At 40.8% G+C, this 144,179-nt stretch overlaps 1 protein-coding gene across 1 annotated transcript; it reads left to right on the top strand.

Moving 5' to 3' along the window:
- Nucleotides 1-58,695: 58,695 nt before the first annotated feature.
- Nucleotides 58,696-104,523, top strand: APOB (apolipoprotein B). Its single transcript, XM_089657357.1, has 29 exons — nucleotides 58,696-58,803; nucleotides 64,286-64,324; nucleotides 67,493-67,608; nucleotides 67,881-68,026; nucleotides 69,485-69,629; nucleotides 69,967-70,116; nucleotides 71,236-71,360; nucleotides 73,100-73,182; nucleotides 73,513-73,729; nucleotides 75,393-75,620; nucleotides 76,507-76,624; nucleotides 76,755-76,898; nucleotides 77,007-77,215; nucleotides 79,978-80,218; nucleotides 81,360-81,536; nucleotides 82,287-82,478; nucleotides 82,790-82,951; nucleotides 84,008-84,219; nucleotides 84,773-84,955; nucleotides 86,145-86,266; nucleotides 86,378-86,588; nucleotides 87,391-87,557; nucleotides 88,115-88,302; nucleotides 91,300-91,439; nucleotides 91,772-92,142; nucleotides 93,256-100,692; nucleotides 100,950-101,064; nucleotides 101,395-101,578; nucleotides 102,471-104,523. The coding sequence occupies exons 1-29, from the start codon at nucleotides 58,746-58,748 to the stop codon at nucleotides 104,283-104,285; spliced, it is 13,695 nt and encodes a 4,564-aa protein (XP_089513483.1). The 5' UTR covers nucleotides 58,696-58,745; the 3' UTR covers nucleotides 104,286-104,523.
- Nucleotides 104,524-144,179: the final 39,656 nt, after the last annotated feature.

Raw genomic sequence — 144,179 nt, 5'->3', positions numbered from 1 at the left:
TATTTACAGTAAAGGTCAAGTTCAGACTTTCATGTGTAGCGCTCACCTCCAAAGGGGCTACTGAAAATGACCAGGTCTCCTTTGCTAAAGTACAGGGGCTGCCAGATCCAGACACAGATCCAAGCGCACCAACAAATGTAGGATTTGTCTGATGGATGTCTTTTGTGGATTTATTGCAGAAAATGTGAACAGGAGAAGGACAAGGATACAGGACACTCCCAAACATTAAAAGAAAGTAACAGAGCTGCAGGAACTCATTTAGCAGCCTTTTCTAGGGGTAAGACAAAATGCCCAGCTAAACTGGGACTCCGAGCCATCCCAGTCCTTATAGCAACCTTCGGCACTTATTTTCACAAGAACATGCACACCAAGAATCTTTAGCAAGGGTCCTACGCACAATATCCAAGGATAGCTGTCGCCCACCAGCTTCCATGCAATATTTTACTGTGATGCCAGGATCCCTTCTTAAGTCAGCCTCCACAGATGATGCCCTCCAACAAACAAACAAACAAACAAACAAACACAGGCTGAAGCCCAACAACAGCTCTCAGGTATACAGGCTGCATCCCAGGCAGGCCCATGGCTAATGGGGTACCGCCAGTCCTCCTGTATGGGGCCCATGTCAGCAGGTGGGCTCCAGGCAGCTGGGCAAATTGGACATGGGCAGGGAAGGTGATCGGCATGGTGGGGGGGGGGCAATTACTGGAATCAATCCCTGTATGGCTCTTTCTGCAGCAGCTGGAAGTTGGCTTCTTCTTATCATCTCCATCCTGCTGGCTTTCAGCTGCTGCAGAGAGGGCCATACAAGGGATTGGTTCCAGTAATTGTCCCCTCCACCACACCCATCACCCTCCCTGTGCACCATTCATTTCCCCCTGCTGCCCAAGTTCCCCTGTGTGTGTCCCGACCACATGCAGTGCTACCGGCTTCCCTCCTCTCCTTCCCACCAGCAGCTGCAAGCACACAATAGGATCCTTCAGGAGTGGGGGAAGGGTCCGGTAAATATGTCACATCTACCAGCCCCTTCTTTTCCAGAATGAACACAATTATTGACCGGTACCAATCACTCACTCTGTTCATTCATTACTGAAGCATAGTAAACTGTGTTTTATTTGGAGGGAGCTTGTTAGGTTAGCTGTATGGGGCCTTGTGGTTTCTAAAAGCAGCCCTGATCTCAGGGGCAACAGCCCCAGGAGCAGAACATTCTGAACAGACCTCCTAAACATTGATCATCCCCCCAACCACCTTCTGGGTGCCCCTTCCCAGGGATTGGCTGAGGTAGGATAAATATTCATAACTTCAGTGGTTGACCCTTCTATTCTATTCTCTGGAAGCTTCTTTCAAGGACAGGCAACCAGCAAGCTTTGGATACATGACCAGGCCTAAAATCAACACTCCACTGAGCACAGCAGAGCCAAAAACTAAATTTAGCTCAACTAGGGCAGGGCACTACACATGCAACATCGGCTGCTTATATTTCCAGATTCAGTCGCACTGTAAAAAAAAAATCTGTGCTTATATTTATTATAATATATTATACATATTATATTTTTGGCATATAGTCAGTCTAAAATTCCCAGGTCGGTATGTTTAAAACACGTATATACATAATATATATACTGTATATATATATACTCTGTGTTTTTATATATATATATATATATATATAAATATACTTGCATATGCCAGATTGAGATACATCTCTGCTTCTATAGATAAAGTGTAAGTAAACAGAAGTACAGCATATTCCCACTTGGTTGAGAAAGTTATGCTGCCCTAGTTTTCCTGCTAGTTGTTTGCTTTCTTTTATTGCTTGGAATATCTTATTTTATGGGCAGCTGCCAATTGCTGCATTGCTTTTAGCAAACTCCAACCAAGGATGTAAACAGATTACACATAGGGACAGAGTTATCAGAACCAGTGAACTATAACAAGGCTTGAGAATATTGTGTTGTTTGAGGCTTTACCTTTCACTATTTAAAGGGACGCGTATTTCAAACTGTAGCTGTTCTTGACCCCTAAAGAATTAGCGCTATTAGTAGCCAAGTGGCACACAATAGTTCCGGTGATGGTTTAGTTTTTGGTTTTAACTAAGGAAAGGGTAGTTATTGGGACTTAAAGCAGAAGTAAACCCACCAATTTAATGGCATTCCATGAAGGCTAACTGTCACAGTTGCTTGTACTGATAACCAAACTGTCAAACCATAAAATGGCTGGTGTCATAACTGATCACATGTGCAGCACCATGGAAAATGCAGATCAATCAGAGACTAAAGCAGCTTCCTTGACTGTAAAAGAAAAGAAGGGTTCCACTTTAAGTTCTAAAGGGTTGAAGTGAAACGTAGGTCCTCTCAGTGGACATAGGATGTTGCCAGGAGGTACAACTATGTACAGCTTTAAACTCTTTTTATCATTTGGCGCATCTTAAAGTGACAGTAAATTCTGTCTTCCAAGAAAAATTGATCCAAGCATGTATTTTTTTAAAGAGGTCTTTACCTCAAAAGTCATGTCATGCTGCCCTGAATCCTTCCTCCTCATACATCGCCATTGGCAACACTGAGTAGAACAATTAATATCGCTAGACAGTCGTAAGTAGCAAAAGTAGCCAAAAATATGTATCTTAGGAAGCATCAAGGAAATGAACCATAGCATTGTAAACTGAACCGTAGGTAAATAATATCCCTTAAAGCACTCAACTGCCCACCTTAGGTCTGTTCATGGATGTCTGGCAAGGTCTCTGTGAGTATGACTCAAGAGAGGAAAAAATGGTATCTAAAAGAGAGCAAACAAAACATAAGAAAACAAAAAGGAAGGGGGGTAGGGTAGGTGGAAAGGGGGTTAGGGAGGAGAGGGAAGATAGCTGTGCTTGGCTCCTAACTTATGGTCCCCAGTAACTGTACTGTCCTGTGGGGATCAAGTCAGAAGGCAATAGTATGGTCTGGTAAACTGAAGAGAACAGAAAATCAGTCCAATGCAACCATCGGATACGACATTGTCCCCCCTTGTTTTTGGCTGCTGCCAATAACTCCTCCTTTCTTTGAATTTTGTTAATCTTAGGGAGCCACAATCCCATAGATGGGGTTGTGGTTTGCGTCCAACATAATAGAATGCATGCTTTAGCTGTATTGAGATGATGGATAAGTAGGGATCGTTTATATCTCTTAAAAGACATTGGAGTCAGATGGAAGGCAGCTGGGTCATTAGGCATCTGTATGTCTGTTATTCTGTAGATAATCTGTTTGACTTGGGTTCAAAGGTGTGAAATCTTTGGACAGGACCAAAACACGTTTAGCACCGAGCCTTCTTCCTCCTGGCATCTCCAATACACTGGTAGGCATTGTGGAAACAGTTTATGTAAAGTCTGTGGTACCCTATACCAGTGGTCGGCAAGCCGTGGCTCGCGAGCCACATGCGGCTCTTTACAAACTTAAATGCGGCTCTTCTGTGTGCCGGGCGCCCGCTCCCCTCCCTCCTCTCGGGCGGCCGCCCCCTCCCCTCCCTCCTCTCGGGCGGCCGCTCCCCTCCCTCCTCTCGGGCGGCCGCCCCAAAAGTCAGGACTCTGCAGCTGTCAGGATGTAGGCGGGGCAGTGTGACGAACTCCTCTCCTCTCACCGTCCGCCCTGAAGACCAGAACGGCGCGGGAACACGGCGAGAGGAACGCGCGGAGCAAAGGTAAGTGAATTGACACAGGGGGGACTTACTATATGGGGGATGAATTACTATATGGGGGACTTACTATATGGGGGATGAATTACTATATGGGGGACTTACTATATGGGGGATGAATTACTATGGGGGATGAATTACTATATGGGGGATGAATTACTATATGAGGAATGAATTACTATATGGGGGATGAATTACTATATGGGGGATTAATTACTATGGGGGATGAATTACTATATGGGGGATTAATTACTATGGGGGATGAATTACTATGGGGGATGAATTACTATATGGGGGATGAATTACTATATGGGGGATGAATTACTATGGGTGATGAATTACTATATGGGGGATGAATTACTATGGGGGATGAATTACTATATGGGGGATGAATTACTATATGGGGAATGAATTAATATGGGGAATGAATTACTATATGGGGGATGAATTACTATATGGGGGATGAATTACTATGGGGGATGAATTACTATATGGGGGATGAATTACTATAGGGGGGATGAATTACTATAGGGGGGATGAATTACTATATGGGGGATGAATTACTATATGGGGGATGAATTAATATGGGGAATGAATTACTATATGGGGGATGAATTACTATGGAGGATGAATTACTATATGGGGGATGAATTACTATATGGGGGATGAATTACTATATGGGGGATGAATTACTATAGGGGGGATGAATTACTATAAGGGGGATGAATTACTATGGAGGATGAATTACTATATGGGGGATGAATTACTATATGGGGGATGAATTAATATGGGGAATGAATTACTATATGGGGGATGAATTACTATGGAGGATGAATTACTATATGGGGGATGAATTACTATATGGGGGATGAATTACTATATGGGGGATGAATTAATATGGGGAATGAATTACTATATGGGGGATGAATTACTATGGGGGATGAATTACTATATGGGGGATGAATTACTATGGGGGATGAATTACTATATGGGGGATGAATTACTATGGGGGATGAATTGCTATGGGGGATGAATTGCTATGGGGGATGAATTGCTATATGGGGGATTAATTACTATGGGGGATGAATTACTATGGGGGATGAATTACTATATGGGGGATGAATTACTATGGGGGATGAATTACTATGGGGGATGAATTACTATGGGGGATGAATTACTATGGGGGATGAATTACTATATGGGGGATGAATTACTATGGGGGATGAATTACTATGGGGGATGAATTACTATGGGGGATGAATTACTATATGGGGGATGAATTACTATGGGGGATGAATTACTATATGGGGGATGAATTACTATGGGGGATGAATTACTATGGGAGATGTATTTTCAGTTTTAAAAATGTGGCTCTCAAAATAAATTTCAATCGTGGTTTTGGCGAGATTTGGCTCAGTTGAAAAAAAAGGTTGCCCACCACTGCCCTATACCATCCAGAGAGTATTTTATATCCAATTTCCTGTATGGAGCTCGAAATAGAGGCCTTATGTGTCATCTGCAGGATCCTATCTGTTTGTTGTTCTGTGAATGTCACACTAAGGTCATTTTCCCATTTAGTGAGATAACATAGCGTAAAGCCATTGAGTGGCTGAGACAATAAGTGATACAATTGCGAGAGACCATGTTGCACTGGCTCATTATTATTATTATATTTTATTTTTTTTTAACAAAGTAATTTATGTATGCTGCATTTATTTCTCACCTAGGCTCCCTGTGCGGTAGCAGAGGGTCCTGAGAGAGCTTTGTGGCAGAACTACGCATGCGCTAGTTTCCCTATCTGCACATGTGCAGGGTTTCCCGCACATGTGCAAAGACGGCTATTAGGGGAGCCCCAAACCTTCCCTGTCTTTGTGACTGTGCTTCAGATCAAACCTGAATGCTAGGCAGAGCCTGTCAGCACATCTGTACATGCGCCATAATGGTGGCACCGTAAGGGGGACAGAGCCACCTGTGAGGCAGACTGAATTTCACTTTAACTCAAAAAAGTTCCTTCTATTGCTGTCAGACTCCAAATCTCCATGTTCCTTTTTTTTTTTTTTGCTGTGGTCCAACTTCTTGTTAGACGGTGACTGTATTAATATTCCATGGTCTCTTGCTTGCTTCAGAGAAGGACTACAAGCTTTGTAGTGTGCATAGAGAAGTGAACATGACCACAACTAATGTGCATTGCTCATTCCAAACAAACAAAAATGAGAGGGAAAAGGAGAGTAACAAAGAGGCAGAAAAACACAGTAAGAAGCAATTTCATGTCAAATAGATTACAGGGCTATGAAATAGTAGATGTGTGTGGATTATTTTTGGAGAATAAGGATATTGTTTAGTGTCACTTTAGTGTTACTGATTTCCTGCAGCCTCTTTGCTACCACTTCTTTTCTATATCAATATCAACATGTAAACTTTGGAAATTATGTGAAGAGAAAATAAACTAAAAAAGCCGCAAACGCCAAAGAGGCTATCCTCTCTATGAAACAGAATAAATAATGTGTTGCACTAATAAGTGCAAAAATACAATTAAATACTGAATAATCTACATAAAATACATAATACAATACCTAAAAGTCTCAGTTAGAAACAACTAATAGAGTGCAACTTTACATCATGTATTCACATGACATCAGTTGTCCCCATCACAGTGCCCCTTTACATCAGTTGTCCCCATCACATTGCCACCTTATATCAGGTATTCCTGTCAGAGTGCCCCCTTACACTCAAAGTACCTCTTATTATGATATTTCCCCATCAGAGTGCCCCTTTACATCATATTCCCCACCAGAGTTCCCCTTTCTATTACATGTGCACATCAGAGTGCCCCTTTTCCTGATTTATTTATTTATTAATTTCAGGTACTTATATAGCACCGTCAATTTACACAGTGCTTTACATGTATATTGTACATTCACATCAGTCCCTAACCCTCAAAGGGAGTACAATCTAAGGTCTCTAACTCACATTCATACATACACATACTAGGGCCAAATTAGACAGGAGACAATTAACCTGCCAGCATGTCTTTGGAGTGTGGGGAGGAAACCGGAGTACCTGGAAGAAACCCACGCAGGCACAGGGAGAACATGCAAACTCTAGGCAGGTGGTGCCGTGGTTGGGATTCAAACCAAAGAACCTAGTACTGCCAGACAGAAGTGCTAACCATTTAGACACTGTGCTGCCCATGATGGTTACATTTTTAGGTTAAGGGATACTCTGATGGGCACATTCCATGTTGTGTCCATCAGAGTGCACCTTAACATTAAATGTTCCCATCAGAGTGCCCCTGTAAGACTACACCCTACCTTGAGGGCAGACAGGAGCTGTACCGGGATCCTTGCTGGACGCTTGTGTACAGACAGGGAGTGGGAGCCGGACAGACAGTGAGCTGAAAGGGGCGGGGCACACACGTGATGTAATGTTGCTGTGACAGCCTCCCTGCTCAGTGGTGAATCTGTCATTGCGGGCTGGCGGTCCAGGCGGCACTGCTGCTGGTGCCGTTCGCAGACCGCGGTCCACCATTTAGTGACCCCTGGTGTAGATGATTTAAAACACCATTTAATAGCTCAGAATCACACTTACATCATAAATATCTTAAAAATGTTCAATGTAGTCACCAAACGGCATCAAAGTTCACAACTTCTGGTAAGATTGTACGCAGTGATATCAAAAACGTTTTGTCATAGGGGGTCTTTTCTATATGCACTCCAGCAACGACTGTATGGGATTTCTCTGAGCTGATTTCTGTGATGTGTGTAATGTGCATTGAAACAGCCATTTGTAGTCTGCAACGGAAGCCTGAGTGACATCAAAGGAGCACGGTTGGAAGTCAGAGAGAGCATTTGGAAAAATGGACAGCTGGAGCTGGAAGAGTGGTTTTGCACTATGTAGAGTTTATAAATTCCAGCATTTTAACCACTTGCCGCCCGGCCTATTGTTAAATGATGGCCAGGCAAACACATCATCCCTCCGGATCCTTCCCCGGATCGTGCTTTGCAGGGCCGCGCTGTGGTGAGATCTGTCACCGGCCGTGTACCTCGGACATGGCCGATGACAGATCTGTGTACCAGCCCCGTTGCCAGTACCATGTGACCTGCTGTGACCAATCACAGCAGGTCACATGACAGGCTTCCTTTCATGCCATCCATTGTATACAAGTGTGTTTAGCTGTGAATGGTCACAGCGATCACATGCACAGGCTGGGCCAATCACAGTCCATCTGTGTCATGTGATTTGCCGTGGCCAATCACAGCTAATCACAACAAAAAAAACCTGAATAAATCGATTTCATTCAGTTAAATGCTTGCTAATAGCAAAGAAATTCTTTGCTATAAGCAATCAAATTGTGTTAAAAAAAAAATACTGATCACTTCCCCAAAGTAGTACAATGTTACTATGGTAACATTATACTACTTTGGTCATAGTGAAATAGAAAAAAAAAATCTTAAAAAAAGAGAAAAAATTTACGAGAAAATAAAAATGAAAAAATAATAAAAAAAAGAATTATTTTTTTTTAATTTCGTACAGTCACCAGTCAGTGTCCCAGATCACCGCCACACCAGTTATATGCTGATGTTGTACTGCACTGGTGACGGTATGTTAAAAAAAAATTGTGAAAATTTTTTTTTCATTTCTTCAGTTTCCAAAAAATTATGACAAAAAAATTACAACTTCAAAAAACTCGCCATTCCTCTTATGAAATACGTCGGACTGTCTACTTTGCAAAAAGGGGTCATTTGGGGGATATCTGTACTGATCTGACATTCTTGCACCTCAAGAAATTAGATTAGAAATTAGGCTGTCGGTACTTCAGGATTGATCAGTTTTCAGATATATCCCATAGTTTGTGAACTCTATAACTTTCCTACAGACTAAATTATAAATACTAATTTGGGTTATTTTCACCAAAGACATGTAGCAGAATACATCTTGGCCTAAATTTCTGAAGAACAATTATTTTGCAAACTTTTATAACAGAGACAAAGAAAAACGTGTTTTTTGTTTTTCAAAATGTTCCGTCTTTTTTTGTTAATTTAGCAAAAAATAAAAACCCCGGCGGTGATTAAATACCACCAAAAGAAAGCTCTAGTTGTGTGAAGAAAATGATAACATTTTAGTTTGGGTACAATGTTGTATGACAGCGCAATTGTCATTCAAAGTGTGAGAGCGCTGAAACCTGAAAATTGGCCTGGGCAGGAAGGGGGTAAAAGTGCCCGGTATGGAAGTGGTTAAGAATGGGCAGGCAGCTCTTATGTACAGAAGGGCTTTTAAAGTAAATTCAGGGTGGGATCAACAAGAAAGCAGAGAGCAGGAGCACAACATGAGGTTAGTGTCCAAAAACGTTTATGCCATTAAAGTCAGTTTAGAACAGGGGCGGACTGACAACTCATGGGGCCCCCCGGGCAATAGGGGATCATGGGGCCCCTGTGCCCTTGCCCAAACTCAAAAAAGCCTATGAAAAGGTACCAGGGGCATCTCATGGGGCCCCCTACTGACCCCGGGCCCTCAGGAAGTGCCCGAGTTTCCAAATGGTCAGTCCGCCCCTGGTTTAGGAAGATCAGTTGGTGCACCCATCACGCTTTGTTGGCCCAGAATTGCCTCTTCATCAGGGTTTGTAAGTAGAAATGCTGCTGCTTGGACAGAAACTAAAATTGTGGTGCAAAATTTGACCAGAACGTTCCTGAGCAGCAAGTATGAGCAACATCTGACAATGCTTCTAGAAAAATATGGCAAGAGCAGCTCAATAACAGTGATCATTCAAAACGCACTATAGTTAGGAGTTTAAACTTTCAGAATCTTTTGAACAAATACATTTAAAAAGTATTCAGCACCAGTGGTTATTAATTTGACTAAATAATCTTTAGTTTGCTCAGATTGTTAAATATTATTATACTTAGATAAGGACTGGAGCAAAGGGAAACCAAACGTATTTGCTGAGGACATTGCCAAATGCATGTAGAGTAATTTCATGGACTTTCAGTTTATCTCTGGGAATTGTTGCAGGTTGTGTAAAAATGTTTTAAAGAGAGAAAGAGGTTGTGCATAGCATTGAAGGCTAAAGAAAAAATCTGTAATGATAAAGTGATATTATAGTTGTATTAAACTCAAAAGCAAATATTAATTGTCTTGCGGCTTGCCAGTTCTTAGATGTGATGGCTGCATTTGTTTTCTTTTTTAGGCTTTCTTTCTTCTATTTTCATCTGATGATCCAGCAAGTAAGTCGGCTGTTTTTCAAAAGAACAACTCTCCTGCAGATGTATCAGTTACATAGATGAGATAAACTATTTAACACTAGCAGGGGTGCTTACAATGAATAGCTTTTATTTATGTAAAACCTTTATCCCAAAAAGAAAAAAAAATGTTTGCTGTAACTGCTTTTAGAGTGTGATTTGGAGTTTGGCTTTAATGTGTTAAAGTATTTAAATCTGCTGGTACATATAAGAATCCCCACCCCCCAGATTGATAATGCTGCTGCCCGAAGGTGCCCCCTGAGCTCCTTCATCCAGAAAGGAGGCACAGGAAGTATGTCAATAGCTACATCACCAGGTGAATACAGAGGGGGGGAAAGCCTTGATAAAAAAAAGTAACGCAGCCACCACATCCAATAACTGGTAAGCTGTAATATATTACATTTTTGGTTTTGGGTTTATTACTGCTTAAGATAATTTGTTTCCTAAATGAGTTGCTAATATGGGTGTCCTCCTGTGCCTGTTGGGACCTATGAAGTCTCTACTAGTATTATTTCAGGTACAGTACTTATATAGCTCAGTCAATTTATGCAAGACTTTATATATATATTGTACATTCACATCAGTCTCTAACCCTCACAGAGCTTACAATGTAAGGTCCCTAACTCACATTCATACATACACATACTAGGGCAAATTTAGATAGGAGCCAATTAACCTACTGGCATATCTTTGGAGTGTGGGAGGAAACTGGAGTACCCAGAGGAAATCCACACAGGCACAGGGAGAACATGCAAACTCCAGGCAGGTAGTGCCATGGTTGGGATTTGAACCGATGAACCTAGTGCTGCTAGAAGGAAGTGCTAACCACTTAGCCACTGTGCTGCCCCACAGATAATTGTGTATGTTAGGGTGCCCATAGAACTGGTTGACATAAAAATGCAAGCAATGTTAGAACTGTTAAGGTCATGTATGAGTTAATATGTTCTTTAATATGTTAATATGTGTTGAAAACCCAAACCATACATATGGGGGAAGATTTTTTTTAAAATCTAGAGCACTCAGAATCTGATGCAGCTGTGCATGGCAGCCAATCAGCTTATAACTTGAGCTTGTTTAATTAAGCGTTGCACAAAACCTGGAAGCTGATTGGTTTCTATGCAGAGCTGCACCAGATTTTGCACACTTCAGCTTCAGTATATAACCCCCATGGTACTACTATACTGTATGCGCATTCCCATTTCGAACCTTACACTCACTTTAAAGCCCACCCTCAGGCAACTAAAAAATGATTTATTGTAGTAGGGCTATGTCCCCACTGCAAGTGTTAATTTCTCGTTTAAGTCTAGGGGCACAAAAAAGAAACTTTACTTACCCGCTCCTTCGTGCAGCTAGACTGGTCCCCGCAGCCAGGGCTCCTGTTAGAAACCATGGGGCCCCTATACAGCCAACCTGACAGGGCTCCCCCAAATAAACAGTTTAATATGCTTCAGTTATGAATGAACACAGTGGGTGTTCGGTACCGGGAAAGGAAGGGGATGATAAATGTAACATTCTTACAAAACCCTTCCCCCACTCTCCATCCTGAAGGAGGGAAGCTGAAAGTACTGTGGGGGTAGGGGGGTACACAGGGGGGCATGGACAGCAGGGGAAAACGTATGGTGCACAGGGAGTATACTTAGTGTGGCGGGGGGGAATTACTGGAACCAATCCCCTGTATGGCTCTCTCTGCAGCAGATAAAAGCTGCCAGCAGGATGGAGTGGAGAAGAAGCCGGCTTTTAGTTGCTGCAGAGATAGCCATATAGGGGATCAGTTCCAGTAATTGATCCCCCTGCTGTGCCGATTACTCTCACTGCCCACATTGGCTTCACCCAGCTGCCTGGGCCCCGTACAGGAGGACCGATGGTACCTCCTTATCCACGGCCTTGCCTGCAGCTTCTTCTTCCCCACACTCTCGCAGTCTAGGTTCTTGACATCATCAAGACCAAAGCAAGACCCATAGCTTTGCAATGTACATGATGACTATGAGGGACAGCCCACTGCCAGAGTGTAGGGGAAAGCCATCTGCTAACAGAGCAGACGATCAGGTGAGTTAGGCCCCTTTCACACGGGCATTCTGTTTTTTTCATCCGTTCAATGATGTTTTTTCCAAGCAAAAATGGATCAGTTTACATCTGTTTTTCATCAGTTTACATTATTCTTTTCATCCACTTTTCATCCATTTACATCCATTTACATTAGTTTTTCGTCCCTTTACATCCGTTTTTCGTCCGTTGTGGGTTTTTTTACAAAAGAAAAATAGTGTTTTCTTCCATTCAAAAAAACAGATGTTAACGGATATGGACATTAATGGATGTAAACAGATGATCATCTGTTTTTTTCCTCTAGTCCATAGAAATACATGGGTGTCCGTTTTTCATCCGTAACTGGACAGATGAAAAATGGACATACGGAACGCCCGTGTGTAAAAGGCCTAAAACTGTTCCTCCTCTAGGATAAACCAGTTATTAACCCTTGCAGTTTGACTGCAACCCCACTGCAAGCCAGAGAAAAAGGTGCCAATTTCTCTGCACACTTATTTAGCGTTTTATGCACCAAATAAATAAAAGTGTTGCACAAGTTTTTGTTAATCTGTTCATGATAGTGATACGCTATTTGTTCATTCTAGAGATGAGCTCAGGCATCCATCGAACTCATCTTTAACTCGAACTCCAAACTCCTGTTTTTTGCATTCCACTGAGTTGTGGACCGCATAATTCCTCACCCCTCAGCTCATGCTGCTGGGAATGATCCAGCCCACAGCTCAATGGAATACAAAAAAGCAGGAGTTTGGGTTATTATTATTATTATTATACAATATTTATAAAGCGCCAATAGTTCGCTCAGCGCTGTACATTACAAAGGGGGACAGAACATGTGACAGAACAATACCAATACAATGCAAAACATGAGCGGATTGAGGGCCCTGCTCTTTCGAGTTTACAATCTAGGAGGGAGGGGATGGTGGCACAGGAGGAGTAAGCTGTGGGGGATGGAGTGGTAGGAAGAGTGGAGGAGGTCAGCAAGTTAGCAGGGGGTGGGGTAGGCTTCCCTGAAGAGATGGGTTTTCAGGGTGCACCTAAAGGAGAGTAGGTGATAATCTGATGGGTTGGGGCAGGGAGTTCCAGAGGATGGGTGACACCCTGGAGAAGTCCTGGAGGCGGGCATGGGAGGAGGAGACCAGGGAACTAGAGAGAAGGAGGTCTTGTGAGGAGCGGAGTGTGCGTGCTGGGCGGTACTTGGATATTAGGTCAGTGATGTAGTTCGGGGCAGTATGGTGGACAGCTTTGTACGTCAGTATTAGGATTTTGAATTTGATCCGTTGTGCAATCGGAAGCCAGTGGAGGGATTGGCAGAGGGGGGTGGTAAAAACGGAGCGGTTGGAAAGGTGAATGAGTCTGGCAGCCGTATTCAGGATCGACTGAGGTGGGAATAGCCAGCGGCGAGGCAGGCCAGTGAGGAGGGAGTTGCAGTAGTCGAGTTGTGATATGATGAGGGAGTGGATGAGCTGTTTAGTGGTTTCTAGGGTTAGGAACGTGCGGATTTTGACGATGTTGCGGAGGTGGAGTCTGCACGAGTTTGTTAAAGATTGGACTTGGGGCTGGAAGGGTTAGAGATAAGTTCGGAGTACGCCCATGCTCATCCCTAGTTTATGGTGAAAGGATAGTCAATATGGCGCTAAATAGGTGTATACTGGGCTGGATCAAACTAAATGAACTGGGAGGACAGTTTGGCTGGATATTCCACAGGAAGGGTCCCTTAATTTGGTAATGGATCCAAAACCAGCACACTTGACATAGTATTATTGGATGACTGAAGGGATCTCTAGGTAGACAAGTAAACAGAGCATAGTGTGCAGACTAAGTGTAGCAGGTAATGTGCCATTTACTGGAAAAAGACAATTAACAACTCACATTGGTAAAATTGAAAAAGCTTATCATTGTTCTCAGATGGCTTTCAAAATTTGGAGAGATGTCTGGAGGGCTATCAATATGTCCCCATCTTGTCCCCATTGGCACGTCACAGACGCCGTGTGCTGCTTCCTCCAGAGGTTGCCTAATTACCCTGGCTACCCAACTCCACCACCACAGCGGTGGAACCTTCCTGGGATCCTGGAATTTTGCTACAAGTTGCAGGAGTACCTGTGACTGGCACCTTAGCATACCATTCATGTGCATGCCTACACAATTTGAGAAACATCAAGATTACTACCATCCATACTGACAGCCCTATTGGCATCTCTCCCGGTTGTGATAGTCATCTGAGAACTATAATAAGCTCCTAATTTTACTAAATGTGAGTTGTTAATTGTTTTTTTCCAATAAATGCCACATTATCTTCTACACTAAGCCTACGCAATCTGCTCTGTTTTCTCATCTCTGGTCCATTCACATCCACATCTTCTCTACCTTCTGTAGTCCTGCTCCTTGCCGTCTATCCTTCCTCACTGCAATATTTAAGCCACTGCAGTAATGGTGTACATTTTAGAACATATTTTTATGTAGAACATTTGGCCCAAGTGCTTTATTATTTTGGCGTTCACTTTCAGACAATAATAGAAGCTGTTGCATATCACTTTTAACATGATTTGGTGTGGCTGGCACAACAATGCATAGAACTTGCATAGTTTCTTTGTTCATTTGGTGCACAAAAAATGCACCAAAAAATTCAGTATTTCCCTTTGTTAAAGATTAATTCCAGGTATAAATTTTTTTTACATTGTTTCATTGGTCTAGCTTTGACAAATGTAATCATATATTTACCATACCTGGCCGATGCCCCTGAAAGCTGGAAATCACCGCAGTAGACACCACTACTCCAGTGATCTCCACTTGCTTTTGAGTCCAGTGCTGAGTGGTTGCTTTGCTGCATTCTAAACAGAGGAGGTTGACCGCTCTGCGCCAGCACCATTCATATAATGCTTTGCATTGTCTAAATGAATGAAAAGCATTCCCTGACTGGGAAAGGTGGAGAGGTGGAGGTGCTATTATAGTCTAAACTGAAATGATGCCTATAACCTCTTCCTCCCGAAGGAATGCATATATGCGGCCTCCGAGTAGGTAGTATTTTAAGTGGTTTTAAAGCTTAATTCTTTAAAAATTAAAATAACAAACATTATTTGAAAAGGCTTATGGCGCTGCTCAAAGCCGGAGACCTTGGAGTAACCCAGATGATGGGAGCTGACGTCCTGTCATTGATTCAGAACACATCAACCTCCCTCAATGTGAATGGCAGTTTTGGCCCCAGCAGCCATGCCAGCCACACCCTGTGATGCATTTTGCCCCACCCACCAGGGCGTAGTCACCTCTGTGAACAAGTCCTGGTGGGTGGTGCGAAATGCATCAGAGGGTGTGGCTGGAGGGCAACACTGCCATTCACATTGGGGGAGGTTGATGCAGCGTTTGTATCTCTTACTTCCATTGTGAAAAATAACAAACATTTTATATGTACCTGCTCTGTGCAATGGTTTTGCACAGAGCTGCCCTGATCCGCCTCTTCTCTTGTACCGTCGGCGCTCCTGGCCCCTTCCCCCTTCTGATTGCCTCTAGAGCAAGCTACCTGCTCTGGGGGCACTTGTACATGCTCACTCCCAAGCTAGCAATCTATGTTCATATGACATACAGAGTGCAGGTCGGCCCTGTTCCCCAGCTCCCTCCTCACTGGCTGTGATTGACAGCAGTGGAAGCCAATGGCTTCCGCTGCTGTGTCTCAACCAATGAGGAGAGAGAGACCCGGGATAAACCAGGCTCTCATGCACAGCGTTGGATCTCGATCAGGCTCAGGTAAGTATTAGGGAGGGGCTGAGGTGGGAGCTGCACACTGAAGGTTTTTACCTTCCTGCTTAGAATGCAGGAAAGTAAAGACTCTTCAGCCTTTAGTGCAGAGAGGCCACATATATGTAGCCCTTTGTAAACACTTTTCTGTGCTGAGAGCAGGGACTGGTAAACCCTGATGCACAATTGCAATCGGGAGCTTTCTGATCATATGACTGCTGTGACAGTGGTTACATGGCCCGAATACCCACCTCCGCCTCCCGGCATTTATAAGCTGTTAAAGGGCCGGGAGCTGCAGCAGGAAGGGGTTAAGCCAGCAGTGACAGCCTAGTTGTCATACATCCTGTATGTTGATTGTCAGGAGAGTACTTTGAGTTGTACTTTCAAGTATGCCACAGTTCATGATTGCAGCTTTAACAAAATTATTGATTTGACCTTTTTTTCCATACTTTCTGGCATCTCAGTGCTGCTGATCCCCTGCAGCTTATGTAATGCTAGCTTAGGCACAGTCAAACTGATTGCAGGTTGAAGCAGCACCTACACCAAAAGTTAAAAGAGAAATATGGGTTTACAAAAAAAAAATCATGCTCACTTAGGTGGATGCAGCATTGGTCCCCTGCTGCCTCTAAGACTGAGAACTGAGTGATCACATGACTGTTGATTGCTCAGTTCTTGGTCTTCAGTGAGCAGAGAATGGTGACTGTCAGTCACAGGCACTTTGCTCTGCCCCTCCAGTGCTCACTGGAGAGCAGGACTGTGGAGGGGGTGGGAGCAGCTAGCTTGGGCTCTCAGTAATGCTTTAAAAGGCTGAGCCAGCTGCCGAGATCGGGATCCCTGCAGATCCTGGCTGGCCTTTAGCCCTGTGACCCACAGGAGAAATATGGCCAAAAGAGGCCATACTTCTCTTTTAAAATAATTTCCCAGTAAAAAAATGATTTACACCAGAGAACTATATGTGAATGTGGGAGTGTGCCATCTTGGGTGTACCTGTCTGTGCAGTACGGTTATGCTGGTCATACCGGTTAAAACCTACATCATCATAGATTCAATAGTTTCATATCTTTCCTACAAAAGAAACACCACAATTTCTAGCTGTCACTGAATCCACATTCCACCCAGATGTTTCCAAGAATACCCCTGGCTACACTCACTTTTGATAAAGCCCTACCAGAATTGTGGAATTGTCTCAGGTGATCCAGGGATTTGTACATTTACGGTTAAAAAAGAAAAGAAATCACATCTAACCATTCCAATTTACCACATGCTCAGTAGGGTATCGGCTCACTAACAATATGGCATTTAATTATTACGCTTTTTCCTCCGTTATTGCTATGAGTATGTATTACTTCAGCCACCTATAATATCGAAAGCCTTAATGACCTAATATTCATTTAATCCGTGAAGCTGAAATAAGTCTATAATTATTTCTAAAGTGCTATGTATAACACTAGCTACAGTTACAATTAAAGTGGTAATTAGTGTAATGGGACCTTTTGTGCTACTCACCTACCTTGATGGTAACAATTACTCAGACTAATGACAAAGCTAGACAGAAGGGAATGTGTTAGCTGGGCTGTTTGTAGACCACACAAGGGAATGAAACCAAAAGGGCAGCAAATCCTAAAAAAATAATCTGCACATGTGATAATGAAGCAGCATCTTTAGCTAAAATTATTAATAACATAACCCTTAGGATCTCGTGTTTTGACAGCAAACTTCCCAGTGTTACATTAATAGGACTTTGTTCACCTGGCTTATACTGCTGGCCCTCCCTCTCCAAGTCTTAGTGTCCTGGAGTGCAGGAGATTATGGGAAGTTGATATTAAGACATATGTAATTATACAAGCAGATTTTAAAATGACTCTTAATAATGTTTTAACCACTGGAGCTGCAAAAGGTTTTAAATCCCCTCTCCTCATGACCAGGCCATTTATTTTGCTATTCAGCACTGCACTACTTTAACTGGTAATTGCACGCTCATGCAACACTGTACCCAAATTAAATTTTTATAATTTTTTCACACAAATAGAGCTTTCTTTTGGTGATATTTGGTCACCACTGTTTTTTACTAGTATAAACAAAAAAAGACTGAAAATGTAGAAAAAAAAATATTTTATACTCTCTGTTATAAAACATATCAAATAAAAAATCGAATTTCTTCACAAATTTAGGCCAAAATGTATTCTGCTACATGTCTTTGGTTAAAAAAAATCCCAATAAGTGTATATTAATTGGTTTGTGGGAACATTATAGCGCCTACAAACTATGGTATATACAGTATACTGGAATTGACGCAGTTATGCACTATACTAGTCATGGCGGTGATCAGCCACTTATAGTGGGACTGGCAATAGCTGACGTTGGCTGGGAGGTACACTAACTGACAAACTAACACTGACATTAACAGTGACATGAATACAGTGATCAATGCTAATGTTGTACACTGTCACTGTAGTAATAACACTAACTGGGAAGAGGTTGACATCTAGGGGCAATCAAAGGGTTAACTGTGTGCCTAACAAGTGTAATCTGTGCTGTTTGTGCTGCTTTAACTTTACTGTATGGCTATCTATTCTTCCTGCTTTGCAGGGAGAATAAACAGCCAGATCTCTGTTCCTTGTAACCAGAGTTCTGTGTTGTTTGTGATTGGACACAGCCGATCAGCTGACTTTAGCCAAAATCATTGGCTGAAATCAGCTGCCAAACTCATGCTGAGTCCAATCTCAGCACAGGTTGGCAGGGGGCACGCACACTCACGCTCTGGATCCGGAAGACAGATTGCGATTTACAGGTAAGTCACCTGGCCTGGAGCTGCTGCCAGCTTGCAGTACAAGCGAGATACAGATAAATAATATTTATTAAATATTGTTCTGGAGTTCAAAGTTATCTTTATAAGATAAAAATAAATGGAAAAAATGGAAAAAGTTAAAGTAGCATTAGATTTTTTTTTTTCTTTTACAAATGTTTTCTCAATTTGAAAAAAAAGGGAGAGAATACAGGATAGGTAGGATGGGGTAACAAAATGTAAAGTACTGTAAATATTGCATGTACATTGAAGGTTACACAACAGCGAGACCTTTTTACATTAAAAGACCCTGGAAAGAGATTAGAATGTGTATCCAAATTGTAAACACAATATGTATAGCCAATGTCCAAAGGTAATACAAGGTAAGAACACGTCGTTCTTAGATATTTGAATATAAAAACATTCAATGGAAATGAAATTTGGTCACTTAAAACAGAATATATAGAAGTATCACCTAGGTTTGGTGTTAGATTGTTAGATTTTGAGGGTTGAGTAGGTTGTGTAGAAAGGAAAGAAGGAAGTGGAGGAATGGAGGGTAAATAAGAGAAGAAAGGAAGTGGGATGTTGAAGCAGTTGGAGAGAAATGAGGGAGGTAGACAGAAAGAGAGAAAAAGAGGAAGAAAAAAGGCACGGGGGGGGGGGGGGGCTGGGAGCAAATATCCTTATCTGGTTATGGCTGCCATACCCCTCTCGAATCTCGACTGATTACAGCTACAGGTTCCCCTGCTGACACCACTTGGATTGACAAAATTTGATTGAATATTGTGGAGAAATGTGGACCAAACAGCAGCTGCATGCAATTAGATGGCGGCACCATTCGGGTATTATGACAGCCACTGGAGCCAGCCATCAGAATACAATAGCCAGCAAGATTCAGCCTTCCATGCTGTTTAGCATTGATGGAGGAATCTGTATAGATTTCTTTCATTAAGCCCGCAGGCTGATGAAAAAAATTTGAATGTGCAGCCAGCTTGAGATCTAGAGTAGATTTAGATACCCAAAAGTGAGGTATCAAATCTTTGAGAGCTGCTGTAGATCACCCAAGGTTGCAAAATTTCCAGAATTTCAGAAATGTGTTATGAGTATAGTTTAATATAGCTGTCAGCTTTCCGTCATTATGCCATTTACCCTGTGTTTAACATCCTAAAGTTAAGGCCATTAAAATGAGTGTGATCAGAGACTATTGGATTCTGGTCACATTTAGGTATTGATTTTGTAACAAGGTTTCACATGGGTTTTAATTTACTATATAACACAAGAGTAGAGTATTTATTATGAGTTTTTCAAGGGCAAGTATATTTTTCACGTTTTTAACTATTGCTAACCAAGTGTCTGTCCTGTCTTCCATGGGGTGGACCCCAGCTCATCAATCCATTTGGATTGGTAAGTAGTAGTGTTATGTATGTCAAATGTGTTCAGTGAAGCTTGGATGAAGGAGATAAGGACAGGAAATGAGGATCAGTTCTACATCCGTGATTGAAGAAAGTGAGAGAATATGGGGGCATTTGGGTCTTGAACAAAGAATAATGTTACAATTGATAGAGCTAGTTTTTCATATTAAGTGAATGCACATGTGATCACAGAGATCACAACATGCCACCGGAGAACTTTTAATCTAATTTTTTAGCATCATCTTTTTTCTGCATCATCTAGGGTCAGCATCTACTTCTTGGACCTAGGTGCTGCTTCCAAGATGACACAATAATGTAAATCCTAATGCCTGTGCAGTTCTTGTCTGTATTCACGAATGTCTGACACAGATCAGTCCCTGCTGTAGACCTTAACCTTGAGACCTTCTGCAAAGTTACATTGTATAGTCTGATCACTAAGAGAGAGAAGACACATGACATCTGCCCTTCTTATGCAAAGTCACTGGAATGGAACTCATGGACTGCTTTTGAATATTTAAGGTGGAGCTTTTTTTGAAAAGTAATACAATGGCTGTATATTGTGACATGCCAGGTATTTATGTATATAAAGTTATTCACAAAAACATTTTTTCTCCCTACACATGATTTAGTGTTTGAGGTCAGCACAGCTTCACCTCATTCACAAAGCTAAGAAAAACATTTCAGTTGCTGTTACTAATCCTAAATCCTAATTATTCTAATACATATTTAGTTTAGACTTAAAGCGTTACTAAACCCAGGACCCTGCATTCACTATATCTCCCACAGTATACAAAACATGGAAATGCAATTATTTTAGTAAATATAAACTACTAAATTCCTTTTCTCATCAGTAGTTAGAGCAGTCTTGTGACTTCTATCAGTGTCCAGCAGAGCACTGGTTAAAGCTTGTAGGAGGAGTTTTCATTTTGCTGTGGGAGGATGCAGGAACCCTGACTTCTGTCTGGACAGTGCTGATTGGTCCTGTGCTGATCACATGCATTCTCCCAAGTAAAAAAAAAACCTCTCTAGCAAAAAACACCAAACTGAGCATGTGCAAAGTGACTCCACTGGGCACTGGAAGAAGGGGAGGATCAGATAAGATAGGATCAAACAGCGTTTTTACACAATGCAGAGGATTAACCCTTTAGGTTCCACAGTGAGTATAACAAGCATGCTTTACTGCATATACAGACTGATTTTACTATTGTGGGTTTAGTAACACTTTAAAAGTTCCTATGTGTAATAGAATTACAGATTTGCATATATATATATATATATATATATAAAAGAAAGTAATAGAAATTTCTCTACATATTTGACTGTCTCTGTAGACTGTAAATGCCTTGCAGTCACTATTCTAGACTAGAATAACTTTCGTATTTTGGCAATTTTTCAGAAATGATCATTTGGTTTAAGACATTAGCGTTATACTTCTCAGCAATGATAAAGATATTGTATTATTGGCTATTCTGGATAGAGCAAGAAAGGTTTAAAATATTTGTGTCCCTGCTGGGGAAAGGAACCATCACTATGTGCTCTGCCACCTCATGACACACAAAGGGGGTTGATTTACTATAGGCAACTAGACTGTTCATTTTGCAAGGGAATTTGCACTTTGCAAAGAAATTTCCACCAGAGCTTAGTGAATGAGGAGAAACTCTGCTGACTTCCACCATCCACTCATAGGCAAGCAAAAATTATTTTTTGGTTCCTTGCACGTGATTAGGTATTCCTTGCGAAGCAAAACGTCATCACATTCACTAAGCTCTGGGGAAAATTCCTTTGCAAAACAACTTCCCTTGTACAGTAAACAACCTATGTGCCTATAGTAAATCAACCCCGTAGACTGCAAACATAGTCAGTAGGTACAAAACACCATGCTCCTGATCATTCTGATTACAATCTCTGAGCTTGGTCATTAAACTCTTGTGAATAGTTTGGTTAAAGTGTATGTACAACCTAAAAATAAGTTTCCATCACTCCTCTTTGCTTTGTTAAATACGCTGTTAAAAGTGTTTTGCTATATCTGTTTGCTGGCAGGTGGCGGGCTGCCTTGGGTGTGGCCATAGAGGGCAGCCGAGCCGACTCCCAATGTGGAACTGACCTTCGAGGCAATACGATACCTTTCCCCATGACTCTCCCTGATGTGTGGGTGGTGGGTGGAGACTGACTCCCCTCTCTACTCTCCTTGCTGCATGGATTTACCACCTCAATCCCAAGGGCACCAGACGGTGGCCTACCTGTTCAGGCCAGACAGCCAGGGTACACCAGTAGAACGCTATCTTCAGAGCAGCAGAATAAAGCTACCACGAGACTGGATTTGATTAATGTCTTTACTTGAAAGCCTAAATTAACAACATGGCTTCAGTGGGTTGCAGACCCTAACAGTAATGTGGTCCCAGGTGTCTGCTCATGTCCCTGCAGAAGGCACTCAGGAGCAAAGGGACATAGGGGTATAACAGTTTCCAAAGTCCTCTGCTCTCTGGGCCTGCACTGATCCACTGAAACTGTCTCTCCTTCTCTAATATGGCTTGAAAAGCCTGAAAAAAAAGTGTTAGGGTTTATGGATTATTACTATTTAAGATGGAAATTAAGTCCAAAAAAGCAGCCTAACAAAAGAATCTTTATTTATTTAAGTAAGAACCCCTGAACCACTGATAAGACAGAATCTGCAGTGGATTGGTTCAGCCTGTACGCACACTGATGTGGGGTCTGCACTGAGGTTGGGGGTACTTTTTATATGTGTTGTAAAGTTCAGGGGTATTGATCCTTGGGACCACGTGCAAAGCCGTTTCTTTAAGCATAAAGGTGTTTATTTTTCTTTCAAAGCAAACAAAACATAGCCTCCAGCAGCAAATAAAGCTTCAGAAAACAATTCAAAAGTCTGCTTATCTTCAGCACAAATAAGAATATCAAACATGTAAAGTTCACACTGTATAAGGGCCTTACCCCAGGGTTAGCAGCATCCAGCCTCAGATGTTTTGTCAGTTTTTCCCAGCACACGTGCAGCACACAGCCAAGTCTCCTCAGAACTCCTACTCCACCTCCAAGACTATAGGAGCTTCCTGTCCTTTGTGCTGCTTCCTGGAGACTGCCTAATCCTGTAGGAACCAGAGTCCCTGTAATCAGGAGTCAAGGTCATTTTCCCACCCGAATATCACTCCAGACCTCCAAAAATCCTGGGTCCCAAATAAGCCACTATTAATGTCGAGAGGACTGCGAATCAGTCCTCTTCTTTTGCTACTACCCCAGAATTCTTCACCCATCATGGGAGAATTCCTAAGTATACAAAACCTTTGAAGGGGCAATAACCTAAATATCGGCACTACATAGCACCTGTCCAGGACCCATCCTTGGCGTCCTGTACAGTGTTATGACCAGCCTTTTGAAGCACTTCATAATTATTGGGGTTAGTGTTATTGGGCAATAGTCATTCAGACATATCTTTGGGACAGGAATTATTGCAGTAGCCCTAAGACATGTAGAGACAGTCACCGGAGAAAAGGAGTTAATAAATATTTCTGTCAACATTTCTGAAAGCTGGTGTGTGTACAGTTTGTAAGAACACAGTCTTGCATATTGTCCAGGCCTACAGCATTTTGGGGGTTAACTTTCAGCAGGGACCTCCTCCCCTCTCCTATGGTCACCCTGAGGAGAGGGGTGAGCGTGGAGCCAGAGGAAGTGTTACAATCCTCAAAGCAAGCATAAATGGTGTTCAGAGCATTGGGAAGAGAAGGAACCCTTGAACATTCTGCATCACTGCTGGTGTAATTTGTGATGCTCTTAAAGTGGAGTTCCGGCACCGCCACCTCCCAAAAAAATACTGTGGCTGCTGATTTTTAATAGTAGGGCACTTACCTGTCCATGCATTCAGCAGTTTCCTCAACCTGAGCCAATTCTTCAATTGGCTATCGGATGTTGGCGCTGCCATCTCGACTAAGGGGAACCAGTAGTGAAGTTTGAGGCTTCACCGCCAGTTTCCTACTGCGCACATGCAAAGCACACAGTGCCTTGTGAATGGGCTGCAATCCTATGGGTCCTTGGAAGTGTCCCAGAGGGCTGCAGGGGGTGCTGAACTTCCAGCTCAGTTCGCCACGGCAAATTCACCTGGAAGTGGGAGTGGGTACCTGTCAAAACCAGGTACCTGCTCCCCCCCCTCCCAAAAGGAGGCAAATGTGGGGAGAAGGGGGGAGGAGGCAGAAAAGTGGAGCTTCCACTTTTGGGTGGAACTTTAATGCCCTTCCACATGCTCTGTGGGTAGTTGGTGGAAAACTGGCTCTTAATTTTGAGAGCATAGTTAGCCTTGGCCCTCCATATACTCATAATGAGGCATACCATTGCTGCTCCGAGTTCAAATGTGTCACCAGACCTGAATACAGAATCATAGGCTTTCAGTAGGGTGTCTGGTTGGGGTAGGTAGCAATTGTTCTAGGTGAAGTAACAGACACCACTAAAAATCTCCCATGTACAGCAACTAATGAATGTATAGTACATAACAAAAAGGCTGCTACCCATTGTACCCTGTGGGATGAAGGACAATGTATAACACTTTTCATGGGAGACAAAGAAACGCAAATTAATATAATCGATGTCTCGCCATGAGATCCATTTAACCACTTGATATCAAGAAGATTTACCCTCCTTCCTGACCAGTCCATTTTTTGCGTTTTGTCTCTCTCTCTTCGCCAATGACTATGACTAATCACAACAGAAGTGGGGCACCAGGTGTGCGTGCATGTGCGCCCTACTAGGAAGTGCAGGATCATGTATATATATATATATATATATATATAATAAATAAAAGTGCAGCGCTAAAAGATGTCAGACAAATATTCGTTCTTTTAGCGCTGCACTTTTATTTATTTACTATTTAGATGTGGGCCAGTTGTGATCTCCTCTAGTGCTTCAGCTGCTTATTTATCTATTTATAGATTCATACTGAAGGAGCGCTCGCTTTACTATATTTTTATATATATATATATATATATATATATATATATATATATACCGACACACATATGATTCTCCACACAGCAGCCGCCCTGTAGCATTAAAGCTGCTATAGGGCTGTGCAAGGGGTGGACTGACAACTCATGGGGCCCCCGGGCAATAGGGGATCATGGGGCCCCTGTGTCCTTGCCCAAACTCAAAAAAGCCTATGAAAAAGGCACCAGGGGCATCTCATGGGGCCCCCTACTGACCCCGGGCCCTCGGGCAGTGCCTGAGTTTCCAAATGGTCAGTCCGCCCCTGGGCGGTAGCCAACTGGTTCAGGAACTATACCATGAATATCATAAGAATGTACTGTATACAGTATATAAATTAATTACATAAATGTGACATCAAAAGCACGCAAGTCACATTAAATTTTTTTTATAATTTTTATGATGATTAAATGGTTGCAAAGAATACCCGTTTGCATTGTGTAGATTATTCATAAAAAAATATTGAAATACAGGAAATCCAAATTATGATGATAAATGAATACTCAAACACAGTCCAGATATCATTCCAAATGATGTAATCTATTTGATGGCATTAAAATATGCATCTCCTTTTATAATATATGTTTACATATTCCTGGACCCATAGAATATATATACATTGATAATTCCAACCCTCTTAAAGATGTAAGCAAACATAAACTGTCTATATGGTATTTTGCTGTAAACTTGAATGTGCCAAGAGGTGCAAGAATGTCTGTGCATAGATAGTGAGTAACATGACAAGTCTTCTTCTTCAGAGATAAATAATATGTGGCACCTAAAGCAATATCAACTGCCATCTTTCAACAATTCTGTCATATACATAAACTATATCAAGCAAACACATACCTGTAAAGAACTGAGGGAATACTTACTGATGAATTTGTATGAAATGGTTCCCTTAGATCTGCTGACAAATCAACATTCCTCTTGCTTAACCTTCATGTCATTTCAGGAGAGATTAGTGATGTGGTGGTCAGCAGGAGAAACCAAGGACAGCTAAAGAGGACCAATGTGCTTGACACTCTGGGAAGTACCAGTTTTCCATCTTACTTCAGGGCACAAAATCTCAGGAATCAAGTTTCTCTACATGAAACCAACCAGTCTTTTTAGAGTTGACTTTGTGCACAAGGGCACAAACATGCTGAAAAGTAAGGGACCTGGGTTTCATGTAGAGTAACCCGAAAACTCTGTTCCTGTGAAATGGTGCCCTGAATGAAATGAGAAAAACTGACACTTCCAAGAGTGTCAATCTCTGAGGTCCTCTTCAGCTCCCCTTGGCTTCTCCTGCTGACCAGCACTTCACCAATATCTCCTGCACATGATTGGAAATGCAAGATTGTGAAAATATGCTGTATGTAACAATGACCTTCACTGGAGACCCCTTAACTGAATAATTTAGAGAAGTGTCCACATACCTTTGTTCATATAGTTGGTGTGATGGTCACATGGTGACCAACTTTTGAGTATATAAAGTAGTGTTCATCATTTCTTCATGGCTGGAATGGGAAGTCCTGAAAGTTTTCTTGCTGTTTATGGTTATCTTTTTTCTAAAACAATACCAATGATTTTCCTCTCAGAGGAATTCCTGGTGGGAAAAAAAAATGGAACAGCCATACAACACAAGGAAGCTCCACTGGAATTAGACCTATATATTGTGAGGCATTTTGAAAGACAGCAGTAAAACACAACATTAAGGAGCAACTATGGCTGCCTCCCATTAAATATACTACGACATGTTTTTTTTAATAGAATCAAGGTCATTTCCAACAAGCTGATCTCTTTGACATGTTTATCTAAAAAACAAAATACTGCAATACTGTACCTTTAATGCTTAACTATAAGATCCTTTAAACTAAGAAGATCCATTCGATGTTGCATGTACAGCCCTATATGATAGATAGAAATGCAGCTGAAACACTCTGAAAATATATATAATTTATTTGACTTTACTTTGTGAGAAACAAGAGTCGTCTCCACTGGAATAAATAACGTGTCCAGAAGCCCTAATAGATATTGTACTAAAAGTACATAGAGAAGATACTGCACCTAATGACTAATGATAAATACAGCAGATAGGGCTTTATCAACTATACACTCATCACAATTTATTGTTTGTTGTTTGTTGGTATTGCTGAATCACTTGAGAGTTGCATTAGGGTAATTCACCTAACTGTAGTTACTTGGTTTGTTTAGAGAATCTCTTGGTCCCAGAAGGGACTCTTCATAAGTTGATTAAAATGATAACCAAAGTCCAGTATTGAGCCATGCAAAAGGACAATATGGTAAAACCCATGGGTCTAGGCCTGACAGAGAAACCTAATGTGTTCCAGAGGCTTATAGATTTAAAAACTTTCACTTTTCCCATCCCTGCACCCTATATATACTGTGTATATATAGATATATATACACCGTGTATATATAATTTTTTTTGTTTTTTTGTTTACATTTACAATACATACCTAATTTTGAGCCATCTTCTGGCTGCTCCTCTTCGTTTTGCTTCAACTTCTTCTTCCAGTGATGGACAGTCTTGAATGCTGCATAGAACTGCACTCACCTTATGAAGCGAACTCTACTTTCTGCAGAATTATTCTGGGAGCCCAGGCCAGTCACATGGCAAACTTTGAGGGTTCTGTCCATGACAGCCTGGATGCACAGGAGTTCCAAACAAAGATAAGGTGCTACAACCTGATTACATCTTTGTCAGGCTTAAAACATAAATCATCTCCGTGCCAGACCAGCAGTCTCCACCTGCTTCCATATAAGTATTCAATTCACGAAATGTCAGTAACCAGGTGAAAGAAAAAAATGTCTACCTTATTATGATAAGGAGTACAAATGTTCCATAGCAAAATTAACACTAATGCGTATCGGTCCAGAAAAAGACCTTACTCATAGCTAGCCCCCCACCTCTTCTACTTTTAGAACCTTTTTTTCTTTTAGGGAGTGATGACCTATTTTTGGCAGGTACCCGCTCCCACTGGAATCGCCAAGACAGGTAAATATCTTTTTATTAAATATCATCAGCAGCAGTATTTGTAGCTGCTGACTTTTAATTTTTTATCCAGGATGAAGATCCTTTTTAACATAAATAGACAGTGTGCTGATGGTGGCTTCATAAGCCAGCATTGGGTCCCATGACCCAGAAGCAGAACCAGGTTAAAAGGGACCTGAACTCAAAAAGTGAATATTCGTTCTACTATAGACAACATTTATAAATGTTAATTGTTACCAAGCAGTACCCTAAAATGGACCTTTTGTCCTGAATTTGTCCTCTGTTAAAATAGCAGGACACTTCCTGGTATGTGAGGGTTCCTTGGCACTCCTGTGTCTATAGCCTCATAGCTGTATATTTGCTGGGAGAGGTCTAAGGCACTGCTGCCTCCGACTGCTAGTCTCAGGAGACAAAGCATGAGATTTGCTGATCTCACTACTGTGCTTCTCACTGTTCTCCTTGCTGGAGGCTCTGATATGAGGAAGCAAAGGCCTCCATCAAGAAGCCTGCCTTACCGCAGAGATACAGTGCAGAACAAGTCATGGTAAGGCAGTAATGGAGAAAAGATTAGCTGCAGGGAGACCACAGGAAATACTGGTTACTTATCACTTGCCTTCTGCCTGTCTTATTTTGGATACAGTGTCAAGGTCTAGGATCCTCTGAGATAATTGCATTGTACCTGTAATGTGGTTTATGTGTTCCTTATCAGAGGTTCACAAATGGCTGGGGCGTCACTAGTGACTTTTGGTCTGCTCTATACCTGTCTGTTCAGTCGCTAAGCACATAAACACACACATTTGTATTATTATTACTAGTAGTATAATTATTTATGTAAATAAGTAATTAAAAATTCCCTTTACCAGTAAATCACAACTTTTACCACCAAAACTCACATTTCCCCATAAATTGGCAAATGTTCAGAACTCAGAAGCGTTATTAGGCATTTTAAAGAGACTTTGTGGCCAGACCATTTATTTAACCAATTTCTTCCCATAGGACTTACCAGTATGTCCTCTGGTAGAAGTAGTTCTACCAGGATGATGCCCACAACTGCCTGCTTTTACAAGCGGTGGGAAGGGTTCCCTCCTCCCACGCACTCTACTTTCTCTCTGGGCTCTTGCGTGTAACTGGGGAGACCAGCACTAATGTCAGCAAATGCACTTTTCCTATTACTTCCAATCCCTACATCACTACAGTACTTAGTAATGACATAATGGCCAAGGAGGGAATGACAGCACACAGTGGGGGTACAGGCATTCAACAGTCCCGGAAGTGTTGAATGTTGAAGGCACTGCGCAAAGCTGCAGCGCCAGAGGATAGGGGAGTCTAGCTTCCCATTTTTTTTTACATGGTTACAATTTTCATAAAAAGCAAAAGAGTTGCTTTAAATTGCTTTAAATGTCAGGGCTATGTTCTGTACTCGACCCAACACTGTCTAAGAGCACTATTCAGTACAGAGGAATCAAAGAATTCATTTATGTAAGGTAAAAATCCAGAAGATAGGAGACAACAAGAAAAAAAGAGAAGACAGCAATATTAGACAAACCTAAACAATGATTTAGTGAAATAGTTTTTCATTCAGGGAAGATACATTGAAAATTGAAAGGTTAGAAGCAGCACAGACATTGTAAACATGCTTGGGACATACTTCTTTTTTCAATTCTGAAATGTGTTACTGTAGATTATAGTAGAAATTACTGACACTGGCAAAGAAATTTCAATAGCTAGCCTCAACAGTCTGAAGAATGAGAAGCTTCTTGCCATTGTTGTGGTCTACGTTTTAAAGCTTTTTATAAAGAAAAATCAGAATGGTTTTGGGTCAATTGTATATTTTTTTCATAAGTTCAAATTCATAAGATTTTGGTTCATAAGTTTTTAAACTGATGTTTTATAACTCTTATATATAATATATAACCAGTGCCACCTTAAAAGCATCATGGGCCCCTGGGCAAAGTAATGCACTGGGACCCCTACAGGGAGATGGCGAACTAAAGCGCGCTACACAGGTGTGGCTAAATTATGCTACTTATTGGACGCGGCTTTTTACTCTACAGTAGTTGGAAATTATATTCTGATTTTTCACATTTTTCATTACTTCTTTCACAATTTTTTAAAATCATTGATATATATATATCAGATGAATGAACTGGAGACAGGGGATCCTCTTCATTTATGAACGGAAGTATAGTAAACACAATTTACTATGCTTCCGTTATGAATGAACACATTGAGCGATCGGTAATGAGCACAAATTGTGTTCATTTAGAATTGTGCCTGCAGCTGTTGGCAGAAGAGGAGAGTAGGGAGGCAGGCAAGTGGGAAGGGGGGCACATTGGGGGGCCCAGACAGCAGGGGGAATCCAATAGTTGACAAAGTGGGTGATCAGTGTAGTGGGTGGGGTAAATGGGTGGGGAAAATGACTGAATCCGATCTTTTGTGGCTCACCCTGCAGCATCTGAAAGCTGGAAGGAGGAACGAGGAGATGCCAGTTTTCAGTTGCTGCAGGGTGAGCCAAAAAAAAAGATCGGTTTCAGTATTTTCCCCCACCTGCCACACTGATCACCTGCTCTGTCCACGTGCACATCCAAGCTGTGGGGGAGGAAACTGCAAGGGCCTCCCTTGTACCTGGGGCGATAAGGCAACCCTGTGTATAACAGATATAGTAAATACATAATTAAAAATGAATTCCGGGTATAGATATTTTTACATAGTTACATTGCTTGGATACATCATAGTTGTGGGATCCCTAGAAGCTGAAGATAACTGAAGTAGACACCATTACTGCAATCACCTTGTTTCCAAGTCCTGGGCCAAGTAGCTGCCCTGCTTTGTGGATAATGTATAAAGCAGTCTCCTGATCTCTTCCATGCCCCCTCCCCCCACACACACACGCGCATGCTCCCTTCATGTATCCGGGCTCTGCTTCTCACTTGCCCACCTGCAGGCCCGGGGAGTGCCATGGCGTCAACCCTCCTCCCCTTCTTTCTGTGACCCGGAAGGCAAAGTGTGTAACATCACTTCTGGGTCACAGCTGTCACTTTCTCGGCTAGCACAGCCTAGAAGCAGTGTATTGCAATGCTAAAAATCATCACATAAGGGAATTTGAATCCCCTATGTGATTAAAAAAAAAAGTTAAACTTTTTTTTTATTGCAAAAAAATAAGGTTACACGGAAGCACATAACATTCCCCCCCCCATCAAAAAAAAATTCGATAATAATATCCCACCCCTACATATACACACATATGAACGTAAATGCACCCATCAGGGTGCCTACGTAGGAAAACGTCAATTGCGATAGAAATACATATTGCCGCGTATGCTAGAGTAAGAGCAATAATTTTAGCACAGGACCTCCTCCCTAACGCTAAACGTATGATCTTTGAAACATTGCCTATAGAAAATATAGAGTACTGAAGCTTGTCGCCATTTTATAGACACACAAATTTAAGGTTTTGGCATGTTGTGTATCTGTTTACTCGGTGCACCTCGTCTTTTATATTTTACCGATAATGTGGATAATGTATTGCGTTTGTTTGCTCTAAAATTCACTTAAATTTTTTTTTACTGAAATTTTGCAGTAATACCTACGTGACATAAGAAACTGGAACTACCACTATTTTATTCTCTAGGGTGTTTGCTTTCAGAAAAATATAATGTTTTGGGGGTTTTTTGTAATCTTAATGCCTAAAAGCAAAAGGGTTAAAGAATATTCTTCTTTGAGTCAAAATATTCTATTAATAGCTTTGTTATAACCTGAATCTTTCTCAGTTGATCCCAGGGTTTACAACATGCTCTGGACTCCCTGTTGTCAAAGACCAGATACCAATTACTGCAATACAGAAGTAAAAGCCTTTTTCCAATTGTCTCAACATTGTGATAGGATCTCCACAATAGATCAAAGGATTTAGTTGCAGGCAGATCTAGAAAAGTCAATATTGTTATTGCCCATATGCAGTATATGACACAGGAAACTAAGCCACAGACACCAGGACCTTTGCTTATTCTTTTATTCTTTATTGCAAAAGCTCTCTCTGCAAAACCTTAATAAATACTTACAGTTGTGTTCAAAATAATAGCAGTCAGACATCACTAACCTGATCAATCACTGTTTTTGGTAGAAATGACATTTCTACATGGCAAATAATTTACTAGCAGGTGTAGTAGAGTAATAGAAATCCAACAGACCCAACAGTCATGACATGCATGCTGCTGATTCTGTGTAATTGAATCACTAATTGAAAGGGGCATGTTCAAAATAATAGCAGTGTGGAGTTCTATTAGTGAGGTCATTCATTCTTTGAAAAACAGGTGGCAATTATTGCCCTTATTTAAGGAAGGAAGGCAGCAAATGTTGTACATGCTGGTTACAGTGCATTTCTCTCTGAAATTCTGAGGAAAATGGGTCGTTCCAGACATTGTTCAGAAGATACAGCGTACCTTGATTAAAAAGTTGATTGGAGAGGGGAAAACATATAAAGCAGTGCATAAAATGATAGGCTGCTCAGCTAAAATGATTGCAAATGCTTTAAAATGGCAACCAAAACCTGAAAGACGTGGAAGAAAGTGAAAAACTACCATTCGAATGGATAGAAGAATAGCCAAAATTTCAAGGACTCAGCCAACAATCAGCTCCAGGAAGATCAAAGAAGGTCTAAAGTTACCTGTGAGTACTGTTACAATTAGAAGACGCCTATGTGAAGCCAAGCTATCTGCAAGAAGCCCCCGCAAAGCCCCACTGTTGAAAAAAGACGTGCTGAAGAGGTTACAATTTGCCAAAGAGCACATTGACTGGCCTAAAGAGAGATGGCGCAACATTTTGTGGACTGATGAAAGTAAGATTGTTCTTTTTGGGTCTAGTGGCCGGAGACAGTTTGTCAGACGACCCCCAAACACTGAATTCAAGCCACAGTACACTGTGAAGACAGTGAAGCATGGTTGCACAAGCATCATGATATGGGGATGTTTCTCATACTACGGTGTTGGGCCTATTTATCGCATACCAGGGATCATGGATCAGTTTGAATACATCAGAATACTTGAAGAGGTCATGCTGCCTTATGCTGAAGAGGAAATGCCCTTGAAATGGGTGTTCCAACAAGACAACGACCACAAACACACCAGTAAACGTGCAACATTTTGGTTCCACACCAACAAGATTGACGTTATGGAGTGGCCAGCCCAATCCCCGGATCTTAACCCAATAGAAAACTTGTGGGGTGACATCAAAAATGCAGTTTCTGAGGCAAAACCAAGAAATAGAGAAGAACTGTGGAATGTAGTCCAATCATCCTGGGCTGGAATAACTGTTCACAGGTGCCAGAAGTTGGTTGACTCCATGCAACACAGATGTACAGCAGTTCTCAGAAACAGTGATTATAAAACGAAATATTCATTAAGTGATTCAAAGGAAAGCAAAATCTTCAAACATTTTTCAGTTTATATAGTGAATGTTTGAGTTTGTAAAGAAGAATACAAACACTGCTATTTTTTTGAACAGTCTAATATTCACTTTTCTTCAATTTTTTAGAGGAACAACACAAATTTGATATATTTTTCTTCATGTTTTGATTTGGAATAGAATGTGTAGTGTTCCCAATGCATTTGTGTGTATGGAAATAAAAGCTATTAGAAGGATTTTGAGCTTTATTCACTTTTTTTCAACACACTGCTATTATGTTGAACACAACTGTACCTCTCCTGCTGCTCTTACCACCAAACACCACTAGAATTCTGAAAAAACAGCTCCTAAAGTCTCATACGGGAAATCTGTGGTCACAGCATACACTTTCATTTTTTAACATCAGCGCTGTAGTAGCAATACAAACAATAACTACACTGCTCAAAAAAATTAAAGGAACACTTTTTACTCAGAGTCTAGCATCAAGTCAGTTAAACTCCTGGGATATTGATCTGGTCAGTTAAGTAGCAGAGGGGGTTGTTAATCAGTTTCAGCTGCTATGGTGTTAATGAAATTAACAACAGGTACACTAGATAGGCAACAATGAGATGACCCCCAAAACAGGAATAGTTTTACAGGTGGAGGCCACTGATATTTTTTCCCTACTCATCTTTTCTGACTGTATTTCACTAGTTTTGCATTTGGCTAGGGTCAGTGTCACTACTGGTAGCATGAGGCAATACCTGGACCCTACAGAGGTTGCACAGGCAGTCCAACTCCTCCAGGATGGCACGTCAATACGTGCCATTGCCACAAGGTTTGCTGTGTCTCCCAGCACAGTCTCAAGAGCATGGAAGAGATTCCAGGAGACAGGCAGTTACTCTAGGGGAGTTGGACAGGGCCGTAGAAGGTCCATAACCCATCAGCAGGACCGGTATCTGCTCCTTTGTGCAAGGAGGAACAGCATGAGCACTGCCAGAGCCCTGCAAAATGACCTCCCGCAGGCCACTGGTGTGAATGTCTCTGACCAATCAGAAACAGACTTCATGAAGGTAGCCTGAGGGCCCAACATCCTCTAGTGGGCCCTGTGCTTGCTGCCTGGCACCATAGAGCTTGATTGGCATTTGCCATTGGACACCAGAATCGGCAGGTCCTCCACTGGCATCCTGTTCTTTTCACAGATGAGAGCAGGTTCACCTTGAGCACGTGACAGACATGAAAGGGTCTGGAGAAGTCGTGGAGAAGGTTATGTTGCCTGTAACATCATTCAGTATGACAGTTTTGGTGGTGGGTCAGTGATGGTCTGGGGAGGCATATCCATGGAGGGACACACAGACCTCTACAGGCTGGACAATGGCACCCTGACTGCCATTAGGTATCGGGATGAAATCCTTGGACCCACTGTCAGACCCTACACTGGTGCAGTGGGTCCTGAGTTCCTCCTGGTGCACGACAATGCCCGACCTCATGTGGCAAGAGTATGCAGGCAGTTCCTGGAGAACGAAAGAATTGATACCCTTGAATGGCTTGCCGGATCTAAATCCAATAGAACACCTCTGGGATATCTTTTTTTGGTCCATCCGATGCAGCCAGGTTGCACCTCAGACTGTCCAGGACCTCCTGAAACTCCTCCCCTCATCACCTTTTTTTTGGGGGGTGAGAAGTTAGAATGGGAGTACCATGCTGCAATTGCATTTGACTGGCAGTGGCGGCATGATCCCGATCACTTAAAGGACCCATGCTGGATTTGACAGTGGGATCATTTTTGCCATTTCACAAAAGAGAGCATCACAGCCGCAGAATGTGTACAACGAAGTGCAGCAGTTGGAGATTGGTAAAAACTCAACTTAACCACCTATCTTTACTACCCCCAACTACAAGTATAAACTTAGTCTTAGAGCTTGTTCACATGTATAGCCAGAGGATGGTAAAATCAGGTAGTTGAGCCATGGGTATTCTGACTGCCCCCCACCCCATGCCTAGCTAATCAAGCACATGCTACCACTCAGGGCTGTACATTAAAAAATTGAGCTCACTATTGCATTTGGAGGGCAGTACTACCACAGAACAAGACGTATTCAAGTGGATGGGGCAGTGCCAAAACCGCAAGGGCTAGGCTTGCAGTTATGGTGCTGTTTTCCTGGTCAAAATCACTATTCAACTTAAAAGAAAAAAAAAAACAGGCATTCAGGAGGTGACAGTATCACCTCCAAGCCTGGCATTCACATCTGCACCATTCTCAGTGGTTTGGCCTTATCAGGGTTGAAAAACATGTGGTGAGGAAGTGACATATTGCCTCCCAGAAGCCTGTCAATCACCTCTGAAAAGAAATCTGCCACAGATCACTTTTCAGAAGGACTGCAAGGGTTGCCACCAGGGGCGGACTGACAACTCATGGGGCCCCCGGGCAATATGGGATCATGGGGCCCCTGTGTCCTTGCCCAAACTCAAAAAAGCCTATGTAAAGGTACCAGGGGCATCTCATGGGGCCCCCTACTCATGCCAGGCCCTCGTGAAGTGACCGAGCTTTCAAATGGTCAGTTCACCCTTGGTTGCCACATATCTGAATGAGCCTTTAGTGCTTTTAGTGAGGGCTAGCAGGGCCTGTGCAAGGATTTTGTCTACTCAGGCAAAGGTGCATTTTGCCCCCCGCACCCACCCACATTGCAATCCCCCATATAGCATACACTTTATTTGTGCTCCAATATGTAATGAGGGGGTGTGGTTAGGCATTCCCTGCTTCCCCTTATTGGCTACACGGCAGCTTGCAGGTGAGGCAAACTAAACCTTCCACTGCATGCGGTGAAAGGCGGAGCGTTATCCTGGGTACACACGGGAAGAGCTTTTATGTTTAACCCAGCAGGCTGAAAGAAATATAACGTACAGATTGCCGTACTAACACATGTGATATTAGTGCAGTGCTGAGCTATTGTGTTCTGACAGGGGGACCGCACCTGCCAGGACACTCTGATAAGTGGTCGCAGCCATTGGCTGTCAGCGCTGATCAAATGCTGGTTTTCCAGCATGCTCTTTTGACAGAAGAAGGCCCTGAGACTGGCCACTGTCAAACAAAGTCCAGCCTCCTTGATTGGCTCCTATTTTCCAGTTTCCAGTTGGAGTAGTGTGATGTCCATCATAGGAGACAATCCACGAGGCGGGGCCTTGTTTGACAGTGGCCAGTCTCAGGGCCTTCTTCTGTCAAAAGAGCATGCTGGAAAACCAGCATTCGATCAGTGCTGACAGCCAATAGCTGCGAACACTGATCCTGATTCAGGCTGTGATACCAGTGCAGTGTGTAATCTTCCACACACCCTTGTTTAATCCCTGATCCCTTCCCCTTTTGTGAGTGCATTTAGTTCTTGTCTTTAGTCAACATTAGTTGTTTTTATGCCGTGCTAAGGCTACTTATGTTTAGATCCCCCCCCCTTCGAGTACTACACCACACAGTCAATAATAGTCCTACTGCCCATTTAGTGGTCCTCTGCTCCAGTACATCCACTTGCTTCCTTTAGTACGTGTTCTGCACACTCCCAACCACCCATGCCATCTTTTACACCATGGAACAAGGTTGTGTAAGGCAAATCAGAAATTAATTCTCATATACTTCCTAGAAATGGTGAAGTAGAAATGAAAGTGTTACTAAACCCAAGACCCTGCATTCACTATATCTGGTCCCCCACAGTACACACAACATGGAAGTGCAATTATTTTAGTAAATATAAACTGCTAAATACCTTTTCTCATCAGCAGTTAGAGCAGTCTTGTGACTTCTATCAGTGTCCAGCAGAGCACATGTTAAATCTTGTAGGAGGAGTTCTTATTCTGCTCTAGGAGGATGCAGAACCCCTTGCCTCAGTCTGGACAGTGCCTTTTCTCATCAGCAGTATATAGCAGTTTTGTGACCTCTATCGGTGTCCAGCCGAACACTGGTTAATAGCTTGTAGGGGAAGGTTTAATTCTCCTCTGACTGTCCTGTGAGGCTGCAGAACCCCTGACCCTCTGTCTGGACAGCGCTGATTGGCCTTGTGCTGATCACATGCACTCTCCAAAGAAAAAAAAACACCCATCTAGCCATACACACCAAACTGAGAATGTGCAGAGTGGCTCCACACCATATGTCTTATCAGGAGATAAGAGGGGGCACTGGAAGAAGGGGAGTATCAGAGAAATCAGGATCAAACAGCCTTTTTACACAGTGCAGAGGATTAACCCCTTAGGCTCTACAGTGAATATAACAAGCATGCTTTACTGCATATACAGACTGATTAGTAATATTTTAAGCCAAAACATTTTTTCATTTTGGATAGAGTAAGGGAAGGCTCTAACCCTTGTCAGCTTTTTTTGCCATCTGTGTCCCGCTGGGGACATCTCCTTGCTTTATTTCTCACTGTATATTATTTTCTAAAATTTTTTTTTTCTAAATTTAGCGCAAATTTACTTACTTGGGATTCTTCCAGTAACAGTGCTTCCTGGTGCAACGCTAACAACACTAAACCACAGCCTCGCAATTAGCAAATGTGTTGTCAAGCTGCCATGTGCACTACTTCAGTTGGAATATCTACCACATTACACTGTTCCTTTTTTTTAAATAAATAAATAATTTATAAATAAATACATTTTTTTTTAATAAATAAATGTTTTCAAGTTTATTTGAGGTTCACGGAGTAACACTTCATCCATGTCCCCGCACAGTTGTATGTGGGTTTTTTTTTTTTTAATTTAAATATTTATTGAATTTTTCATGTTAATACAAGTACCAAAAAAGGGAAATAATTCTCATACAAATAAACATTTATAACATTTCTATCTTTCCCTTACTAAAAACTCTTTTCTTTCCCATCCCACTACCCCCCCTTCCCGCCCCTCATCCCCCCTCCTCCCCCTCTGCAGACTCTAACCCATTCTAATTACTTGAGGCTTATTAATTTTTTGCTAACATCCTGATTCACATTTTCCTATATTTCTCTTTCAATCCCGCTCTTTCCCACTTTTCCCATCTCCTAAAATAAACTCTCATCCTATCTTCCTGCATATGGTATGATCTTTCCATTCTACCTATCTGGTTCACTCTATTAATCCAGTCTTCCTCCTTCGGTACCTCAGGTCTCCGCCAAAACTTGGGTATCAACCCTTTCGCCGCATTCAAGAAGTACCATATACCTGAATCTTTATATTTATTTACTGATGTCTCCACATTGTGTAGGAGGCACGTCGTTGGGTCTAACCCTATGTCAATTTCAGTTATTTCTTCAATCAATTTGACTATTATCTTCCAAAAAGCCTGGATTTTCGGACATTCCCACCATATGTTAAACACCGTGCCTATCTCTCCACATCCTCTCCAACACATATTTAAATTTTCCCCATTCATTTTGTGCTCTACACTCGGTGTGATGTGCCATCGTGTCGCACACTTATAATTAACCTCAACCTCTCTCATACTAACATTATCGTGTATCAATCTAAACATCTTTCTCTGTCTATCTTCATCAAACCCAACACCCATATCCCTTTCCCATTTTGTTATAAAAGTTAACTTTGTGTTTGTGTCTAATTCTGTGAGTATTCTATACACTTTTGAAATACCGTGTTTCCCGTCCCTTCGTGTCTCTAACAACCTTTCAAACATATTCCACTCCTGTTTTAGTCTCAGGGGTTTCGGTAGATTTCCAATAAAACATTTCAATTGATGATATTTCCACTCATCTATTCTAATAAAAATATCTCCCTTCTTCTCTATTAAATCTTTAAGTGATCTCAATTCCCTATCCACCAAAACATCTCTCAGTTGGGTATCCTCCTTTCTAAACCATCTCCCTGATATCTTAGTCTTTCCCGGGGGAAAGTACTCAGTATTTGTGAGAGGCATTAATATAGAATTAAATTCCCATTTCATGTTTTTGTGTAAATTATCCCATACCCTAAAGACATTTAAAGTGTAGATACTTGTGCTTTCTTTACTTCCCCTGAACTGTGGTGGAACCCATATCATCTGGTTCAATCTAATGCCACTAAGATCATTTTCAATTGTTACCCAACTTTTCCCCTTATGGTTAAATGTCCAGTCATATATTCTTGCTAAAACCACTGCTTTATAGTATCTCTTGACATCTGGTAGACCCAATCCCCCTTTCTCTTTAGTCCTACTCAGTGTTTCATACGCTATTCTAGGTTTTTTATTCTTCCATATGTATCTTGTTAACATTTTTTTCATTATCTTAAAGAAGGCTTCTGGAATTTTAATTGGTACCATTTGAAATCTATACAGTATTTTAGACATAATTACCATTTTGACTAGGTTTATACGTCCTATCCAGGATGGATTTCCTCCTTCTAGTCTTTTTAAATCTTCTCTGATCTCATTTATCAAAGAGATATAGTTTAATCTATACAAATGCTTAGATGAGGGAGTGAGTTTTATTCCTAGATATTTTATCTCTTTTTCTCTCCATATAAAGGGGAATTCTTTTTGTAGTTTTTCTTTTTCATCCTTTGATATATTAATATTCAAGATCTCTGTTTTCGTTGGATTAATTTTTAAATTTGATAGTTCCCCGTACTCCTTCAGAATCTTCATTATATTTGGGAGAGTTATTCGGGGATTCCCCACATAGAACAATAAGTCGTCCGCAAAGGCTGCTACTCTATGTTCTATGGATTCTATCTGAATTCCCTTTACCGATCCACTGTTTCTTATTATTGACAACAGAGGTTCAAGTGACAATACATATAGCAGAGGGGACAGTGGACAGCCCTGTCTTGTACCATTAGACATTCCAATGGGTTCTGATCTCTCCCCATTTACCATAATGATTGCAGTAGGCTCCCTATATAGTTTACTTATCCACTCTCGCATTCTATCCCCTATCCCCAGCACTTTTAAGTTGTCCATCATAAAGCCCCAGTCCACTCTATCAAATGCCTTCTCTGCATCAATCGACAAGAGCACCACCGGGGCTTTCCCTTTTCTACTTTTCTGAATAAGCATCAGGGTTCTCAAGCCGTTATCTCTACCTTCTCTCCCCGGTACAAAGCCCACCTGGTCTCCATGAATCCAATCAGGCATCAGATCCCTCAGCCTGTTTGCTAACACCTTTGCATACAGTTTAGTATCTGTGTTCAATAATGAGATAGGTCTATAGCTGGAGCACTGAGATGGATCTTTTCCCTCTTTGTGAATAAGTACTACATGGGCCTGTAGGGATTCTCTCCTCACTTCCATCCCACCTCCCAGAGCATTCATATATTTCTCCAGCTTGGGTAATAGTACTTCACTAAATTTCTTATAGTACTTAACTGTATAGCCATCCGGGCCTGGGCTTTTCCCCCCCCCTGTGCTTCTTAATGCTATTTTGATTTCTTCCTGGGAAATTTCTGCGTCTAGGGAGTTCAACTGTGCTTCGCTTAGTTTTGGTAATCCTGCATTTTTTAAGTATATCATCTTTTTTTCATTAATTCCCTCTTGAGCTTCTTTTAGCGAGCCTTGGGGACTAATATTATATAACTTTTTGTAATACTCCGTAAACACTTTAATAATCTCTTTATTTGAGTGGACCAACTCCCCCTTTGGACTTTTTATCTTTTCTATATAGTTCCTATTTTTCTTTTTATTCAAAGCTCTCATTAGATATCTTCCTGGTCTGTCTCCCCATCTATATCTCTCGTTCAGAACCCTGTTGTATACTCTTCTTTTCTCCTCATCCATCAATCTCTCTAGCTCATCTTTTTTATCCAATAACTTCTGTCTCGTATCTTTTGTTATTTTCTTCTTATGGATCTGCTCCAAGTCCAATATTTCTTTTAAAAGCCCACTGACCCTCTCTCTTCTTTCTTTTTTCTTCCTTGCTCCTGCCGCTATCAAGATTCCTCTTATGAATACCTTATGGCTTTCCCAGACTGTAGCTATCGATACTTCCTCCGTTTCGTTCTCCTTAAAGTATACCTTAATCTCTTTCTCGATTTTCTGAACTAAATCCTCATCCAGAAGAAGAACCTCATTTAACCTCCACCCTAATCCTCCCGTCCACCTTCTTCCCCATCCCATTTTCATTACGACCGGAGCATGATCCGAGAACGTCCTTGCCTCTATGTCAATTTTTACCAGATGATCTATAAGTTGATGGTCTATTAAGATGTAATCTAATCTCGAGTATATCTCATGTGCATTAGAGAAGAAGGTATAGTCTCTGTCTTTCGTATGCATTATTCTCCAGGTGTCCACTAGTTGGTATTCATGCATCACTTTTTTCAAGGCTCTCAGAGACCTACCCCCCTCTCTTTGCACGGAAGAGGTATTATCTTTTTGTGGGTCCATACAGAAATTTAGGTCTCCAGCTACTATCAAGCGCCCTTTTTTAAATTCCATTAATTTTTTCAACAGACCCTTCATATACATCTCCGGGTTTTTATTAGGGCAGTATATATTGGCTAAAGTACAGTCAATCCCCTGAAGTCTACCTTTTAAAAATAAAAACCTCCCCTCCGGGTCGGTTCTTCTATCCTCCAGCTCAAATCTCATATTCTTTGCCAAGCCTATTGCAACCCCTTTTGCTCTTTTAATTGGAGAATCTGCATAGTACCATGTTGGGTAGTGTTTGGATTTAAGTTTCACGTTTGCCTCTATCTCAAAGTGCGTCTCCTGTAAAAATACCACTGACGTAGCCCTATGATGTAACTCATTAAACATCCTAAATCTCTTCCCTGGACAACTCAGCCCGTTCACATTATAGGTTATAAACTGTATTTCTTCCATCATTCCCAATTAACTCAAACTCTCTTCCAGATTGCCTCTTCCTCTTTATCCCTTCTGTCATGCAGAGTATTGACCCTATACCTCCTCCCCTGCCTCCCTCCCACCCAACTCCTATCCCCTCCCCCCTCCCTCCCACTCTCCCCCCCTCCCACCATCCCCCCCCTCTCCCCCCCTCCATCCCCTCCCCCCCAACCTCACCACCATCCCCCCCCCTCCCCCCTCTTTTTAGGCCTTCACTTTGCCTATTCATCATTTGTGGAACTAACATCCACCTTTGATTTGGTCCTTAGGGCTACACTCCTCCCATGGCTAGCCTCCCCTCCGTCCAGATCTCCCCATTGACCCCTTTCTACTTGTATTTCTTAACAAGAAGGGGGAAAGTTATAGCAAAACTAGAGGAGTGAAGGAGGAAATAATAGGCAGATTAGGGACACGGAGGGGCAGAGAGAGGAAAAAAAAAAAAAAAAAAAAAAAAAAAACCCTCTCTCCCCTCCACTCCCCCCTCCGCCCTACCTCCCCCCCTCCACCAGTCTCCACTCATCCCCTCTCCATAGTCCGATTCCCCCACAGTTGTATGTGGGTTGTGCTGCTGTGCAGTGACATGCAGTGCCATCCGGTGTGTGTTTTATCTCAGCTCACTGCACCATACCTGTGGGCTACATTGCACTGAGAATGAGACACATAGAAAACATTTGTTTTCTATGTGCCTCAGAGGTGACTGGCTGTCCTCCAGTGCAGGAAAGTGCCAATCACTGCAGTAGTGTGAATTAGCCCTAAAACATCTGTCATGTCTTTGTTGCAGACATGAAGGGGTTGATTTACTAAAATTGGAGAGTACAAAATCTGGTGCAACTCTGCACAGAAACCAATCAGCTTCCAGGCTTTAGTCCTCATGCACACGGGGCATTCTGATAACACTGGTAATGTTAGCTGTGTAAAGTCACACTAAAAACGTATGTTTTTCAGCTTTTTTTTTAGCGTTTTTGCATTAGTGGGTAGCGGTGTTTTGCCGTGATTAGCGGCGTTTTCCCACGTTTTTTTGCTTACGTTTTTAGCGTTTTTTCGCTTTTTTTTACCCCCCAAATGTTTTTTTGGTCAAAAAAAGTCCAAAAACACCGGTTTACCACATTTTGGCGCGTTAGAGCGTTTTTACAGCTAAAAAACTCCTCTAGAAACCAACTAGTCCTGTTTTTTTTTTCCAGCCAAAAAACGTTGATTACAGTCTATGTGTGCATGAACACATAGGATAACATGCTGGGGAGTTTACTAGCTGTAGAAAAAAACATCAAAAGCGAAAAACAGCCGCTGTAAAAATGTCCAGTATGCATGAGGACTTAGGCTGGCCATACACTATACAATTTTCCGTCCAATTTCTGCCCAATTTCCTTTAGATTTACCTTCAACTATGTAGTGCAAGGGCCTGCCTAATTGGATACAATTTAACCACATGCCGCCCAGCCACTGTAGAAATACGGCGGCAGGGCGGCACGGCTGGGCAAAACCACGTTTTAAAACGTGTGTTTTTAAAACAGGTAGACAGCGCGCGTGAGGCGCGCAGCCACCCTACCTGTCCCGCCGATCACAGCTGCAGATGTCAGTCGCCGGGTCACAGCCAGTTGTTACCGGCTATGTCCTGTCGATCGGCGGCAATCGCTGACAGAGAGCACAGCTGCAGTAGCTGTGCTTTCTGTCAGTTCCCTGACAGCTCCAGGACACACTGATCGGGACAGAAGAGTTTCTCTCTCCCGATCAGCGGTGTCCCGTGCAGTACACACCCCCGCCCCCTAGAAAAACCCTCCCCTCACACAGATAACCCTTCCCTGAATAATAAACTTAACCCCTTCCTCCCCAGTGCCATTAGTACAGTGTCAGTGTTTTTTTTTTGCACTGATCACTGTATTGGTGTCAGTGGGGATGTCAGTGACCCAAAGTCAGTACCCCCCAATGTCAGAATGTCCGCTGCAGTCCCGTCATAAGTCACTGATTGCCACCATAAGTCACTGATCGCCGCCATAAGTCGCTGATCGCCGCCATAAGTCACTGATCGCCGCCATAAGTCACTGATTGCCGCCATTATTAGTATAAAAAAAAACCTAAAAATCCAAGCATCTTTCCCGCCATTTGTAAACGCTATAACTTTCACGTAAACCAATTATTTACACGTATTGGGTTTTTTTTTTTAGCAAAGACATGTCACAGAATGCATTTTGACAGAAATTTATGACTAAATTTGATTTTTAAATTTTTTTTTACTGGACATGTTTTATAGCAAAAAGTTCAAAATATTGTTTTTTTTCCTCAAAATTGTCAGACTTTTTTTTTATAGCGCAAAAAATAAAAACCGCACAGGCGATCAAATACCACCGAAAGAAAGCTCCATTTGTGGGAAAAAAAGGATGTAAATTTCATTTATGTACCGTATTGCACGACCGCGCAATTGTCCGTTAAACTAGCGCAGCGCTGTATAGCAAAAAAATGTTGTAAATTGCAGTATCTATACCATAGTTTGTAGACGCTATAACTTCCACACAAAGCAATCAATATACACTTATTGGGATTTTTTTACCAAAAACATGTAGCAGAATACATTTTGACCTAAATTTATAACTAACTTTGAGTTTACTATATATTTTTTATAGCAGAAAGTAAAAAATATTGTTTTTCTTCAAAATTTTTGGCCTTTTTTTGTTTATAGCGTGAAAAATAAAAAGTGCACAGGTGATCAAATACCACCGAAAGAAAGCTCTATTTGTGTGAAAAAAAGGACGTATATTTCGTTTGGGTGCAGCATTGCATGACTGCGCAATTATCAGTTGAATTAGTGCAGCGCCGAGTAGCAAAAAGAGGCCTTGTCATTAAGGGGGGTAAATCTTCAGGAGGGCAAGTGGTTAAAGTGTTGTTTAGGTTTGACCTCATATTATATGATTTGTGGTAAATCTAAAAAAAAAATTCTCAAGAAAATTGTATAATGTATGGCCAGCCTTATTGTCAAAGCTTAATTGAACAAGCAGAAGTTAGGAGCAGATTGGCTACACTGCACAGCTGCACCAGATTCTTAGTGCTCCAGTTTTATTAAATCTCTTCCTATGTGTATCTAAACAAAACATAAATGTAATATATTGCATTTTACCAGTCCAGAGACATGGTGACTGCTATAGTTTTCTTTTTGAGCCTATTTTTCCTTTGTTTTCACCAGGTGATCCTACCAGTAACATACTTCCCTTCCTACGGTGACAACCATACTGTATCTATGGAGGAGTGTTGTCCCCCTAATATAGGACTACAGAACACCTCCACCTCTCCTCTTCTTCTTTTCCATAACTTTAAAGGGAGGGGTTCTGCAGCAGAAATAGCTGGGAACAATGCCAACTGATAATAATCAACAGAGGTATACAGGACACAAACTTATACGCTCATAAGATACCTGTCAGGATCAACAGATGCTTCTTTGCGTTACACCTCCCCACCTAGCCTCCCCCCCCCTATCTCCCCCTCATCTCTTCCCTCCTCTGACCTCGCAACCGCACTGCCCCCCTCCACACCCAAGACCCCGCTTACCGTAACCCCACCAGCTCTGCACTCCTTCAGCCCCGCTACCACTGAGGAAGTCACCAGGGTCTTCTCTGAAGCCCGCCTCACTACCTGCCCCCTAGACCCTATCCCCTCTCGACTCCTCCAGTCACCCCCCTCTTCCCTCATCTGCTCCCTCACCCACATCTTCAATCTCTCCCTCTCTACCGGCGTATTCCCCTCCCCCCTAAAGCATGCGCACATCACCCCCATACTCAAAAAGCCCTCCCTGGACCCCTCTGACCCAAACAACCTCAGACCCATCTCCCTGCTGCCACTCACTTCCAAACTCCTGGAGCGCTTAGTCTACAACCGCCTAAGCGCCCACCTAACTGACAACAACCTCCTTGATCCACTACAGTCCGGCTTCCGTCCCCTACACTCCACCGAAACCGCCCTCCTCAAAATCACCAACGACCTACTTACCGCCAAAGCCAAAGGCGACTACTCTGTCCTCCTCCTCCTGGACCTCTCCGCGGCCTTCGACACAGTTGACCACCCCCTCCTCCTTAATAAACTATTCTCCCTTGGCATCAGAGACACCGCTCTCTCCTGGTTCTCCTCTTACCTATCCCGACGCTCCTTCAGCGTTTCCTACAATGGTGCCACCTCCCCTTCCCTCCCCCTCTCTGTTGGGGTCCCCCAGGGCTCTGTCCTTGGACCCCTTCTCTTCTCCATCTACACCTCCTCCCTTGGCAAACTCATACACTCCCACGGCTTCAACTACCATCTCTATGCTGATGACACTCAAATTTACCTCTCCACCCCTCACCTCACCTCCACTTTCTCCGCCCGCATCACTCACCTCCTAAACGACATCTCTGACTGGATGTCGCTCCATTTCCTCAAACTCAACCTCTCCAAAACCGAGCTTCTCGTCTTCCCTCCTGCCCGCGCCCCCCCCCCATCCTATCCATCACTACTAACATCACCACCATCAATCCCGCCCCGCAAGCCAAAGTCCTTGGGGTCATTCTGGACTCTAACCTCTCCTTCCAACCTCATGTCAAATCACTGACAAACACATGCAGGCTCCACCTCCGCAATATCGCCAAAATACGCACCTACCTTACCCCAGACACCGCTAAACTACTTGTGCACTCCCTGATTATCTCACGCCTTGACTACTGCAACTCCCTCCTCACCGGCCTACCCCAGTGCAAACTCTCCCCGCTTCAGACCATCCTGAACTCAGCTGCCAGACTCATCCACCTCACCAGCCGCTCCACCTCTGCCACCCCCCTCTGCCTCTCCCTCCACTGGCTCCCTATCGCCCAACGCATCAAATTCAAACTACTCACTCTGACCTACAAAGCCATTCACAACACTGCCCCTAACTACCTCACCGACCTGATTCCCAAGTACCACCCTACCCGTACCCTTCGCTCTTCACAGGACCTCCTTCTATCTTGCTCCCTGGTCTCCTCCTCACACGCACGTCTGCAAGACTTCTCCAGGTCCTCCCCCATCCTCTGGAACTCACTACCCCAATCCATCAGACTGTCACCTTCCCTCCTCACCTTCAGGCGCTCCCTGAAAACCCACCTCTTCAGGGAAGCCTACCCCACCCTCACCTAACTGCTGCTCTCCTTCATTCCTCCTACCACTCCATCCCCCACAGCCACTTCCTCCTGTACCACTACCCCCTCCCTCCCAGATTGTACGCTCGAAAGAGTAGGGCCCTCTTACCCCTCGTGTGCTGTTCGTAGCTGCTGTAATGTTTCATGTATTGTCCCCCCCTCTATTGTACAGCGCTGAGCAAACCCTTTGGCGCTATATAAACTCAATGTAATGTAATGTAATGTAATGTAATGTTACACAGAAATAAAAAAAAACAAAAAAAACTTTCAAGCGGTATGTTTATCGCTGGAGTTGAGGTATGGATATTATTGCATGGGTACAATGGTCCAGCTTGCAATACTATGCATGTCCCATACATGGCTAATCCCTGTGGAAGCTGGAAAATCACTGCAGTTACACAATTGTTACATTTGGGAATGCCAGAATGTACTAAGGTGATTGCTGCTGGTTCTCGGGTAGGTTGGTGATTTCACAATCTCCACCTTGTCCAATCAGAGAACGTCTGCATCAATTAAGAAATTGTATAGTGTTCTCTGAGTGGCACCTGTGCCAAGCGTGCAACCTCCTGTGTTCACTAAACTGAAAGGCAGCCGCTCAGCTTAGGAACAGAACAGAAAGCTAGTGATGATCATCGTAGTAGTGGTGGCTACTACAGTGATTCCTAGTTTCCAGGGGATCCCACAGGTATGAAACATGCATACTTCCATTGGTCCACACAGTAAAAACATCAGACCAAAGGGTGGCAGTGAAGAGATGTTCATAGTTAGGGCCAGGGGCGGACTGACAACTCATGGAGCCCCCGGGCAATAGGGGATCATGGGACCCCTGTGTTCTTGCCCAAACTCAAAAAAGCCTATGAAAAAGGTACCAGGGGCATCTCATGGGGCCCCCTACTGACCCCGGGCCCTCGGGCAGTGCCCAAGTTTCCAAATGGTCAGTCCACCCCTGGTTAGGGCTCATGTACACGGCACGTTTGGAAAACTCTTCTGAAAGATGGAAACTGACTGCTGGAGAACGTAGGTTAAAAAATGTCTGTTTAGCTATGTTTGCATACCATGTTTATGCACGTTTGCGTTTAGAAGCGTTTTTTTAACCACTTGCCTACCAGGCACTTTTACCCCCTTCCTGCCCAGGTCAATTTTCAGCTTTCAGTGCTGTCGCACTTTGAAAGACAATTGCTCGGTCATGCAACATTGTACTCATATCATTTTTTTCACACAAATAGAGCTTTTTTTGGTGATGTTTAATCACCACTGGGTTTTTAATTTTTTTCATAAACGAAAAAGAGCAAAAAAAAAGGGGTTCTTTGTTTCTTTTATAAAGTTTTGCAAACGTAATTTTTTTCCTTCACTGATGTGCGTTGATGAGGCTGCACTGATAGGCAGCACTGATGGCCACTGATGAGGTGACACTGATTGGCAGCACTGTTTGGAACTGATGGGCAGCACTGTTTGGAACTGATGGGCACTTTTGCAGCTGCACTGATAATAAGGGCACTGATAATAAGGGCACTGATTATCAGTGCAGATGTCTCCTTTAACAGTTACCTGTTATCAGCAGTACTTTCCTGACACTGTGACAGCGTCAGGAAAGTACTGCCAATAACCAGTAAGGGTATTTACACAGTGGTCAGCTGTGATTGGACACAGCTGATCACGTGGTCTAAGGTCGCTTGGCTTTTTACCATGTCGTGATCAGCTGTGGTGTCCAAAGGACATAGTGATCAAAGCAACGCCGGGTGTGTGCTGCTGGGGCGCGCTCTGGGAAGACGTCATATGACGCCCTCCCAGAACTAGACAACCGCACTGTAGCTGTCATTCGGCTATAGCGCAGTAGGGAAGTGGTTACGATAACCTCAGGAGACCTTCCAAATTACCCAGAATGCACTAAAAAACAGTAAAAAATTAACTATTTCAGACATTTTGAGAGAAATAGAGAGAGCAGAAGCAGAGAGAGCAGTATGTGTTGAGATGACCTGTCTTTTCTGGTTGTATTCACTATGGATCCCATCATGAGCATAATGCAGCACGTTCTACCATTTTTTCCTTCACGCAAAACCTGGAACTGACTGTGCTGGTGTACCGGGTCCATTTGAATCCATGGAAAACACTTTGCATGCATTTCTGATGATGAAAAAAGGCTCTGGACAGCATCTGGATATGGAACAGTTAAAAAACGCTTCTAAACACAAACGCTTATAAACGCAGGGGCGTATTTACCACAAGGCAAACAAGGCACTTGCCTAGGGTGGCATTTTTTCAGGGGGGCAGCACTTCCTCTCAGAAGAAGGGATGAAAGAAGGGACACGTGTGCCATGGGAACCAGGTGGGATCCAAGAGAGGCTGTGGACTGCTTGATGGTGTATGTAGAGCCTGACTCCTGTTCCCAGAGATGTTCGGAGCTTTGAAGATGAGTGTGGAAGGCTCTCCTGAGTGGGGGCAGAGGTGTTGTTGGTCAATATCTGGCTCTCTCCGCAGGAGGGGGAAGGGGCGGTGTTGGTCAGTGTCCATTGGGGCAGACGATTTTTGTTTTGCCTAGGGCAGCACAAAACCTAAATACACCACTGTATAAACGTGGTTAACCGCATTTACATGCATTTACAAGCATTTGGCGTTTGAAATGCTGATAAAATCTACTCCTGAACGCAAGTTTGGTGCATTAAAAAAAACGACTGTAAACTCAACTGCCTGTAAACGACTGTAAACGACTGTAAACGACTATGTGTACATGGACACATAGGAAAAAATTAGGGAGGGTTTAGGGGCTGCTAAAAAAAATGCAGAAAAGCTCCTGTACGTGAGTTTATCAGCTGCAGTGTACATGAGCCCTTAAGACGGAAGTATTATTCTCCAGAAAGAGTACTTGATGCTTCGACAGACATCCAGCATAAATTGTGAGTAAATCACCAGTAAGTGAATGTAAGGGCTATCTATACACAAAAAGAATTAAAATATTTACAAAATGCAGGATCACTTTTTTCCTCTTCCATCTGTCTACTTTGTTTTCATGTAATAGCAGCATTTTTATTGGTATGTAAATGTGTACTTTGTGTCAAAAGTCAGCTGCTGAACCCTCATTTCCATTTCTAATCATTCCACCTAGTTATTGATAAGGACTGAGACTAGAGGCATGTTGGCTAATACTTGTCAGCAAAAACCGGTGTTAAATGTTTCCGGTACAGAAGGCATGGCAGTAACCAAGGAGCCCTAGTAGTTTATCTGAAATCTGATGGGAGGAGGGGTTGAGTGGGGGTGTCCATGGAGACAGCACTAAAAAGTCAGGATAAAAATGTTAAAGTATTAGCACAGGGTGGTCAACCCAGCCATCAGAGTTGCAGTAGGCATGGAGTATTGGGGGAGGGTGGGGAGTAATCGAGTCACGGTTGCCAGGCAGACAGGAATTTGTCATCGGTAATTTTTTATTAACTAGCATCCCTGGGGATTTCCATGCATAGGTGATCGTTAGTTTGGTTGCCATAAATATGTGCATTATTAATATTAGGTCCACACTGCTACAATACGGTTTTGATGCAATTATATAGTGCTACTTCGATGCAACTTTGATAAGGTTTGTATGATTTATGGGGTCAAAATTGCACTGGAATCGCACCAAAGTAGTAAAGGAAACTGTTCCAATATTTCCCCAATGGTGATTGTATTGATGTGAACATGGTAATGAGGGATTCAGTGAGCGCTAACCGACACAGCAGCTGATACACTAAAAAGGAAAAACCATCAACCTTCAAACAGACAATATAAGATAGATAGTGCAGCGCTAGATGATATATGACTGTACCAGTATTGAAGATGGTGCAATATCCCTTGCTTAAATGTCAACAGATGTGGACCACATACATTATATGTGACCACACACACTGTATGTAGCCTTCCCAAGAACTGAAAAAAGGGAAATAGTGACGTGAACTTCACACAACTTCACTTCACAATAAAAAACGCACAATATGAATGCACAATACAGTCCAGTCATCAAAGAAACACAGATAAGTGTATCTCGATAAGATCCTTATGATGCATGTAGTCCGGCGATCTGCAGAAGAAATGAATAAATTGCGCACTCACCGGAAGCACAATTTAAATTATGCGTTTGTGTCTCATACACCAAAGATCACTCCGACTGTAGATGAAGGGAAGCTCTGAACAGGTGGTTCTGTGATGAAAGGTAACACATCTGGGGATTCCTTCTGGCAGACAGGCTCCAAAACAGGATCAGCTGAATATTTCTCTGGGCCTTGGGGTAATCACCTGGTGGTCCTGAGGAATTGAATGCTCGATGTGGAGCAAAAAGGAATACCCATAGTGTAGTATTTAAATCAAATTTTAAAAAGATTTATTTTATATTATAACAAAAACACTTAACATGAGTATGAGAATAAAATCAATCCTTCTGATGATGTACGTGTGATACAAAACACGCGTCAAGGAGGAGCCCCTGCTAGCCGTGACGCCAAGCCGCCGGATCAAGGGGGTCCGGCGGCCTCTCTTCTATACCAGCTGGTCAGTGTGTCATTCATGATATCCTTAGTGCACAAGGATTGATTTTATTCTCATACTCATGTTAAGTGTTTTTGTTCTAATATAAAATAAATCTTTTTAAAATTTGATTTAAATACTACACTATGGGTATTCCTTTTTGCTCCACATCGAGCATTCAATTCCTCAGGACCACCAGGTGATTACCCCAAGGCCCAGAGAAATATTCAGCTGATCCTGTTTTGGAGCCTGTCTGCCAGAAGGAATCCCCAGATGTGTTACCTTTCATCACAGAACCACCTGTTCAGAGCTTCCCTTCATCTACAGTCGGAGTGATCTTTGGTGTATGAGACACAAACGCACAATTTAAACTGTGCTTCCGGTGAGTGCGCAATTTATTCATTTCTTCTGCACATCGCCGGACTACATGCATCATAAGGATCTTATCGAGATACACTTATCTGTGTTTCTTTGATGACTGGACTGTATTGTGCATTCATATTGTGCGTTTTGTATTGTGAAGTGAAGTTGTGTGAAGTTCACGTCACTATTTCCCTTTTTTCAGCTCTTGGGAAGGTCACATACAGTGTGTGTGGTCACATATAATGTATGTGGTCCACATCTGTTGACATTTAAGCAAGGGATATTGCACCATCTTCAATACTGGTACAGTCATATATCATCTAGCGCTGCACTATCTATCTTGTATTGATGTGAACAGACACTGTTGAAAACGTTATTTCCCTTGTTGAGTTGCATCTGCAATTGCAGTAGTGTGAACCAGACCTAAGGAAAGTGTGTGTCAGGAAACATTTGTCAACGGCTTATGAAGGAGGGCTTCCCATGTATCTCTCCGGAGGTTCACCTGTAAGACCGTGTTAACCAGAGTGTAAACTCTGATCTACAGGCGGTGCACCTTTGGGCAGGTCCTTCATATGTGGGACATATTGCCCATGTCCTGACATCCCCTAAAACAGGTGGTGGGGAAAGAAGGAATACATTTACATTGTTTGAGCTGGAGTGAAGTACCAGTGAGAAAGCACTTTGAAGGAGTTTTCTAGCACTTGTACATTACAAGAGCTTTTAAGTGTACCCTGCCAGATGTTCGTCCAATCTGCCAAAAGGAGAGAGCTACCAAAGTCTTGTTCCCTTCAGGAGCAATAAAGGGGAGTGGCATGGAGGACATTGCCTTTGATTGAAGAGTAGATGAGAGACAACACCTTCCTTGTTGTAGAGTCATTTTTACAAAAGGACTCAAAGGCAGTAATTGTTTTAGGGGAGTCGTTGCCCTTCAGTTGGGACTCAACAAAGTGGCGCAGTTGGATGTAGAGGAAAATGCTGGGGGCTTTATAGGATTCTTGTAATTGTGGAAACAGATGGATGCCCCAGTCTGTTAGCAAGGAATATACTGTAGTGTACCCATGAGATATCCACCATCTGAAGGGGAGTGTATCGTCCATCCCTGGAGGGAACAGAGGGCTGTGGAAGGATGTAATAAAGGAAGGAGGAGAGAGAGCAAGTAGACCAAAATATTTATAGCATCCTAGGCTGACAGGGTGTTGGATAGGACTGCATTGAGATGTGTGGGCATAGATGGAGTGGAATCCACATTAAGGAGGATAGGGGGATTGAATGAACGGCCAGGACATCTAGGAGGACCATTAGGGGCAAGTCTGTCTTGGAATGAAGTTGAACCAATGGTGTTATCTGAGCTGTCTTGTAGTAGTATGCAATGTTTGGTACACCCAGGCCTCTGCTGAGCTTGCAATCTCACTTGGTTTTCAAATTGACTTTTGTCAAGCAGTGTGGTGCTTGCAGGGCCACCCATGGCTCGAATTGTGAATGATCCAGCAGAAATTGGCCACATTTTGAGCTGTCTGTGGCCAGCTTACGACAGGAAGGATAGAGAGGCTTCTGCTATGTGGGCTGTGGTTGACAGCCTGGCTTCACCTCCTCTATGCTACCTGAAGACAATATGGTGGAGACCAGCAGTGGAATAAGTGGGTCTCCGGGAACAGACTTAAGCAGATTTGTTTTCACTGCCAGAGAGATTTTTCTTTATACTGATTGCCAGGGAGATGTTTAAAAGCTATATAGTACATATTTGCCAGTGCCGTTTGTACACATTTACAAAAGAATGGGTTGCTTTAGAGATCATGAAAACCACCTCAATTAAATGTTAGGCCTAAGGCAAATACGGAATGCAGAACCTAAATTCAATGCTGACTGCGTTGCTTGCTGCCAGCTTCTAGTACCAGCCATAAGAAGTTTGTTAGCAGCCTTTCACATCACTAGGGGGCCTGCCATCTCCTGTTCTGATGACAACTGTGAAAAATGGGATTTCCCATCACTTTTTGCCCCAGGGCAAACAGAGAGGATGAGTCTCCTAGCAATAAAAAATCTCACAGATGTTTTATTTCCCACTCTATAAAAAGGGAAAAAAAGTTCTGGCTATAGATGCAATGTAAACTATAAGAATAACCAAAACCTTTTTTTTTAATACTCTTGGATACAGTGTGGCTGGGTTAGAACCATTGTCATTTTTTTTTGCTTTTCAGATGGGGTGATTCACCCATCTGTTTGTCATTGTGGCAAGTAGCCATTGCGCCTGGCAAACAGTGATAGGAAATCCAAATATTTTGAGTTGTCCAAGGTAAATTAGTGCAGCGCTGATATGTGAAAAACACCATACCTATAATCCTCTATATGACAGGATATCAATATAATAAGCAATATCCAAAATACCCCAAAACATTGAAAACCAGATACATAATCTTAAGAGCACAAAACAGTATGAAGTGCAAAACTATAATGCATGCAGAAAAAGTTCACATGATTTCAAGTTGCAAATGCTAATCAATAAGTTTTCATGAAAGAAAGTTTATTGAGGTAGTATAAAGTTGCAGATTGTAATCAATTTTTCTGATTACTACAAGAGTATCAGGTTCCTCCTCTTGCTCCAAAAACACAGCTGTTTGTGCACCACCACCAGATGTGCTCTCACCTCATAGCTATGACCTCCCACCAGGGGCGGACTGACCATTTGGAAACTCGGGCACTGCCCGAGGGCCCGGGGTCAGTAGGGGGCCCCATGAGATGCCCCTGGTACCTTTTTCCTAGGCTTTTTTGAGTTTGGGCAAGGACACAGGGGCCCCATGATCCCCTATTGCCTGGGGGCCCCATGAGTTGTCAGTCCGCCCCTGCCTCCCACATATGTGTTTGGTCATCATGCGCTTTTGTCCAACCCAGCGGACTGTGTTATCCTCTTTGATAATGATCACACCATCAACAACATGGCTCTTTCCAGCAATGTATCCGCTGAATCGCACCAAATATGAACAGCCCAAAATTTGATGTACAAAAGCTCCGTAATGTAGACAGCGACAGATCAATGAAGAAACACTTGCCGACTGGTGTATGGACATTATGATTTCACCCAAGCCCAGATGTTCTATGTCCCACTCTATAAAAATGGAAAAAAGTTCTAGCTAGAGATGCAATTTAAGGTGTTACTAAACCCACAACAGTAAAATCCATCTCTATATGCAGTAACCCCAGGTTCACACCTATGCATTTTGTGTTTTGCAGAAACTCAGTACAGTCCATTTAACATGATTTCCTATGGCACATGTTCACATTTCCTCGTTTTCACCCGGTGCGTTTTTTTGGAAAGGATCAGGGACTTTTTTGAATGCAAAAAGTTGCGTTTTTGGTTCTATAGACTTCAATGGAAACGCTGAAGAAAAGCATGTAGTGCATTTTTGCTGCTTTTTTAATACATTTTTGCCATGTTTTTGTTGGCTGTAGGGTAGGAAGTGGCTGCAGGACAGGAAGTGGCTGTAGGACAGGAAGTGGCTGTAGGGTAGGAAGTGGCTGCAGGACAGGAAGTGGCTGTAGGACAGGAAGTGGCTGCAGGACAGGAAGTGGCTGTAGGACAGGAAGTGGCTGAAGGGATTAGCTTTGGGTTTAGCTCAGCCACGAGTCCAACCTCAACCCAGCCTGTTCTTAGAATGGGCCAACAACCTGGCCAGTTTGCCCCCCTCCTATCAGCAGGAAGGCATTCGTTTACCAGAAATATCCCACTGGTTGATAGATTCCCACTGGCTTGTTTTAAATTGTAAATAATCAGGTGGGGGTCCCTGGTGATATAATTGGCCAAATGTGGTCAGCAGTGTGGGACAGCATTGTTGTGTCGATAGGCCACTCATCATCATTAATGTTGGATTCACATCACTGAATGATGTGATTGACCTTTGATTTAAAATGCAGGACATTGTTTCCTTTTTTAGAGATTTTGTTTTTAAGGACTTTTTCTGTGGTGTAACAAGGGGTCATTCACTTATAGGGGAGGTCTGGATATCTGGGGACCCTTTTATTCCAGATTCAGATAAGTCCCCCCCCACACCCACTATATCCACCAGAACAGCAATGTGGGGACGAGGCTGTTGTCCTTATTGATGTGGTTTTGCTGCCCCCCCCCCAACTTCCCACCCCCTTTGCCCCCCTTGCAAACCTCCCATTGTTTAGGGCTTGAGGCCTGGTATGATTCAGGAGAAGGAAAGCCACAATTTCGCTCTCCCATATTTCCTGGTAAGCCAGGATGCATACCTGGACCAGAGTCTTGTATGGAGTTTTAGGGGAGGGGGCAACACCATTTTTTTGTTTGATTGTTTTAACTTAAAGTGGAGTTCCGGTCATTTTTGTGTTTATTAAGAGTCAGCAGCTACAAAAACTGTAGCTGCTGACTTTTAACAAACGCACACTGAGCTATGTGCTCACCTGCACCATCCCTTCTCTCCTTCTCTCCCCGGCGCCGGCATCACAACTGTGGGCACCTGGCTGTGACAGCTTGCGGCTTCACAGCTGAATGCCCACTGCGCATGCACATTTTAATTGGTCTGGCAGTCTTCTGGGACCTGTGAAGGTTCCCAGGAGTCTATGGGAGGAAGGAGGGGGCCAAACTTCCGAACGGAGCCAGAAGTGGGAGCGGGTACCTGTCAAAAATAGGTACGCGCTCCCCCCTAAAAGGTGCCAGATATGGCAGTGGAGGGGGGGAGGCAAATAAGCAGAGCTTCCGCTTTTGAGTGGAATTCCGCTTTAAATGGACAGCACACAATTTTGGGAAGTGTGTACTTTTCCTTTAAGGAAAAAAAATTGGGGACGGGTGACCCACTGTTTTTTTTTTCCTTTGGGAATTTACCTTGCAAGGGAAGGAGGCTGGGGGATAGTTATCTGTAACTTGGCAGTGAAGTACTGAATGGCAGGAATTTTGTAGTATTGGTCCTTCATCAGGGAGTGGACTAATTTCGATCAATCTATGACCATTCATGTTCGTGAGAAGTTCATCTAATGATAGACTTCTCACAAATGGACTTGTTAAAAAAATTTTGTTAGATCGGCGCTGCAGTCAGTAGGTTGCAGCTCTGGTTAGTGCGAAGGAGAACCTGCTGTCAGAATACAATAACTTTCCTCTAGCCACCTCCCTTGGGTGAATGGGGGAATCCATTTAGTTTTTTTTTTTTTCGATCAGCTTGCTAGAGGATCAAAAAAAGTGATCTATCTATGGGCAGATTTTTTTTTTAAAATGAACTGATTCATGATAATTTTGCCATTTAATGTAATATAATTTAGTCTTGTCATTAAGAGTAGTCATCTCCCAGGAAGTCCTCAACCCTTTACCTACATGGCCGCTAACATTTTAAAATAGAAACATTATCACATCTTGCATGTTCATGGTCTGGGATGATCACCAAATGCTAAACCTCTGTTTGTGACTTGTTAATTAACACTGAGAACTAAGCAAACATCAAAATACACAGTTGAGATACATATATATAATACATAACTGTTCTACCTGCCAAATGATGTATATCTGGTCACCTCTGTCAGATAGCACAAGCAGGTCACTGACCTCATTTTCCTCCATTGCAGATAAGCAGTACAACTTGGTCACTGATCTTTCTTCACCCTGTTTATTGAATAGTGAATGAGCATTGCAAAACTGATCAGGTCATCCCTCTGCTTTACCTCCTGTCAGCAAGATTCCCATTTTAGATGGACAGTACCGTGCAATGAATTTCTGGCTCTCCTTCTCCCAGTATAAGAGTAACTGTAAAGGAAATTATTGGAAGCCAAAGTCTAGACAGTAGGCAGTACAGTGGCTGAGTGGTTAGCACTGCTGCCTAGCAGAACTAGGGTCATTGGTTCAAATCCCAACCACGGCACTACCTGCCTGGAGTTTGCATGTTCTCCCTGTGCCTGCGTGGGTTTCCTCCGGGGTCTCTGGCTTCCTCCCACACTCCAAAGACATGGTAGGTTAATTGACTCCTGTCTAAGTTGGCCTTAGGAATCTTAGATTGTATGCTCCTTGAGGGTTAGGGACTGATGTGAATGTACAATATACTGTGTGTAAAGTGCTGTGTAAATTGACAGCGCTATATAAGTACCTGTAATAATAATACAGTTAATGATTTTTTCTACTTAACACAAACCTGGATTGAATGGTAACCTTTTATATCTTTCTAGAGGTTAGCTTTTGTTATAAAACACATTTATTTTTAAATGCTGCTGCACAATAAATTTTCATTTAAGCCCCCACATGAAACAAATCTGATTTACTATGGGAAAAAAAAGAGTCTTGAAATTTTTAGTCAATTTTCAAAGTATTAAATTTATCAATTTTCAATGTTTAAAGTATGCGTGTCTGTCTCTGGAATTCTGAGGCATGTGAAAATGATGTATGTGTATGATATAATATAAAATCACTTTGCAATGTAGCATAATGCAATATATTACAATTGTAAATTAATTAATGGAATATATGGTAATTCCCTCCTGAGATGCCTGAGCTATTACTGCTATTGTGCTGTTTTCCCAGACCTAGGCCCAGGTCATCACACTAATCTGCGAAGCAAAACTTTACCCTTTGGACCTTTTGCAATGTGCTCTGAACTTCTAAACACAATACCTCAGCTGGTTTTCCTGCCTATATAAATTCAGGTCCAAAGCAAAAGTCTCATTCTCTCTTTGGGGCACAAAACCAGCAGCCAGGATTGGCGAGATAGGAGTTAAAGGGTGCCTGAGAGCTTCTACAGCTCATCATGGGCACTAGGACACTCTTACTTCTTGTGCTGTTCACCAGCAGCTGCACGTTTGCCCGTAAGTATTGGATTATTGTACCACAGATGTGTTTAATATCAAATCTCTATATGCTTGAGAATGCTGGCATTCATATGAGTGCCACCAGTGAGCCCCACTGGTTTTCATTATGCTAATATATATATATATTTGTTTCTTGCTGATAAAATAATAAGAACATAATAATAATAGTGTGTATATATATATATATATATATATATATATATCTATATATATATATATACTTTTTCAAGGAGCTTGATATAATTTTCTGTTATCAATATGTGTTGCGTTTGAGCTGTCATTCCCAGTAATCATTTTAGGCTGGAAAGAGACTGGGAATGGATGGTAAACAGCAAGTCTTCTGCTTTATACAAAACTTTATCTTGGATATCTTCAGGTTCGATTTGGTTATTACCTATGCATATAACGGGAATGCAATGGTTATTATTGGCAATGAACACCATAGGACCCATATATTTTGTAATATAAAGAAAAGCATTTCAACATGCATTGTATATATCTATATATCTATAAATATATATATATATATATATATATATACTGCATGTTGAAATGCATTTTTATATATTATAAAATATATGAAAATATTTTTAAAAATATTTTTTTTAAATATATTCTTCATATTTTTTTAAGTCATTTTAACTTATATTTTTACATATATTTGTAAATGCATTCCAAAATGTAGATTTGTATTTTTAAAGACATACAGTGTATTTGTAATGTTTTTAAAAAAATATTTTTCATATATTTTGTAATAAAAACGCATTTCATCATGCAGTATATATATATATATATATATATATATTGAAATATATTGAATATTGCCAAAATTGTAGCATTTCAAATATATGCCAATATATTTGGGGAGAGTATTTTTAAAATATATTTCAAATATATTTTTCTTCCATGTGGGAAGGTTCATTCTCTGTTGTGAACAGGGGCGGACTGACAACTCATGGGGCCCCCGGGCAATAGGGGATCATGGGGCCCCTGTGTCCTTGCCCAAACTCAAAAAAGCCTATGAAAAAGGTACCAGGGGCATCTCATAGGGCCCCCTACTGACCCCGGGCCCTCGGGCAGTGCCCGAGTTTCCAAATGGTCAGTCCGCCCCATGGTTGTGAATATTTGTAATAGATTTTACATAAATCACTGCTGTTTATATAATTGGCAGAGAGGATGCTAACTGCTGGTTGAATATAGGACTGATGGTAATAGTTGTAACTGAAAAGGTAAATGTAAAATTATTTAAATTAAATTAAAAAATGTACAATATAATAGATGTTACAATAATGATAAAATTATTTGCATTTGTTTTATTTATATATATATATATATATATATATATATATATATATATATGTATGTATATTCAAAAGTTCTTTTCATTTCTACATTAAGACTAAACTACCTGGGCACCTTTTGTTGGCCACAATTTGCTCACATTTTGGGAAAACTGTTGTTTACAGCTAAAGCTGACATTAGGACAGCAATTGTCCATAGTTGTAGTAGTATAGTAGGTACTTAATGCTACTTGCTGGCATGTAGCTTGCTCTATGAGGACCATTTGTGTCATTTTAAAAATAAATTATGTGATACTGCTAAATATTTAGCTTTAAGTACAAAGCTCTTCTTTATTGGTGTTGTTGGGTCTATTACCTCTTTCAAAAATGAATCCAGTATAGCAGGGTTTAGATTAGGCTTGGACACATTTCTCCTCCCAGTCTGATTCCCACCCATGCCAATCTGGGATTTTCCAGTTACTATAGAATTCCAACTCGCAGCATGCCCAGGCTACAAGTTCCTTAGTTAGAAATAGGAAGATGTTTGGCAAATTCTGAAGTCTGTAGCTGTAATATGGTGACATTGCTATGGGTGAAATATTCAGAGAGGTACTTGTTTACTGCACTGTTCGTCTTCATAAGTGCAGCACTCAAGAAGATTGTGCTGTATACATCCTACAGAATTTTGTAGCAGCAGCTTCCTGCCATGTATGTTGGTGCTATGGTTTGATGTTAAGTGGAGACGGTTACTAAAGAACTTTTCTTGCCATGACAATATACATAATTGTTGATACTTTAAAGCAGCTTTTCTCAAACATTTTATCCCAGAGGAACCCTTGAAAAATGTTCAGGTCTCAGAGAACCCCTGCTAAAATTAATTTATAGGGGGCAGTGGGAACAATGCCTCTTACCTTAGGGGTCATTATCTTACATTTGGGGTCAGTGGGATAAATACCCCTCTTACACTGGTGGCCAATGGGAAGAATGGTCCTTACATTAGTGGTCAGTGGGAAGAATACTCCTTACATTAGCAGCTAGCGGGAAAAATGCCCTTCACATTGGAGGCCAGTGACAAGAATACTTTTTACATTGGTGACCAGTGGGAAGAATGCCCCCTTTACATTGGTAGCCAGTAGGAAGAATGCCCCCTTTACATTGGTGGTCATGGAAAAAAATATCCCCCTTACACTGGTGGTCAATAGAAAGAATGCCACTTACAATAGCGACCAGTGGAAAGAACGTCACTTGCAATGATGGCCATTGAGAAGAATACTGGTGGAGGTCAGTGGGAAGAATGCCCCCTCAAAGTGGTGACCAACATGCCACCCTTCCAGACAGTGGAAAAGATCATGGGTGTAGTGCTGCTGACTCTGCCAAGAGGTGTTGGACCTAAAACTGTGTAGGCACCATCAGATGAAAAGGCAATCAGCCACAGCGCAAGAAACCCCCCATCAACCTCTGAAGGAACCCTACGTTTTTATGGGTTCTGGTTCAGAATGCCTGCTTTAAAGGTTGGTTGATCCAAAACTGATATTTTAGCTCATGGTTGATGGTAGTGAGATGAACCATCCCTTATTTTCTCTGAGGTCTGTAGTGATATGATCTCTTGGATTAAAATGATTCCATGACCCAGAGATGGTATAAATTGTGTGCATACATCTATTAGAAACATACAGGATGCTTTGGGTGGATGGCAAACATGTTTATATATATATATATATATATATATATATATATATCTTCTGTTATCAAGAGAGATAGATAGGAAAGGGTTAATGTTTGCTTAGATTTTATATTAGTTCAGACTAATGGTCTAAATTTTGAACTATAGTTTCTGGACTTGAGGTTTGCTGAATAAGGGCACTTTAGAGGAATGCATCACAGATTAAATATTTCTCAGTGTTATAGAAGAAGGTATTCCCACGCGATATAACTTTGTGCAAAATGCTGTAATGACCCTGAAAAATCATCATCACCGTTGACCATCTGGTATCAGGGTTCCATTCACCACCACACTGAGTGGTGTTTGTTGTATAATACTTAAACAATATACCCCTGTGTATCCTCTTAGAATCCAGTCCCTTCTCTGGATACAAGGTGCACTAACCCACAGCAGCCAATAAGCATTTATCGAAGGGTTACTTTACTTTGCACATTGTCACTGCATATTGCATTGCTGTGTTGAATACGTCCTTAGAGTAAACATGCCCTGAGGGAAATGCTGGTTACCTGGTTGTTATACTTATCTAATGGCTTTGGTACATTATGACTAAATCGCTTGGAACAAAAGCGCAGTTTAGGAAATTTAGAAAAAAGCAATCAGCGTTAATGTGCATACCTAACTTGAGTTAATGACTTAATAGGGTTGATTTACTAAAGACTGTTCACTTAGCTTAAGGAATAAGATTTAAACAATCTCCTCTACATGATTGGGTATTCAGAGTGAATGTATCTTCAGCGTATTTGAACAGCTTCTACTCCTCTACAAAATCAACCCCAATGCATTGAGCCATTAGGGTTTACATACACATTAAACTATTCCTTGCTCTAGCAAGATAACAAAAAAATGTTTGGTCTAAATGTAAGTTAAGTAACAAAACGACCAAAATTTCTGCAGATGGTGGATTATGTAGCTTCCATCTTTCCTTATAGTTGGTCTGCTTAGTGCTTTAGTCTAATATTAAAGTCTTTATTAAGTCTAATGTTAGGCCTACGGTCATGTCCCATGCAGGGGCAGACTGACAACTCATGGGGCCCCCGGGCAATAGGGGATCATGGGGCCCCTGTGTCCTTGCCCACACTCAAAAAAGCCTATAAAAAGGGTACCAGGGGCATTTCATGGGGCCCCCTACTGACCCCGGGCCCTCTGGCAGTGCCCGAGTGCTTGAATGGTCAGTCCGCCCCTGGTCCCATGTTAGGTTTACAGTCATGTTCCATGTTAGGTTTACAGTCATGTTCCATTGTTCTCTATATTTCTGTGTTCATATGTATGGAGAACTAGAGAGTGAGTGATCACAGGAGAAAGAGGAAAAGACCTATTATTGTAATATATAGCAAAGCCAGAGTAGAATACACAACATGCTTTATATATATATATAAAATTATGTTAGATTGACAGCACCGTGTACTGCATTTCTGGCTCCACCTCTCCCAGTATAAGACTAACAGTAAAGGAAAGTGGTTAGCACCTCCACTTAGCAACACTAAGTTGTCAGTTTGAATCCCAACCATGGCACAGCCTGCCTGGGGTTTGCATGTTCTCCCTGTGCCTGCGTGGGTTTCCTCCGGGTACTCCAGTTTCCTCCTACACTCCAAAGACATGCTGGTAGGTTAATTGGCTCCTGTGTAAATTGTCCCTAGTATGTGTATGTATGAATGTGAGTTAGGGACCTATATTGTAAGCTCCTTGAGGACAGGATTGATGTGAATGTGCAATATATTTACGTATATGTAAAGCACTGTGTAAATTGACAGCGCTATATAAGTACCTTTAATATATAAATATATATATATATATATATATATATATATATATATATATATATATATATATGGGCAGCACAGTGGCTAAATGGTTAGCACTTCCACCTCGCAGCACTAGGGTCGTTGGTTCGAATCCCAACCACGGCCCCACCTGCCTGTAGTATGCATGTTCTCCCTGTGTCTGCGTGGATTTCCTCCAGGCACCCCAGTTTCCTACCACACTTCAAAGTACATGCTAATAGATTAAAAAGATCCTGTCTAAATTGACCCTAGTATGGATATGTAAGAATGTGAGTTAGGGACCTTAGATTGTACACCCCTTGAGGGTTAGGGACTGATGTGAATGTACAATATATATATGTAAAGCACTGCATAAATTGACGGCGCTATATAAGTACCTGGAATAAATAACTATATATATATATATATATTTTTTTTTGTAAAGCGTTGCGTACACTGTTGGCGCTATATAAATCCTGTATAATACTAATAATAATAATATGAAACTGTTGTCATGTATGCTATTCTGGCTTTGATATAAAATTCATATTACTATGTCAGCGTATGCCTATTATACATATTGTTCATATGTTCTTATGGATGATGTGCAAGAGACAACAAAATATTTTCTATATTCAAATATATCTCCTACGTATTGTATAGATGTGCATACATTTGGATAATTTCTGAACCTCTTTCTATTATTTTTAATGCAGAGGATGATGGGACAGACAGCCAGAGCCCAAGCTGTTCAAGTAAGACCCTTCTGCTAAATGTTGTGTTGTTATCAAAGTGGAAATGACCGATTGTACTTTGGGGGGTAAAATCGGCCTCTGTTCTTGTGTACTGAAAGGATTATAAGGGATTGGGGTGATTTCCAGGGTTGTGACATACTGAATTGCTAAATGTTTTTAGTAGAGGTAAACATCAGAAGTAAGGCTGACTTCATAATGGCCCTATCAGTGTGGGTAATTATTTATTGCTGCTAATCTTTACAGGGATCATGAAACGTGTACTGTGTGTTTAACCTTTGTAACAAAGGCTGGAGGCCACCCTTGCTCCCTGGAACAGAGGATACATGTTGTTCTGTACAGCACATAGGAGGAAATGAACTGTTGCTAATTCTAAGATGACCAATGTTAAAGCTGTCTAAAGTGAGGCAACACTGCCCTCTAGTGTATGTGTAGCAATACGACAGCTAGAAGACACAGCTCAGTAATAAAGGGAATATAGTCTCAATTCACGAAGCTGATATTTGAAAAATTAGCCTCATGACCAGGGGTGGACTGACAACTCATGGGGCCCCCGGGCAATAGGGGATCATGGGGCCCCTGTGTCTTTGCCCACACCCAAAAATGCCTATGAAAAAGCCAATGAAAGGTACCAGGGGCATCTCATGGGGCCCCCTACTGACTCGAGTGCTCGAATGGTCAGTCCGCCCCTGCCCATGACTGAAACTAAAGCTTCTTATCCTTGAGTTAAAGCTTCGTAAATTCGGCCTGATGTCAATTATAAAAAGAACTCTTTGACAGGGGTGTTACTATGAGGCCTCACAGCAAAATTTTAACGGCACAGCTAACGCTCTCTGTATCAGCTTGCAGTGTCAGACATGATAAATGTGGGGGTGATTTACTAAAACTGGCGCACTCAGAATCTGGTGCAGCAATGCATGAGAGCCAATCAGCTTCTAATTTCAGCTTGTCTAATTAAGCTTTGGCAATAAAACCTGGAAGCTGATTGGTTTCTGTACAGAGCTGCACCAGATTTTGCACTCTTCAGTTTTTGTAATTCTCCCCCCATGTGTCATTAATCTTAACATGAAATGTAAACCAAGAACAGGCAGCAGGAGAGCTGTCAGCATAGTTAGTACCCTACTAGGGAGCAGTGCTGTGAATACAGTTAATACAATATGCTTGGGTAAGCAAACAGTATACAAATTAAATATATATATGAACTATGAAAAAGCAGCAAACACACTATAAGATATTAACCACTTGCCCTTCAGAAGATTTACCCCCCCCCCCCCTTCCTGACCAGGCCATTTTTTGCGATACGGTGCTGCGTTATTTAACTGCCAATTGCACGGTCATGCAACGCTGTACATAAATTAAATTTATGTCATTTTTTCAAACAAATAGAGCTTTCTTTCAGTGGTATTTTATCACATCTGCGTTTTTTATTTTTTGCGCTATAAATAATAAAAAAAGACTTGAAATTTTTTTTAAAAAACAATATTTTTGACATAAAACATATCCAATAAAAAATTTAAAAATAAAATTTCTTCATAAATTTAGGCCAAAATGTATTCTGCTACATGTCTTTGGTAAAAAATCCCAATAAGTGTATATTAATTGGTTTATGTGAAAGTTGTAGTGTCTACAAATGGCAGTATATATACTGGAATTTTAATTAATTTATTTTTTTATACTAGTAATGGTGGTAATCAGTGACTTATAGAGGGACTGCGGCGGGCATTCTGACACTAACTGATACTGGACAAGAAAAAGAATTAATTAATAAGGTTTTAGCAGGACGTGGCAGTAGTTTATAACTCTTTTTGGGAGTGACCTGACACCCGAGGTCACTCCAACCTCCCTTCTTTACTAACTTATACTGGATGGGAACTGACTAAATGCCACTGACATCCCAAGTGACACTAATACAGTGACCAGTGGTTATAAAAAGCACTGACTCTATGCTAATGACACTGGTCAGGAAGGGGTTAACATCTGGGGCGATCAAAGGGTTAACTGTGTGTTAGGGAGTGTTTTTATTGTGTACTGTGTGCTGTTTTACTAAGCAGACCTGCCTCTGCACAGCAGAGAGATAGAAAGCAGCACATCCATGCTGACAGGAGAGAGATCTGTGTTCCGGGAATCGCTGGTAATTGACATCCTCAGGAGCTAATAGCAGCTCGGGTAGGGCGGCGCACACACAAAGACCAGTGATCTGACTTCAGCCCTTGTATACCAGAAACTTCACAGTTTACTGTTCCTTAACATTCTCTTCAATGAGACACCCTTCCTACCCCAGGCCCCATAGTAGCACCATTGGCTGCTAAAGCTATTACTGTGCCACTGCTCCTGGACATGCAGCTATTCACTAATTGGAGAAAATAAAGTTCAGCATGCAAAATAAACTGACTGCAATAATTGTACAATTTCCTTTAGATTGAATAAAACAATTTAATATAAGGACCTTCCAAAATGATCCAATTGATTTATACCCAATCAGGCCTTTGTACTGCATAGTTGATGGTAGATCCAGAAAAGATTGTATAATCAGATTATGTGTGTGATGGGTTTAACAGGTTTTTGCCTAGTCTCTCAATTTCCAGGATAAAGCTATGATTTATTAAATTCTCCCTGGACAATAATCATTCACAGTGTTCTATCAGGGAACAGAAAAGGCTAACTGAATGCAGCTCTATGTGACTGGTTACAAAGGGTTGCTTTTGCACCATGTTATGATTTTTGTCAAAACCTGAATAAAATCAAAACCCAACTAATGTACATTACTGCTGACCTCAAGGCAAACATCTAAGCGCTCAATGTTTAAAAAAAACCCAAAACATCACAAATGCACTCACAATGACATATGGAGTAATGTTATAAAAGTGGCAACTTGGTTACATAAATCTGGCCTATGCAAGAAGCATCTTTGAATAAAAATATAGTATATAAACTAGGGCATGTCTTCTTGCAGAGGCTTTTTTTTAGAAGCTTTGCCTTGCATTTTAATCCAAACATGCCTTACAACATGACTATAGTAAGGGTTTTCCCTAGCAATGACAGCAGTATGACTTATGTCCACTGGGTAGCCATACAAAGACATTGTATGGTTAGTCCCCAGGCAATATGTATTAAAGATCCTTAGTTTGATAAATGTTGCCTATCCACCTAATATTTGGCTTTTCATTTCAGGAGATGCAACAAAATTCAAACATCTTAGGAAATACACATATAATTATGAGGCCGAAACTTCCAGTGGAGTGACGGGTACAGCTGACTCACAAAGCGGATCCAAATTCAACTGTAAGGTAAGTTAGCAGGACTAGATTACTCATATATACATGAAGGGGGTTATTCACTAAAACTGAGGAGTGCAACATCTGGTGCAACTCTGCACAGAAACCAATCAGCTTTCAGGTTTGATTGTCAAAGCTTAATTGAACAAGCTAAAGTTAGAAGCTGATTGGCTACTATGCACAGCTGCACCAGATTCTGAGGGCTCCAGTTTTACTAAATCACCCCCATAAATTCACATTTAGAGTACAGGTTGGAGTGTGAACATGTTTGTTGCTTGTCTTAGGTGGAACTGGAAGTCCCTCAGCCATGCAACTTCATCCTGAGGATAAAACAGTGCACCCTGCGAGAGGTGTATGGAGTAAACTCAGAGGGAAAAGCAATCTACAAGAAGTCCAAGAACTCTGAGGACTTCTCCAATGCTATGTCCAAGTAAGTAGGTTGGATATTTCAAGTGAACTTCTCAAACATTTTGATGAATGGACCATTTAATTCAGCCTATCATGTCTCCAAAAAGTAGAGACATCATCATTATTGTTCACTAGACTTATGGTTAGAACATGGTTAGTAGAAAGAGCGAATGGGTGCCTTTGTGAAAGATGTCAAGGTCTCCAAACCTGGCCAGCTCCATTCTCATTCCAGGACAGGGAGTGCATTCTGCTGGTGACAATTAGTATTGCAAACTGACCTTTTGGATATATCAGGACACTACCTAAGTACAAGTAGTTCAATAGCTGACCTTTATATTCCAAGACATTATAAATGATAAGGCAAAAAGGGGTCATGATTGCTTTTGAAAAATATATAAAGTAGTTTAATATAAACAATCACAACATTTTGTAAAGTGAAAAACTCCTATTAAGGTAGAGTTTAGTGTATTTTTAATGTGGGCATTATTTTAAGTGTATATATAGACAAAACTTTGTTTTTTGTTTAGGCTAGCGTAGGGAAGGGTTAAAACCCCATGTCAGTTTATTTTTTGCTGTAAGTCAACCATTGGGAAAATTTCCCTTCATTTTCTGCCCCAATGACACAACTGGATGTTAAAGGAAATCTCCCAAAATGAGGGCATTTCCCTCTTAGACAGGTATCCCCATTGGAAATTTTGTTTTACCTCTTGTTTTGGGGAAAGCTCTAAAATTTTGGATTTCCCCTCACCTTCTGTCTTGGTGACAGTAATTGAGTGGTGAATCTCCCTGATGGACACACAGCAATAAAAAATAACTTTTCCCCACACCATCCACAATTTATAAAACAGGTTTTTAATTAGTTTTTTTTGTTTTTGTTTTGTACAGAGTAGAGAGGGAGTAGAACACTTGTCAGTTTTTATTGCTGTCTGTGCCCCATTAGGGAGATTCCCCCTCTCTCTTTGTTTACCGTTATCATTGAAAGTGAAAGTAAAAAAATATCCCCAATTTTGAGTTGCCCCCAGAAAAGTAATAGAGTAGAATCTTCCAATGGGGTCACCAGAGCTGGTAGCCCTGGTGACAACCAGGAATGCCCTCACTTTGAAGAGATTTCCTCCCACTTTCTGTTTTGGTTATTGGACTGGAAGTGAAGGTAATACTTCCCAATAGGACACAAATGGCAAAAATAAACCTGGCAGGGTTTATATACATTTTTTACTCTCTCCAAAATTAAAAAAAGATTTTGCCTTTAGTTGTACTTCAAAGTAATTTATGATACAACTTTCACATTTTTACATAATTTCTTGTTTTGGATATTGAATTAAGAAGTTTTGGATATTGTATTAAGAAGTGGCTGTAGAACAGCCACTAGAGGGAATTCTTAGTGAATAAGTGCAATTACTCTCTCTAATAACACCTACTGAGATAAGATATCAGCCACTCATTGAGATGCATTTTATTGACTTAATGTTATTGCCTATAGGTATGAAGTGAGTTTCAGTGTTGTGGATGGGAAGCAGGTCATTTTATATCCACACAATGATGAGCCTGTGAATGTATTAAATATAAAGAGAGGAATTATCTCATCGCTGCTTGTTCCAGATGAGACCCAGGAGTCTAGTGGCATGGTAAGACTGCTTGCTCTTCCTTTACTTCTTTGATTGATGTGTTAGTAGTATAATACCCATAAGAAACCTTTTGATAAGGCCCACTAATGTCTTAAAGCAGCCTGGCATGAGTGTCATATTGTTTGAAGAAAAGCAATGGCTACCAGCAGTACTGAGAATCATTGTCCTCCATTGTCGGCACGGGTCAATGATTCTCAGTATTGCTGGTAGCACCTTTATAAGTCTGTCCATCACCGATTACTGTAGCTCAATATTATCTACACAAGTAAGAATTGTATAATCTGCATGGAGCTCAGTATTTTTTGTACTTATTCACCTTTGTTTTTTGTGTTTTTAGGATACCGTGTATGGTAAATGCACCAGTGAGGTCAGTGTGTCTGGGAAGAAAGGAGACACAGATGTTAAAGTGACTAGGAATCTGAAGACATGTGACCAGTTCACACCATTCAGAGACTACGTCAGCCCCATCGCTCTCTTCAAAGGACTAGTAAGTTGTATCACTTTTCTCGTAAGGTCCCTACAGTGAGCTCCAATTTTGGACGATTCTTGCTGAAATGGCTGAATTCGAGCCGTGGAGGCCTTTCAAGCACTCAACAAAACTTGATTTAAAAAATCAACTAAACCAGATGGAAAAATTAGCAGCCGAAAAGTTACTGCATCATATCTGATGCAGTCACTGTCTGGCAGTTCCATGGTATTCAAGCAGCTGTGGGTGTTGTAGCTGCCAGCATACAATACATGGTAGTGGAGGTTCATCCATCCATGATGTTAGGGTGGATGTGTCAATCAATTGATTTTCTCCTGATCAGCCTACGGAGTGACCAAGAGGAAATTGAGACATGTATGGCAACCCTTAGCTGGGACAGATCTGATAAATATTTGATTATCAATGACATCTGGAATGAAAGAGAACCAACCAATAGGCATATGTAAGAATCTATATGTTCCAGGCTTATCCAATTTTAACAATCTTATTTGGTATCTAAATCTTAGGCTGTAGTTATAGTGCATACTTTTCTCTCAGGGGTAGAAGTGTGTTGTTGTTTTCTTGTATTTTTTCTCTGTCAGAGCATAAATGTCCTGTCTGAGCTCAGGATAGATAATTGACAATCCACCTAAGCCACCAGAGGAGGGTTAAACTGCAAATTAACAAAGTCTTAGGTTTGTTTTTATGAACTGATGAAAATTTGCTATATGACCGTTTTTGAGTGTTTTCACTAAGAGAGTGGAGACTTCAAATTAGTAGAAGTGATCATTTGCAACTAATTCCCTTTAAAGTGTTGGGCTGGGAGCAGAGTGCTGTATCATGATAGCCATTGACAAAAGTAGAAGTTTTTTTATATCACCCTAAATATAAACTTCTACAATTGTCAGGCTAACAACTGTCTTTAACGGTCTACGGGTACCAATTCAATGTAACCTTTCATTTTCTAACAGATATTTTATTGCTGGTTTGGATCTGGTTAGTGACTTTGTTGCCATAAGCAGCTGTTCCTAGCAGTGACAGTTTTTATATATTTTGACCTGATGGCTTACTGTGGGTTACACGGACACTTGCATTCTTTTTAAGATCCTACATAACTGGGTTAACATTTTTTCTTCCTAGAATGCTCCATTGTCTACCCTGCTCAGCAGCAGCCAGTCATGCCAGTACAACATGGACCCCAAAAGAAAGTGCATTTCAGATGCATCCTGTGTGGAGACTCACCTGTTCCTTCCATTTTCTCACAAGTTAGTGTTATATTGAATAATTCACATCTGCTTGCATTAATATGTAATTAAATAGGAAATGGTTTGTCCAAGAATGAATACTGTTGAGCGGGCTAGGGTGAGGTTTGGTTGGTGGAATCAGGGTTTAGTGGAACTGGCGAAAGGGTTAAAGGTATACTACCAGTCACAACTAAAACTGGATGTTTAAAAGCACACAGGGAGCACAGCCTAGCTGCTCAATGCTTCTTTTATTCATGAAGGCATTGCTGTAGCACACCAGTACACACCAGTCCAGTTGATGGTAGTATAGTAATGCTTCTTTGCGATGAAAAATTATCTCTTATTAGCTTAAATACTGGTGTAAAAAAATATAGGTACATAGATGTTTCTCACAATTGCTAATCAGATTCATACCTTTCTTGGAAGTTTGAATGGGACTGCTGATACAGAATGCAAAAAAAAGTGAAGTTACACAGCACAGGCTTTAGAATGTACAGTACCTTCCCAGTTAATCTGTAGCATACTCTCTGGATTGTGGGCGCATTAAGTTACAGAGCATGAAGATGAAGGTCACGTGAGTGGATGCCCTTATTTTAGCACACCAGTAGTATCTGCTGGCTAGCATTAAGGGATCTTTCACATAGATAGCAATGCATACTGCTCTCTAAAAGCAATCTGAGGTGGATTGCTTTTAGAGGGTGGTTTAGCAGGGGTTGGCAGGCGTTCAGGAGGCGATTCTGCCACTTCCTGATCATTTTTTTTAGTTTAAGTCCCAAGGAGGATCTTTTAATAAAATATAGCACTACAACCACGAGCTTGGCTTGTATTTGTGGTGATCTCCCATTGAATTTAGTAGGTGAGTTTGATGGGTAGTGTGCCAGTCAAATGCTGCAGTCCAAGTGAAAATGGCCAGGGCCGTGGCATGTGTATAGCCCTGTCAGGCTGTAATGTTAGCATTGAAGTGGGCGGGTGATGGGTGGTGAAACCATGGCTCATATTCCAGCTTCTGCTTCCTCTTCCCCCTGATCCCCCCCATCTGGAAACGGAGGCTGGGGGATCTTCTCCCCACACCTGCTGTCACAATTCAAATGACCCGCCCACATGACCACGTTATTCATTTACAGATTTCTGTGAATGAATGCCTACAAGTTCTATCACCCATTGCAGCTGACAGCTTGTAGTTCTCAATGGACTATGAGGGTGCTGAGTGTCTACAGCATCCAGGCATTGCACCCATGATATGCTGATCATGGGTGCAATGCCCTACAGACTGTAATGTGAAAAAATAATAAATGCACATTTTTTTCTTGCAAAAAGATGTGCACTTATTTTTTTTCTTGTGAAAAGTGAACTTATCCTTTAAATATGTTTTTATCCGTAGAGGGATGCAAAAAACTCTTTTACTTACCTGATCCTCCTCTCCTGCACGCTCCATCCAGGCTGTAAGACTGGTCCCTGCAGAATCTTCTCCCTTATGCACTCTCAGTCACAGGTCCTCTGACATCATCAAGTCCAGTTCTGAGCTCATAGCCTTGCATTGGACATGAGGATGCCGAGGAGCAGTCCACTGTTGAAGAGCAGAGGATTAGAGGGAGTGCTAAATGCCCATAGAGGGAGGATCAGGTACGTAAAACTGCTTTTGACAGCCCCCTATACCTGAACCAGCACTTAACCCTTTCAGTGCAGGAGCAGCCCCATTGCAAGGGGGCGTTTTCCTTTCCCCAGACATAGACTTAAATGCTTCTCTTTATGTATTTCAGAAAACAGTATGGAATGATGGCTAAAGTGACACAGACATTAAAACTGGAAGACGTGGTAAAAACCAACAACAGAGAATTTTCAGGTGAGAATCGTTCATATTATATACCCATCTGGACATTTGTTAGGTGATACAACCTGCAGTATCCATCAATTGGATAGTGTGTTTGTCAGATCCACCTATCCACTTATCCTTCTGATATCCTTATCCTCTGGGTATCAGGTCACAGAAGGTGACTAATCCATCTTCGTGTTAGAATACACTGCCACATCACATTTTTAGCTCTACATCTACATAGATGGGGTATTGCATCTTCATGACCGAAACACTGCAAAGTAAATATTCTAAACAGAAATAACTGATTCTATTGGGTTTGAATAGTAGTAATAATTACTGTACATGTTGTGCTTCCAGACTCAGCACAGATCAAAGGCTTAGCCCTAGAGGCTTCACAGTACCAGTCCAGTGATCAAGACGCAGTTCTAGATAACCTCATGGTGCTGCAGAAAATGTCTACTAGTGAGCAGAACCAACAGAGAGCAAACCAATTCCACAAACTGGTAACTGCACTAAGATCCCTCAAGAATGAGACTCTGGGCCCACTCGTGCCAAGACTTATGGAGCTGTCAAGGTATGTTCTGCATATTAACAGACAGGTTTCATGTTTCAGCGACTCTGTTCTTCAGAGTGAATTTTCAGCTAAAACATCAAGTCTGTATTAACTTATGACACCTCTGCATTGTTTGTTTTTTCACCTGCTAGTGAAATCTAGTATCGCCTCACGACCACACCAAGGTAATGTGGTTGATTTAAAAAAAGAAAACAGGTTGTTCACGTTGCAAGGGAATTTGTCCCAGAGACAAGTGAATGTGATGAAGTTTCATATTGCAAAGAGTACCCAACCACGTGGAAGAGAAAAAAAAAACAACATGTTTACTTGCACATCATTGGATAATGGAAGTCAGCAGATCTTCAGTGCATTTACTAAGCTCTGGGGAAAAGCACTTTGCAAAATGAAAGGTCTATCTGCCTTTAGAAAATCAATCCCAATGACTCAGTGGAGATCTTAAAAGTTACCAAGAACTGTAAACCAAGGTAGGATAGAGGCCAGCCATTGGTTAAACGGTGAAGACTGCACAGATTGTTTCCAAGAAAATAGGGGTTGCAGTTTAAACTGAAATTTTCCATTAACTGAATTTAACATGGCCATAGTTGTAATGGCCCTATAAATGATAATATAATTATAATATGAATCCATTTACAACTCTGCCCCTAGCTACATCACTAATCTTGTCTCAATGTCACCCAAATTGCCCTCTCTGCTCCTCCCAAGACCTCCTGCACTCTACCTCCCTTGTCTCCTCCTTCCATGCTCACCTGCAGGTCTTCTCCAGAGCCTCTTTCAACCTCTGGAACTCTTTACCCCAATCTGTCTGGCTGTCTCCTACTCTGTCCACTTTTAGGTGATCCCTGAAAACCCATCTCTTCAGGAAAGCGTATTCTGCCTTTACCTATCAATTAAACTTTTAATTCTCTCATCCGATCAACCCTCAGGGTTATTACCTTTTGTACCTCTTGCCCCTCTATATTAGATTGTAAGCTCTCAGGAGAAGAGAACTCCTACCCTCTATTGTATTGTAATTGTACTCTCTGCCTATATCATATAAAGAGCTGTGCAAACTGTTGGCTCTATATAAATCTTGAATAATAACATAAATAGCGGCATTCCAACTTTATGTAGTATCAAGTGATGGAGCTGTGTAACTCACAATGCAGCTCCTAATTACCATAGAGTGCTCAGAACATAAAGAGTGAATTCAACTTTGCTTGTTAGTGGGGATAACATAGAGCAAAGATTTTTGTTCTAATTGGTATTTAAAATCAAATGCTATTTAGTGTGTGGGCTGCTGTAGCAATGGTTGCTTAATTCAGTATTTTTCAGCCATCAGTCTTATAGAATAAAGCAGCCTGATAACGACAGGCATGTCTTAACATATTTGGCTACAAATTAAGTAGAAATCTGATAGGATCCTGTGAGTTAATGCATATTCATTGAAGAAGCCGGCATATCAGTATCACATATTACCACAAGATGTCAGTATTGGAGTACTTCTCTTTGAAAATGTTTTACTGGAGTCTAGAAAAGTTATAATAATAATTTTAAAAAATAACTATATATATATATATATATATATATATATATATATATATATATGTATAATTTTTTTATCTACTTATTTATTTTTTATAGTATGTATATATTTATATATATATATTTGTATTTACCATTTCAGCCCCATTACACTGCAAGCTCTGACCCAGTGTGGTACTCCAGAATGCTTCGGAGGTCTATTGCAGGTGCTGCGGATAGGGCATATGACTCCTGTACTGACTGATGCTGTTACCTATGCGCTTGGCCTCCTGCCATCACCATGCACCAAACGCGTGCGCGAAATTCTGAACATGGCACAGTACCAGCAAAGCAGGGCCTCATTCTATGCTCTGAGCCACACAGTCAATAAGTAAGTAGATTACATGCAACAAGAAAAAAAAATTTTTTAGTAACTCATGATTAAATGCATAACAAGGATGTCTGTTTTATTTAGTTAATATGCCTAGAATATACTTCACTAATAGAGAACATGTTAAACAAGCAACTGACACACATCCCATGGTGCTGTAAATAAGACACTGTTGAAGACTTCATGGCGGAATGTTATAGAGATCTCCATAGTGTATATATAGAACTCACAGAGAAATGGGTGGCAGCTTCATTTTATGCCAAACTAATAACAAACTGTATATAGAGTTTTCCTTGTTTAACTCATATAAAGCTCATGCAATGTAGGAAAGTGTCTGGAAAACTCCCTATAAAAGTATATATGGTATACAGCTTCCCATTTCAATGCATATAAAGTCTGTAAGTGAAGTGTATATAGACACCTTGGTGCAGTTTATATAGAGTTTCCTGGTGGAGTGTGCTTAAAGATCCTTGCTAGGAGACTATATAGGGCTCCCAAGTGGAACATTTTAACAATCTTGACACTCTTGACATGTTATATATATAGTATATAATAGTATATAAAAAAGCAACTTGGAATATTTTTGACAATCCTGACACTCTTGACATGTAATATATATATATAAAAGCAACTTAGGCACTCTAGCTGTTTTAGAACTACATGAGAATTTATAGTTTAACCACAGCTGGAGTGCCGCAGGTACCTACCCCCTGTGCTGTGTATAAAGTGCCCAAGTAGAGTGGAATGGAGTGTAAAGCTCCTACGTAGAATATGAATAGAGCCTCCCAGTGGAGCATAAATCCATCTCACAAGAGGAGTGCATAGAGAACTTTATAATGCTTTGAAACTACATTTTTTAAAATCTTTTTTATTTTTATATTTCTAGCTTCTACAAAGACACACACACCATCACTTCTGAGCTTAGGGATGTGGCTGATTTCATGTTATCTCTGATTGGGGAGGAGTGCAATGGAGACCAAGATAAGACCTTCCTGACCCTCAAGGTACTCCAGACTTTGATCTGTATTAAATGGAATCTGACAAAACAATTCGGACTCATCTTTTCCCTCATATAATGTCTGTCTTCCTCAGCATTGTCTCATGTCTGCATGTCTGTTTGCTCTTCTTCCTCAGGCTGTTGGCATTATGGGAAGCGCCTTAGAAGAAGTCAATCCACAAATCAGATCCTCTGTTCTGAAATGTGTTAGCCTGGCTCCATCCCCTGATGTCCAGAAGGCAGCAATTCAGGCGCTTCGGAAAATGACAGTCACAGATGAAGTAAGTTAACTTAACGATAGATATGAAAGTTCATGATTGATCTACACATTTGGCCATAGTTATTGTTCCCCACAGTTTATTCCCTAATCCTTTGTCTTTTTTATCTAGGTTCGAAATTCACTTGTCCAGGTTTTCCAGGACAATAACTCTCCAGTCCAAAAGAGACTAGCAGCTTACCTCACCGTGATGAAGAACCCTTCACAATCTGACCTTCGCAAAGTCTTTCGAGTGCTCAGCAAAGATAACAGTGAAGTGAGGAACTTTGTTGCCTCACACATTGTTAACATTCTAAATTCTGAGGCTCCAGAGACCCAAGAGTAAGTATCATCATGGAAACATTATTGTCAAATTGATTTGGAAATAGCAAATTGAACATGTATATCTTGGTCAAGTTCATATGGAAAACTTTGCTCTAATTTTCTGTTGAGTTGATTTGGAAATTACAAACTGAACATGTACCATACCTTGTTCAAGCTCATGCTGGAATGTAAAGAATAATGAATCGGATGTTGCTCAGAGTACTTTACATATTGGCTTGAGTTCTTGTATATGAGCTAAATAATCATAATAAAATTCAGTTACAGTATATTTTTCCTTATACGTTTTATCCTGGTTACACCCTGTCCTACCCCAACATACAGTTGCAAGAAAAAGTATGTGAACCCCTTGGGATTACGTGGAGTTTTGCATGAATTGGGCATAAAAAGTCACAACAATAGAAGAATACAGTCTGCTGAACATAATACTACACAAACATTAGATGTTGCCATGGTTTAATTGCACATAACATGTAAACATTCACAGTGCAGGGAAGAAAAAGTATGTGAACCTTTGGACTTAATAACTGGTTGACCCTCCTTTGGCAGCAATAACCTCAACCAAACATTTTCTGTAGTTGCAGATCAGACCTGCACAACGATCTGGAGTAATTTTGGACCACTCCTCTTCACAAAACTGTTTCAGTGTAGCAATATTCTTGGGATGTCTGGTGTGAATCACTCTCTTAAGGTCATGCCACAGCATTTCAATCGGGTTGAGGTCAGGACTCTGACTGGGCCACTCCAGAAGGCGTATTCTGTGCTGTTGCAGCCATTGTTTTGTTGAATTACTTGTATGCTTTGGGTCATTGTCCTGTTGCATCACCCATCCTCTGCGGAGCTTCAGTTGGCGGACAGATGGTTGTACGTTTTCCTGCAAAATGTCTTGATAAACTCTGGAATTCATTTTCCCATCAATGACAACAATCCGTCCAGGCCCTGAGGCAGCAAAGCAGCCCCAAACCATGGTGCTCCCTCCCCCATGTTTTACAGTGCGGATAAGGTGTTGATGTTGGTGTGCTGTGCCTTTTTTTCCCCACACATAGTGTTGTGTGTTCTTCCCAAACAACTCAATCTTGGTTTCATCTGTCCACAGTATATTTTGCCAGTAGTGCTGTGAAACATCCAGGTGCTCTTTTGCAAACTTCAAACGTGCTGCAATATTCTTTTTGGACAGCAATGGTTTCCTCCGTGGTGTCCTCCCATGTACTCCATTCTTGTTTAATGTTTTCCTTATTGTAGATGTGTCAACAAAAATGTTAGCATGTGCCAGAGATTTCTGTAGGTCTTTAGCTGACACTCTGGGATTCTTCTTTACCTTATGCAGCATTCTGCGCTGTGCTCTTGCAGTCATTTTTACAGGACGACCACGCCTAGGGAGAGTAGCAACAGTGCTAAACTTTCTCCATTTGTAGACAGTCTGTCTTACTGTGGACACATGAACATCAAGGCTTTTGGAGATACTTTTGTAACCCTTTCCAGCTTCATGCAAGTCAACAATTCTTGATCGTAGGTCTTCTGAGAGCTCTTTTCTGCGAGGCATGGTTCACATCAGACAGTGCTTCTTGAAACCAGTAAACCCAAAACAGGTGTGTGTTTTTAAAGGGCGGGACAGCTGTCAGCAACACATCCAATATCATCATACTGATTGAAGTCAAAGTTGGCTCACTCCTGGCTCCAGTTAGCTCTGGGAGAAGTCATTAAGCTAGGGCCTCACATACTTTTTCCTCCCTGCACTGTGAATGTTTACATGTTATGTGCAATTAAACCATGGCAACATCTAATGTTTGTGTAGTATTATGTTCAGCAGACTGTGTTCTTCTATTGTTGTGACTTAGATGACGTTCAGAGCACATTTTTTGCCCAATTCATGCAAAACTCCACGTAATCCCAAGGGGTTCACATACTTTTTCTTGCAACTGTACATCAATGGGAAGTGAGGATAACATTCCCTCAATGGGGAAGGAGACAGCAATACAAACTTATCAGAGATAGAGGTAGGAGGCGCTGAATACAAATGTAGTTTGATCTTACAGTCAAGATGTAAACTGTAATAAAGTCTACACAAGCTGTGACTAGCAGTTAATGACCATGAAGAGACCTCTAGGGGGAAAGACCATGAAGAGTTTATTTCATTATAAATATTGAACAGGGCAGCATAGTGGCTTCATAGTTAAAGCTTATGCTTGGCAGCAGTGGGGTCCTTAGTTTGAATCCAGGCTAGGAAACTATCTGCATTTTCGCATAGGTTTCCTCTCATACTCCAAAGACATTCTGGTAGATTAATTGACTCCTGTCCAAAATGGCCTTAGTATGGATGTACAAATTGCTTATGCACATTTGTTATCACATTCTACATTCCAGTCCCAAGTTGAGCAATTGGGGAGGGTTGAGAAAAGACCTGGCGACCTATCTTGTTAAAAAAAGAGTTGTCGCCAAAGATCTTCCCAGAATAGGTCGCCCTGTAAGACCTATACCACCACCAGTGTAACTCTCAGGATCATTTGACCATGCAGGGCACACCATTACCTCAATGTAGGGGGCAGCAAAGGAGGGTTAGCAGGATTGAAAAAAATTAGCTCAGGTTACGGAGCCTGATAATTTAATGTTTACCTTTTACACAATACATATCAGTATAATGCAGGTCAGAAATCAATTGAAACAGGTCTGTTTCTGCTACAGCTATGGTGTGATATACTAATTGTAATTTTACTGACACCTATTGCTGTATACAAATGTTAATGCTGCACATCACTTTGCAGGCTCAAAACCAAACTGGAAGAGTCTATGAAATCAAACGGAGCACCACCTATTGTCAGTGACTTCGCAAAATATTCACGCAATTACCAATACTCCAAGAATCTAGATATTCCTGGAATAGCTGACAATGTAGGTGGTAAGGTAGAAGGAAACATAATATATGATTCTACCGGTTACATGCCTCGTGAAATCATGCTGAAGGAGACCCTGAATATATTTGGACGGTCTGTGGACATGTTTGAGGTACTTACTTTTCTAATTTATATACTCTCCTTCCTTTAATTTCCTTTTGTTTCTATTATTACCTTTATGACAAGCTTGAGCTGTATTAAAAATTAGATTGCACTAAACAATCTAACATGTTGTATTAAATACAGTAATCAACAGAGACCAAAAAATGTTAATCTGATTGAAGGTGAATCATGATTGGTTGTTATATATAACTGAAGGTTTGCAAGTCATTATTTCCTTTTAGCACACTAAAAGTGCCTTTATTCCAGAAATACAAATATAAAAAAATAACTATCTATTTTGAGGCATTTTCAGTAGTCTTTTATCAGAGGGAAGAAAGATGCAGCCCTATTTACAATACATATAGCATGCAACTATACTGCATTTTGCATGTGTTTTACATCGCTCATGAAGAACCAAACCCAAACATAATTTTGAAATTACTCATGTCATGAAAGTGAGTGCTAGCTTTCCGGCTGTCTTTTTCTACGTCTGAATCACAGACCTGGAGCAAGAATGCATCAAAGTCAGAAAAAAGTCAGAAATCAATCTATGTATTTTAGTTACAGGCCAGTGACTCAAAGTATTAAAAACGGATTATCTTTATGAAAGGCAGGGAATTTGCATTTTCAGAATGAGGGAGTAGCAATGGCAACCTACATTGCCTACATGGGTGGAAACTGTACTGTAGATACCAATGGCCCATAAGTCTATATGTGCTTTTCATGGAAGCAAAAAGTAAGCTTCTACTATGGGATGTCATTGCTGACCTCCTTATAAAAATTCTTGTTTTTCTTGCTTAATGCTGGCTTTAATACTTTGAGTCACTGACCTAGAACAAGTATGCAGCAGGTTTAGTCCAAATAAAAAGTAATTTCTCACAATGCACTGGAACCATTTCTTCAGCATGACAGCCAACTAATGGTATTTTCAGAAGAAAAGAAGACACATTTCCTGTAAAGATAAATGCCCCTGGGTGGTTACTCCATATATTAAAACAATCAGACTCTTTTTCCAGTGTATGTTTGAGAAAAGAATAATCGAATTGGATGCTGTGTATTATGTACTATGCATGTATACTAGGGAGCATTAGAACACTATGATGTATTCTTGAAACAATGTTTATTCAGTCCTTAATTTTTTTCCAATATAGTTTGGCATTGAAGGGAAAGGTTTTGAACCAACTCTGGATGCTCTGTTTGGAAAAGGAGGCTTTTTCCCTGACTGCGCTACAAAAGCTCTGTACTGGGCAGATGGCAAAGTCCCTGACAAAGTCAGCGAGATTCTCTACAAGTGGTTTGGTGTTTCCAGACAGGACAGACAATCTGAGGTATAATCACAGGTTGTGTTTATCATTTATTGTATTGGTTGACTTATTTGCATTTTCTTTGCTACCTTGTAAAACAAATATAATATATAAATTCATGTTTAACTAGACTGTATGCTGTAAATCACTCCCATAATATTTTAGGGTTAGAGTAAACTTAATGTAAATGCATTCTTACACAAATCCCCTTCACAGGGGCTTCAAATAATCTGGTCTTACTAGTATGCTGCCTACATTACATATGTGATCTAATATTTGGATTGTAGAATTTCACTCCAAATGTCACCCAAACTGTCCTCTCTTCTCCTCTCAAGACCTCCTGCTCTCTAGCTCCCTTGTCTCCTCCTCTCATGCTCATCTCTAGGACTTCCTTAGAGCCTCTCTTATCCTCTGGAACTCTCAACCCCAATCTGTCTAACTATCACCTACTCTGTCCACTTTCCCTGAATCTCAGGGAAGCCTATCCTGCCTTCAGCTAATAACAGAATCTTATTTTTCTCCCATCAGTTCATCCCCCAGTTATTACCTTTTGTTCCACCAGCCCCTCCCTATTAGATTGCAAGCTCCCAGGAGCAGGGCCCTCCTAACTCTCTTGTGTTGAACTGTATCATTGCTGTATTGCCTCTCTGTATATTGTAAAGTGCTGAGCAAACTGTTGGTGCTTTATAAATCCTGTGTAATAATAATAAGGAGGTCAAGATCTAAAAAGGTCATGCTTTTTAATTGATCATATTCTGGCTGATTGTATTCTAGGATCTTAAAAAGGCTATCCTCTTTAATGCTGAGAAGCTGATCAAAGAAATCAGAGCAAACAATGCACCAGAAGCCAACGCCTATTTGGAAATTCTTGGTAAAGAACTGGGCTACGTTAAACTGAGTGACTTCAAGATCTTGGGAGATATCCTGCTGAAGAACTTCCACTCCCTCCATAATCTTCCAACAAAGGTATATCTTATTTGTATGCTTTGTATTACTAATTCAGGTTAGGCATAGACTGGCAGTTTGGTAAAAGCATACCCTCACAGCAACATCAATACATGGGAAACATCCCAGGTCCTGCTCCTAGTGCAGCTGTTGCATATTTAGAGTTGGATACAAGCCTGTAACACGGTTAGGAGGATCTTTGGAAAGGATCACAGTCTTACATTGTATTCCTTTGAAAGAAAAGTGAAAGAGGTGGATTATGAAAAATATGGTTACATTTTTAAGTTGATGTATACATTTTAACTTACTATATTTACATTTTGCTATTTTAGATTGTGCAGTTATTTTCGGCTGGTGGTGAGAGTGATATGTTCGTCCACTACATCTTCATGGACAATCAGTTCTACCTGCCAACAGGATCTGGCCTTCAGCTCCAAGTGTCCATGTCTGGGATAATTACTCCAGGAGCCAAGTTTGGATTTATGTCAAAAAATGTAAGTGCTCAAAACAGCAGCTCATAATTAAATGAAATGCTGTTTTGTCAAAATTGTCAATTCCCTGCAAAAAAAGTTACTCTACTCACCTGTCCTCCATCAGATTTGTTAACGTTCAACACCTTTGTGAGGTTTGGATGCCTGTGTTCCCTGCCACGTACTGTGGTTCCATACTCAGGCCCCTATATCACTGCTGAGTTTTGTAGCGAAGTAGGGTTCAGAAAATGGAACCATGGCGGACAGGGAACAGAAAAGCCCAGACGACAGCTTTGAGATTATTTAAAGCAAAATGGTAAAAATACTCATGGAAAACAAAACATCTTAAAGCAGCTCTAAACTGATATGCTACCAATCAATAACTACGGTACCTTTTACAGTCCCTGTTTAAATTAGCCTAGTGAAAGTTTTATTACCAAAATTGCTGAAAATACCCTATTTTATAAGGTTTATTAGTAGTAATGTGACCATTATCAGCTGTTTATTTCTCAGAGTACTGAAAGTAGGAGGAGACTTGAAAAGGGGCTGCAGCTGCTGTCAGTTATTTGCCATTACCCTCCCTTTACATTTGCTATTCACTCCCCTTGGGCCTAAAGTGCTCAATAGAGGAAAAGATGTGCAAGCCATGTGTAGACATGCCTTGCATTACACTGGAAAACAAAATGAATTGCAGGGCTGACAACACTGGAGGGAAGAGCTGAATAGGCAGAGTGTTGCCATGCTCAACAAGGAAGTGGATGGAAGTGGCAGGATCACAAGGTATTTTTTTTAAATTTAAAGTATTTTACAAAAAAGAAAAACTATCAGCAATTCAATCCCGTGAAAGCTGATATTGTTGGAGATAAGCATCAGATCGTTTTTAAATCACACTTATATTCCTGCCAGTAGTCTTACTGTAGAAAACTGTAGTCACTAAAAATGGCTACTAAAATGTAATAACAGGATACATTTTGGAAAAGCACTTCCAACAATAAAATCAGTAAAAAGGCAGTTGTTTGTTAATTTTTAAAAATCCGAATTTGTATACTAGATATTATTATGTGGTTTTGCTCTTTGCAGACAAAAGCTGAAGTGACTCTAAAACCAGCAGTGGCTGTGGAATTTGTTACTCAGTTAGGAGTTCAGATTCCCGAATTTTCCAAACATGCCGTCTTAATGAACACCAACATCTACCACGAATCTGGAATTCAGGCTCGTGTCTCTATGAATAATGGACAGTTAAAATTCTCAGTCCCAGCACCCACAACTCCAGTAAAACTCTTCAGTATCAAGTGAGTAACCAACAAGAAAGCAGATGTCATTGCCTGCCTAGCTATCTATGTATATGATCAATGTCAATATATATATATGTCTATCTTTCTGCAGTATCTATCTATCTATCTATCTATCTATCTATCTATCTGTCTGTCTGTCTGTCTGTCTGTCTATCTGTCCAATCAACCTAATCAACACCTATGACAGCGAGTGAGACAGTTGAACATTCTCAATGCCATCACAATGCTGGAACCGTGACTAATGATTATTTGCAGCACACACAATAAATGTTTTTCCCTTTAGCAAAGGGAAACAAACAAAAAGCAGCAAATTGAAAGATATATAAGTGAAATAGCCTACAACATGTGTTCACTCTGTAACCAAATTGAAGTGCATAAAGATATTACAGATTGTTCTCCTAATATAGTTGTTCGTCTGTAGACCCTACCTAACTGATCATGGCTGATATCCCCCTGCTCAGTCTTGTTATAAATAAATACATAGATATGTAGGAGATAGATAGATAGATTCTACTGAACTATAATAATGTATTTTTTTGCCTTTAATCAGCAACAAGATTAATTTGGTATTTGCATCCAAGACTGAAGTCATGACCTCCATCGTCCAAAACCGTGAGGAGCAGTCCTCTTGCAAACCTCTGATCACAGGGCTGTTATACTGTACCAGGATTGAGTATTCCAATGCCAGCTCAATAGATGGAGCCCCCTACTTCCCACTTACTGGAGAAACCAGGTATGTTTATCTTAACTTGTGACACTTAAAGGAGTTCCTTTACATCTATATATGTACATACAGTATGTGTCTGTCTTCATTTCATGATAGCATAAAAGTATGGTGCTCTATTTAAATTGAAACAGTGAAGGACAGTTTAAATGTTTAAGCCATCTGGACTGGCAACAAGTCTTGGACAACAATATGTATGGACAACAATATAAGAAAGCAAGTGAATGTTGTATATTGCTGTGTACATTATGTAATAATGTGATCTACATAAGGCATTGTCGGTGAAATTATCTGAAGGATTTATTAGCAGGTTTACTACTCTGTAACTCTGGTGACACTGTTACATATTTCCATCAAATTAAAGCTAAATGGACAGATGTCTTCTATTTCTGCTTCAAAATGGAGAAGAATGGTGGCTAATGATATTCCTTATCTTTTGTATAAAAATACAGCTTAAAGTGCTTCATGAGATTTTAATTTGTTTCTGTCTAAGTTGTTTCTGGAAACATGTAAACAACTGCTTCAGTAGCACAGAAGACAGAAGTGCTCTTGCAACTGTGTCCCCTAACTGTGTGTTAAAGTGGAAACTCACTCTCTCAATCAACATTGACTATTTTTATTTTAATCCTTATGCTGCTAGTATTAGTAAATAGATAAGAAAGTATATCATATTTACTTGATTTAAACTTTTTTTCAACATTTCTACAGATACATCCCAGGAGTATTTAGGGGAGGGAGGGTTCTCAGCTTAGACAATGCTCGAGCTAAGGGCAGATGGATTCCAGGAAGTAAATGCGACATGAATCATCTGCCGTTACTCAAGATGGCCACTGCCAGAAATACCAGAGGGTGTTTTTTAGCAAAATAAAGCATGGAGACATGGATGGATGAGGGAGTTTGCTTTGAATATTACTAATTAATTAAATAGCAATTTTGGTTTGTGGTGCTCAGATGCAGTGCGGTTCCACTTTAACCAAGACAGCTAATCAAAAACAGGGGACAACATTTCTCAGTCAGCTGAACTATGGAAACAGTTGGAATGAAGATTTGAAATTTTTTCAACATGTAGCTTAGAGCAAGAGAATTTTTCAGCTTGGTTTAAGAAAAAAATGAATCTAAAATTCTAAAATTTATCCCCACATTCTAAATGTGTATCTTTTAAAAAACAATCCTAACAGTTCTTTTTTATTTTTTTAAGATTTGAACTTGAGATCCAGCCAACAGGAGAGGTGCAGGAATATTCTTTGGCAACACGGTATGGGTCTAACCAAGAAGGAACAGACTTGGTGAACTTCGTGGAAGTGTCCGCTCAAGCAGAAGGTGTGTTATTTTGAATTTCTTATTCCTAGCTCTGCATTGTAATTCTCCCTGTAATATCTGGTTTGATTTTTTAAATATCCTGTTAGATCTATAACAATATCTGTTTTACAGGGGTAAAGTCATCAGAGGCGATGCTGACCTTTAAATACAACCGTGCCAAAATGCTCTGGACTAGTGACTTGCAGATTCCTAGCGCCAATATTAATCTTGGCACCAGACTGAAATTAAGTGTTGACTCCAATCCTGACATGGAATCGCGCACACTTACTGCTGAATTTGTCAATCAACAGATCTCAGAAGTCACTCTGATTGGCAGGCTAAAGTAAGCAGTCTTACATGTTTTTGACCTTTTGTAAATAGAGATGAGCGAAATTGAGTTTCATTGCAATTAAATTAGCAATGACTCAATAGGAAAGGTAAAAATAAGCTGGTTTCTAAGGGTGCAATGGGTTTTAAATGGTTTCTGAGAGTTTGTGAAGCTCTTTTTAATAATCCTGGAGCTGTTTTTATGTCAAGTATTATCTGTTCATTAGCCACTTTATTTTAGCCTCTTTTCATGCCCAGAAAGGAAAAAAAGGAAAATATTATAATACAAGTAATGGTCAAATAAACAAAAAAACTTCCATTGTTGAACTTTTTGTATTAGATTTCCTTATGATGGCCCTTTACGTGTACCCTTTCTGTAATAGCCAAAGCATTTTGACTGCAAATATCTAATGATAGCCTATAGGGCCAGTCCCCCCAGAACTCATATCACTTTGATGGTGAGTAAGGATGATAATTCACCAACATGTTGGATCTTCCCCTTAAGAAATGGTTCCCATAAGTGGGTGGAGATGAGAATCAAGAAACAAGTCATGAAATCAAAATCCATTGTAAATATGTGAAAATCACAGATTTCTCAACAAGACTGGTTCTACTAAAAACTGAAATATATTGCTTTGGGTGGGTTGACTTGTTCATCTTCTTGGTTATGTGAACAATACACATTTCAGGTGATTATGACATTGGATTCTCTATTGCTAACAGTTACATTAGCTAGATTCATGGGTGAGCAATTGTTACTAGAGCTGCAAAAAGCTCTCGGCATGTCACTTAAAGCAAATTTTCTTTCTGATTCACAGCCAAGATTACAGGTCACAAACTGCACTAAGTTGGAGCCTTAGCATCCCCAAATTACACATGGAAGCCAGGACAGATGTCAATGTTATGAGTGTTTCCAGCCTTCAGATACAGTCCTCTGTCAAGATATGTGCACTGTCCGGATCTCATGACCTTGTGTTCATATATGGTGCGTTTATTCTAAACGGGTGATAATATAAACAAAAATCAGTACGAAAATGTGAATTCTGATGAGTTATTGATGCTTTTCCATTTCTGAATATGCCAGATAATTTAAAATTTGTCAAAAATAAAGTAAAAGAGGGGTTAAATTCATAATTTATAACCGGATCTAGTAAATATGCAATTGGACTTGAGACCAGATCTTCTAACTAACCAGATTTGAAAATTTCCCTTCACTTCCTACCCCAATGATGCATTAGGAAGTCAGAGGAAAATGTCCTTAATTGAGGGGCATTCCCATTTTAGTTGTTCTCAGAACAGATGTCCCCATTGGACAATCTCCCCATATATCTTGTTCTGGGGACAACATTTGGATTTCCCATAATTTTTTTTCTCAGTAACAATGGTCAACAGTACAGATAAAGTAGAAAATTTCCCCAGTGGGGACACAGACAGCAATAAAAACTTGACAGAAGATGCAACCCTTTCCCACTTTATCTAAACCAAAACAAAAAAGGGTTTGCCTTGACAAGCATTTTAATTTCTTCCTGTTTTCTTCTTCAGACAATGAGAAGATCGAGCTACAGTGGAACACTGGCATTAACACCAATGTTAAGAAGATCCTTTCCAAACTTCCAGAATTTCAGTTCTCTTACCCAGAGGCTATAAAGACCTATGCCAATGATTTCCTGGACCATAAGGTTGCTCAGACTGACATGACCCTCCGCCATATTGTGTCACAATCACTGGTGGTAAGTTATTGTCAACTATCCATGACTTATACAGTATAAGAAGTCATGGATGTTACATTGGGCGTATTATTGCATAAGGAGATATCCAAACTGTTAAACTGCTTGAAATGCAATTGTTCAGTAACACAAAGCTCAGCTCTCACATTCTCCAAGTTTATAGTACTTGCAATGTCTAGCAATTTCTTAACTTTTGTATTCCTACAAGCCAGGTGTGAATGGAGCATTTTATGACACAATACTTTGGAGCTAATTTACTAACAAGGGAAGAGCAACGCACAGCAGCCAAGCAACATTTTAAAAACTTACGCAGTTTACAGTACTTATCGCTGAATTCTAATTCTGAAATTAGACACAAGTATACATAAAAGAAAAAAAAACTGCAAGGGTGGTAAGAAGGAGAGAGAGCACAGTCATAGTCAACAGTCCAGATGCAATTGAGGTTGATTTACTAAAGGCAAATAAACTATGCAAGCAAATTTGCATTGGAATTTTCCTTTAACATAGCGAAGGAGGTGATGATCTGCAGACTTCCATCATCCAATCACGTGCAAGCAAAAATATTTTTTTTTCATTATCCTTGCATATGATTGGGTATTCTTTGTAAATAGATTTTTCACTACATTCACCGAGTTAAGGTAAATTTCTCATGCAAAGTGAAAGTTCTGCAACATGAACAGCAGATTTCCTTTAGTAAATCAAACCCCAATGTGTTCATTGTAAGTTGTTAAATAAAGCCAATAGGTTTGGGGGGTTTCAGAAGCCACCCTTATCAGGGTTTTGGTGTATTACGCTGGGGAGTATCCGATCCACAGGTTGATAGCCTAGTATTATATTTGGTTAACATGCTCAAAATCTACTCAAGTCACTTGTTGAGAAGCTGCCTAATTCACCTAAGCCCTGATAAAGGTGAATTTCTAAAACTGCCAAAATGTGTTGGCTTTTAACGTATCCTGCAACTTACACACTGTCAGTACTGTAGACTATGTTTTGATACTCTTTTTTTATACCATCCTTGCCACTTTTCTTTAAAGAACCTGTTGGAGTCTGTAAGATACTGGAGGGTTGCCTTTGATAAATAAGTTTTTTGAATACCCATTTAAATTCCCATCTAAACAAATAAAAACCTGGCAGGGGTTTCCACATTTCCCAATACTACCTGAAACTAACATGATTTATTTTTTATAAACCATATAAATGCTGCGCTACATTCAAACTTATTAAGTGAATGTGGAATCCAATGACACAAATCCAATATAGTGACAATAGTAATGAAATAAATAATACGTGCTTACTGATAACAAAAATTATCAAATAAAACACCCAAAAAGATGAAAAAACACAAACTTAAATCTATACGCATGTGCATGAAAATACACATACATATAATTACATCACACGTGCAAATGTGAAGTGAAATAATAGTTACTTATTAAACGCAAACAAAAAGTCCAATATAAAAATGTTGAAGGTGAACAAAACTGTAAACGGTGTTTCCAATAATACTGTAAAGTGACCACAAGTGAAAACAAATCGTGCAGGTATCTGGGTGTAGATAGAGCTTATGAATCCAACCACCTTCTGGATTAGCCTCTCACCTCATCACTTCGACCCTTGCGGATCAAAGAGCAATAATGGATCCCTCTCACAGATCCTCCAGGCACCACAGCACTCCAAAAACGCTTTTCAGGATTTAATATTCCCACTCAAGCTCTTCTCCAGGTATAGGTGAAATATCAATCTCTCAGAACAAAACAGAGGAATCCTCCCATAGTGTAGTATATTTATTATACCATAGGAACATAGGAACATAAAACTTTTTGGTAAAAATTCCACTTACATAGCAGCCAGTGGACTGGCTGCTATGTAAGTGGAATTTTTACCAAAAAGTTTTATGTTCCTATGTTCCTATGGTATAATAAATATACTACACTATGGGAGGATTCCTCTGTTTTGTTCTGAGAGATTGATATTTCACCTATACCTGGAGAAGAGCTTGAGTGGGAATATTAAATCCTGAAAAGCGTTTTTGGAGTGCTGTGGTGCCTGGAGGATCTGTGAGAGGGATCCATTATTGCTCTTTGATCCGCAAGGGTCGAAGTGATGAGGTGAGAGGCTAATCCAGAAGGTGGTTGGATTCATAAGCTCTATCTACACCCAGATACCTGCACGATTTGTTTTCACTTGTGGTCACTTTACAGTATTATTGGAAACACCGTTTACAGTTTTGTTCACCTTCAACATTTTTATATTGGACTTTTTGTTTGCGTTTAATAAGTAACTATTATTTCACTTCACATTTGCACGTGTGATGTAATTATATGTATGTGTATTTTCATGCACATGCGTATAGATTTAAGTTTGTGTTTTTTCATCTTTTTGGGTGTTTTATTTGATAATTTTTGTTATCAGTAAGCACGTATTATTTATTTCATTACTATTGTCACTATATTGGATTTGTGTCATTGGATTCCACATTCACTTAATAAGTTTGAATGTAGCGCAGCATTTATATGGTTTATATTCACTTGATCACTGGTATATGATTTAATGCTAGCAGCTGTTTGGGGTTCATATATTTAATTTGTTTTAATTGTTTAAACACATTATTTGGAGCGCAGGAGGGTCTCACCACTATTATGATTTATTTTTTGTCCCTTTACTAACTTAAAGACATGACGAAGAGTACCTACAATGTGAGAAATATTGTATGGCTTTGCTGATATTTTGGTAATAGTTCTCTTCTTGAGTCCCACTGGAATAATTTTATTTGGGTCCTTAGATTAACAAGTTTAAGAACCTCTGTTCTTAGCAACAGTGGAATGAGGCATTGTTACATTGTGGAATGTGGGGAGCCCCTAGAGATTGCGATGTAGAGGTGTTTACTATCTAAATTGGAAACAGTCTTTGAAATCACATGAAGAATCCCATCAATTATGCATCTGTACCTAATGTGTGAAAAGAATAAGAAACATCCTCTGTGTTGTTTTTGTGTTTTAGGCAACTGACAATTGGCTGCAGAAGGCATCAAATGAAAGCCCATATGCACAAACACTTGCCAATAAATTGACTGCATTGAAAGAATTGGATCTACAGAAACTGGGAATTCCACCATTCCCAGATGACCTGTTTTTGAAAAGGTAAGGAATGACCTGGTGTTGCTTTCATAAGTAAATAGTGCTATACCGATACAAGAACAGGAACTTGGCAAATGTCCTTTGAGTCCATTCATGTTAGGTTTGAGACTTTGCAAAAGAGTAATTTCAGCATTAGCAAGTTGTCTTCAGTATACAGTACATCAGCTATATAGCACGGAGGCATTTACTGAATCCAAGACTGAAGGAAACAATTTAGGCAATGCACTAGCCATTCTAACAGCTTGAAGAGTTTACCAACATCTTGGTTCTATGCTAGAACCTATCTCATTTAGAATGAACATATTTGCTTATCAACCTTTATCTCTTTTTTGCAGTGATGGAAGAATCAATTATCGCTTCAACAAGGACAGCATTACCATCAATATCCCGTTGCCTTATGGTGGAAAGCCATCTCAACAAGTGGTACCATGGGCAGTAAGGTCCCCAGCCCTGGAGATGAAGTCAGCGGGGATAAGTATCCCATCTCAAGAGTTCAGGGTTCCAGCTTTCACTATCCCTGAGTATTACCAACTCAGAGTTCCCTTAATTGGCCTTCTGGATGTCTCATCTAACTTTAATAGCAACTACTACAACTGGTCAGCATCCTATTCTGGAGGCAACGCTACTAGTGACATCTATCGGTTCACTTCTAGATACCAAATGAAAGCTGATGCCGTTTTGGATGTTTTGTCATATTCCATTGATGGTAGGTTGTTTTTCTAAGGAACTTATAACTTTTTGCTTAGATATTTGTGTATTCACAGGTCTATTATCTATACATTTTTATATATAAAACTGTCCTGAAGTAGAACCCAATATGAGCGTATGAAAAGCAACTTCAGAATCATAACCTTATAGTAAAGAAGTGAGGGAGTCCCATAATCCTAACTAGAGAACTCCAGCACTTTCCTGATAAAGCCATTTGAGATTGCAATACAACAGAGAAGTGACATTTCCTACATACAACAACCTAATATAGATATATTTAGTGTATGATCCCAAGGGCTGGCACTGATTGATAATAGGTGAAAAAGGAGCTGCCCAGTGTCAGGCTTAAGAGTGTGTTGCATTTCTTGGCTACTCAAGCTAAAATAGTTATGTAGGTTTTGGGCTGCGAAGATTTTAATTTTAATATATGTATACTAACATTTATGGTCTTTATATAAGTTAGACTCTTCTTGTTGTTTTGTGCAATGCTTGGTGGACTGAAGACTGACTAATTATTTACAGCTCTCATTGTATACTATTTTATAGTAATGACTTTTCCATGATAGCAAATTCACCAGCAAGTGAAACCTAAAACTTCAGCTCCTGGTATCACTATGATTGTTGTGAAGTTAGGACTCCTCTCATAGATGCTGTGTAGGGAAGGTCATAAGCAGTCAAAGAATTGTTTTCCCAACTTGGAAACCTCCTATAAAAGGTTTGTCTTTATAACTGGACAACACTTTAGAGCTTCCACTGAGATGTTAACTCTTTTTGAACATTTGAATCGTATTGGTGATACATCAAGCAGAGGGACAGCAAGTTACACCTCCAGATATAGGAAGCAGTTTTATCAACCAGAAGGACTCTCTTCCATGCTTCAGTGGATTACATGGAATACAAATTAATCAAAGTATACTTTCTGAAGTGCAGTGTTTCCTGGCTAGAATTATCTCTTCACTAACTGATTCCCCTTGTGATCTAGAGTTGATCTTTAACAAATATGATTACAGGCAAATGCTGAAAACGTCTGTAAATGCATACAAAATGATTTTGTTATTTGGAAGGAAAATATTGTGCATACATTTATGTGATCTTTTTTTTTATTTTACAGGTTCCGGGTTGGCAACATATGATCCAATGAAAACATTAAGCCTGTCCTATGAGGGATCTTTAAGCCATGCCCTGCTTGAATCAAGCATGAGATTCAGCGAGCAGTACAACTTCAAGAGTAACCAGAACTTTAAAGGATCCTATACATATCAGGCCAGAAGTGTTCTGGGATTAGATACTTCCGGAGCTGTTTCGTCCAAGTCATCAATAGCAAATAACATACTGACATCAGAAGTTGAGGCTAATGAGCGTTTTACTTTAGCATCATTGTTTGCCAACAGTGACTTAAGGCTTGTCACCACATTTAACACTGACACTTTCCAGGCTAAAGCTGATTCCAACTTCAACTTTGACTCCTCTTTCTTGAAAGTCACCAACAAGATGTCTGGAATGTTCTTGACAGAAGCGGTGACAATGTCTTCAACCACTGAACTGCTTGATGGAGCTCTTGTTAACACCATGTCCTTAGATTACCGGAATAAACAGCTGACCTTAAAGTCAGATACAAATGGAAATTACTACAATCTGGTTGGGTTAAACAAGCTCGAGCTCACCATTTCAAAACAGATGGGTGCTGTACGCTCTGAATGTCAGGCAAACTACAAGCGTAACAGGTTCTACACTCTTCTAACTGGCTCCCTGGATTCTCTTGGTCTAGAAGTAAATGCTGATGTGACCCTTAATAATCAGCAAAGCCGAGCTGCTCACAAAGCTACTTTAAAGCTTAGCCAAGATGGTCTGTCTACCAGTGCAACAACCAGTGTCAACTTTAAACCCTTAATGCTAGAGAATGAGTTTAATGCTGGAATTGGAAGTTCGGGAGCGGTGATGAAAATGATGGCAAATGGACGATACCGAGAGCACAGCACCAAGATTTCTGTTGATGGAAAAGTTTCCATGATGGAACTGTCTTTGGGTAGTGTCTATCAAGCTACAATTCTTGGTTTAGACAGTAAGAATCTTCTCAACTTTAAGATTAGCCGAGAAGGACTTAAATTCTCAAACAACCTAATGGGCTCATATGATCAGGTGAAACTTGAACACAGCAATGATTTAAGCATTGTGGGCACTACATTACAGTTTACCTCTAAGTTTGAAAATTCCTTAAGCTCTGACAAGTTCCACAAGCACAGATTTGACTTCCAGATGCAGCCCTACACTATGATATCTTTATTGAATAATGAACTACAATATGGCTCCTTGGAATTAACCAACGGTGCTCAGCTTCAACTTGAATTGTTCAAGTTAAATATCAATGGCAATGTCAGAGGTGCATTTAACAAAGATGAAATAAAACATTCCTATGGATTCTCGATTGGAAACATGGCTGCAAGCCTGAACACAGACACTGTTGCAAATATACAAGGAACAGCTCACACACATAGATTTTCCCTTGATATTGCTGGTCTCTCAGCCTCACTTAGCAGCAACACAAACTGTGAAGCAAAATCTATGCGCTTCAGCAACATGATCCGTTCTGTTGTGGAGCCGTTCACCATTACCATTGACTCTCAGACCAATGGAGATGGGAGACTGCTGATCTTTGGAGAACAATCAGGACAGCTTTACAGTAAATTCATCCTAAAAGCCGAGCCTCTTTCTTTCAACTTAGTCCATAATTACCGAGGATCCACCAGACATTCATTAGGTACAGGCTATACACACGAGACCCTTCTAGACTACAAAATCAACCTTTTGTTCACACCAGCAGAGCAGTTAAGTTCTTTAAAACTGAAGAGCAGCCTGAACCAAAACACATACAACCAAGACTTTAGTGCATACAACAATGCTGATGGTATTGGAGTTGAGATTAATAGTCAGGTGTTGGCAGACCTCTCCATCCTGGACAAAGAGATCCGTCTACCATTTTCTCAGTTCAATCTAATTGATGCATTCAACATAAGAGACACTGTGAACAGTCCCCAAGAGTTTAGCATTTCTGGACACATAAAGTATGACAAGAATAAAGACATGCATGTCATCAGTTTGCCATTCATCGAGAACATGTCCATGTATTTTGATAAAATAAGAACTGTGTTGATTAATGCTCTACAGGCACTACAGAATTCATTGAAGGAAGTGAATATTGACCAATATGTACAGAGGTACAGAAGGGCGGTGGACCCCGCTGTGCAGAAAGTAATCAATTATGTGGAAAATGTGAATGTGGAAGAAAAGGTTAGAGTAGCAAAGGATAAAATATACACATTAACCAAAGAATATAAAGTTACTGCAGGGGAACTGCAGTCTGCAGTTGAGGAGTACTTTACAGCAGTTCAGTACCGCCTACAGGTCTACCTGAATGAAATGGACAAATACATAAGAGAGAATTATGACTTTGAGCAGCTTAAGAGAGCAATTGAGATGTTTATACAAACATGTTTTGACAAACTGAAGGCTTTAGATTCTGAATACAGAGTTCGGGAGAAAATCTTTGAAATGGTTCAGAACATACATGGGCAGCTGGAAGTATTTAATATCAATGATTTAGGACAAAGCATGGCTGAATGGATTCAGAATGTAGACAACCAATATCAAATCAGAGCTAGGTTGCAAAGACTCTTACACGAAATTCAAGTGTATGTTCAGAGAGTTGATTTTGACCAAATATCACAAAACATAAAAGCAACACTGCAAAGCATTGACATATCCCAATACGTAGAGAAGATAAGAAACTCTTTGCCATTTGAGAAGCTCAGTGTTGTTATAGAACACATTAAAAATCTTATCAGCACACAGTTAGAGGAATTTGAAATAGGTGATAAAATAAATGCTGTTGTTGACAAACTACAAGACTTTGTTGCCGACTATGAACTTGACAAAAAAGTGGAAGTTATTCTAGAAAAGTTTGTTGAGTTCCTCAACCAGCAGAAAATCAAGGAGACGGTGAAAAAGCTAGCAGATATGCTTAATAACATTGATATCAAACTATATTACAAAAAAGTTCTCACTTTTGTTGATTCCACAGTGAAGCAATTGACAGACTATGACTTTAAGAAGCTCATTGAGGACATCAATTACTACCTTGATATTGTAATTAAGAAGATGCGATCTTTTGATTATGACAAGTTTGTGGATAATGCCAACATGTGGATAAAGGACAAAACCGAAAAGCTAAATGATAGAATGAAGGCCTTGGAACTGCCTCAGAAGGCTGAAGCCTTAAGACAGTATTTGAATAATGTAAGAGCAGTGGTAACCGAATATCTTCAACAAGTACGAGACACCAGACTTGCTGACATCATGCAGTGGTATGAGGATATCATGACCTCCACAGTACTAAATGAATGGAAGACCAGAACAGTTGAACATCTAGAAGATTACAGAGACCGAATATATTCAATGAACATACAAGAAGAATGTAAAAAATATCTACAACAACTGAGCCAGGCCTACAGACGCTTCTTGATGTTTGTAACAGAGCAGTGGAACCTTGCATCTATCAAGATTACCAGTTTTGCTGAAGAGAACAATATTAAAGAATGGTCTGACATGGTTAAAGTTTTTGTAGAGGAAGGATTTGTTGTACCACAAATTAATATAGGATTTATCCGCATTCCTGCGTTTGAAGTTAGCCTTCGGGCTCTTAGGGAGGCAACATTCAGGACACCATTCTTTACTGTGCCATTCACTGATCTAGAAATCCAGTCTGTGGAGATCAATTTTAGAAAGCTAAAAGATATGGAAATTCCAACGAGATATGTTACTCCAGAGTTCACTATTTTGAGTAGCTATAAAGTACCATCAATTATTATTGATCTGAATGAAATTAAACTTAAGATTGTACGTTTAATTGATCAGATCATTTCAAGTGACTATAAGTGGCCATCTCCAGATGTTTTATTAAGAGATCTAAGGATGAGTGACATGGGACTTCCTGAATTTTCCATTCCAGAAATCCAAATTCCAAGTATGCAACTTCCTGAATACAAAATCCCCAAACTAAATCTAGAAAATTTCAAATTTCCTGAAATACAGATTCCTGAATTCCAGCTTCCAAAGATTCCACACACTGTCTCTATTCCAACATTTGGCAAGCTTTCTAGCTCATTCAAAGTGACCTCACCATTTTTCAACATGGCAACTTTAGCTGAGGTCAAGAATGCTACTGTATCTGAGAAGTCTCCGGAAATCATTGCATCCCTCACAACAGAAGCCACATCTATGTTCGAAGCTTTGGCTTTTACTTTTGGTGCTGATGCTCGAATTTCTGCTCCCTTGCTGGAACAGTTAATCTTTAAAGAAACTGTTACATTGTCTCATCGCAATGTGAAATTGGATCACTTTAGTGAGATCACTTTCATGTCAAGTCACATTCAGACACGGATCCAAACCAATGCTAATCTAAGAGCTGAGGAGAGTTCAGCAGAGTTGCAGAATTCAATTACCGTGCAAATACAAAGGAGAATAACAGCAGATGTTACCACTAAATATTCCCAGAGACTCGATATTCCACTCCTATACTTCACAAGTCAGCTTGACCTTCAAAACGATATTGACACAACTGTGGACATTGGACGCATCACCCTTATATCTTCTGGCAAAGGAGGCTGGAAATATACTTGCAGGGATTTCTCAGATGGAGGTACTCATCAAGCAGATCTAAAGTTCAACCTGAAAGGTGGCAACATTGAGATATTGGGAACCAACAAGATCAATGACAAATTTCTAAAATTAGATCAAAGCCTCAAGTATGATTCAGTGTTCTTAAATTATGTGACAATTGAAATGATGTCAAAGGCAGATGCACCCAACATTGGAAACAGCATTATGACAGTTAAAGGAAGGGCACAGGTTAGTGAGATGAAAATGGAACTAGAGGCAAATCATAACTCAGAGTTAGCAGGGCGAGCAACTGGCACAATAAATAACAATTTTGCCTTTTTAGTAAAGGCATTTGAAATAAAACTGTCTACTGCTAACAATGGGAATCTCAAAGTCAGTTTCCCCCTAAAGCTCACTGGCAGGATTGAGTTTATGAACAATTATGACTTTACATTGAATCCTAATGTTCAGCAAGTGTCATGGCAAACCAGTGGAAGGTTCAACCAATACAAGATTGCTCATACTATTTCACTAGGAAATAATGAGGAAAATATTGGAGCTGTTTTGGAAATGAACGGAGAAGCTGTCCTTGACTTTCTCACAATTCCAGTCTCCATTCCAGAAATTACCATCCCATATACCTCACTTAAAACACCACCAGTGCAAGAATTCTCTTTGTGGGAAAGAACTGGACTGAAAAATTTGTTGACATCAACCAGACAGAACTTTGATCTGAATATTAAGCTTCAATACCAAAAGAACAAAGACACACATGCAATTCCTCTGCCCTTAGATACACTCTTTGATTCTATAAATACAAACATCAAGACCTTCAGCAAAAAATTTGAAATTGGGCGGGACAAAACATTGAATTTCATGGTAGATTCCTATAACCAAGCTAAGACAAAATTTGATAAGTATAAAGTAGACAATCAGGTGAGCAAAATTCCAAGAACCTTTAGGATTCCAGGCTACACCATCCCAGTGGTCAACATTGAGGTTTCTTCTTTCACTGCTGAGCTTCCAGCTTTTGGATATATGGTTCCTAAAGAAATAAGCACCCCAAGCTTTGTGGTTCCAGTGATTGGATTCTCCATCCCAACCTACAAATTAGTTCTACCCTCACTTGAAATGCCCGTTCTTCATGTTCCAAATTCCTTACGCAGACTGTCCCTTCCTAAATTAAAGTTACCAACTGGACAGAACAGTATATTAATTCCAGCTATGGGTAACCTCACTTATGATTTCTTCTTTAAAACCAATGTGATTTCACTAACCACAAGTGCTGGAATATATAATCAGTCTGACATCTCTGCTCGGGTAAGCATAGCCTCTACCTCGGTTATTGACAGTCTTCAATTTAATATAGATGCAACTACTTCTCTCACCAGGAAGAGAGGGCTAAAACTGGCAACAGGACTAGTTTTGAAGTCTGTCTTTGCTGAGGGAAAACATGAAAGTTCCATATCATTTGGAAAGAGAAACATGGAAGCATCTGTCATCACAAATGCAAAAATAGACACAAGTTTGATAAACAGCACCTTCAAACAAGAACTTAATGGCAACACAAAGACAAAGCCTACTGTTGTATCTAAAATATCCCTTACATATGACCTTAATGATGCATTATTTGGAAACACAGCAAAAGGAAAGCTTGATCACTCTTTAAATCTTGAGGGACTTACATCTTACTTTTCACTGGAAACTCAGACAAGTGGAGATATAAGTGGAACTATTTTGTCTGGACAGATGTTTTATGGAATGTTTACCAATGATGCAAACACCTACCTGAATTCCAATGGCCTTAGGTCATCTGTGAGGCTTGTGTCCAGATCTAGAGCAGACAGCATTGGAAACATGGACTTGACTGAGAGTCTGGCTGTTGAAGCGTCTACCAGCCGTGTATTTGCCCTTTGGGAACATAAAGGAGAAAACTATTTCAGGATCACCCCACTTTTTACATCAAAGGGACAGCAAAGCAGCAAGGCAACACTAGAGTTGGCTCTTTGGAGTCTGCTGGCAGACATTCAAGTCCAGATTAACCAACCCAATTCATTCATTGATGCTGCATCGTTAAACCAAGGCATTTCACTAACCCTTAATACAGAGAAGCAAGAACTTAGTGTGAAAGGTCATGGCATTATAGAATCCCTTATTGCTACTCATGATCTGAAGCTATACAATGACCAAATAGATGCAAGAATTGAGGTTGGTGGATCCCTGCAAGGTCATGTAGATTTCCTAAAGTTAATCATCCTTCCAGTGTATGAGAGAAGTTTGTGGGATGTCTTAAGACTTGATATTACAACAAGCTCTGACAAAATACAGTACTTGAATGCTTCTACATCACTAATTTACACAAAAAGCGAGAATGGATTTTTCTACCCTCTTTCATCTGAGAAGCTAGGTGATGGCTATACAGTAACATTCCCAGGATTTAGTTTACCAAAAGATGCCCATCTGCCTTCATCACTTCCAGAAGTCCAATTCCCTGATATCCCTATCAATGTGCTGTACACCGCAGGAGAAGCTTCTAAAATATCCTTTGTTGAGCTTTCTGTACCACAGTATCAAGTAACTCTGCCCAAATATACCCTTCCCAAAACTTTCTACAACTTAGATTTCAATAGTTTGTTCAACAAGATAGCAGACATTGACCTACCAACTATTCAAATCCCAGAGCAGAGAGTTGTGATCCCACCAGTAAATCTGAGAGTTCCCGCTGGAATTTACATCCCAGCTTTCGGGGCCTTGTCTGGATCTATCCAGCTTACAACCCCAGTATACAATCTTACATGGACAAACAAAGTAGCAAACAACCCAGAAGGTCTTGTTTCTTCAATTGATGCCACCAGCAGTTCAACACTAAGATTCCTGGAGTTTGATCTAGATGGTGAGTTTCTTTATACCTCAATATGGCATCATCAAATGGTTTATCTGAAGTGAACGTAAATTAGTATGCAGGATAAAATGCAACTGAGAAAAATGTACATGCATGTATTTACCATAAAATACATAAATTACAGTAAAATGACACTATACTGTTCAATAATGCCAAAAAGCCAATTACCAGAACTTGTGTTGTTCTTGCAATAATAAACTGTGGACTAAAAATTTTAATTATTCATTGCCTTTTTTATTTACTTAAAGCCTCATTGGCTAGTTCTTTAAATGGAAGATCACTGAATATTGTTGCACAGGGAAGTCTCTCGCACGTGGACCTGAGTGCTGTTTGGAAGGAACAAACCTCTTTCAATGGACTAAGGTAAACAAAACATTTTAATTAATTCAGACATTCATATATTTTGTCTTTTAATAGAGCTGGTTAGAAAAATGCAGCATTAGGTTGACCAGTCAAGCTCTGAAATCTAGATCTCTTGCTGGGCAGTTCAAAGTCAAGCTCAGGGTCTTTCAGAGTTCTTCTTTCATTTGGACATGGTGGAAATGGTTCCTGGGAAGCTTTTGCATGCAACAAAAATGACCCTGTAATTTCCTATAATGCTTTTACATAGAGCCTATGTTTTATTTTTATCATACATTCATATTCAACAGCCCAGTGTTTTTTTGTAATTTCTTCTTTTCATTTTCTATTTAGGATGCAAGGCCACAATCTTCAGGTAGACATAACTAGCCCGACATTCACAAATGCGCAAATAAAATACCAGCATGATGATAATGGCATTTCCTCAACCATATATTCTCCATCTTGTGGAACTCTGGGACTCCAACTGGAAAGGGACTCAAAGACAATCAAAATTAAGCTCTACAGCCGTTCTTTGGTAAGTATCCTTGCTGTTAGTCTTTCTTTCCTTCTAGAAGAAAATGTTATTTTAAATGAAGCTCAAGCCTAAACTTTTTTTTATTATTATTTTGGGAATGTGGAAAGATTAGATCCTCTGCAGGGTTTTTACTGCTATCTGGGGCTCTGTTAGAGAGATTGTCCCTCACTTTCTGCCTGCTCGAACTATTGTCACTGTGACAGTAAATGGGGGAAATCATGAATATCAGTTTTAAAACATCCAAAAGCAGTTCTAAACCTTACCAATTCTATCCAAAACCAAAAAGGTTTGATTGAGGATTTATGAATTTTAATCCTGTATTTCAGTAATGAAATTAAAATTTTAGTTAAAGCAGTGGTAAACGAAAGGCATTTTTTTTTCATTTTGGATAGAGTAAAACAGGGTTGTTACCCTTGTCAGGTTTTTCTTTGCTATTTGTGTCTCATTGGGGAGATTTCCCTTCATAGCCAAAACAGAAAGTGAGAGAAAATCCCTCCAAAATGAGGGAAATCCCTGGTTGTCACCAGGATCACCAGAACTAGTGTCCCCATTGGAAGATTTCACTTATTTCCAGGTCTGTTGACAACTCAAAATTTTGCAGTCACTTTTATTCTTGTAAACATGGAAAACAGGACAAATAGAGAGGGTGAATCTCCCCAACAAGACCACAGACAGCAATAAAAACATGACAGTTGTTCTAATTCCTCTGCATTCTATCCAAAGCTAAAAATGTTTTGCCTTTAGTTATACCTAAGCTCTATGCACAACATAATGTTTAGGGAAATCAGGCATGCAGTTCAGTAATCACTCTAGCAAAAATGTTGGTTATTGTGGTACATTGGATCCTACAAGTTCTGCACTGATTATTGTTCATGCTTTTCATGTCCTACAGACATCTTCTGGAAAGGACACCTTCATTCTGAAAAATGAGATATCTCTAAAGAACACAGATAGGATTCAGAACAAACTAAACTGGCGTGAGGAAGCTGCTCAAGATGTTCTCAATGGTCTGAAGGAAAGACTGCCCAAGATGTCTGATGCTGTCTACAACTGCATCAACAAATATCACAAGGAGCACCTAGGAATGGACATGAAAGATGCTAGCCTTCTTATGAAAGAACGTCTTCAGTCCAAAGTTTCCTCAACATACTATTCTGCAGCCAATCAAATTGACAAGATGGAATATCAGCTTCGGTCAGCTGCCAGAGATGCTAGTGGTAAATATGCTGATGTTGTGTACAAAGCACAACAGTTGTACCAACAGCCACCAGACATGTCATATCTCATGAGTGATGGTGAGCTGGGAGCTCAACTTTATGAAAAATCAATTACCATTATAAGAAGCTACCAAACTACAATGAGAGAGATTTTTGATGCTTCTATTGAGTTTTTAAAGAGCACCAGATTTCAGTTACCAGGCCAGAACCAGAAATACACCGGGGAAGAACAGGTTGCCATGGGGATGAAATGGGCAACATCAAAACTTGAAGCATGCATCCAGAAGATCCAGCAGCTTCTTGATGACCTAATTCAGTCAATCAATAACACTACTTTCAAAATTCCTGGTACAGACACAGTTATTGAGGGCAGAGAAGTTGTAATAGCTGTAAAAGACTTTCTGAAAGAACTTCAGCAGATTACTAAAAAGATTTTTAATGATCTCCAAAATTTCAGCCTAGAGAAAAATCTGCAACATCTTAAACGTTTGACTCAAGAGATGTCACAAAAATCAGAAAAAGTAATTGAAGCCCTTAGGTCTAGAAACTACCAAGATTTGAAACATCAAACTCTACAGATGTACAATGATGCTGTTAACTCCAACTATGTACAATATGTTAGTGACCTTGCTGATAGAATAAAAAATAGCACCATTCAGCTGGTAAACCTTTGCCAGAATCTTTATGAAGAACTTTCGGAGAAACTTAAGCAGCTTCTAATCTACGCCAGGGCTTTGCGAGAAGAGTATTTAGATCCAAATATTGTGGGATGGTCAGTAAAATATTACGAACTGGAAGAGAAAGTTGTTCAGTTTTTCAAGTTCATCATTGATTCACTGAGAGAACTTCCATCAAAATATGGAGTAGATGTCTCAGAATATGCAGACAAAATGAAAGAATTTTTGAAGGAGTACTATGAGCAAGCCATTATACTAGCAACCAATGCAGAAAACAAAGGGCAGAGGCAGGTCAGGGAATTTGCATTAAAGGCAGAGGAGAAAGTCAGTGAGTGGTCGAACACCGCCAGAAAAGCTGCTGTGGAACATTCACAACTCCTAAATGCCAAACTCCATGAAGCATACAATCAATTTCTTAGTTCTTACGAAAAATTCCTTGCTGAAGCTAATAACCTTATTGATCAGGTCATCCAAAAGTACAATGACTTTATAGAGTTTATCACACAGATGTTGCAAAATTTGCAGAATTCAGCCAGTGAGGGAATAAAAACATATGTTTCCACACGTAAAGGAGAAATTAAAGTAGATGTACCCCATCCGTTTGACTGGAAATCATTTGATGAAGTTCCTCAGGTGAGAAGTGACATCATAACTAAGAGGGTGGAAATTGCACGTTCCATGGTCCTTGATGGCATTGACAAAAGCTCAAAGAAATGGGAAGAAGTACAACGCTTCATAGAGAAACAACTTGAAGATGGAAAATTAAGTGCACAGCAGATCATTGAAAATATCCGTAACTGGAAAAAAAACTGAACAGATATTATGTACTGTAGTGGCTGAACATTATGGTTTTTACTTTGTCTGAAAAAAAACTACAACAACCAGTTTATATTACATTTTAAAGCTATTGTTGTTTCTTTTATTGAAAATAAATAAATAAATTGTTGTTATTTCTAAAAGTTGAACTAATAAAAGACCTTTGTTATAAGCTGGCATTTTAACTTTCTCCCTCTCTTTACATATATAATCAACATTAAAATGCATCCTAACATTTGCCTTCAATGACTTTTCTTTAAATTAAAACAACTGTGCTTATTGTTGACAGGTTTCAAGAGTAGAGCTATAATACTGATCACTGTATGTCATTTCTAATGCACATCTAAACCTAAAAACAAAAATGTAATATATTGCAACTTACCAGTCCTGGGATGTGGTGGTGAGCTGAACGGAAAAAAAACAACCTTATTTTTAATGTGTAAACTACTAGTCCTTTCAATTCACCATATAATAGTGATGAACAAAAACAGCCATTTTTGAAGTCTTGCCTGTATGACAACTATGGCTCCCTTCATAGATACAAAGTAAAAATGAGCATAGTCACCCAGGGACATGAAATGTGTTTTCTGCAGGAATACAAAATGAAAATAGAAGAGAGAAATAGTCTTAAAAAAGAAAATAAATGCAGCTACTGCATCTCCTAAATTTTAGTTTTTTGATTTTGATACACTTTAAAATGATTGTAGACAAATATTTTTTTTTTAAATAACACATCACATCATTTCTGACAGTTCTCTCACAGCTTCTTCACATGTACAGCGGTTGAAACATCTGTATCCTAAATGGAAACTAATAGATACAATTAGTAAACTAATTTGTATCTATTAGTTTCCATTTAGGATACAGATGTTTCAACCGCTGTACATGTGAAGAAGCTGTGAGAGAACTGTCAGAAATAGAGGAACTCTGCACATACACTTTTTGCCGGCTTGGAATTATTCTTCTTTTCATCCTACTTCTTCTTCTTCTTCTTCATCCTCATCCTCTTCTTCTGAGGATGAGGATGAGGATGAAGAAGAAGAAGAAGCAGTAGGATGAAAATAAGAATAATTCCAAGCCGGCAAAAAGTGTATGTGCAGAGTTCCTCTATTCTGCAGATACACTTAGAGGAGCTCTGCACATACACTTTTTGCCTGTTTGGAATTAATCTTATTTTCATCCTACTTCTTCCTCTTCTTCTTCTTCTTTATCCTCATCCTCAGAAGAAGAAGAAGAGGATGAAGAAGAAGTAGGATGAAAATAAGAATAATTGCAAGCCGGCAAAAAGTGTATGTGCAGAGTTCCTCTATTCTGCAGATACACTTAGAGGAGCTCTGCACATACACTTTTTGCCGGCTTGGAATTAATCTTATTTTCATCCTACTTCTTCTTCTTCTTCTTCTTCTTCATCCTCATCCTCATCCTCAGAAGAAGAAGAAGAGGATGAGGATGAGGATGAAGAAGAAGAAGAAGAAGAAGAAGAAGTAGGATGAAAATAAGAATAATTCCAAGCCGGCAAAAAGTGTATGTGCAGAGCTCCTCTAAGTGTATCTGCAGAGCTCCTCTAAGTGTATCTGCAGAATAGAGGAACTCTGCACATACACTTTTTGCCGGAAACCGCTGTATGGAGGGAATGTCATTGAACTGTCAGAAATAGACTATTAATGACAGTTCTGGGACTGTCCTTCCATACAGCGGTTGAAACATTGTATGTATTTGTTTCCATAAATGGATCCATTTATGGAAACAAATACATACAATGTTTCAACCGCTGTATGGAAGGACAGTCCCAGAACTGTCAGAAATAGTCTATTTCTGACAGTTCTGGGACATTCACTCCATACAGCTGTTTCAACCGCTGTATGGAGGGAATGTCATAGAACTGTCAGAAATAGACTATTAATGACAGTTCTGGGACTGTCCTTCCATAGAGCGGTTGAAACATTGTATCTATTTGTTTCCATAAATGACATTCTGCAGATACACTTAGAGGAGCGCTGCAGATACACTTTTTGCCGGCTTGGAATTATTCTTATTTACATCCTACTTCTTCTTTTTCTTCTTATGAGGATGAGGATGAAGAAGAAGAAGTAGGATGAAAATAAGATTAATTCCAAGCCGGCAAAAAGTGTATCTGCAGCGCTCCTCTAAGTGTATTTGCAGAATGTCATTTATGGAAAAAAATAGATACAATGTTTCAACCGCTGTATGGAAGGACAGTCCCAGAACTGTCATAAATAGTCTATTTCCGACAGTTCTGGGACATTCACTCCATACAGCTGTTTCAACCGCTGTATGGAGGGAATGTCATAGAACTGTCAGAAATAGACTATTAATGACAGTTCTGGGACTGTCCTTCCATACAGCGGTTGAAACATTGTATGTATTTGTTTCCATAAATGGATCCATTTATGGAAACAAATACATACAATGTTTCAACCGCTGCATGGAAGGACAGTCCCAGAACTGTCATTAATAGTCTATTTCTGACAGTTCCATGACATTCCCTCCATACAGCGGTTGAAACAGCTGTATGGAGTGAATGTCCCAGAACTGTCAGAAATAGACAGAAACTGTCACAGAACTGTCCTTCTTCTCATCCTTCTCCTTCTTCTCATCCTTCTTCTCATCCTTCTCCTTCTTCTCATCCTTCTCCTTCTCCTTCTTCTCATCCTTCTCCTTCTCCTTCTTCTCATCCTTCTCCTTCTTCTCATCCTTCTCCTTCTCCTTCTTCTCATCCTTCTCCTTCTCCTTCTTCTCATCCTTCTCCTTCTCCTTCTTCTCATCCTTCTCCTTCTCCTTCTTCTCATCCTTCTCCTTCTCCTTCTTCTCATCCTTCTCCTTCTCCATCTTCTCATCCTTCTCCTTCTTCTCATCCTTCTCCTTCTCCTTCTTCTCATCCTTCTCCTTCTCCATCTTCTCATCCTTCTCCTTTTCCTTCTTCTCATCCTTCTCCTTCTGCTTTTCCTTCTCCTTCTCCTTCTCCTTCTTCTCATCCTTCTCCTTCTTCTCATCCTTCTCCTTCTTCTCATCCTTCTCCTTCTCCTTCTTCTCATCCTTCTCCTTCTTCTCATCCTTCTCCTTCTTCTCATCCTTCTCCTTCTTCTCATCCTTCTCCTTCTCCTCATCCTTCTCCTTCTTCTCATCCTTCTCCTTCTCCTTCTTCTCATCCTTCTCCTTCTCCTTCTTCTCATCCTTCTCCTTCTCCATCTTCTCATCCTTCTCCTTCTCCTTCTTCTCATCCTTCTCCTTCTTCTCATCCTTCTCCTTCTCCTTCTTCTCATCCTTCTCCTTCTTCTCATCCTTCTCCTTCTCCTCATCCTTCTCCTTCTCCTTCTTCTCATCCTTCTCCTTCTCCTTCTTCTCATCCTTCTCCTTCTCCTTCTTCTCATCCTTCTCCTTCTTCTCATCCTTCTCCTTCTCCTTCTCCTTCTCTTTCCTCATCTCCAAGGGCATTTAAATTAAAGGTACAGTGTTCTGCACTAATTTAAAGGCTCTCTGAAGCCTAGAAACCCTTTTTATAAGTCATCTTCGTAGCGAAGAAATTCGCATCGAATCGAATTTCACACTGGAATTCGCCGAATCAGCCGAATCGAATTTTTGAGAAATTCGCTCATCTCTAACTATTATTATTATGCAGTATTTATAAAGCGCCAATAGTTCGCTCAGCACTGTACATTACAAAGGGGGACAGAACAATACCAATACAATGCAAAACATGAGGAGATTGAGGGCCCTGCTCTTTCGAGTTTACAATCTAGGAGGGAGGGGATTATCCATATACTGTACATAAAGTTATGTATCTTACTCAGGTTCTTTACATTTGGTAAGTACCTTACCAATGAATAATATGAAAATCTTAAGTAAAATGAGATTTAATTAACTTTACTTTTCTGTTGTACCTTATTCCATAATAAAATAATATCCATCACCACCATCCTTCCTGCAGATTTCAATGCCAAATCCCAATAAGAATTGAAGATTTTGGCTGTTCTGTAGTATCGGAAACCTGACACTAGAATACCTGAGCATCTCTAGTCATCTAATTCAGACAATGGGTTTATCCTAGCCAATCGTTACGTCCCTTTCTGCAGTGAACACAGCCATCACGAAGGGGCAGCACTGTACTTTCATTAAATCCCAACTAGTAACCTTTTTGTATCTTTTGGATAAATTGGATAGAAGAACTGAGTGGAGCAGTTGCCACTGGGACAGAAAGGCACAGGCAGTAATATTTCCCAAGAGGTTCTAATCCTTTCTTTTTTGATGAAAATTTTCTGTCCTGACAGAAAGTAAGGGGAAGTATGCCCAATCAGACCACAGTAAAAAAAAATTAAAATCTGACAGGGGTTCCATTTATTCCTCATTTCTCTGCCTCTCTGCAAGTTTATGCAGAATTATGACTGCACAGGTGAATAAAGCCTACACTGCTGACCAAGTAAAGAAAGATCAAAATATGTCCAAAAGTTGGGCATAGAAATGACCAGTTAAAGTGAACTATGCACAATAGTATTTACATATTCTGAACAGGCAGTAAAGGCACTTTAAGGCTCTATGTACACGGGACATTTGGAAAACACTTCTGAACGATGGAAACTGACTGCTGGAAAACGTAGGTTAAAAAGTGTCTGCTTAGCTGCATTTGCATATCGCGTTTATGAGCATTTGCATTTATAAGCATTTTTTTAAGATAACCTCAGGAGACCTTCCAAAATGCCCAGAATGCACTGAAAAACAGTAAATAAAATCAACTATTACAGACATTTTGAGAGAAATAGAGCAGAAGCAGAGAGAGCAGAGAGAGCAGTATGTGTTGAGATTACCTGTCTTTTCTTGTTGTATTCACTATGGATCCCATCATGAGCATAATGCGGCACGTTCTACCATTTTTTCCTTCACTCAAAACCTGGAACTGACTGCGTTGGTGTGCTAGGTAAATTTGAATTCATGGAAAATGCTTTGCATGCATTTCTGATGATGAAAAAAGGCTCTGGACAGCATTTGGATATGGAAGAGTTAAAAAACGCTTTTATAAGTGTTTGGCATTTGAAACGCTGATTAAAGCTGCTCCTGACCGCATGTTTGGTGCGTTCAAAAAAACGACTGTAAACTCAACTGCCTGTAAATGACTGTAAGCGTCATAGTGTACATGAACACATAGGAAAACATTAGGCAGAGTTCAGGGGCTGCTGGAAAAAAACGCAGTAAAGCTCCTAAACGTGAGTTTATCAGCTGCAGTGTACATGGAGCCTAATACAAGTTCTTATTCACCTATGTAGCTGTAGGCATATAATCGGCCTATGCAGCAAGGTGCACATGGAAGGGCAATGCACAGCATAAACAAACAAACAAAATGATTTTCCTGCATACTTACCGACCAGCCTGAAAGACAACCACATTTGCCTGGTCTAACAGTTTGTTTTAAAAACAGAGGGTTTTGTTTGCACACATTTGTAAATATATACATAAGCCACAGTAACCACCCCAGGGACCTCTGTATATACTGTTGTCATAACTCGAATGTTCCAGAGCCTCCATAGTAGGAGCACATATGAGAATGGATAGATTAGGGGCAGGTATACCTGGAGGTAGCCCACTGCTCCTTAAAGTCACAGGGATGAACATAATGTCCTGCACAAGCACAATGGCAGCCTAGGTATCCCATGTGTCCCTGCACCCAATTCACTCAACTGTACTGGCCTATGCAGCAAGGTGCACATGGAAGGGCAATGCACAGCATAAACAAACAAACAAAAGATTTCCCTGCACAATTAATGACCAACTTGCAAAACAACCAAATTTGCCCTGTCATCATATATCAATATCATATCATATTTATTAGCTGTATTGCTAAAACAACTAAATAATTTTTCTGAGCAGCCGTTAGTTTGGGGATGGGCAAAAGTCGAACACCCTATTAGTTTGGCTATTCAGCTGAACTCCAAACAGCCAAAATAAGGAACATTCAATTATGCGTTCAGTCCAAAAATGAGGCCTATCCAGACTGGGGAATAGCAGTGTAAAATAGAAGCAATTGTGACTATCATAAACTCTAAAGTGAACCTCAACTCAAAATTGAAGATTTTCTATGTTGTAGGAAAGACATTAACATGTTAGTTAAGTGTCCTACAAAATTGACCTTTGCCTCCTGAAAAATAGCAGTGCATTTCCCCTGTCTAGAAGCTCATAGATGATCTCATATAGGAGATATACAGCTAGGGGATTGCTGTCTCTAACTGCTAGTTGAGAAATTTGGAAGGAGACTTGGTGATCACACTAAGACAGTAATGAAGAAAATGATCTTCCTAGAGGCATTTATGGATACCAGCTCTTTGTTCTTTGTCTTGTTTTTGGACACAGCTTCCACAGTTCAGGTCCTCTTTAGCTGCAGACTATTTTTTTAATGATATAGTATGACAGAAACTTGCGCTGTCACTGTGTAAAGATGGAATCAGAGATAGAACATAGCCCATCATGCAAAGGGTCTCTGAACAGGTGTCATACAGGTTGTAAGGTGGGTGTTGAATTCCAAAAGGAGTAGGTCTAGCAAACCAGTGCTCACCTTCCGGAAAAAGATTGCTGCAGGAGAATTACATCTGTATAGGTCTTGGGTCTAAGTAGACCCAAGGGCCAGAAGGCTAAATATAATTTGTATCTGTGTGATGCGCAAAACATCTCTTTAAGGGTAACGCCTTTGTTTAGTACCTGGACTGAGCCTGCCTAAACTCTCCATTTGAAGCTAAATCGTCCTTTTTAATAGAAATAAAATGAAATTAACATTGAAGTCTCCATTAAGACTTTCCAATACATTTCCATCTGCCAGCTGATCACTATAGAGATATCCTATAGAAACTCTAAAATTCAGCCTTATTCTACCAACAGGTGTTTAATACCTAGAGATCAAAGTTTAATTTCATTCCAGATTAAGTTGTCCCGTTGGCTTTTCTTCCTGTTTATATAGACCAGCGATTCTATCGCAAAACAGTTGTGCTTAATCATCTGTTAATGTCACTTTTTACGATACATAAGACCACCACAATGGAAGACAGCCTCAGCAATAAGGTCACCGGATGCCCGAGAGAACAATATAACAGAGGATATTGTGTTCTTAATTTTTATGAATGTCCTAGCTTTAAAAAAAATAAAGTTGCATTTTTGGCACAATGGGAAAATATGATCAACTTGGAGATAAACTTTAAATTTGAACTTGGGCAAGACATCAAAACTCTATTTCATAAAGAGAAAAATCAACCAAAATGTATTCACAAATATACTTGTATTAACAATGAGGTCTTCGTATCTTTAGATGTTAAATAGTGTTCTTTGGTTGGTGAAATCATCGCTCAACCCCAAAAAACAAGCTAGTATTCACTAAAATTGTGGCATATGCTGCAATGTTCCATCAGGCTGTTATGTTTCTAGACAAATAAAATGTGTTTGCAGGTTACTTAGCAATGTAGAAACAACTGTATACAAACTATAAATGTGATTCTTTTTTTTTTATTAGCTGACTCAAGACCTTGGTATACTGCAAAGCAAAACCTGCTAAGATGCGTGTGTTTCTGTAATATAATTTTTGGTTGATCAAATAATACATGCTATGAGGTGTTCTATATAGCTGAAATGCAACACAGTGTACAAGGAAGTCACAGACCTAGTTTAAAGTCTGTCAGGATTGGCTGGATCATAACACAGGATTCCAAACCCCTTAGGTAAAATATCCAGATACATCTTAACTGTGTATTTAATTATTTGCATGGATTGCAGCTTTAATTATATAAAATTACATTATTCAACAATAATAAAAAAAGATAGCTGTATAAGTCAAAAAGGTAAATAACAAAAAGAAAATAGATAAAAATGCAATTAGAAAAACAGATTTTTTTTTGCAAATGAATATTTTTGGGAAACAAGAAACAAATAAACAAGTAAAACTTAATAATAATAAAAATAATACACAAATAAAGAAATGTTAATATATATATATATATATATATATATATACACACAGTGCCTTGAAAAAATATTCCTACCCTTTGAAATTTTCCACATTTTGTTATGTTACAACCAAAAACGTAAATGTATTTTATTGGGATTTTATGTGAAAGACCAACACAAAGTGGCACAAAATTAAAAAATCTTTACAAATAAATATCTGAAAAGTGTGGCGTGCATTTGTATTCAGCCCCCTTTACTCTGATACCCCTAACTAAAATCTAGTGGAACTAATTGCCTTCAGAAGTCACCTAATTAGTAAATAGAGTCCACCTGTGTGTAATTTAATCCCCGTATAAATACAGCTGTTCTGTGAAGCCTTCAGAGGTTTGTTAGAGAACATTAGTCAACAAACAGCGTCATTAAGGCCAAGGAACACACCAGACAGGTCAGGGATAAAATTGTGGAAAAGTTTAAAGCAGGACTAGGTTATAAAAAAATATCCCAAGCTTTGAATATCTCACAGAGCACTGTTCAATCCATCATCCAAAAATGGAAAGAGTACAACAACTGCAAACCTACCAAGACATGGCCATCCACCTAAACTGACGGGCCAGGCAAGGAGAGCATTATTCAGCCAAAAAGGCCCATGGTAACTCTGGAGAAGCTGTAGAAATCCACAGCTCAGGTGGGAGAATCTATCCACAGGACAACTATTAGTCGTGCACTCCACAAATCTGGCCTTTATGGAAGAGTGGCAAGAAGAAAGCCATTGTTGAAAGTAAGCAATAAGAAGTCCCATTTGCAGTTTGTGAGAAGCCATGAGGGGGACACAACAAACATGTGGAAAAAGGTGCTCTGGTCAGATGAGACCAAAATTGAACTTTTGGCCGAAAAGCAAAACGCTATGTGTGACGGAAAACTAACATTGAACACACCATCCCCACCATGAAACATGGTGATAGCAGCATCATGGGACAATTCTTTTCTTCAGCAGGGACAGGGAAGCTGGTCAGAGTTTATGGGAATATGGATGGAGCCAAATATTATTATTATACAGGATTTATATAGAGCCAACAGTTTGCGCAGCGCTTTACAAAATGAAGGTAGACATCACAGTTACAATACAATTTGGTACAAGAGGAAACAGAGGGCCCTGATCGTTAGAGCTTACAATCTAGGAGGAAGGGTTGAGTGATACAAAAGGTAATAGCTGTGGGGGGGATGAGCTGATGGAGGAAATAAATGGCAGTTTACTAGGTAGAAGCAGGAAAGGCTTCTTTAAAGAGAAAGGTTTTCAGGGATCATCTAAAGGTGGATAGCAGAAGGTCTTGGGAGGATTGAAGAGAGCGGTTTGGTTGATATTTTGAGACCAGGTTGGTGATGTATATGGGGGCAGAGTTGTGGATGGCTTTGTAAGCTGTTAGTATTTTGAATTTTATTCATTGGGCGAGTGGAAGCCAGTGGAGGGATTGGCAGAGAGGGGTAGCAGACACTGACCGGTTGGTAAGGTGGATGAGCCTGGCAGCAGTATTCATGATGGACTGGAGGGGGGTATCCTATGTAAAGTTAAGACAGTGAGGAGGCAGTTTCAGTAGTCAAGGCGAGAGATAACCAAGGAATGAATTAGGAGCTTTGTGGTATCATTGGTTAAAAAGGGGCGTATTCTGGAGATGTTGCGGAGGTTGAGGCAGCATGATTTGGACAGGGATAGGATTTGGGACTGAAAGGATAGTTCAGAATCTAGGGTTACACCTATCACCCTGGCATGCAGGCATGGGTTGATAGTGGTGCTATTAATCCTGACTGAGAAATCAGGGGAAGAGGCACGTGGGGGAGGAAATATTATGAGCTCAGTTTTGGATAGATTGAGTTTTAAAAAGTAGTTTGACATCCAGTCTATGTCTGTTATTAAATAGGTGTAATGTACAGCGCTGAGCGAACTATTGGCGCTTTATAAATACTGTATAATAATAATAGGTGATATGTGAGGAAATGGATGGGGTGAGCTGAGGAGTAGAGAGGTAGATTTGTGTGTCATCAACATAGAAATGGTATTGGAAACCATGGGAAGCTATAAGCTGACCCAAGGAAGAAGTGTAGATTGAGAATAGGAGGGATCCAAGGACAGAACCTCGGGGGACTCCAACATTAAGAGGAGTAGGAGAGGAGGAATTAGAGTTGTAAGTGACACTGAAGGTGCGGTGAGATAGGAAAGATTCAAACTAATGAAGAGTACAGTCACGGAGACCAAGTAAATAGAGGAGGGGGTGGTCAACTGTGTCAAAGGCAGCGGCGAGGTCCAAGAGTAAGAATATGGAATAGTGACCATTGGTTTTAGCGGTCAGTAAGTCATTTGTGAGTTTCAGGAGAGCAGTTTCTGTGGAGTGTTGTGGGTGAAATCCAGACTGGAAGGGATTGAGAAGGTTATTCTCAATAAGGTGGCAGCTCAGCCGGTTGTAGACTAGAAGTTCAAGGAGTTTGGAGGCAAAAGGGAGTGAGGAGATGGGTCTTAGGTTGTTAATATTGGTGGGGTCCAGTGAGGCCTTTTTAAGTATGGGGGTGACAATCGCATGTTTTAGAGAGTTGGGGAAGATGCCAGTAGAAAGGGAGTGTCAGGGTCCGCCGCGGTGTCTGGTCCGGCGCATGCGCAGTCTCGGCGGCTCGCGCCGGGATACGAGCACTAGATCCCAGCCGGCCACGGCTGAAAGAGACTCCTGCATGCGCACTAGGCGCCGCGAGTACATGCTGGGCAACCAATGACAGCACAAGGCGCGGTATTTAAAGATGCCCTGCGCTGTCACAAATTGCCGTGAGGTCTGCCTGTGTTCCCCTGCGTTCCTGTACTCTGCATTTGTTCCTGATTGCTGACCCGGATTGCCCTGACTACGCTGCCTTCTCCTATCTGACCCGGATTGCCCTGACTACGCTGCCTTCTCCTATCCTGACCCGGATTGCCCTGACTACGCTGCCTTCTCCTATCCTGACCCCTGGCTTGTCTGACCTCTCTTCGGATTGACTACCCTGGTGCTGACCCTGCATGTGACCCGACTATCCTCTGCCTGCCGATACTGTACCTCGCTGCTCCCACGGTAACAACTGGCCTGTCTGACTGCGATCCATCCATCCATCCATCCTGCCTGGGCCAGCCGGCCCCTTCACATCAGGCTATCCCCCTGTATTCATCCCCTGTGGACCCCTCTGCCACGGGTAGGAGTGCTCAGAGGTCGTGACCTGGTCCTGGTCTGCTTCAAGTCCATCCCCACCATCAGGGGCCCTGGTGAATACGCAGAGCGGGACTTAGATTCCACGCTCTGGGAAATCCTGTCCGGTGGACTGCCAAAGGTACCACCAGGTGGATCTTAACAGGGAGAGATTGAAGATATGAGTTAAAGAGAGAAGGATAGAGCCAGAGGGTTACCAGAGTATTTGCTAGGGAACAGGGTCCAGGGGGCAGGTGGTTAGGTGGGCTTTAGAAAACAGTTTACCAACCTCCTCTATAGTAGCTGGGTTAAACAAGGGAAGTATAGATTGTGCAGGTGGACAAGGAGTGTGGGGTGAGGGAAATATCTGTACAGTGGAGATCTCATCGCAAATTGTATAAATCTTATTTTTAAAGTGATTAGCAATCTTCTGGACAGTGAGTGAGTTAGTGGGTGCAGGGCAATCTTAGAAGAAAACCTGTTAAGAGTCTGCATAAGACTTGAGACTGGGGTGGAGGTTCATCTTCCAGCAGAACAATGACCCTAAACAGCCAGAGCTACAATGGAATGGTTTAGATTAAAGCATATTCATGTGTTAGAATGGCCCAGTCAAAGTTCAGACCTAAATCCAATTGAGAATCTGTGGCAAGACTTGAAAATTGCTGTTCACAGACACTCTCCATCCAATCTGACAGCTTGAGCTATTTTGCATAGAATAAAAACAATATAAACAGCGCACATCAAAACCCTCATAAATTAAAATAATCAGCCAATAAATCATATAAATAAATTATAATAAATGAAAAAAAGTTTGTCATCAAAAAATATATCTAAAAATAAAAAAGTGTCCAAAACCATAGAGAACTTATTCTCAAAATTCTTAGTGCTTCAAACCGAAAAAATAATAGTGAAAGTCCTTCTCCTTTTAAAGACACACACCTCCAGGGAGGGGCGAAACGCGTCAACGCACTTCCGGTCTGCCGTCTAAAGTCCTGCGCAACTTACGGTGAGTGGAACGCACGCTATAGCAGTGCGTTCCAAGTGGCCATCTTTGATGCTTCACTGAGATACACTCTGTCATCCTCTGCAAGAAAGGCTGTGAGGTTTCTAATGCTGTCCTTGGATAATATGGGAACTATGAGAGCCGGTTGGAGGCAATAAAACAATGTTTTTATTTATCTTTTGAAATGTGAGTGGCCTGGTATTATTATTAGCATTATACAAGGTTATTAGCAATATTACACTATATATGTTTTTCTCTTGCACTGCTGTGGATCTGACCTGGAAAGATTAATCAGGAGTGAATGGAAGGAGAACCTTAAGCCCTATATGGTGGAATGGAGTCTTGGAGGCTGTAGAGGGGGTATAGGATCCCTAAAAGTAATAAAAGGCATGCAATTCACCATTATCTGGTGAGTGCGGTTTTTGTTGGTTACAGCACTGGTGGATGGTGGAAGCACATATTAAAAGGAGAAGGTCTTTTGCTATTATTTTTTCGGTTTGAAGCACTAAGAATTTTGGGAATAAGGACTTTATGGTTCTGGACACTTTTTTATTTTTATATATTTTTTTTGATCACAAACTTTTTTTTAATTTAATTATAATTTTTTCATATGATTTATTGGTTGATTATTATAATTTATGAGGGTTTTGATCTGCGCTGTTTATATTGCTTTTATTCTTTTTTTGTTCCACAAAGTTTATTGAGAAAAAGTCAAAACATATAAATGGTATAAATTGTACAATGTAATATAATGTGCCAAAGAAAAACGCGGTAAAACACAAATCGCACATGCCAAACAATAAGAAATATGCAGGTGAACAAAATAATAAAGCCCTCTCGTGTCACCTGTAACAATAATGAAGTTGAACTTGGAGAAGAAAAAAAAAAAAAAAAACACGAGAACACAGCAAAAAAAAAAAAAAAAAAAAAAAAAAAAAGAAGGCAAACACCAATCATAATCACCACATAGCATACAAAATATCACCAAACGAGCAGGATCATTTATTTGCACCCCCAGATTTCTTTCATCGTCGAGTAGCAGAGTAGGGGGGAAGGGAATAAAGCTAAAGGTGCTGGGCTTCTGGTGCAAGGAAGAAGTTGCGAAAATATAGAAAGCTCGGTGTTATCCAGGAGGAGCAGCAAAGGTACCACTCAAAGGTAGCCAACGCATATGAAAATTACTCCGTGGAATGGGAGAGGCACATGTGCAAGTGTATTCCGGGTGTGAGATTAGGTTGCCTATGGACAGCGGAATAAACATAAGTGTAGAGGAAAAAGAAAAAAGGAAAAAATGAAGTGGAGAAGATGTGAAAAACAGCAAAGACAGTACTGGCAGGTACAGGGCACAACGAGGAAGGAGTCGGGAGGAAAGAAAAAATAAAAAATGGTGAGAAGCTGGAAAGCCAAAGAAGGAAGAAGAGAAAAAAAAAAAAAAAAAAAAAAAAAAAAAAAGGGGGTAAGGGGGGTAAGGGTCAAAGGGGAAGGAGACTAAGGGGGGGGGGGGGGGCGGTATGGATAGACATGTCATATAGGTGGAAGCTCCAAGGACAGAGCTGGTGTGCTCATCCCCTAGGGGATAGAGACATAAAGCAGACAATCGGGCACCAGGGAAAAGGAGTGTCTCACTACCTGATCAGTGAAAGGGATATAATAGAAAAGTGTTATCGACAGCCCAGCAAGGGTCGAGGAGTCAGTACAATACAGAGTGTAATACAAAGCCACAGGTCTGGCTCAGAGTCAGGTAGAAAGACCCATGAGGGATTGGTAGTCGGGGGTCGTTTGGAAGTGGGTCCAACACGACCAAGTATGGGAGAATTTAGTCGGGTTATCTTGGGAGGAAGCAATCAGCTCCTCCATCTCTGCAATTCTTCCCAGACGAGTGAACCAATCTTTTATTGAGGGGGGTTGAGTAGATCTCCAAAGCACAGGAAGACAAAGTCTAGCAGCATTAATCATATGCATTGCTAACGATCGGAAGTAAAGACGTTTGGGGAGTGGTGTATGGTGGAGGAGAAATTGGGCCGGGGAGAAATCGAGAGGTAAAGTGGACACTGACGAGGTTATACGGTGGACTTCCCGCCAGAAGGGCAGGACGATAGGACAGGACCACCAAATATGGAGAAGGGACCCATCGGGTGCTCCACATCTCCAACAATTATTGGGTAGAGAAGGGTTAAAACGATGAGTTCTGGAAGGGGTAATGTACCAACGGGAAGCTAGCTTGTATCCGTTTTCTTGGGTCGATACATTCAGCGAACATTTGTGGGAGTATGTAAAAATTTGGTCCCAATCTGAGGAAGAAAAATCTATATCAAGGTCTCTCCTCCAAGCTCGGCAAGCGGGGAGCGAGTTAGGATTCCCATCACCGGTGAGAAGGAGGTACATGGATGAGATTAGATGCCGCTGGGGTTCAGCCTTAGAACAAATTGATTCAAAGGGGGTGAGAGGACGAGTCCATTTGAGGCGGTGAGCAGAGGATGTGAGAAAATGCCTGATTTGAAGGTAGGCCCAAAAGGGGAAGGTACGATCTTTCATGGTGCTCGCCAAAGAGGAGTAGGATTTCAATTGGCCTTTATGAAAAAAGTGTTCCGCTTTCACCTGGTCATACGGCCAATGTTCCGACAGGAAGGCCTTGTGCATACCCGGAGGGAAGTCCGGGTTTAAGCAAAGGGAGGTTAAAGGGTTGGGGGCATCCGAGATGGAGGCCGACTTGCATGTCAAGCGGAAGATGCGCAAGGTAGGACCAATCAGTGGATGAGTGAGAAGGGCCTGGGGGGTATGTTTCGTCAAGAGCCACGGGATCGAAGCTATAGGAGAAGGAGAGAAGGAGTTTTCGAGATGCACCCAGTCTTTGGTAGTTGAATGAATATTCCAATCTATAATTCTGCAAAGATGGCAGGCCCAATGATATTGCCTGAGGTCTGGGAGCCCAATCCCACCCCTGGATTTGGGGAGAACCAATTGGCAGAAAGATATGCGCGGACGCTTGTGGTTCCAAAGGAAGAAGGAGCACATTCTCCTACATGAAGCGAAAAAGGCGGGTGGCAAGTGGATAGGTAAGGTTTGAAATAAATAGAGGAGGCGGGGGAGAATGTTCATTTTTAATATAGCAGCTTTGCCGAACCAGGAAAAGCATGGTCGATGCCATTTAGTGAGATCTTCCTGAATGGATTTAAGTGCTGGGATAAAGTTTTTTACATAAAGGTCAGAGAGGTCGCACGTAAGCTGAATGCCCAGGTAAGTGAGAGTTTCACTGTCCCATCTAAACGGGAACTGCGATCGGCAAAATGAGACTACATCAGAAGGGAGGGTGACATTGAGGGCATTAGACTTTGAATGGTTGATTCTAAGGTTCGACATGTATTGAAAAAGTGAGAAATCTTTAAGCAAATTGGGCAAGGTGGTCCGAGGTTCCGTTAGAAACAGCAAAATGTCATCCGCATAGGCGGCGAGTTTATACTCTTGAGCCGGAGCGGAAACGCCCTTAATATTTGGGTTGGAACGGAGTTTACGCAGCAGTGGCTCTAATGATAGCACAAAGAGGAGAGGAGAAAGGGGGCAGCCCTGGCGCGTGCCATTGCCGAGAGAGAAATGGTTCGATAAATGGCCATTCACCCGAACCTGTGCCCTGGGTCCAGAATACAAGGTCATGATGAAATTAAGCATGTGTTCTCTCAAACCAATCGCCTGAAGGGTTGCCCTCAAATAATCCCAGGACACTCTGTCAAAGGCCTTCTCAGCGTCCAAAGAGAGAAGGAACCCAGGAGACTTTGATGTGCGAAGCCAATGGATAAGGTTGAGGGCCTTGATAGTATTGTCTCTCGCTTCCCTGCCAGGGATGAAACCCACTTGATCGAGGTTAATCAAAGAAGGGAGTAAGGGGAGGAGACGGTTGGCCAGAATTTTAGCATAAAGTTTCACGTCTACATTCAGAAGGGAGATGGGCCTATAATTGGAAACCAAAGTTGCATCCTTATCCCCCTTGGGTATGACAGTGATGTGCGCTTCTAGAAGGCGATGACACGGCACAGGGAGCGAAGAGAAAGTGTTGAAAGCCGAGAGGAAGGGGATGGACAAGACGGGTAAAAACTCCTTGTAATATACCGCAGACAGGCCATCAGGGCCCGGGCTTTTACCAGACTTCATTTGTTTGACGGCCCGCGACAGTTCCTCAGCCGTGATATTTTGCTCCAGTTCCAGGGCGGATGTTATATTGCTTTTATTCTATGCAAAATAGCTCAAGCTGTCAGCTGTCATAAATTATAATTTATGGGGTTTTGATTTGTGCTGTTTATATTGTTTTTATTATTTGGTGTATTACACTTGTGTGCAGTAGCAGTTCTTACCCTTATATTTTGAGGGTGTGTTATTTCTGTGGCGCTGGGGTTTGTGATTTATAATATTTTGCATAGAAGAATGGGCAAACATTTCACTCTCTACATGTGCAAAGCTGGTAGAAACATCCCCAAAAAGACTTGCAGCTGTAATTGCAGCGAAAGGTGGTTCTACAAAGGATTGACACAGGGGGGCTGAATACAAATGCACGCCACACTTCAGATATTTATTTGTAAAAAACATTTTGAAAACCATTTATCATTTTCCTTCCACTTTACAATTATGTGCTACTTTGTGTTGGTCTATAACATAAAATTCCAATAAAATACATCTACGTTTTTGGTTCTAACATGACAAAATGTAGAACATTTCAAGGGGTATGAATACTTTTTCAAGGCACTGTATGTGTGTGTGTATATGTATACTGTAAATAAATAATAATGTATATAATAAACATAGAATAAAGTTTATTAAAATACAAAACATTAATAAAGTATATATAGCATATACATAGTATAATAATAACTGTGGAACAAGGAATAAAATATAGTATATAATAGTTTAGATATAATAAAAAAAAAATTGATATAAATATTAATTGATATAAATATATATATATATTGTGGGACCTCGCTTCAAGGTTGTAGAGCCTTTTAAACGCACACAGCTACTCACTTTCTTTAAGGGCCTTTTTAGCCCACTTTTATTTAAGAAAGTTCAAAACAGAAATGCTTCCCACGCAGGGGTATCCACCATCAAGAAAATTAACAGTTTTCAGCCTCCTGGCTTGTACACAGTTTTAAGTCTGCCTCCTGCAGACTCTTCCCAAAATATGTCACTAGCACACAGCTAGTCTGGCTTCCACCTGACTCCAAGGCAGAGACCTCCCGTCTGCCGGGGTGGAGCCTTCCTGACTCCGTTTGCCGGGGTGGAGCCCAGAACTATGGTTAGGACCCTATAAAAAGGCCTGTACACACCTGTGCACTCAGTGTGCTGGGGGTTCTCAAAACACGGACCCCGGATTGGAGATTTCATCCCTCCCAGATCTCTTTGAAATCTCCAGGCTCCAGATCCCAAAACAAACTTAATGAATATATGAGGAAACTGAAAAGCCAGTTTCCTCTGCAATACATCAACCCTCTGGAACCCCTCAACCTGCCTGATTGAGAATCCAGGGTTTTCAGCTTTATTTTTACCGTGGCAGGACACCGCACTGCCACAATATATATATATATATATATATATATATACATATATCAATTAATATTGCAGGTTTTTTTTTATCTAAATATATATATATATATATATATATATATATATATATATAATAAACCATATTAAAAATATGTTATTATGTATATACACACACATATATATATATATATATTTTGGGTTTTTTTGTTTGTTTTAATTAATATTGCTTTATTTGTGTATTAATATTATAATATAATATATAAACATACTGCACACTACATAACAAATTATTCCCGGAACTAATTTGGGTATTAAAAGTGACAGCATGGCACACAAAACTTGTGTTGGAGCTCTATTTATTGACAGAAAACACATACTGAGCTTTTTCATAAGAATAATAGTGTTGTGCAAATACAAAATAAAAATTATCAAAATTAGAATATAAAATTATAAAAATATATTAAAAACAATAGGGGTTCGGAAAATATATTTTTCCTGTCTCACACTGAATTGGATGCATTTCTTATGATGCATTTGCCTTCCTCTGGATCAGGCATATTTTCTGAGGATGCAAGGTGATTTTTTTAAAAAGTTGAACTTAATACGCATTTGTCTGTTCAGCCAAACTAGCTATGTAACTACAAGGTTACACATTTGTTATAGTGTATCTAAACCCAAAAAACAAAAGTGTAAAATTGCAGATCACCGATCTTTTTTAAAGCAGTAGTAAACCATAACTAAATAAAAAAAAAAAATCCCCTGAGTATGCTGTTCCTTCAGAGTGCCTGTGCTGTAAGAAAAACCTGAATATCTCCTAGATGGTGCAGGTTTAGGAGATATTATTTTTACCTACAGGTAAGCTTTGTTATAAGCTTACCTGTAGGTAAAAAGTAACAAAGTGGCTTTACTACAACTTTACACTTTTTTGTTCACCTGATTCCAATGGTGACAACACTCACTGATCCAACTGTATCAGGACAAGAGAACAGAACTATGGGACACTTCTATAGGACTCTACACTGAGTATGTGGTTCCTGATAAAAAATATAACTGATAACAGTCAACACAGGCAGGCAGCTCAGAAAGTTAACCACTTCTGGCAGGATCAACATATGTTTTTTTTTATTTATCACACAGATAATGCTTTTGATTGTGTTATCAGCTTGCCCAGCTAGCTTCAGTGAACTACTAAACTACATCCCTTTAAAACGGTAGTAAACCACATCCAAAAAAAAAAGAAAGAAAAACACAAGGTAAAGTAAGGCATAATGTGCTAGTAGGCATTACATACTAGCACATTATGAAGGACTTACCTTGAAACAAAGCCCTCCAGTGGCGTGCTGTCACGGCTCCTCTGGGGCTTCCATCTTCACCGGTCTTCCTTCTGGGTTCACGAGCTCTGGCCGGCTGACTGGTGGAGCCACGATGACTTGCGCACAGGAGTCCTGGGCCACGGCACACAGCTGTGAAGGAACGGCACGGGTATGTAGTTCCTTCAGAGCGCATGTGCGGCTATCAGAAATCAAATTTAGGAGATATTAATTTTACCTACAGGTAAGCTTTATTATACCTGTAGGTAAAATTATTAAAGAAGAGTTTACTACCACTTTAAGTAATGGAGGATAGGAAAGGAGGTGTTCTGTCATCTTGTCACAGGGTGGTAACACTCCTTCTCTGTACATACAGTGAAGTGAATTAGCATTGTCATCCTAGGACTGGTAGAAACACTAGGTGAAAATAAACAGAACACATTCTGAAAAAAGGAAAACTAATTCAGCAATCACATCCAAAGACTAGAAATATATTCATTTTAGGTGGGGTTAGATGCTCTTCAGTATTATGTATTATCTGTATCATAATTCCAAGTTTGCTTTAAAATGACATAAAAGCAATATTAAACCCAAAAGCAATATTAATTATATTGCAGCTTACCAATTCTTAGATGTGATGGCTGCATTTGTTTTTTAGCCTTTCTTCTATTTTCATCTGGTGATCCAGCCAGTAAGTCTTTTGTTTTTCAACAGAACAAGCTCTTTTGCAGTTATAGGGATGAGACAGACCATTTACCACTGACAGGGGTGCTTACAATGATCCGCTTTTATTTATTTATGTAAAACCTTTATCTAAAAAGGGAAAAAAAAACATTGGCTGTAACTGATTATACATTATTAGCTGGAGTTCAGCTTAAATGTGTTAGTGTATTTATATCTGCTAGTTCATCAAACACTCCTCTCCCCCCGACTGACAATGCTGCTGTCCAAAGGTGCCCCCTGTGCTCTTTCATCCAGAGTGGGGGCACTCTAATATAGGAGATGTGTTACTGGCCAGATCAGCTGGTGAAAACAGAGAGGCAATACCCAAAAAGGAAAATGAATGCAGCCACAACATCTAATGACTGGTAAGCAACAATATATTACATTTTTGGGTTTGGGTTTAATACCTCTTTCAAGTTTCAATAAACTTGGTCTCTTTACCACCCCTGTAACCTGAGCAGCTGAACACACCTCCATTGAAGTAAAATGCCTGGTTAACGTTCCTTCAGAAACCAACATGTCTGGGAGTGATGGTCCCTCGCTGTTCTCAAGAGTTCCTCCCACCAACCTCTACTTCAGTACTGTATCCAGTAGTGACATTGGGGACCAGTGAAAGTATAGGAATCCTGTTTGCCATATACTTTTTTTTAAAGCAGAACTCCAGCTAAAGATAACAAAATAAAAATGAATAGCACATCAAGATAAAATAACCAACCCAGCTTTTACTGCAATATTCTTCAATCCAAAGATTTCCCTTGCAGTACTTTTTTCTGGCATTAGATGCCCTCAGTCTGATGACTAGCATTATCCAACCCACTTCCACTGAGCTCATGTTGTTCTGGACCCGCCCCCAGGCTGTGATTGGCAGCACAGTGATGAGCTCATCTCTCTTTCACTCTACTTTCACCTCCTATCAGCATTCTTCTTGTCATAAACTGATTGGCTCCTGGTGCTGCTTCTCCCTCCGACATACCAGCTCTCCTATACTGATACTGATACCAGGGCAAATTCAGGCACGCACATACAGTGGGGCAAAAATGTATTTAGTCAGCCACCAATTGTGCAAGTTCTCCCACTTAGAAAGATGTGAGAGGCCTGTAATTGGCATCATAGGTAGACCTCAACTATGAGAGACAAAAAGAGAAAAAAAATCCAGACAATCACATTGGCTGATTTGGAAAGAATTTATTTGCAAATTATGGTGGAAAATAAGTATTTGATCACCTACAAACAAGCAAGATTTCTGGCTCTCACAGACCTGTACCTTCTTCTTTAAGAGGCTCCTCTGTCCTGCACTCATTACCTGTATCAATGGCACCTGTTTGAACTTGTTATCAGTATAAAAGACACCTGTCCACAACCTCACACAGTCACACTCCAAACTCCACTATGGTGAAGACCAAAGAGCTGTCGAAGGACACCACAAACAAAATTGTAGACCTGCACCAGGCTGGGAAGACTGAATTTGCAATAGGCAAGCAGCTTGGTGTGAACAAATCAACTGTGGGAGCAATAATTAGAAAATGGAAGACATACAAGACCACTGATAATCTCCCTTGATCTGGGGCTCCACGCAAGATTTCACCCCGTGGGGTCAAAATGATCACAAGAACGGTGAGCAAAAATCCCAGGATCACACGGGGGGACCTAATGAATGACCTGCAGAGAGCTGGAAGCAACGTAACAAAGGCTACCATCCGTAACACTCGGATCCTGCAGTGCCAGACGTGTCCCCCTGCTTAAGCCAGTACATGTCTGGGCCCATCTGAAGTTTGCTAGAGAGCATTTGGATGATCCAGAAGAGGATTGGGAGAATGTCATATGGTCAGATGAAACCAAAATAGAACTGTTTGGTAGAAACACAACTCGTCGTGTTTGGAGGAGAGAGAATGCTCAGTTGCATCCAAAGAACACCATACCTACTGTGAAGCATGGGGGTGGCACCATCATGCTTTGGGGCTGTTTCTCCGCAAAGGGACCAGGATGACTGATCCATGTACAGGACAGAATGAATGGGGCCATGTATCGTGAGATTTTGAGTGCAAAGCTCCTTCCATCAGCAAGGGCATTGAAGATGAAACGTGGCTGGGTCTTCCAACATGACAATGATCCCAAACACACCTCCCGGGCAACGAAGGAGTGGCTTTGTAAGAAGCATTTCAAGGTCCTGGAGTGGCCTAGCCAGTCTCCAGATCTCAACCCCATAGAAAACCTTTGGAGGGAGTTGAAAGTCCGTGTTGCCCAGCGATAGCCCCAAAACATCACTGCTCTAGAGGAGATGTGCATGGAGGAATGGGCCAACATACCAGCAACAGTGTGTGCCAACCTTGTGAAGACTTACAGGAAACGTTTGACCTCTGTCATTGCCAACAAAGGATATATAACAAAGTATTGAGATGAACTTTTGATATTGACCAAATACTTATTTTCCACCATAATTTGCAAATAAATTCTTTCCAAATCAGCCAATGTGATTGTCTGGATTTTTTTTCTCATTTTGTCTCTCATAGTTGAGGTCTACCTATGATGCCAATTACAGGCCTCTCTCATCTTTTTAAGTGGGAGAACTTGCACAATTGGTGGCTGACTAAATACTTTTTTGCCCCACTGTATATACATATCGATATATTAACCACTTGCCCTCCAGAGGATTTACCCCTGTTCCTGACCAGGCCATTTTTTTTCGATTTGGCACTGCGTTAATTTAACTGACAATTGTGCGGTCATGCAACAGTGCACCCAGATGAAATGTAAGTCCTTTTTTCCCACAAATAGAGCTGTCTTTCGGTGGTATTTGATCGCCTGTGCGGTTTTTATTTTTTGTGCTATAAACAAAAAAAGCCCAAAAATTTTGAGAAAAAAACTATATTTTTGACTTTTTGCTATAAAGCATGTCCAGTAAAAAAATGTAAAAAGGGTTGTCATAAAATTAGGCCAAAATGTATTGTGCGCAGGGGCGCACTGACCATTTGGAAACTTGGGCACTGCCCAAGGGCCCGGGGTCAGTAGGGGGCCCCATAAGATGCCACTGGTACCTTTTTCATAGGCTTTTTTGAGTTTGGACAAGGACACAGGGGCCCCATGATCCCCGATTGCCCGGGGGCCCCATGAGTTGTCAGTCCACCCCTGATTGTGCGACATGTCTTTGCTAAAAAAAAAAATCCCAATACGTGTAAATTAATTGATTTATGTGAAAGTTATAGCGTTTACAAATGGCGGTATAGTTACTGGGAACATTTTTCTTTTTACTAGTAATGGCGGCGATCAGCGACTTATAGCGGGACTGTGGCGGGCATTCTGACACTGGGAGGAACTGACTTGGTGTCACTGACATCCCAGTGACACCAATACAGTGATCAGTGTGTAATAAAAAGCACTGACTAGAGAGAGGTCCTTAGCCTTCTGCAGCTACTCTTACTGGTCAAAATCCCATCCACTTTCTACGGGGCCTGACTTTTAAAGACCTCTCCCAGTCTCCCAATAGCTATCCTTTCATGTTTTGGCAGCGGCCAGGAGAACCATTCCTATGCATTGGCTTTAGCTACTACACCTCCTGCGCAGTTGGACTTGGTGAAGGTTATCACTGAGATTAGAAGAATGGAGTACCTCACTGCCTTGCATGCTAACTCTGTCCCCCTTTTTGAAGCAGTTTGGGAACCGTGGGATCTTTTTGCTTCCGATATGTCTACTTAGATGTTTCATACTGCTGGCTAATTCACTGTTATGCACTGACATTGTATGTATATGCACTTCATCAATGAGCCTATTTCTTTTTGTTCTTTCATTGATTCGAGACTGTTATTTCACAACTCTGTGCAACTTTTTGTTTGTTGTTTGTCCTTTAAAGCTCAATAAAAAGTAAATTATAAAAAATAAAAAAGTACTGACACTGTACTAATGGCACTGGGCAGGAAGGGGTTAACATCTGGGGCGATCAAAGGGTTAACTGGGTGCTGGGTGCTGTTCCACTATGGTGGCTGTGTGTGCTTCACTGTAAGCATGCTGCTTTGTATGGCTCTGCTATGTATTCTGCTACATGTACATCCCAATGCATGTAAATTAATTGGTTTACGTGAAAGTTATAGCATTTACAAATGTCAGTATATACTGGAATTAAAAAAAAAATTTTTTTTACTAGTAATAGCAGCAATCAGTGACTTATAGCGGGACGGCATTCCAACACTGGGGGGAACTGACTTGTCATGGACATCCCCACTGACACCAATACAGTGATCAGTGCTAATAAAATGAACTGACACTGTACTAATGGCACTGAGCAGGAAGGGGTTAACATCTGGGGTGATCAAAGGGTTAACTGTGTGGTGGGTGCTGTTTCACTATGGGGGCTGTATGTGTGCTTCACTGTAAGCACACTGATTTGTACGGCTCTGCTATGCAGAGCCATACAAAGCAGTGTGCAGGAGCTGATAGGGGAGAGATCTCTGTATTGTTTATACACAGGTCTCTCCCCTGTTGGTGATACTCGGCAATCACCAGGTGCCGGTGAGTAATCAGTGGCCAGGGCCGGCAATCAGCGACTTATAGTCGGACTGCGGCAGGCATTGTGACACTGGGGGGAACTGACTTGTCACTGACATCCACAGTGACACCAATACAGTGATCAGTGCTAATAAAAAGTACTGACACTGTACTAATGGCACTGGGCAGGAAGGGGTTAACATCTGGGGGTGATCAAAGGGTTAACTGTGTGCTGGGTGCTGTTTCACTATGGGGGCTGTGTGTGTGCTTCACTGTAAGCAACTGTTTTGTTTGGCTCTGCTATGCAGAGCCATACAAAGCAGTGTGCAGGAGCTGATAGGGGAGAGATCTCTGTATTGTTTATACACAGGTCTCTCCCCTGTTGGTGATACTCGGCAATCACCAGGTGCCGGTGAGTAATCAGCGGCCAGGGCCGGCAATCAGCGTCTTATAGTGGGACTGCGGCAGGCATTGTGACACTGGGGGGAACTGACTTGTCATTGACATTCACAGTGATACCAATACAGTGATCAGTGCTAATAAAAAGCACTGACACTGTACTAATGGCACTGGGCAGGAAGGGGTTAACATCTGGGGCAATCAAAGGGTTAACTGTGTGTTTGGTGCTGTTTCACCATGGGGTCTGTGTGTGTGCTTCACTGTGCAGGAGCTGACAGGGGAGAGATTTGTATTGTTTATACACAGGTCCAGGGGCGGACTGACCATTTGGAAACTCGGGCACTGCCCGAAGGCCCGGGGTCAGTAGGGGGCCCCATGAGATGCCCCTGGTACCTTTTTTGAGTTTGGGAAGGACACAGGGGCCCCATGATCCCCTATTGCCCGGGGGGCCCCATGAGTTGTCAGTCCGCCCCTGCACAGGTCTCTCCCCCCGTCAGAGATACTCGGCGATCACCGGATGCTGGTGAGTAATCACCGGCCAGGACCCGGTGATTGACAGCCGAGGCCGCAAATGGCAGCACCCAGTAGTTCCACAGAACTGGTTAATCATCACGGAATATATTTATGTTCCTCGATCTACCTAGAGTTCAGCTTTAAACACTAACACTCTTTAATATTTATTTAAAATCATTGCATGAACCTCTGTATACTGTATAAATGTTACTCATTTACATATGTAGCTAACAACCTATAAGAAGATCGCCATTTCTCTTTAAAGGCAGTCAGTGTAATCGTCTAGATAACACGGCCTGAGCTCTAGATCCAAGATCCAGTGATGCCTGTTATAACTTATTTAACATGAAGTGTCCAAATAAAAACATATCACTGTATGTTCTCCTTCCCTCCCAGCCCAGTACAGATGTTTTCCCTGAGCCGTAGATCTGTTAATTTAGGTCTCATGTGACGCAGTTACATCTGTGGATTGTAGAAGTCCTGGACTGATCTAGGCTAATGCCGTCCACACCGAGGGCCCATCTGGTGAGTGCAAGCAGCTGGTTGGACAGCATGAAGCTGCACGCAGCTCTGCTTTGGTCTGGTCTGCAAGTTAACCGACACACAATTCTGCCTCTGTTCAGCTACACATAGGGACACTAGAATGGCAAACTTTTACTGCAGACTTTCAACATTATAAGTTAAAGTATATGTGAACCCTTACCCATTCAGTGTAAAATATAAAATCAAGCCACAAAAAAAAGCTCGGTAAGGCATGTCAAGGTGTTGTCAGGCACATTGTAACCAGAGGTTTTTGTGGCGTTGGCACAGTAAAATCTGCACATATAGAACAGTGCTGCTCACTAATATCTCCGAGAACCTAATCCATAACTCAGAAGGATTAACAAATGTATATTAAAATCATCCCCCTTATTTGAAACTGCAAAACACTAATATATACAGTTGCAAGAAAAAGCATTCTTTACCTCATGCAGCATTCTGCGCTGTGCTCTTGCAGTCATTTTTACAGGATGACCACGCCTAGGGAGAGAAGCAACAGTGCTAAACTTTATCCATTTGTAGACAGTCTGTCTTACCGTAGACACATGAACATCAAGGCTTTTGGAGATACTTTTGTAGCCCTTTCCAGCTTCATGCAAGTCAACAATTCTTGATCGTAGGTCTTCTGAGAGCTCTTTTCTGTGAGGGATGGTTCACATCAGACAGTGCTTCTTGAAACCAGTAAACCCAAAACAGGTGTGTGTTTTTTAAGGGCAGGACAGCTGTCAGCAACACATCCAATATCATCACACTGATTGGAGTCAAGGTTGGCTCACTCCTTCCTCCAATTAGCTCTGGGAAAAGTCATTAAGCTAGGGCCTCACATAATTTTTCCTCCCTGCACTGTGAATGTTTACATGTTATGTGCAATTAAACCATGGCAACATCTAATGTTTGTGTAGTATTATGTTCAGCAGACTGTGTTCTTCTATTGTTGTGACTTAGATGACGTTCAGAGCACATTTTATGTCCAATTCATGCAAAACTCCACGTAATCCCAAGGGGTTCACATACTTTTTCTTGCAACTGTATAATAAACCCTCCTGTGCCTCTAAGGCCTCATGCACACAGCGTTTTTGCAGCCACTTTTAGGGGTTTCAGGCATTTTTTTTTCACTGCTTCTAAACGACCCTCTGTGTTATCCTACAGTATGTGTCCATGCGCACATAGACATTTAGAAGTTTTTAGTAGCAGCAGCATTTACCAGCAGGAATAAAAAACCCAGGGACAGTGCGTCCAGGAGCAGAAAAAACACCTGACACGGCTAAACGCATCTAAACACGTTTAAATGCGTCTAAACGCTAGTCAAGTTTAGTGCTTGAGCATTAATTAATTTTAATAATTAGAATAAATTATCATTCTGGCAAATTAAATGAATTAACATCCAAGAGCTTGACACTTGTAAGTGTGCCTAAACGCTTGTAAAAGTGTTAGATACTTTTACAAGCGTCAGACGTTTTTTTTCAGCAAAAATGGTGCTGCTAGAGGATAGCTTCTAGGGGAATTTTTTTTAACGTCCTGTGTGCATGAGGCCTAAGGCTTCATGTACCCGAGCCTACCCTGACTGCCGGTCGTGGGAAGACGCAAATCGCGGCAAAATGTACCACGTTTTGTGTTTTCCCACGGTCGCTAGTCATGTTCCTGTCCTGAATGTGATTCTTCCACTTTCAGGAGAAGGAGGTTTAACCTCACCTAAACGCGTCAGCTCCTAAACTCTGCTAAAGGCTTATGGACACATAGACTTTTATGGAGTTGAATTTAGGAGCTTTGGCAAAAAAATGCCAAGAGCTCCTAAACTCGAGTTTAGGAAGTGCTCCTGTACATGAGTGTCCATGTACACATATGCTTTTAGCAGAGTTTAGGAGCTGCAGCGTTTAGATGAGGTTAAACCTCCCTCTCCTGAATGAGGAAGAATCGCGTTCAGGATAGGAACGTTTTGACCACCGACCACTGCAAAATTGCGGAACCCGGTTGTCGCGTTTTGCGGTTTCCTGCGGCCGGTGTTCAGGGTAGACTCGTGTACATGGAGCCTAAGTGCAATATAATATATAACTAATATATAACTTTCTTTCTCATCACATAAACATGTATAAAAAACAATATTATTACATATTAGTGACTAGTGCAATCAAATAAATAAATCAAGTGCAAAGGATGTGTCCATTACATAACATCAAATGTAGCCACATCATCACAAAGTCCAACATAAATCCATGGCACAGCAAAGTCTTCTTTCTGTCAACTTGACCATGCAGCTCATTTTTGTTCAAGTATGCCGTATTGTGCTCCTCAAAAGAACCACGCCATGTTTTTCCAGAGCAGCCTATATTTCTCCTGAGATTACTTATGGGTTTTAATTTGTATCCCGGACAATTCTTTTGACAGCTGTAGTTGCAATCTTTCTTGGTCTACCTGACTTTGGCTTGTCATCAAGAGATCCACACATTTTCCACCTCTTAACCACTTGCTCTTCAGAGGATTTACCTCCCTTCCTGACCAGGCCATTTTTTGTGATACGGCGCTGCGTTACTTTAACTGACAATTACACGGTCATGCAACGATGCACTCAAATGACATTTACCTTCTTTTTTTCCCTCAAGTAGAGCTTTCTTTTGGTGGTATTTGATCAACTGTGTGGTTTTTACTTTTTGCGCTATAAACAAAAAAAAATCCAACAATTTAAAAAAAAAAACTATATTTTTGACATTTTGCTATAAAACATATCCAGTAACAATCAAATTTCGGCATAAATTTAGGCCAAAATGTATTCTGCTACATGTGGTGTACATTAATTGGTTTACATGAAAGTTATAGCATTTACAAATGGCAGTATATATACTAGAATTTAAAAAATATATTTTTTTTACAAGTAATGGCAGCAATCAGAGACTTATAGCGGGACTGCGGCGGGCATTCTGACGCTGGGGGGAACTGACTTGTCACTGACATCACCAGTGACACCAATACAGTGATCAGTGCTAACAAACAGCACTGACACTGTACTTATGGCACTGGGCAGTTAGGGGTTAACATCTTGGGGATAAAAGGGTTAACTGTGTGCTGTGTGCTGTTTCACTGTGTGCTGTGTGTGCGCTTTACACTGTAAGCACACTGCATGGAAATCAGTGTGCAGGAGCTGACAGGGGACAGATCTGTGTTGTTTATACACAGGTCTCTCCCCCATCGGTGATACTCAGCGATCACCGGGTGCTGGCGGGGAATCACCGGCTAGGACCCGTCGATTGACAGCCGAGGCCGCGAATGGTGGCAAGGGTAGGGTGGGAATTCAGGTCAACGACTGCTGCAATCACTGTGTGGATTATTTTAGCACATATATTTATATTTGTTTTTGTGGTAGCGTGGGAGATTTTTGGTTTTTGTACTGGCTAGAATAAATTATTATTCTCACCAATGAAATAAATAAACACCCAAACTCTTGACATGTCTAAACGTGTTTTTAAAGCTGCTTTTCTTCTGCCAGGAGAAAAGCATTTATAAAAGCCCCACTGTACATGAAGCCTTATTCTTGGGTTGATTATCATTTAACGAATAAATAATTGCATAAAATTGTGTTCTATAAGCTTTGAGTTCCATTTTTTTATGTTTGCTTAGTGGAAATCTTCCAGTGAAGCTGACTTTTAAAAATCTCCCACAGACACCTACCTAAATACGTACCTTTAGCTCTGCTCTGGACATCTTCGCTGTGCACCCCTGCCTGACACTGTTGACCCTTTGAAAAAAAAAAAGTTAGAACGGCATCCATCCCCTACTGTGCATGCGTGCCACATGCTCCATCCATTGATATGGCTGATTGGTGCTCATGGTGGTTCACCTCCAAAAACCACCATAACTAGTGAATGGGCTAAAATCTACCCAAATTGCATTTGGGCCTAAATCCTCTGCAAGTCAGTATTTATTTATTTATTAATTACAGGTCCATAGCTTGTTCTTTGCATACATTGATATCATGTACAGAGTATATTTTAAAGTTGTAAGTTGAAAGCCCTACTTCGGGGTTTTTTACTCCTTCGCCATGAAGTGACTGCAGCATTTTCCTGTAAATCTGGGACAGGGGTGCAGAGCTTTGACAGCATGGACTCGCAGGAAATGGGAAGAATAATGCTCGGTGTTATAAAACTCTAAGAGGACCATCACTGAATCAGTGATGGGGGTAAGTATGCAGGGACACAGCACCGGTGATTAGGTGAGTATAGTGGCTGGAGCTGATTTTTGAATTATCGTTTTGCCCAAACTGGAATTGGGCTTTGAAGCTTAACCACTTCATGTCCGAACACTTTTACCTCCTTACTGTCCAGGCCAATTTTCAGCTTTCAGCGCTGTCACACTTTGAATGACAATTGCGTGGTCATGTAACACTGTACCCATATGAATTTTTTAGCATTTTTTTGAGACTGATAAAACTTTATTTTGGTGGTATTTATTCACTACTGGGATTTTTTTTTTTTTTTTTGCTATATAAATGAAAATGTCCAAACATTTTTTAAAAAGTGTTTTTCTTATAACATTTTGCAAATAAATAATCTTTCTTCAAAAATATTGGCCAACATTTATTCAGTTATCTTTTTAGTAAAAAAAAATAACCCAAATTAGTTTATAACCAAAAATTATAATTTCAAAAAAAAATTTTGTTTACATTTTTATTTTATTTTTTTATATTATTATTTATGTTTTTTTTTTTTTTTTTTTAACATACTGTCACCCTAGCAGTACAGTGTCATCATAGTGACACTGTACTACTTGTGGGGGGTGATGAAGATTTATTTTTTTTTCTGCACTGATTGCTTTTACACCCATAATTAGTGGCCAATCAGTGATCACATGATCGGGACCTCACACAGAGGACACAGCGGGCACCAGATCGTGGTGCTGCGTGCTCCCAGGGAGCTCGCACAGTCCAAAATGGTGGGCACCGTTTATGAACGGCAACCCGCTCCTGCCCCGTCCGGCCATTTATATACATTAGCCGGATGGGAAGTGCTTAAATAAATATTAAACCTTTGTTATCAAATGACTTGCAAATCCACCCTTCATGGATCAAGGTGCTCATTTACATACGATTTGCAAAGTGTTTCTTTTTTTTACCTTCAATAGGACTTTTTATAAAAACAATCAGCTTATGAACAACTCAAGATTTCACATGGGCTCATCTGTTTTCTGTATACAGGGCACATTGTTCTCCACTTTCCTCGTAAAGGACATTGCTTTGTTTTAACTTTTACAGCCTGATCTGCTTTGTGTTGTAATGCTGACAAACTTTATTACCAGTGTCTCTCATGGCAAGGTTGACTAATCAAGCTCCTCCGGCTACAGGGAGTGTGGTATTCTTCAGCATTTCAGAATTACTAGACTTCCTTCCTTCAACTAAGTAGGACTAAAGACATAAAAGAAAGCTGAACACATCAACCTAGTGCAGTACTCAAAACAGAATTGTATTCACTGAAAGAGATTATCCATCACAGTAGTGGTAGAGTCTTGTGCTAAGATCATTTTTTGGTTTAAGGCCTCATTCACATGGGCAGCTGGGGGTGGTAAAAACAGACAGGTCAGCCCCAAAAGCCCACCTAAAAGATAATATGTAGCTGCTCAGGGTCTTACACATGGCGCGACCATGGGGCTTTGCTATCGGTCATGGAAAAACCTTTTTATTCTATGTCTAGTTTGGTTGGATCTACCAAATGCTACCCATTTAAGCGAAGGGGGCACACCACAACCACAAGCCAAACATCTGACTTGTGGCTGCGACACATTATTTACATAAAAAAATCATCTGTCAAAAAAGGGTATTCGGAAGGTGGCAGTATCCCCTGCTGAATACCCCGCAGCTGCAGCTCTACCACCCAGAAAAGCAATCCACCATGAGTGGAAAATGATATGTTAAGAGATTTGAAGGATTATTTTTTTTTCCGAAAAAGGTGGCAATCTAATGGGTGATTGAGCACAGAATTTTTGTGAAAACTTTTTGTCCAATGCTTCTGTACTTGGCCCTGGAGATAATTACCCTCATCTACCGTTCTGTAAATTTTTTTATTCCTGTTTTATTGCATTTTCTTTGTTAAGTTGTACACTGCAGAATGCCAATATGATTTGCCTTTCTTTTTTGGCTTTTAAGCATTACATACAGTATGATTATTTGCATCTGGAACTGCATGGCAGAGGTGGAATTAGTGTTTAAAGTTTACATGTTATGTAGACAGAATATTTTTTGCTGTAAAGTTTTTGATTTTAATTTTATACTTCCTGATATTATGATTATTGGTAACAAGAATGAGAATTATCTCACCAATGCTAACAATCCCCCATTGTGCACCTTTACCAGAACTCCGAGGACTGCTCACCATTCTGGAAGGGTGGATAAAAAATTGAACTGATTATTAGGAACCAGTAAAAGTAAAGAATAGTGATGCCAGAATCTCCAAAATCCCATACATATTTTCTACACATACCTTAGTATAAATCCAAAAACGCCATCGCTAGGTCTCTGTGTTTCCGTATGCAGTGCAAGCAGATCATGGCTGATGGAATAAGGTGGCAGGGAGCTGTACGTAGCTTCCCAAAACCATCACAGTACCCTGTCTCAGTATTCCTCTCAAGACCCCTCAGCCCTGATGCAGTGGGTTAGCTCTTGGGTGGAGTATGGCAAATATGAAAATATCTTGTTGGGTGAATATCAGCCTGGAGGTGTGGGCATCAGATTTTAATGTGCATGACCAACTACAGTGTTGCAATAAGAAAAGTTGCATCCCAGCATTCTTTTTAGGCATCTCAACAAAAATTAAAATTCTACAGCTGAAAACTCCAGTATATCAACTTCAGGCTCTCTGCAGACATCTGGGGAAAGCAGTAAGCCAATGATATGGACAGAAAATGAGATTTCTGGATGAGCTGTACACAAGTATTGTACAGAATGTAGATGCAAGGTAGTATCATTTAAATGATCCTGGACAATTCTAGAATATGTTATAAACATAAATAGTGCAGCATAACACTGACCAGCTGGTAATAGTGGGTGGCCGCCGGACCTCCTTGATCCGGCGCTTGACGTCACGGCTAGCAGGGGCTCCTCCTTGACGCGCGTTTCGTATCACATGTACATCATCAGAAGGGGTAAGCGCCGGCGGCCACCCACTATTACCAGCTGGTCAGTGTTATGCTGCATTTCATTTTTATCACATCCTTTGTGCACGAGGATTGTTTTTGCCGCAGTACCTAAGAAGTGTGTTTTTTTCTGTTTTAATCCTTAAATAAACTCATTCTTATTTTGACCTAAATACTACACTATGGGTACTTTTTTCTGCTCCATATCGAGCATTTAATTCCCCAGGACCACCAGATGACCATCCCAGGGCCCAGAGGAGAGCTGTATTCAGCGAATCCCACCTATAGCCAGGCCCATAAAGGGAACCCCCAGATGTTTTATCATCCACCGCGGAGTCATCTATTCCAGGCTACATTCCATCCATAACTGAAAGGACCTCTGGTGTATATGACACAAATGTGCAGTTATATTGCGCCTCTGGTGAGTGTGCAATTTACTTATTATTCCCGCACGGCACCGGATCATAACTGTCACTGAGGTTTATCAAGTCACCTTTTCCTCAGTTTATCCGTGGTTTCATCACCATCAGATATTTTTGGACTATCATTTGTACTGTGTATTATATAACTAGTGAAGGTGTCTGATATAACTCTACCACTGCACTGTTGTTGAGCACTGTATTTAAACACTGTATTATTGGTAATTTGAGGCATTTATGTACCATTTCATATACAATATTACAGGTGTGCCTATATACATCATTCCTAGCGCTGCACTATTTATGTTTATATAATTTTGAAGGTTTTACGGTTTCCCTTTTTAGTGTATCAGCTGCTGTTGTTTGTTAGCTCGCACTGAACCCCATACAACTATAATTCTAGAATATGATATGGGCTGCAGTTTGATACAAAAAAGTCATTTTTCATATTTAAGCATTCAATTATAAAGTATTATGTAACAAATATATATGATTTATATACATAATACAATATTATTATATACAGTATAGATACTGTAGATATACAGTCTCTCTCTCTATTTTTGTTTTCTTTATTGGAAAACCAAGTTTTTCTTCAAAAGACAAAATTGTAGATCATAGTCAGACGATGGCGCTGCAGTATAAAATGTATTTGCACACCATTTGAAAAAAAAAATAAATGAAATGTCCATTGATTGTTAAGCTGCCACCACTACCAGCAAGGATTTTCCCTCGATACCTGCCTAGCAGGAACCTGTAACCTCTGATAATTCATGTACTGACCCAGACAGTCTGAAAGAGGTGTTGCTAAGCGAGAAATGACTCCGCTTCAAGAATGTGAGGTTAGGAACTCAGCAGAGTGCTGGGCTTTCCCACAGTAGATCTTTAAAAGGTTGTAGATCATGGCTGCCTAACAGGCACAATATTGGGTCACTTGTCTCACTTACAACAATAATCCAGTTTGATATGGGTCACGCTGTCACAAAGCATCCACCCATGCTAGCTACATTGAAGGATCATATCCCCTTTCCCTCAAACTAATTAAATTCTTAACTAGTGGGTACTTAAGTTAATAAAGTGTGCCACACAGCTGCTAAAAGCCATTTGTAAAAGAAAACTGGACAGTGGAGCTTTCAGAGGCCTGACATAGAGAGTGCGTTGAAGCCCTACCAGAGCACGGCAGGGAATCAAATTAAGAATGTTAACACAATGCGTGTGTGAGAAAAGACCTTTGTAAACAGTAAAAAAAAGGAGCAAATCTCTGTAACTGGGACAAGTATATTGACTCCTTTCTGGCACTGACAAGGAACTGTGTATTGAAAAAGCCAGCTGAATGCAGTCTAATGTATGAGTTTCAATTAAAGTAATTCTGCTTGGGGCTTCTGCTGAGCAAGAAACCACAAATGGCTTATGTATGGGATACTTCGTTTAAGCTTGTTATAGTGTTCATTTGTCCTGAATGGAGGTTGATGGACAGCCATGGTTTAGCCAAGAAAGCCAAGATCTGGGTGTCTGCAGACCTGTGCTCCTCATGCAGCATACCTCCATCATTTCTGGTACGTTGCTTCAGTCAATTCGTTCTTATGGATTAGGGTTTGTAGAAATGAGAGTATATTTTGGTCTATCAATAAAATTAGTTGAGGAATTTTTAGTGTGTTTCAGTGGTTCAAGGTGCCCCCTTTATCATGACCTGAAATTCTAAAAATTAAGAGAAACTGGATGTGTGGTACAGGTTACATAGTTACATAGTTAGTCTGGATGAAAAAAGACAAAAGTCCATCCAGTTCAACCATTAAAAAAAAAAATCCTACACCAACAGATGATCCAGAGGAAGGAAAAAAAAACCAGCAAAGCATGATCCAATTTGCTCCTGCAGGGGAAAAAAATTCCTTCCTGATCCCCCGAGAGGCAATCAGATATTTCCTGGATCATCTTTACCTAAAAATGTTAGTATCCAGTTATATTCTGTGTATCTAAGAAAGAATCCAGGCCTTTTTTAAAACAATCCACGGAACTGACCAGAACTAACTCTTGAGGGAGTCTATTCCACATTTTCACAGCTCTCGCTGTGAAGAAACCTTTCTGGGTTTGGAGATTACATTTCTTTTCCTCCAGACGTAAAGAGTGCCCCCTTGTCCTCTGTGATGACCTCAGGGTGAATAACTCTACACCGAGTTCACTATATGAACCACTGATGTATTTCTACATGTTGATCATATTCCCCCTTAATCTCCTGTTCTCAAGAGAGAATAAATTCAGTTCCTCTAATCTTTCCTCATAGCTGAGCTCCTCCATGCCTCGTATCAGTTTGGTTGCCCTATCTGTACTTTCTCCAGTTCCCCAATGTTCTTTTTCTGAATTGGTGCCCAAAACTGAACGGCATATTCCAGATGAGGTGTTACGAATGATTTGTACCGGGGTAATATGATATCTCTCTCTCTGGAGTCTATACCTCTTTTAATACAAGAGAGGATTTTGCTCGCTTTAGAAACCACAGCTTGGCATTGCATGACATTATTAAGGTTGTGAAGATATAGTAACAGAGGGGCATGTAGCCTGTTCCATTCACTGCTAAACACTGGACACTGGGTGTAAGGGTTGCCAACTGCACATTGTTAGCCAGGAAATTCTATATTTATTTTACAATCAAGCATCCCAATCCCTCATTCATTTTACCCTCTAATAAAAACAATCAATGGTGGGCTGAATTTAATGGCATTTTTACTTGCCTTTTAGCCCCACCATTTTGCCAGTATGTTCTTTATTTCACAGTAGGAATATGGTTAACCCAAAGGGCACAACATGTGAAAAATATATAGCTCGAGAGTTTGAATATTTGCAAATGAAACTAGATTCCCCATTTGTGCTTTATTGAGAAACCACCTAAAGACTAAGGAAGCTCAAGGTCACATGGTCTGTAAGGGTATCAAGGTTCTTGTAAGTTGCAGGTGACTGATAGCTGCACTAATTCTTGTATTTTTTCTTGTCCATGCAGCTGATCTTTATTATATTGAAAGTCTTCAGTAAACTACTTATTTTGAAACCGAATTCCAGTATTTACTCTTGGCCTGGCTTGCCAGATATCACATTTTCAGGCAAGCTAACAATCCTGCAGTGAGGTACTGCAAACAGTATTTAGTGCAATACAGTACATGCTGGTGGTCAGAATTTCCAAAAGTACTTCACACCAGCACTGTGATAACTGTCTCCTGGAAACACCAACCTGATTGTTACTTTACAAAGTGTAGCCACCGTTCCTTAAATAGAAGTGTCTATTGGAATAGTAGAATTGATATGTTGTAGTATGCCTAGGCCGAGCTGAAAGTTAAGCTTTCTTGGATCTCTCCTGGGCTCTGGTTATTATTTGCTTCTGGCTGCTGCTGGAGAATATTTTTGGAAATGGTGTTAGAGGCAGCAATAGGTATGATCATTTAGTATCTCCCTGGCCAACCACTAGGAGGTTTATTGCCCGAGGTGCAGGTTGGGAGAGGGTGTAAATATTCAGGTGTGACCTTGAAGAGTCACTCCTCCCCCGGACAGTAGCTGTATGTCTGATTCCTCTAAGCCTACTGCCTGAAAAAGGTAAATGGACAGAGGCCTGGGCACTAGGCCTATAATACAGGGCAAGAAGGTCATAGTACTGTAGGGATCTGCTGCCCTCTACTGTCTGTAAATAACTGCGCTGCTAAATATCACAGACTTAATTATGAATAGGCACTTCCTACCTCTGGGTGGCTGGGCTGGAAACCCCAGAGAGAAACACTGAGGAGGGAGAGTCAGTGACCACATGTCCTGCCACAGAGGAGTTGCTGTTAAGCCAGACCAGATGCATGGGTTATTAGGCTTAGCCTTCCTATATTTAATAGCTTCTGGGTGTATATACAGTGTGAGTGTGTATATATATATATATATATATTATACAGTGCTTTCATAAAGTATTCAGACCCAATTCAGTTTTTTTTTTAAATTTTGTTATGTTGCAGCCTGATACTACAGTTGTTTACATTCATTTTGTTTTCTCTTTAATCTACACTGACAAAGTAAAAGAAGTATTTAAAGAATGTATGTGAATTTATTAAAGAGAAAAAACTGAAATATCACATGTACTTAAGTATTCAGACCCTTTACTCAGTACTTTGTTGAAGCACCTTTAGGAGAATTTACATCCTTGTGTCTTTTTGGGTATGATACAACACGCTTTGTACACCTGGAATGGGGGATTTTCTGCCATTTTTCTTTGCAAATCCTCTCAAGCTCAGTTAGGTTGGATGGGGATCATCAGTGGACAGCCATTTTCAGGTCTCTCCAGAGATGTTCAGTGGGGTTCAGGTCAGGGCTCTGGCTGTGCCACTCTAGAACATTCACAGAGTTGTCCCTAACCCACTCCTGTGTTGTCTTGACTGTGTGCCTAGGATTGCTGTCATGTTGGAAAGTGAACCTTCTGCCCAGTCTAAGGCCCTGAGTACTGTGGATCAGATTTCCATTGAGGATATCTCTGTACTTTACTCCATTCAGCTTTCCCTCAACCCTGACCAGTCTCCCAGTCCCTGCTGCTGAAAAACACCTCCACATGCTGCCACCACCATGTTTCACTGTTGGGATAGTATTGGGCAGGTGATGAGTGTTGCCTTGTTTCTTCACAACATAATGTTTAGAATTGAGGCCAAACAGTTCAATCTTGGTTTTATCAGACCAAAGAATTTTGTTCCTCACAGTCTGAGAGTCCTTCCTTTTTTTGGAAACTCCAAGCAGGCTTTCATGTGTTGTGCACTGAGGAGAGGCTTCTGCCTAGCCACTCTGCCATAAAACCTAGATCGGTGGAGGGCTGCAGTGCTAGTTGCCCTTCTGGAACTTCATCCCATCTACACACAGTATTTCAGTAGCTCGGTCAGAGTGACCATTGGGTTCTTGGTCACCTCGCTTACAAAGTCCCTTCTCTCTCGATTGCTCAGTTTTGCCAGGCAGCCAGCTATTGGAAGAGTCCTGGCTGTGCCAAACTTCTTCCATTTGAGAACTATGGAGGCCACTGTGCTTTTGGGAACCTTGACTGCAGCAATAATTTTTTTTGTAGCCTTCCCCAGATCTGTGCCATGCAATAATCCTATCTCTGAGCTCTGCAGGCAATTCCTTTGACCTCCAGGCTTCTGCTCTGATACAGTATTCATTGTAAGTCCTTTTATAGAGAGGTGTGTGCTTTTCCAAATCATGTCCAACCAATTTAATTTACCACAGGTGGACTCCAATCAAGGTGTAGAAACATTTTAGTAACGATCAAGAGAAATGGGAGGCACCTGAGCTAAAGTTCAACTGTTGTTGCAAAGAGTCTGAATACCTGTGCAAATATTGCAGTTTTTCCCTGTTCATACATTTGCAAAAATTTCTAAAATTCTGTTTTCACTTCGTCGTTTTGGGATACAGGGTGTAGATTAATAAGAAAAAAAATTGAATTTAAACAACTGTACTATCAGGCTGCAACATAAAATTGAAAAGAGGGAAGGGGTTCTAAATACATTGAGAATACACTATATATATATATATATATATATATATATATATATATATATACAGACTGGGGACAGAAGTATATCTGACCCTTGTTGTTATCTCATGTTTACTGTACCAGATTTAGTAGGTGAACCTGTTTATTGCAAAAGAGTTTATATGCAGCTCTTACTCTAGTTACCAAGTACCTTCTGGTCTGGAGTTCCATAGCTAGTATTAGCTCAGATTTCAGTAACCAGCATAGAATTAAGCCAGGTTAGGCACCTGACAGCCCAGTGGTAGTTAGAAGTCTGGTTGCATGGCAGATTAGAAGCTACAAGGTAGCAGAGCTGATTTTGAGTTTCAGCGCCACACCATGGGTTCTGCTCATGAGAAACATAATTCCAGGCTGGTTGGATGATCTCTTCATCATCGCTGATTTTGTCTTCAGGTTTTCAGATGCAGATCATCCTCAGTAGCCTCTGCAACTGAACTTTGCTGCAACATTCATCTGAAGAAACCTTTATTAAAAACTAGATATAACTGGGATTCAGTATGTGCACAATTCCAACAGGACTGCAGTTTAGCCCCAAAAGAGGGCTACAGCATCATGGAAGACATTCTGCATAAGTGGGGTACCAGATAGCTGGGCAGAAGCATGCTTATCCATTGAAGTGTGATGATGTCTCCCCTAGGAGTCATTGGCTGAACCCTCCTGTACTGTACAGCCAGGAGCTTATTTTACAGAATTCCAGGCTGGCTTAAAGGTCATTTCTCTGTGTAGGCTTTAAGTACTTTTGGAGCATTCTTCTGGAGTCTGCCATGTCAATTGGGGTGTGAGCTAACCTTCTCTCCTCTCACCAGGAGTCAATAAACTCCTGGTGCCCTTCTGTTCCCATTGCTCCAGTACTGCTGAGAACTAGACCCTGAGGTTAAATGTAGCCCACCTTGCATCTGAGGTTCTGAGGTTCCTCATTGTCAGGGCAGGGGCCGAGGAACGGACAGGCAGGCCTAACAATGTAACGCACTGGCTGACGACAACCACTACCCACAGACCGAAGTCCCTCAGGGCGCGGAGTCTAAGTCCCAGGCTGCCCTTCACCAGGGCCCCTGATGGTGGGGATGGACTTGACGCAGCCAGGAACCAGGTCGCGGCCCCCGAGACACCTCAGCTGTGGTAATGGCCGCCGCCAATGGCGTGTAGCTGGTGGAAGAGACAAAAGAGTAGTCAGACAAGCCGG

The sequence above is a fragment of the Staurois parvus genome, unplaced genomic scaffold, assembly GCF_062004578.1.
Source record: "Staurois parvus isolate SC_StPar_1 unplaced genomic scaffold, SC_StPar_1.0 ptg000985l, whole genome shotgun sequence".
NCBI lineage: Eukaryota > Metazoa > Chordata > Amphibia > Anura > Ranidae > Staurois > Staurois parvus.
This window is presented reverse-complemented; position numbering and strand designations above follow the sequence as displayed.

Bases quoted from the DNA above. Each gene is read 5' to 3' on its own strand.
- APOB (XM_089657357.1), top strand. From the start codon at position 58,746: ATGGGCACTAGGACACTCTTACTTCTTGTGCTGTTCACCAGCAGCTGC. The intron at 71,361-73,099 runs GTTAGTGTTATA...TATGTATTTCAG, and splicing joins TTCCTTCCATTTTCTCACAA to AAAACAGTATGGAATGATGG. The intron at 73,730-75,392 runs GTATGTTCTGCA...TTACCATTTCAG, and splicing joins AGACTTATGGAGCTGTCAAG to CCCCATTACACTGCAAGCTC.